This window comes from Mobula hypostoma, chromosome 4 (assembly GCF_963921235.1).
Source record: "Mobula hypostoma chromosome 4, sMobHyp1.1, whole genome shotgun sequence".
In the NCBI taxonomy this organism is placed as follows: Eukaryota; Metazoa; Chordata; class Chondrichthyes; order Myliobatiformes; family Myliobatidae; genus Mobula; species Mobula hypostoma.
The window spans coordinates 193,078,984-193,223,162 of record NC_086100.1 but is presented as its reverse complement, the minus strand read 5'-3'; the positions used below and the strand labels follow the sequence as shown (position 1 = coordinate 193,223,162).

General features: G+C 43.4%; 2 protein-coding genes across 3 annotated transcripts; both read right to left on the bottom strand.

Annotated features, from left to right (window-relative positions):
- Window positions 1–54,387: 54,387 nt before the first annotated feature.
- On the bottom strand, window positions 54,388–119,183 carry aup1 (AUP1 lipid droplet regulating VLDL assembly factor). Of its 2 annotated transcripts, XM_063047148.1 has the most exons (12): window positions 118,953–119,183; window positions 117,565–117,702; window positions 101,924–102,074; window positions 98,867–99,054; window positions 95,897–95,969; window positions 89,185–89,258; window positions 78,937–79,003; window positions 73,826–73,931; window positions 71,494–71,652; window positions 60,438–60,616; window positions 56,364–56,455; window positions 55,314–55,572 (listed from the first exon to the last, which is right to left on the bottom strand). In XM_063047148.1, exons 1-12 carry the CDS (start codon window positions 118,991–118,993, stop codon window positions 55,506–55,508), a joined length of 1,335 nt encoding a protein of 444 aa, XP_062903218.1. In that variant the 5' UTR covers window positions 118,994–119,183; the 3' UTR covers window positions 55,314–55,505. The 2 variants fall into 2 exon arrangements, with proteins under 2 accessions (XP_062903219.1, XP_062903218.1); XM_063047149.1 differs by lacking the exon at window positions 117,565–117,702 and having other exon boundaries at window positions 54,388–55,572.
- A 13,620-nt stretch (window positions 119,184–132,803) lies between these two features.
- On the bottom strand, window positions 132,804–143,751 carry mrps26 (mitochondrial ribosomal protein S26). Its single transcript, XM_063045144.1, has 4 exons — window positions 143,449–143,751; window positions 142,525–142,671; window positions 140,404–140,527; window positions 132,804–134,560 (listed from the first exon to the last, which is right to left on the bottom strand). The coding sequence occupies exons 1-4, from the start codon at window positions 143,649–143,651 to the stop codon at window positions 134,429–134,431; spliced, it is 606 nt and encodes a 201-aa protein (XP_062901214.1). The 5' UTR covers window positions 143,652–143,751; the 3' UTR covers window positions 132,804–134,428.
- Between the last annotated feature and the right edge of the window lie 428 nt (window positions 143,752–144,179).

The following is a 144,179-nucleotide window of genomic DNA, read 5'->3' as shown; positions in this document are numbered from 1 at the left end:
TGTCACTCTGGTGCTTCCCACTCCCTCCCCACTCCCTTCCCCTTTTCCCAACCATGATTCACCTCTCCTTGACCCCTTCCCACTCTCAGTCCAGAATAGAGACCCAGATCAGAACCAGGTTTATCATCACTCAAGCATGTCATGGAATTTGTTTTTTATGGTGGCAATAGTACAGTGTAATACATAAAATTACTACAGTACGTACGAAAGTCTTAGGCTCCCTAGTTTTATATGTAGGTATATGACCGTGTTAATGGGCTGTATTACAGATCTCCAATCAGCCCTCGGGATTTAGAGGAACAAATTTGTAAAGAGATCAGAGACTGTTGCAAGAAACAAGGTTACTATAGTAGGTGATTTTAACTTTCAACATATTGACTGGGACTCCCATACTGTAAAAGGACTAGATGGAATAGAGTTTGCCAAATGTGTTCAGGAAAGTTTACTTCATCAGTTCATAGAAGTTCCAACGAGGGAGCATGCGTTACTGGATCTGCGATTAGGGAATGAGACAGGACAGGTGACGGAACAAAGTCATCTGGGAATACAAGTACATAAATTGTTGAATAGGTGGCGTTCTGGATAATGAAGTAGGTTTTCAAAGCTTGCAGAGAGACTTAGGCCAGTTAGAAGAGTGGGCAGAAAGGTGGCAGATGGAGCTTAATGCTGAAAAATGTGAGGTGCTACATTTTGGTAGGACTAATCAAAATAGGACATACATGGTAAATAGTAGGGCATTGAAGAATACTGTAGAACAGAGAGATCTAGGAATAATGGTGCATAGTTCCCTGAAGGTGGAATCTCATGTGGACAGGGTGGTGAAGAAAGCTTTTGGTATGCTGGCCTTTATTAATCAGAGCATTGAGTATAGGAGTTGGGATGTAATGTTGAAACTGTATAAGGCATTGGTAAGGCCAAATTTGGAGTATTGTGTACAGTTCTGGTCACCGAATTATAGGAAAGATGTCAATAAAATTGAGAGAGTACAGAGGAGGTTTACTAAAATGTTGCCTGGGTTTCATCTCCTAAGTTACAGAGAAAGGTCGAATAAGTTAGGTCTTTATTCTTTGGAGTGTAGAAGGTTGAGGGGGGACTTGACAGAGGTGTTTAAAATTATGAGGGGGATAGATAGAGTTGATGTGGATAGGTTTTTTCCATTGAGAATGGGGGAGATTCAAACAAGAGGACATGAGTTGAGAGTTAAAGAGCAAAAGTTTAGGGGTAACATGAGGGGGAACTTCTTTACTCAGAGAGTGGTGGCTGTGTGGAATGAGCTTCCAGCAGAAGTGGTTGAAGCAGGTTCAATGTTGTAGTTTAAAGTTAATTTGGATAGATATATGGACAGGAAGGGAATGGAGGGTTATGGAGCGAGTGCAGGTCCATAACCCTCCATCTGCCGGACGATGCTGAGGATGTTCTACGAGTCTGTGGTGGCCAGTACGATCATGTTTGCTATTGTGTGCTGGGGCAGCAGGCTGAGTGTAGCAGACACCAACAGAATCAACAAACTCATTCATAAGGCCAGTGATGTTGTGGGGATGGAACTGGACTCTCTGACAGTGGTGTCTGAAGAGGGGATGTTGTCTAGGTTGCATGCCATCTTGGACAATGTCTCCCATCCACTACATAATGTACTGGTTGGGCACAGGAGTACATTCAGCCAGAGACTCATTCCACCGAGATGCAACACTGAGCGTCATAGTCATTCCTACCTGTGGCCATCAAACTTTACAACTCCTCCCTTGGAGGATCAGACACCCTGAGCCAATAGGCTTGTCCTGGACTTATTTCCTGGCATAATTTACATATTACTATTTAACTATTTATGGTTTTATTACTATTTAATTATTTATGGTGCAACTTTAACGAAAACCAATTTCCCCCGGGATCAATAAAGTATGACTATGACTATGACTATAGGTCAGTGGGACAAGGTGAGAGTAGGAGTTTGGCACGGACTAGAAGGGCCGAGATGGCCTGTTTCCGTGCTGTAATTGTTATATGGTTATATGGTTACATATGACAACAACAGACTCGCAGGTGCATTGTTTCCTTACTTGGAAGGACTGTTTGGAGCTCCAAATTGTGGTAATGGAGGAGGTCTAGGGGCAGGTGTAGAACTTGTCCCACTTATCAGGATAAGTGCCAAGCAGGAAATCAGTAGTGAGGGATGAGTGAACAAGGCAGCCATGAATTTCTTTAACCAGAGGGTGGTGAATCTGTGGAATTCATTGCCATAGACAGCTGTGGAAGCAAAATTATTAGGTCTTCTTAAAGTGGAAGTTAATAGGTTGTTGATTAGTCAGGGAGTCAAAGATTATGGGAAGAATGCAGAGGAATGAGTTGAAAGGGAAAATAAGTCGATCAGCCATGATGGAATAGTGGGGAAAACTCAATGGGCTGACTGGCCTAATTTTGCTCCTATGTCTTAATTGTCTTATGGCCTAATTGAGCCATCTATAGCATTGAATTCCATTCTCAAGAAATTCCTCCTCATCTCTGTTCTGAAGGGTTGTCCTTCTATTCTGAGGCCATGCCCTCTGGTCCTAATCTCACCCACTATAGAAAAAATCCATTCCACAGCCACCCTTTCAATTAGAACCCTCCCCCTCCCAGGTCTTCTAAACACCAGTGAGTACAGGCCCAGAGCCAGCAGATTCTTCTCATATGTTAACCCTTTCACTCCCATGATCATTCTCATGAGCCTCCTCTGGAACCCCTCCAATTCTAACACATCTGTTCTTAGATAAGAGGTCCAAATTCTGCTCCTATGTCTTATGGTCTCATGGTCTAGAATCAGATATGGATCTCCACACCCAGTAGCTCAGGAAGGATGTTAGAAGTTCAAGGCACAGGGGCACACACAGGGACGGCCAGCCTTGTTGGCAGCATGCCCACATGTTGTGAATGAAAAGAGCAAAAAATACCAGCAGATAAGCTAAATTACAGATTAGGGAAGCTCTAATTGAATGGTGGAATCGTGGCCAAGGGCCATAGAAGCCTGCTCCATCTCCAATAGTTGGATTATTGTCTTTAGTTCTGGTTATCTCATTATAGGAAGGATGTGGAAGCTTTAGAGAGAATGCAGAGGAGATTTACCAGGATGCTGCCTGAATTAGAGAGCATGTCTCTTGAGGAAAGGCTTAGCAAGCTTGATTTTCTCTTTGGAGTGAAGGAGGATGAGAAATGATTTGATAGACGTGCACAAGATGACAAGACACATAGATCAAGTGTATAGCCAGAGACTTTTTCGCAGGGGAAACCGAGAGGAATCTATAGGGGGGATGTCAGAAGGAAGTTTTTATATGCAGAGTGGTGGGTGCTTGGAACGCTCAGCCAGGGGTGGTGGTAGGGCAGGTACATTAGGGACATTCAAGGGCACTCTTAGTCTATCACATGGCTGATAGACTAATGGAGGGATATGTAGGAGAGAAGGATCAGTTTGACCGTAGAGTAGGTTAAAAGCTCAGCACAACATGATGGGCCAAAGGGCCTGTACGATGCTGTTCTGAGTTCCATGTTTTAATGGGACCGAGGTATCTAGGTCCAATGTATAGTGGCACCACAAGTACAGTGATGTACAATTACATCTTCTATGAACAGCAGATTGAAGCAGAGCAAGGAGATCAAACAGTCACTTACAGGCCTGAAAACCCCAGTGACAGAATGTTGAATCGATTATCCTCGGCTCTGCCACCTTCCAGTGTCTCCTGGCTTCATGAAGGACTGAAAAGAAATTCAGGATGTCCTCCTGTTTTGTCACAGCTGACAGCAGCGAGGCTGGAAATATGGCTGATACACAGAGGAACGGAGCCAAAGACAATGGACGGTGGCCATGGAACAGCTCTGTCACCCTCTGCTGGAAGCAGACAGTGACGTTCCTCACCCAGAGATCTGCCCAGGTCCCATGAGCTTCGAGTTCAAAGTAAATTTATTATCAAAGCACGTAAATGTCACCATATACAACCCCAAGATTTGTTTTCTTGCAAGCACACGCAGTAGATCCGAGAAGCACAACTGAATCAATGAAAGACTGCACCCCACAGGATGGACAAATAAGCAATGTGCAAAGGACAATAAATGGTGTAAATACAAAACAGAGAAATAAATCAATCAATCAATCAATAAAAACGACCAAGAACATGAGATGGAATCAGAATTAGAATTCAAGATTGTTTAATGTCATATCCAGTACACAAGTGTAAAGGAGAATACTTGTTACTCCAGATCCGATGCAGCACAAAAAAAACAATAAGATAAAGAACATGATAATAAAAAAACACAGTGAATATAAATACATAAGATAGCTGATATACATAGATAGACTGTATGTCCATAAAGTGACGCTAGGCACAGGAGTGTCTGTACATAAGGTGACTCTGATGGGAAATGATAACGTAGTGGTGGTTGGAGGTATGGAGGTGTGGGCTAGTGGGTGGAGGTGTTGATCAGCCTTATTGATTGGGGGAAGTAACTGTTTTTGAGTCTGGTAGTCCTGGCATACATGTTATGTAGCCTCCTCCCTGATGGGAGGGGACAAACAGTCTACGAGCAGGGTGAGTGGGATCCCTCATGATGTAAATGGCTTTTTTCTGGCACCTTTCTGTGTATATCTCCTGGATAGCGGGTAGGCAGTGATGCACTGGGCAGTTTTGACTACCCATTGTAGGGCCTTCCTGCCCGTCACAGCGCAGTTTTCATATGAGAATCAGGTCCAGAATTCCAATCAGGTTTATCATCACTACCATAAATGGTAATTTGCAGGTTGAGTCAGTGGTGAGGAATGCAAATGCAACGTTGGCATTCATTTCGAGAGCACTAGAATATAAAAGTAAGGCTAGAATGCTGAGGCTTTATAAAGCATTGATGAGGCCTCACTTGGAGTATTATGAGTAGTTTGGGGCCCCTTAACTAAAAGAAGATGTACTAACATTGGTGAAGGTTCAGAGGAGGTTCGTGAGAATGAAAGGTTTATAGTACGAGGGCCTTTACTCACTGGAAATTAGAAGGGGGCGGCAGATCTATTGAAACCTATCAAATGTTAAAAGGCCTTGATAGACTGGATATGCAGTGGAAGCTTCCTATGGTGGGGATGTCCAGGACCAGAGGGCGCAGCCTCAGAACAGAGATGAGAGTGGAGATGAGGAGGAATGTCTTTAGCCAGAATGTGGTGAATCTGCAGAATTCGCTGCCACAGGTGGCTGTGGAGGCCAGGTCATTGGTTGTATTCAAGGCAGAAGTTGATAGGTTCTTGTTTAGTCAGGGCGTGAAAGTTTACGGGGAAGAGGCAGGAGAATGGGGTTGTTAGGGAAATGGATCGGCAGTGATGAAATGGCAGAGCAGACTCGATGGGCCAAATGGCCTAATTCTGCTCCTGCCTTATGGTCTTAATGATATATGTCATGTAATTCAAAGATTGAAGATTCAAAGCACATTTGTAATCAAAGAATGTATAAATTATACAACCTTGAAACTTGTCTGCTTACAGGCAGCCAGAAACCAAGAAACCCGAATAACCCAGCTTCAAAAAGACCAAAACCTCTGTGCAGAATAAGAGAGGGAGAGAGAAGAGAGAAAATTTTTAAAAATGCACAAAATACAAACAATAAAAGCAAGCCAACAGCATTCCGAACCAGAGTGAGTCCCCAGATCCATTCCCAGAGAAGCCAGAGTAGGCCCAAGCCTCAGTCCCCAGTTCATCATGACAGCAGGGCAAAATGCACACAGCCAGATCAGTTTACAACCTCAGCGCCACCATGAAAGGAAAGAACATTTGCGAAAGAGCGAGCAAAATCAGACCGACTCTCGCCTCTGTTCCTGACACTCAAGCTTTCCAGTCTATCTGAACCAGCGTTTAAATAGCCCAAGCACCGAGAAGTAGAAATAGGTTGTGCTGTGGCAGAGTAGAGTTCCAGGTGTAACAAATTACTGTCAGTTGCGATAAAATATAAATAGTTTCAAAAGCACAGAACATGTATTTTGGGTTCATGGACGGTTTGGATATCTGATGCAGGGGAAGAAACTGTTCCTAAAATGCAGCATGCGCATCTTCAGGCTCCAGTATCTCCTCCCTGATGGTAGTAATGAGAAGAGGGCATGTCTCAGATGTAGGGGTTTTTAAAGATGGAGCCGCCACCTTTTGAAGAAGTTCTCAATGGTGGAAAGGCTTGTGCCCGCAATGGAATTACTGAGTCCACAAATCATCTTTGGCCTCTTGCGATCCCTTGTATTGAACCCTCCTTACCAGGCAGTGAGGCCACCACCAATCACACTTTCCAAGGTGGGGAATTCAGTTTTACAGAACAGGCTTCCAAGAATTAGGGTCTAAATTGATGCTGTTTTACCTGCGGAGTTCCTTCAGCATTTTGTGTGTGTCCCTCAAGGTTTCCAGCATCTGCAGAATTTTTGTGTTTACAATTTTAAGGCCGTAATTTTTTTCTTCTTGTACCATCTCAGCAGTCTCCAGTGCTGCTGCTGAGGGAACTGCACACAGAACTGAACATGTTATAACTATAGCAGAACAAAAAACATAAAACATAAGGGATAGCACAGTGACGTAGTGTTTAGCCGAATGCTATAAGAACACTGACCACCTGGGTTCAATTCTCACCGCTGTCTGTAAGGAGTTTGTACGCTCTCTCCGTGACTGTGTGGGTTTCCTCCGGGTGCTCTGGTTTCCTCCCACATTCCAAAGTCATATGGATTAGTGCGTTCATTATAACTGGGCGGTGCAGCGTCACTGGACCAGAAGGGCCTGTTTCATCATGCTGAATCTCTCTATAAAATGAAACTAGAACAATACAGCACAGGAACAGGCCATTTGGCCAGCAACTTCTGAACCAAACGCTGTGTCAAAGTACACTAAATTTCTTCGGCTTGCGTACGACCCATGTGTCCAGCTAAACACTACCATCACATCTGCCTTGACCATGACGCCTGACAGCTCATTTCATACACCCTACCACCCTCTATCTGGGTGGTGGGGTGGATATATGTACACATACAAGAGATTTAAATGACCCGGAAAGCGTGGAACCCAAGACGTGGCTTAATAAAGACAGACATGTTGATATGATAATAATTTAATAAAGCATGGAGAACTATTGGGTGACGGGGTGGAGATGCTTCTCTATCAATAGAGGTGTAAGACAATCCTTCCCTCCACTAGCTTGCAGGTCACCTTTGGGCAAGGTGTAGCTCCTGCTTAGATCCCAATCAAGATCACTAAGAAAACCTACAGCACCCTTTGGCCCACAATGCTGTACTAAACATGTACTTACTTTAGAAATTACCTAGGGTTACCCATAGCCCTCTATTTCTCTAAGCTCTATGAACCTATCCAGGAGCCTCTTAAAAGACCCTATCGTATCCACCTCCACCACCGTCGCTGGCAGCCCATTCCACGCACTCACCACTCTCTGCGTAAAAAACTTACCCGACGTCTCCTCTGTACCTACTTCCAAACGCCTTAAATTGTGTCCTCTCGTGTTAGCCATTTCAGCCCTGGGAAAAAGCCTCTGACTATCCACACAATCAATGCCTCTCATTATCTTGTACACTTCTATCAGGTCACCTCTCATCCTCTGTCACTCCAAGGAGAAAAGGCAAGTTCATTCCACCTGCTCTCATAAGGCATGCTCCCCAATCCAGGCAACATCCTTGTAAATATCCTCTGCACCCTTTCAATAGTTTCCACATCCTTCCTGTCGTGAGGTGAGCAGAACTGAGCACAGTACTCCAAGTGGGGTATAACTTGAAGTCATGGGAGCAGGTAGTGCCTATCACAAATCCTGGTTATGTGACCACTGATGCCAGGGAAATGATCTCTGAAGAGTATTGATAATGGCTGGGTCACCTGTCTTGTAAAGACACTGCCCAGAAGAAGGCAACGGCAAACCACTTCTTCAGAAAAATTTGCCAAGAACAATCATGGTCATGGAAAGACCATGATCGCCCACTTCTTATGACATGGCCCATAATGAACAAACCACTCTCTATTAAAAAAAAACTTGGAATTTTACTCTCTCACAAATACATTCCCTTTAGTATTTTACATTTCTACTCTGTCTACCTCTCATAATTTTCTAAAATTCTATCAGCTAATATATATCTATCACAGAGGGATCCTAACCTGAGAAGAGACATAAGGGTCCTTGCATGGGGTGATATCAAAATCAAACTGAAGGGATTGAGGATCTAGAAACCAGATCATGCTCTCTTCTCGCTGCTATCATCAGGAAGAAGGTACAGAAGCCTCAGGTGCCACACCACCAGGTTCAGGAACAGCTATTACCCCTCAACCATCAGGCTTTTGAACTAAAGGGGATAACGTCACTCAACTTCACTTCACCATTGAAACATTCCCACAACCTATGGACTCGCTTTCAATGACTCTTCATCTCATGTTCTCGATATTTATTGTTTATTTATTAATTATTATTAATTTTTTCTCTTTTGTACCTGCACAGTTGTTGTCCTTTTGCACACTGGTTGTTTGTCCATCCTATTGGAAGCAGTCTTTCATTAATTCTATTGTGCTTCTTGGATTTGGTGTGTATGCCCACAAGAAAATGAATCTCACGGTTGTATACAGTGACATATATGTACAGTACTTTGAAAAATAAATTTATTGTGAACGTTGGACTTTGTGTGCGGGTGACATGATAGGTTTAGGTTTAGATTGAGCTAAGATGTTTTTCACTTGCAGACAAGACCAGAGCTAGATGTTACTGGAATATTAGAGTCATAGAGCACTACAGCACAGAAACGAGTACTTTGACCCATTTAGACCATGCCAAAGTGTTATTTTGCATAGTCCCATCGACCCACACCTGGACCATAGCCTACCACCGCCCTCTTAAATGTTGAAATTGAACCCGCATCCCCCATTCCTCTGGCAGCTCGTTCCATGCTCACGTCGCCCTCTGAGTGCAAAGTTTCCCTCCCAGGTTCCCCTTAAATATTTCACCTTTCACCCTTAACCTATGCCCTCTTGTTGTAGTCACACCCAACCTCAGTGGAAAAAGCTTTATTTCATTTACCCTGTCTGTGCTCCTCATAATCTTGTATACCTCTAACAAATTTCCCTTCATTCTCGCATGGTCCAGGGAAAGTTCTAAAGAATGAAGTCCTAACCTATTCAATTTTTCCCTATATCTCAGGTCCTCAACACCCGGCAACATCCTTGTAAATTTTCTCTGAACTCTTTCAATTTTATTGACATCTTTCCTGTAGGTAGGTGACCAAAACTGCACGCAATACTTCAAATTAGGTCTCACCGACATCTCATACAACTTCAGCATAGCATCACAAATACTGTACTCAATACTTTGATTTATGAAAGGCAATGTACTAAAAGCTCACTTTACAACCCAATCTACCTGTGATGTCATTAATATAGGATGAGAAATAAATATTGAAGGAATCTAGGGAAATTTTGAGTAGAAATCACAACTCCATAGACTGGTTGAGGTGAACTGTTAGTTTTAATGGGAAATTGGATTAATACTGATAAGAGGAAAGGAACAGAAAGGTTTGGTGAAGGGGAGAGATGGAGAGGAATGAGAAGAGGTCCATGTGGGACTGATGGTCTGATTGGCCTGTTCTTTTGCTGTCTTGAAGTTCATTGCTGTCCAATGGTGGAAAAACTGGTGAATAGCTAATGCTGTTCCGTTATTCAAAAAGGGAACCAGATATAATTCTGGAAACTACAGACCAATGAGTCTCACGTCAATGGTGGGAAAGAGAATTCATAGGGATAAGATTTATGAACATTTGGAAAACTATGGCCTAATTAGGGAGCGCTAACATGGCTTTATGTTGAACAATCTGTGTCTTACTAACTTGATTATGTCCTTTGATGTGATTTTGAGGGTGATTGATAAAGGTAGAGCTATGTATGTTTTGTACATGGACATTAGTAAAGAATTTGACAATGTCCCTCATAAGATGCTCATCCAGAAGATTACAATACATGGGATCCATGGCAAATTGGCCGTTTGGATTCAGAACTGGCTAGCACATAGAACACAGAGGGTACAATGGTTCTCTCAAGTGATGCTATGTCTTAGTTTGGAGAAAATTAGAAGTCGAACCTTTGAACCTATATTTGATTTTGAGAAAAGATGGGGTTCATTTGCTCGTTATTATCGTTTGAGTCAATTGATAAATTTCCTCCATGATCTAATTGTAAATTTTTGGTACATTTTTTTCTTGCTAGCAGTTTGATGTTTATGTTCAGAAGCTTTTTATATGATGCATGGTTGAACACCTAATGGGTTTTTTCCCCACTTTTTCTTGCTTAGTAGGGTTTTCTTTTATTATTAACAAAAATTTTTCAATCTTTAAAATAATGTTTTTTTTTCTTGAGACATTGTAAGTGTTGCTTACTTTGATGGACTCGTGTTAATTTTGGATAATAATAATAAAAAGATTTGAAAAAAAAAGAAAAGGACACAGAGGGTAGTGGTAAAAGAGACTTACTCTAGCTGGATCTGTGTGCCTGCAGGGATTTGTACTGGGACCTCTGCTGTTTGTGATGTATATAAATGGCATGGATGAAGATCCGTGGATGAAGGATAAAGTTGAAGCCACACTCAGGTTGGAGGAACAACACCTTATATTCCGTCTGGGTAGCCTCCAACCTGATGGCATGAACATTGACTTCTCAAACTTCCGCTAATGCCCCACCTCCCCCTCGTACCCCAACTGTTATTTATTTATATACATACATTCTTTTTCTCTCTCTCCTTTTTCTCCCTCTGTCCCCCTCACTATACCCCTTGCCCATCCTCTGGTTTTTCCCCCCTCCCCCCTTTCTTTCTCCCTAGGCCTCCTGTCCCATGATCCTCTCGTATCCCTTTTGCCTACCACCTGTCCAGCTCTTGGCTCCATCCCTCCCCCTCCTGTCTTCTCCTATCATTTTGGATCTCCCCCTCCCCCTCCCACTTTCAAATCTCTTACTAACTCTTCCTTCAGTTAGTCCTGACGAAGGGTCTCGGCCCAAAACGTCGACTGTACCTCTTCCTAGAGATGCTGCCTGGCCTGCTGCGTTCACCAGCAACTTTGATGTGTGTTGCGCGGATGAAAATAAGGGTTAGTAAGTTTGCAGACGATACGAAGATTGATAGTGCTGTGGATAGCGTAGAACACTGGCAGAAAGTATAGTGGGATATAGATCAGTTGCAGCTATGGGCTGAGAAATGGCAGGTGGATTTTAACCAGGCCAAATGCACGGTTTATGTAGTTATTGAGATACAGCGCTGAATAGGCCCTTTCAGCTCTACGAGTCACACCATCCCACAGTCCCGAGCCTGATTATGGGAGAATTTACAAAGACCAATTACGCTACCAACCGGTACGTCTTTGGGCTGTGGGAGGAACTGGATCACCCAGAGGAAACCCACGTAGTCAGCATCCATCATGAAGGCCCCCCACAACCCAGCACATGCTCTCTTCTTGCTACTATCATCAGGGAGAAGGTACAGGAGCCTAAGGACCCACACGGAACATTTTAGGAACAGCTCCTTCCTCTCTGCCATCATATTTCAGATTTCTGAATGGACAATGAACCCATGAACACTATCTAACTACTTTCCTCTCTTTAAGCCTTACTTACTCATTTTTAATATATTCTTATTGTAATTTTTATGTTTCGCACTGTACTATTGCAGTAAAAAAACTAATTTTACAGCATACATCAGTGGTAATGAACCAGACTTCCGGTCAAGTTCAAGTTTATTGTCATCTGAGTGTACATGTATATAACCCAACCGAACGACATTCCTCCAGACCACAGTGCATCCACACAACATATATCACACACTGCATAGAAAACAAAACAGTAGCACAAATAAGTTAATAAAATATAATTCTGATTCTGATCTTGGTACTTGTGACAATAACAAACAAATACAATACCAATACGTTATGCAATCAGAAGATGTCATAGTGGTACCATTGTGATGCCACAGTTGCGCAGTGGTCTGCATGACCACTTTCAGTTCCTGTGTCCTCGGTAAGGAGTCCGTACATCCTCCCTGTGGAATGCATGAGTTTTCCACGGGAGCTCCAGTTTCTGCCCACAGTCCAAAGATGTAGCGGGTTTCAAAGGTTTCAAAGGTACATTTAATGTCAGAGAAGTGTATACAATATACATCCTGAAATACTTTTTCTTCACAACCATCCACGAAAACAGAGGAGTGCCCCAAAGAATGAACGGCAATCAAATGTTAGAACCCCAAAGTCCCTCCCACGCATACGCAGCAGCAAAGCAATGATCCCCCCTTCCCCACCAGTAAAAAAGCATTGGCACCCCCCCCCCAATGAGCACTCAAGCGTGCAGCAAAGTTTCAATAAAGACACAGGCTTGCAGTACCCCAAAGACTATTCATTCATCCAGTATTCAACATACCACAGGCCCTCTCTCCCTAATAAGGGAATAAAAGATGTCTTCTTTTCACAGCGAGAGGGGAGACATAACAAAAAACTCGCTGATTTGCAGTGTTAAAAGTCCTTTGCATCGCTTTTTCCGAGCTCTGTGCCCAAAAAACTCTGATCTCTGGGCACACAGCCAACAGCCAGCTCGCTGCTTTCAATCTTCCGTCTCCCACAACACACCGAATTCCTACGGAAGCCATAACCTTCAGTCCGTCTGCCTCCAGAGCCATGAAATCCCGGAACTCCGAAGGCGAGCTAATCTCCTAGGCTGTATCCTTGGCATATCGAATAACGGCCAGTCGTGAAACCCCGAGAGCAGGTCCCATTCCCACAAGGAACCAAAGTCAGCATGTAACTCCAGGTCGGGGACTTCAAAAGAGCCCTGAAAGGGAAAAATAGAGATATTAAAGATAGAGATAGAGCTGTTTCTGAAAATGCAAACAAAGGAGTCACCATTAGGCACCATTGTATCTCCTGACCATAACAGAATAAAATTAAAAAACATAAACAGTTGGTTCAGCTTCTCTTCCTGTGCTGGAGTCTGACTCATAACAGTTCTACACTTACAGGGAATCCTGATATTATTGCAGTCTTCGCCTTAATGGGAAAATCAGATCTAAATTTGTAATTGCAGTGATTTATTGTCATGTTAATCTGGGCAGCAGGCTCCCACCAAGGCTCTGTGGATGAGCCCTGCATCTTCTGTGACTGAATTAGATTCTCTGGCCTCTAACAAGAGCCATTAATGCAATCTCTTGAATCTCGTTTGCCTGTTCCCACACGTCTGTGTCCTCTCGAGTGGGCAGCAAGGGACATTTTTCCAAATTGGCAATGGCTAATATAAGGAAGCATAACTTTGAGGTGTTTGGAGTAAAGTACGGGTGGATGTCAGAGGTAGGTTTTTCTATTCAGAGAGTGGTGGGTGCGTGGACTGTGCTGCAAGGAGTAATGAAGGAGGCAGTGACATTGTCTTTAAGATTAAAACTTATATCGACACATGGATGAAGGAAAAGTGGAGGGTTGTGAGGGAATGAATGGTTAGGTTGATCTTAGGGTAGGTTAAAAGGTCAGCACAATATAGTGGACAGAAGGGCCTAGGCTGTGCTGTACTTTAGAAGGAGCATTCAGATAGCAGCAGTTGCCTTTTCTAAACCTGCTGTGGCCCATTATACAGTGATTGGAGATAGAGTCGTAAGACCATAAGACATAAGAGCAGAATTAGACCGTTAGGTCCAACGAGTCTGTCCTGCCATTCAATTATGACTGACTATCCTCCTCAATCCCATTCTCCTGCCTTCTCCCCGTAACTTTTGACACCCTGACTAATCAAGAACCTATCAACCTCCACTTTAAATATACCCAATGACTTGGTCGTCACAGCCATCCGTGGCAATGAATTTCACAGATTCACCACCTTCTGACTAAATAAATTTCTTCTCATCTCTATTCTAAGGAAATATCCTTGTAATCTGGTCCTCTGCTCCCAAATCCCTCCACTATAGGAAACATCCTCTCCAAATCCACTCTATCTAGGCATTTCAATATTCGATAGGTTTCAATGAGATCCTCCCTCAGTCTTCCAAACTCCAGCGAGTGCAGGCCCAGAGCTACCAAACACTCCTTGTATGTTATACCCCAGCACTTCCTCCACTGCAGAGGAACTGAAGATCCAATTAACGCAGTACCATTGAAATCCATGCATTAGTAAAGTGTAATTTCATGACATTACAGAAACAAGCTGCTGAGAACGAAGTAAGCAGCGTGTGAACAACTCCCACAGTAATAATCTTCCCAAGAAGCATTTTGAAATTAAATATGAGTCTGCGGCGCCCAAGAAGACCCTAGACCTGCTGGCCAACATCTCAGTCTGAGACTGTTTCTAAGCAACAACTTGAAGGTAACTTCTTGAATTCCCTTAATTCCACGAGATCTCAACACCCCTTTCATGATGACCATGCCCACTTTGCAGATGTTCAACACTCCAATCATGCTCTCCATGATTTCAGCTGCATATGGCTCCTTTCATGCCTCTTTTCATTTTCTGAAGCTCTACTACTTATGAGTCTAGCCTGTCTGATCTGTCATCGTATGACAATCTGACCATTACAAGAAATGGTTCAGTAAACATTCATCAAGGTGAAGGCTAATGAACAAAGCCTAGTCCAATAAAATCAAATCTTGACCTCACAATCCGCTTTACACTTTATTCTGCGTTCTGTTGTTGCTTTATCTTATATTTAATCTTTATTTTAAACTTTGACAACCCTGAAATTTTCTTCATCATGCTGGCGACCCAAGCATGCAACTCTAAAAATGGACAGAGCACTCATCTGGCTGAGTGGTGTCATAACAACAACCTCTTACTCAATATCAGCAAGACCAAGGAGCTGATTATTGACTTCAGGAGAAGGAAACCGGAGGTCCATGAGCCAGTCCTCATTAGGGGATCAAAGGTGGAGAGGGTCAGCACCTTTAAATTCCATGGTGTTATTACTTTGGAGGACCTGTCCTAGGCCCAACACGTAAGTGCCATTACAAAGAAAGCATGGCAGAGCCTCTGCATCCTCTGGAGTTTGTGAAGATTTGGCATGACATCTAAAACTTTTGGCAAACTTTATATGTAGATGTGTAGAGGAGAGTATATTGGCTGGCTGCATTACAGGCTGATTTGGAAACACCAATACCCTTGAATGGAAAACTCTACAAAAAGTAGTGGATTCAGCCCAGTACGTCACAGGTAAAGCTCTCCCCACCATTGAGCACACCTACATGAAGTGCTGTCATAGGAAAGCAACATTCATCATCAGAGATCCCCACCACCCAGGCCATGCTCACTTCATGCTGCTGCCATCAAGTAGAAGGTACAAGAGCCCTAGGACTCGCACCACCGGATTCAAGAATGATTACTACACCGCAGCTTTCAGGCTCTTGAACGAAAGGGGATAACTTACACTCATTTGCCCCACTATTGAAATGTTCCCACAAGCTATGATCTCACTTTAAGGACTCTTTATCTCATTATCTCATGCTCTAATTATTTATTGCTTTTTATTTATATTTTTATTTGCATAGCTTGTTGTCTTCTGCACTCTGGTTGATCTTTTATTGTCCTTGTTCTAATTACTAATCTATAGGTTTGTTGTGTATGCCCACGAAGTGAACCTCAAGGTTGATTATGGCTACATATACAGTATGTACTTGTATAATAAAATTTACTTTGAGCTTTATTACCTCATAGAAGAGTAATGAAATTACCTGTATGAACAGTATGCAAGACTGTGCCTCAATAAATGTTACAATAATGAACAGATTCCAATTTCAACTCCTTAATTTTCTTTTCTCTCTCTCTCTCTCTCTCTCTCTCTCTCTCGCTCTCTCTCTCGCTCTCTCTCGCTCTCTCTCGCTCTACCAGAGGGTGGTCAATCTGTGGAATTAATTGCCGCAGAGGTTGTGGAGGCCAGATTATTAGGTTTATTTAAAGCGGTAGTTGATAGATTCCTAATATGACCACAAGATGTAGGAGCAGAATTAAGCAATTTGGCCCATTGAGTCAGCTCTGCCATTTTGTCATGTCTGATCTACTTTCCTCTCAAGCCCAATATCCCTTCATACCCTGACTAATCAAGAATCTATCAACTTTTGCCTTAAATGTGCATAAGGACATAAAAACATAAAAAATAAGAGCAGGAGTCGGCCATCTGGCCCGTCGAGCCTGCTCCACCACGCAATAAGATCATGGCTGATCTGGCCATGGACTCATCTCCACCTACCTGCCTTTTCCCCCATAACCCTTAATTCCCCTACTATGCAAAAATCTATCCAACCCTGTCTTAAATATGTTTACTGAGGTAGCCTCCACTGCTTCATTGGGCAGAGAATTCCACAAATACGCTGTTTCCCTGGTCTTAGACTCCTCCACCATAGGAAATATCCTGTCCACATCCACTCTATCAAATATCTTCAACATTCTACAAGTTTTAAATAGGATTCTCTCCACCCCATCATTCTTATGAATTCCAGTGAGCCCAGGCTCAGAGCCATCAAATGCTCCTCATCTCCCGGAATCAGGATTAGTAAGGGCATCAAAGGTTATGGGAAGAAGGCAGAATGGGGTTGCAGGAGATAATAAATCAGCCATGCTGGAACGTTGGAGCAGACTCGATGAGCCGAATGGCCTGATTCAGCCTATATGGTCTTATATGACAATAATAAGCTAATTATCAATTTTATATTAACTGAGACCCACCCACTCAAAACTTCAACTGTGACCATCAGCATCCTGAGAAGCTGCTGAACTTTTCCTTCTGTTCCGGTCTCCTTTCACAATTCCACTTCATACCCATTAAAATTTTATAGCCGACAAATTGATCAATAAAATATACAATTTGTGACAAATTAATTAATTATGACACACTGAATCCGCGGTAACTCACAAGACCGATAATTAAGCTCAGGGACTGGGATCTACTGCAGCGATGCAGTTCTCTGGGTGCATATCTTTCAGGGCTCAGCCTGAACACTCATATGGACAAAAGACATTGGCTGATAAAAGATAAACATCATGGCCTCTTGGGTCCACACATGGATCAGTGTCATTCAGGCCTATCTTCTACCTTAGGAATCAGAAATAGAATTATTATCACTGACCTATCACCCTCTCCCTCTCGCTCACTGTTCCCAAAGGAAGGTCCCCACATTCGAATGGTCCCTCTCTCCCTCAATCCTGTTGGAGGATGGTGCCAGTGCCCGGGGTCTTGGCCAACGTTTAATTGGCGCAGTTTGTGTGTTTCTGGTTTCTGGTCACTCCTTTTCTTGCTGCTGGTTTGGGTGACTTTGACTTGGGGCACCCTGCAGATAATGAACAGTGGGCTACACTGAATATGCCTGGACTCTTTTGATTTTGTGTTTCATATTCTGTGTTTTTCACATCTTTTTGTTGCTGCTTGCATGATCTGCTTGCTTGTTTTGTACATGCAGGGTTGGTGTTTTTCATTGAATGGGTTCCATGGTTTTCGTTGTTTTGTGGCTGTTTGTGGGGAAGACAAATCTCAGGGTTGTATACTCCATAGCTATTTCAATAATAAATGTACTTTGTACATTTGAACCATATCTCGTGAAATCTGCTGTTTTGCGGCAGTAGGACATTGTAATAATTACAACTGCTGTAAGTTAATAGTGTAAAAATAGCCTAAATAGAGTTAAAGACGAATCACGTTCTTAAGTTCATGGACCATTAAGAAATCTAATAGTGGAGGGCATAAACAAGAGAAAATCTGCAGATGCTGGAAATCCGAGCAACACACACAAAATGCTGCAGGAACTCAGCAGGCCAGGCAGCATCTGTGGAAAAAAGTACAGTTGATGTTTCGGGCCGAAACCCTTCAGCAGGACTGGAGAAAAAACGCTGAGGAGTATATTTAAAAGTTGGGGGGGGGAGGGGAGAGAGAACCACCAGGTGACAGGTGACACTTGAAGGGCAGGGGGGATGAAGTAAAGAATGGTGAAGTGGATTGGTGAAAGAGACAGAAGGCCGTGGAAGAAAGAAGGAAATGGGGAGGAGTGGGGAAGGAGGAGCACCAGAGGGAGGCGATGAGCAAGCAGGGAGGTAACATGGGAGAGGAACAAGGGGATGGGAAACAGTGAAGCGGGGGTGGTGGTGGAGGCACTACTGGGAATTTGAGAAATCAATGTTCATATCAACAGGTTGGAGGCTATCCAAACAGAATATAAGGTGTTGTTCCTCCAACTTAAGTGTAGCCTTATGCCGGCAGTGGAGAAGGCCATGAATAGACATATTGGAATGGGAATAGGAAGTGGAATTAAAATGGGTGGCCACTGGGAGATCCTGCTTGTTCTGGTGGACGGAACATAGATACTGATAGATATGAGAATAGGTTAAGTGAACTCGGCCTTTTCTCCTTGGAGCGACGGAGGATGAGAGGTGACCTGACAGAGGTGTATAAGATGATGAGAGGCATTGATCATGTGGATAGTCAGAGGCTTTTTCCCAGGGCTGAAATGGTTGCCACAAGAGGACACAGGTTTAAGGTGCTGGGGGGTAGATACAGAGGAGATGTCAGGGGTAAGTTTTTCACTCAGAGAGTGGTGAGTGCGTGGAATCGGCTGCCGGCAATGGTGGTGGAGGCGGATACGATAGGGTCTTTTAAGAGACTTTTAGATTGGTACATGGAGCTTAGTAAAATAGAGGGCTATAGGTAAAGCCTTTTAATTTCTAAGGTAGGGACATGTTCAGCACAACTCTGTGAGCCGAAGGACCTGTATTGTGCTGTAGGTTTTCTATGTTTCTACTCAGCGAAGCACTCTCCCAGTCTATGTCGGATCTCACCAATATACGAGAGGTCACACTAGGAGCACCAAACACAGTCAATGACCCCAACCGACTCATAGGTGAAGTCATAGGTTGCCTCACCCGGAAGGACTGTTTGGGGCCCTGAATGGTAGTGAGAGAGGAGGTGTAGGGGCAGGTGAAGCACTTGTTCTGCTTGCAAGGATAATGGCCTGCTGAGCTCATCCGGCATTTTGTGTGTTGCTTGGATTTCCATCATCTGCAGACTTTCACTTGACCATGTCTACATGCTTTTGTGCATTGAGTTGCTGCCACATTAACGAGCAGGTGTACAGGTGTACCTAATAAAGTGGCCACTGAGTGTGTGTATAGATAGATAGATATACTTTATTGATCCCGAGGGAAATTGGGTTTCGTTACAGCCGCACCAACCAAGAATAGAGCATAAATATAGCAATACAAAAACCACAAACAATCAAACAACAAAATGCAAACTATGTCAGATGGAAAATAAGTCCAGGACCAGCCTATTGGCTCAGGGTGTCCGACCCTCCTTTGGAGGAGCTGCAAGATCGATGGCCACAGGCAGGAACGACCTCCCGTGCCGCCCAGTGTTGTATCTTGGTGGAATATGGCCGAAGTCCAACAGTAAAACGTTCAATATCCGGTCTACAAACACGTTCCTTGTTCGTAATATGACCCGGATTGCACCATCTGTTGTTAACCAGAACAGTAAGCACCCAACTCCTTTACGCTTACCGCTGTCAGTGCACTTGCGGTCAGCCCGAACGGTCTGGAAGCCCTCCATGGAAAAGTTTTGACTGGGTATGTCCTCGTGCAGCCCCGTTCCAGTGAAACACATAACATTGCCCTCCCGAAATGTTCTCTGACACCTGGCTAGCGCCATGAACTCGTCCATTTTATTACCCACCGAACTCCTCTTCTCCATAAGTCTCTGTTGTCTCGACCCGGTCCTCTTTCCTCGACTTTGTGATCGCCTTCTGCATCCTCTGTGCGTTTTCCTCCGGATTTCAGCAGGGGTGTCCGCCGCTCTGCTCGCTAAACCGGCCAGCATAAGCGCAGTCAGCTGGTCCCTGGAATACACAATGCAACCATGCTTCTGTCCCGCTACTGAGACGTGTTGGAATGTAACTATTTCCAGCACTAAAAACCCAAATAAAACTCTCTCTACCAGCATGTTAGAAAGGGTGCAGCTTTGACATGTTACTGTGAAAAAAAATACAAAAATAACGTAAGTTAAAAAGTAAGAAAAAGCTAAGAACACTGATTGGAACGGCTGTAACAGGCTGCATGAACGACCGCTGCATGTGCAATTAATTAGCGTGTGTGTGATTGTTCAGTGAATGTTTTTTAGTAAGTGTAGTAGAGCAATATCAGTATTTTTCTAAAAGTTTCTTAGTTTTTCTGTAGTCGGTTTCACACCACTTGAATCTGGCTTCTTGTCACCAAGGTATGTCTTGTTATCATTCTAGACTGAACTAGGACATCAAAGGTCACTGGAAGAAAGCAGGCTTCATAAATCAGCCATGATGGAATGGTGGAGCAGATTCAATAGACCAAATGGCCTAATTTACTCCTATGCCTTATGGTATTATGAGTACACTTGGAGTATAATCACTAGTTTTGTCCCCTTATCTAAGAAAAGATGTGCTGACATTGGATAGGCACCAGAGGAGGGTCACAAAAATGACGCAAAGAATGAAAGAGTTAATGTATGAGGAGCGTTTGATGGCTCTGGGCCTGTACTCACTGGAGTTTAGAAGAATGAAGGGGATCTCATTGAAACTTATCGAACACTGAGAGGCCTAGGTGGAGTGGATGTGGAGAGGATGCTTCCTATTGTGGGGGAGTCAAGGACCAATAGGTGCAACCTCAGAATACAAGGTCATCCCTTTTGAACAGAGATGACGAAGAATTTCTTTAGCCAGAGGGCGATGAATCTGTGGAATTCATTGGCATGGCAACCTTGTCATTAGTTATATTTAAATCACAGGTTGATAAGTAAGGTAGGAGAATGGGGTTGAGAGGGATAATAAATCAGCCATGATGGAATGGTGGAGAAGAGTTGAAGGGCTGAATGCCCTAATTCTGCTGCAAGTATGTCTTATGATCTGATGGTTTCTAGCATAAGATGATCGCTTTTTTGTTCTTTGTCTTCGTTTTGCTCTTTGTTGGTATTGTACTTAATCCATGGCCGTCACCACCAGGTTTTATGCCTCGTACTTGATTTCCAAAGACCTTTGGAACGCAAACATCACCAGGATCCAACTTTGGAGCTTTGAGTTCGTCTGAACTCCTGATCACACTTCACCTGCTGCACATCACTCACTCCCTCCCTCTCCCTCCTCATTTTCAAACAAACCCTATAATTTAAAAGCTATAAAACTCATGGTGTAATTACAGTGAAATGCAGCAATTGCTATTAAATAAGTTGGTTTTAAATGCCGGCCAAAATCCACTGCCAGACTTCAAACCATCGAAGGCATGAAATAAATTTGAAGTGTCAGTAAGAAGCCTTGCAGTTGTATTGCAGGCAGTCCATGCAGATGAGGAATTGCATTGAGCAGAGTCAAAATATACTGTAAATTATTGTACAGATTGAAACCTGCAGGGTATGTTGACTGATGGCAGGGGTGTACAGAGAGGTCACTTCCTCAGGCTGAGAAGTATAGAAAATGGAGTGCAGTGGCAGGGAAAGGGGTGACACCCTTGGGACAGAACTGAGAATAATGTTCTTCCCTGAAAGAGCTGGAATCCGTCATTCAATGGCCGAACAAGTCGCTAGGGTGGTAAAGAAGGCATAAGGCATACTTGCCTTTGGCTGCCTAGAAAGAGTTTGTATGTTCACCCTGTGACTGTGGGGGCTTCTTCCAGGTACTCGGCTTTCCTCCCACATTCCAAAGACGCACTTTCAAGGTTCGTAACTTGTGAGCATGCTATGTTGCTGCCAGAAGTGTGACAAACGCAGCACCGTCCTAAAATCTAAAAAAAATCTGATGCAAATAACGCATTTCATGTACGTTTCAATTAAATAAAGCTACTCATTTGAAAATTATTATCTTTATTAGTCGGCCTATCAAATGTGTTCTACGAATCGGTAATAGCTGATTTATTATCCATCTCTGTGGGCACGTGGCCAAGTGGTTAAGGCATTCAACTAGTGACCTGAAGGTTGTGAGTTCAAGCCGCAGCCGAGGCAGCGTGTTGTGTCCTTGAGCAAGGCACTTAACCACACATTGCTCTGCGACGACACCGGTGCCAAGCTCTATCGGCCCTTGCCCTTCCCTTGGACAACATCGGTGTCACGGAGAGGGGAGACTTGCAGCATGGGCAACTGCCGGTCTTCCATACAACCTTGCCCAGGCCTGTGCCCTGGAGAGTGAAGACTTTCCAGGCGCAGATCCATGGTCTCGCAAGACTAACGGATGCCTTACCTTATTATCCATCTCACCTCATTCTACTGCCTTCGCCCCATAACCTTTGACACCTGGATTAATCAAGAACCTGTTCAAAATGGACATCACTCTATTCTGAGGCTGTGCCTTCTGGTCCCAGAATCTTCCCCAGTATAGGAAACATCCTTTCTTAGATAAAGCTCCCAAAACTGCTCACAATACTCCAAATATAGTCTGCATCTTTATTCCTTCTACCAAAGAGCATGATCATACACTTCCCAACAGGTTCAGGTTCAGGAACAGTTATTACCCTTCAACCAGCAAGCTTCTGAAGCAGTGTGAATAACATCACTCACTTCAACACTGAACACAACCAATCCACTCACTTTCAAAGACTCTACAACTCATGTTCTCAGTATTATTTGCATAACTTGTCTTCTTTTGCACATTGGTTGTTTGTCAGTCTTTGTGTGTAGTTTTTCATTGATTCTATTATATTTCGCTGTTCTACTGTGAATGCCTGCAAGAAAATAAACCTCAGGGTTGTATATGGTGATGCATACATACCTTGATAATAAATTTACTCAGAACTTTTGATCACCTGAACCTCCATTCTGAGGCTGTGCCCTCTGGTCCTAGACACTCCCCCACTATAGGAAACACCCTCTACATGTCCACTCTATCCAGAACTTTCAGTATTCAATAGATTTCAATGAGATTCCACCCCCCCCCACACTGCTTTCCATCTGCCACTTCTTTGCCCTTTTCTCCTCATCTGTCCGAAGTCCTCTTGCACAGGACCTTAACACCAGCACTCGAGGGGTTAACAGAGGCTCTTATTGCTGCATTAAGACAGGCCCCACCCTGCCAGGCATAAATCACATCATCCTGACTCTCAGCCAAGGTAACTCACTCGCCGTCCTGTGCTTACTGTCCCTGCTAAGCTTTGCTGTAATACATAGTGCATTCAAAAACTAATAAAATTTCATTGCTTTTAACATCCTCTGCTTTGAATTAGCCCCTGCCATTACTTCCACACAAACATTGTTATAAAATAATAGCCATTTACTGGGCTCCAAGTTGGCTGCGCAGTAATCCTGTTTTGGACTCCGAAATCTCCCTGCCTTCCGCTTTTCCTTCATCTCCTCATCTCTTTATTAAATGATGTTGTTTCCCTGTTGCCACTGAACCAAAGATGACGATATATAGATCATATATTTTATGTATACATATACAAAAAATTGAAATGACCCGAAGGATTTTTTTTTGGGAAAGTGTGGAACCCAAGATGTGGTTTATAAAAAAACAGAAGCCCCGTGAGATATGTTGACATGATAAGCTAAAAATATATAATTTAATAAAGTGTGGAAATCTATTGGGTTGCAGTGTGGAGATAGGTCTCTGCCAATGGAGGTGTGAGGTGCTCCTTCCAAGCTCTAGCTTGCAGGTCACCCTTGGGTGAGGTGTAGCACCTGGTTAGTCCCCGATCACGGTCATGTGAAGCCATGGGAGCAGCTGCTGAATATCGCGAGTCCTGGGTGTGTGACCACTGATGCCAGGCAGACAATCTCTGAAGAGCATTGATAATGGCTGAGGTCACCCGTCTTGTAAAGACACTGCCCAGACGAAGGCAATGGCAAATCATTTCTGCAGACTTTGCAAAGAACAATCATGGTCACGGAAAGACCATTGTTGCCCAAGTCATACGACACAGCACGTGATGATGATGATGTTAAGTGATAGGTATAGGGATGTTTTTCTTTGCTTATATAAAGTCATACGACATAGAACAGAAGAGCACCGGGCAGGCCCTTAATATTGTGCTGACTAGTATACTGAATTATATGAAATGGAGTGGCACGGTAGCATAGTGGTTAGCACAACAGTTTACAGTACAGGCGACCTGGGTTCAATTCCCACCGCAGCCTGTAAGGCAGTGTGACCGTGTGGGTTTCCTCCCCCAGACACAATGATGTACTGGTTGGGCAAGTTAATTGGTCATTGTAAATTGTCCTGTGATTGGGCTAGGACTGAGTCGAGGGATTGCTGGCAGCATTGCTCAAAGGGTCAGAAGGGCCTACTCTTCATTGCATCTCAATAAGTAAATAAATAAATAAATAAATAACTAGATAGATAGATTAATATCTAACATGCAAACTCAAAATGCTGGAGGAAATCAGCAGGTCAGGCAGCATCTATGGAAATGAATGAACGGTCAACTTTTCAGGTCGAGATCCTTCATCAGGACTGGAAAGGAAGGAGGCAGGACCCAGAGTAACAAGGTGGAGGAGAGGGGAAGGAGATCAAATTGGCATGAGATAGGTGAAGGAGACAGTAGGTAGGTAGGGGAGGGAGGGTGAAGTAAGAAGCTGGGAAATGATAGGTGGAAAAGGTAAAGGGCTGAAGAAGAAGGAATCTGATAGGAAAGGAGAGTGGACTATGGAAGAAAGGGAGGGAGGAGGGGCACCGGGGGAGGTGACGGGCAGGTGTGAAGAAGTGAAGCGGTGAAAGAGGGACCAGAATGGGGAATGGAAATAGAAAGGAGGGAGGGGAATAAATTATTAGCAGTTGGAGAAGTTGACTTTAATGCCATCAGGCTGGAGGCTACCCAGCTTCCATGATGTGTCCTCCTCTCACATATTATCCTTATCCCTCCATTCCTTTCATATTTATCTGCTGATCTAAAATCTTAAACTTTCGCTACTACCTAGCGTATCTATGCCTCTCATAATTTTAAAAAACCCCATTAGGTCTTCCATCAGCCTCGACACTCGAGGGAGAAGACTCGATGGGCCAAATGGCCTAATTCTGAGCCTATGTCTAATAGTCCAAGTTTATTCGATCTCTACTTATTGCTCATATCCTCTAATCCATGCAGCAACCTGGTGAATCTCAAAGTTCAGACTAAACTTATTATCAAGATATATATATGTCACCATATACAAAACTGAGATTCATTTTCTTGGTGGCATACACTGTAAATCCAAGAAATATAATAGAATCAATGGAAGACTGCATCCAACAGGCCGGACAAACAACCAATGTGCAAAAGACAGCAAACTGCAAATACAAAAGAAGAAAAATAAATAAAGCAATAAATATCGAGAATGTGAGATGAAGAGTCCTTGAAAGTGAGTCTGTTGGTTGTGGGAACAGTTCAGTGATGGGGTAAGTCAAGTTGAGTGAAGTTATCCCCCCGGTTCAAGAGCCTGATGGTTGAGGGGTAATAACTGTTCCTGAACCTGGAGGTATGAGCCTTAAGGCTCCTGTATCTTCTTCCTCATGGCAGTAGTGAGAAGAGAGCATGGCCTGGATTGTGGGGGTCCTGGATGATTGATGCTTCCTAGTGTCAGTGCACCTTGTAGATGTGCTCAGTGGAAGGGAGAGCTGTACCCGTAATGGACTGTACTATATCCATTACTTTTTGGAGGATTTTCCATTCAAAGGCATTGATGTTTCCATACCAAGCGGTAATGCAACCAGTCAATGTACTCTCCACTTTACATCTATAGATGCTTGTCAGAGTTTTAGATGTCATGTTGAATCTTCACAAGCTTCTAAGGAAGCAGAGGCACTGCTCTTTCTTGGTAATAGCATGTTAAAAGTTCAAAAGTTCATTTTACTATCAAAGTATGCAGTATACAACACTGAGAATCATCTTCTCCAGATAGCCACGTAACAAAGAAAAATCATGGTCATTGAAAGAAAGACATGAACCCCCAGCCCCACACACACAAAGAAAATGAAACAAAACCTCATAAACCCCAAGCACCCAACAGCCCATCATACAAAAGCCAACAGATCACCCACACAGAGAAACAGCAACAAGAACATCAAACCACCAACCCCCTCCCTCACACACAAAAACCTAACAGTTCATCCACATGGATAAACAGCAACAAGAACATCAAAGCCCAAGCTCTCAATCCCCTACCTCGCACAAAAAACTTAACGTACTGCCCACCCAGAAAACGGCAACAAGGACGTCAAAGCCCAAAGCCCCCAACATGCCAATCAGCAACAAGAAAGAAAACACTAAAGCCTGAAGGAGGCCAATATGAACCACAGTTAGTATGAACTTCAGACCACACCAATAATCACAGAAATCTCAGCGACCACTCGAACAGAATGGCCTTCCGAGGAGAGCGACTGCCCGAACACAGCGACCGTCCTTACAGCTATATCCACTCATGGGGAAGGGAAAATCCAGAGCTGGAGTCCCTGAGACAGTCCTACATTGAGATCAATGTTGACTGGCAACTCTTGCGATGCTGCTGGTGCCAAACAGTATGCCGTTCCCTTGGGTTCATCAGAAAAGGGGAGCTTGCTATGTGGGCAACAGCTTGCTCTCCATATCATACCGCCCAGTCTAGACAGCTAGGAAACACAACATCTATGGTCAACTCTGACCGCCGGAGGCCTCAGCTCAGCTCAGCCCAATTTAAAATGACGTTCAAAATATCTTCAAGGACAAGTAAATAGAAAGTAAGTCACATAGGCCGCAGATTATAAACACAAGAGATTCTGCAGACATGCAGAGCAAAACTCACAAAATGCTGGAGGGACTCAGCAGGTCAGGCAGCATCTACAGTGGGGAATAACCAGTCGACATTTCAGGCCGAGACCCTTCATGAGGACTGCAGATGCTGGAAATATGGAGCAAGATACAAAGGAGCTGGAAGAATTCAGTGGTTCATACAGCACAAACACGAGAAAATCTGCAGGTGCTGGAAATCTAAGCAACAGACACAAAATGCTGGAGGAACTGAACAGGCCAAGGCAGCATCTATGGAAAAGAGTAAACAGTCGATGTTCCAGAACTGGTTCATGCAGCATCTTGGTGGGAAAAAGACAGTGGATTTTTTCCGTTGTTCAGTACAGTCATCCGTACTGGAAGGGAAGAGTGTAGTCGTGAAGTTATTCAGCAGAGAATTAGGCCATTCAGCCCAACTTGTCCAATACTGACCAACATGCTTTCCTGAGTTATTCCCATATGCCTGTATTTCACCCCATGTCCCTCAAACCCCATACCTCTCTTGGAGTATTGTGAACAGTTTTGGTCAACCAATCTAAGAAAGGATGTGGTGACATTGGAGAGAGTTCAAAGGAGGTTCATGAAATTGAGTGGTGACCTCATTGAAACCCATTGAATGTTGAAAGACCTCGAACGAGTGAAAGTGGAGAGGGTGTTTTCTATGGCGAGGGAGTCGAAGACCAGGCGGCACAGCTTCAGAATAGAGGGGCATCAATTAGAACGGTGTTAGTCAGAGAGTGGCAAATCTGTAGAGTTCATTTGCACAAGCTGCTGTGGAGGTCAGGTCATTGGGTGTATTTAAGGCAGAGGTTGATAGATTCTTGATTGGTCAGGGCATGAAGGGGTATGGGATTAAGTCTGGAAATTGGGGCTGAGACAGAAAATGGATCAGCCAGATTGAAATGGCAGAGCAAACTCAATAGGCTAAATGGCCTAATTCTGCTCCTAAGTTTTCTGGTCTTATGGTCTAACCTTTCTTATCCAAGTACCTGTTCAAATGTCTTTTAAACACTGTAATTGGAGCCCTATTGCCATGTCTTCTGGGTGCTCATTCCTCATACTTTCCATCCTCTGTGCGAAAAACATGCCTCATTAAGTATTGAGGCTTCTTCCCAGGGCTGAAATGGCTAACACGAGGGGACATAGTTTTAAGCTGCTTGGAAGAAGGTACCAGGGGGATATCAGGGGTAAGTTTTCCACGCAGAGGGCAGTGGGTGCGTGGAATGCACAGCCAGCGATGATGGTAGAGTGGATACAATGGGGTCTTTTACGAGGTTCTTAGATAGGTACATGGAGCTTAGAAAAATAGAGGGTTATGCGATAGGGAAGTTCTAGGCTGTTTCTAGAGTAGCTTACATGGCTGGTAGAACATTGTGGGCCAAAGGGCCTGTAATATGCTGTAGATTTCTACGTTCTTATTTCCCCTGGTGTAGGGTGCTTAAGGTCATCCAAGGTCAGGATTGAATTCCACCATGGACGTTCCCAAGTCCAGCTACAAAAGAAGGAAGGTTGAATGTAGTGCTAACAACCCCATCCCATAAAAGCCCGGAGCTACAGAAATGCCAGCAGAAACTCCAAAGACCTCATCCCTGTGAGAGGAAGGATTTTCTCTGAGAAGACGCAAGATGAAATATTACTTACCTGAAGCCCATTACATGTTGGGCGTTTAGGGCAGCAATGAAAGTCCTCCATTCTTTAGCGGTTTCAGAGTTTCCTTCATCATGTCAGTAGCTTCCTCTCAGTTTTCACTATTGTCAGTTATGCAAGTCCAGAGTGGAGACTCAGGGGTATCGTCTCACACAGATGTGGGATTCCTCATTGCCAACTCTATAACAGTTTTGTTTTACCAGTTAGAGTTGTTAGTCCTGAGCTGAACCCTCAAACCTGGAGGACCGGTGGACCACTCTTAGTCTGTCCTCTGCCCTTTGACCTGTTTGGCAAAGGTGACCCTACCAAGAGCCAGCGCATAACCCTGACTCCAGCCAACAGAGCTCTCCGGGTCTCTGAGGCACGCAAGCCTCCAAACCCAATGACAATGTTGTAGTTCTCTTGGGGGAAGATGGACTATTCCTGGGGACAATTTGAAAAACTGGCCCAGGACAGAGGTAAGCTGCTGTCAGTGGCCTATGCCCCAGTAGGGGTGATGGGCTAAAAAGAAGAAGAGGCCAAGGACTGAACCCTGATCTCCAGAGCAGTGGCGCTGAGCTGCCCATTCAGAATGTAATAGGACTTTTTATTTTACTTATTAATTCAGAGTTTGTGTTGTCATGGAGTCAAAGTTCAATGGTTCATTTATTATCAAAATTTACAAATCTGAGATTCTTCAATTCTCCGGGTAGCCATGAAACCAAGAAAGAAAAGAAAGGCAGCATGATCATCAACCCACAAACCCCACCTCCCCACAAAAAAAGACGAACAAAACTGGACAGGCACATCAACTCCTAAATCCCTCCTCCCACACAAAAAACAAACAAAACCAATCAGCCACATTGGCCCCCAAATTCCCCTGCCCACACAAAAAATCCAGGATCGGCAAAAAAACATAGAATATAAAAACTATAAGACTGAAAAAAGAGTCTACAGTCCAAGTCCACATCCAAAATAAGAAAAAAACTGGCCAACACTCTCTGGGTGCAACAGCAGGCTCTCCTCTCTCTGGTACAGAGCAACCAATCAAAAGGGAGGCAATTGCCACTCACCCTCTGCACCCACTTCAATACTTCAATCTCCTTCAACATTTTATTGATGAACAATGCAAGCTATTGTTGGCGAAATGGAGCCAAACCTCAGCTTGCATCCCATCCTGCAGCCTTCCTGCTACAAGGTTCGTGCACACTGCCTCTACCTCCCAGAATCCTCCCAGAATTCTCCCAGAGGCTGCAGAGATCTGGAACACCCGAACAACCTCCGAACTTCCGCCCTCACCTTAATGTTTCAATCACTCTCGTCACTTTAGTCGGTCAACAACGGAAGCTGTGACCAGCGAAATGGGGGTCAAACATTGGTTTGTGTCCTGTCCTGCAGCCTTCTTGTCACAAGGTTCAGTCACACTGTCGCTGCCTCCTGGAATCCTCGAGGAGACTGCAGAGCACTGACACACCCGAATGATCTCCAAACAGCAAACACAAGCTCCATCAGATCCAGAATCACATGCAAGACAGGAAACAAACATAAAAGACCTAAAAGAAGTGAAAAAGTTGGTTTCATGATCTATCAAAAAGAGTCATAGAGTCATAGAAAAGTATGGCACACAAACAGGTCCTTTGGCCCATCTAGTCCATGTTGTCTGTGGACTCCTTGATGTTACTGCTCAAAGAAGCTAATAACAGAGGTAGATTTGGTCAAACTGGGTGACCGAGTGGTGCAGGGCCAGAGATCCAGTTTCCCCAAATTCAAGCCTATTTGGGTGCTGTCTGTGTGGAGTTTCACCATCTCCCTGTGACCACATAGCTTCCTCCCATGTCCCAAAGGCACGCAGGCCAGTCAGTTAATTGGAGGTTGTTCCATGTGTGCAGATGACTGGTAGAATCAGGGGATTGGGAGGGAAGGGAGGGATTAGGAATACAGGGAATAAAAAAGAGTATTATTGAGGATCGACGCCATGGTAGTGTAATACTATTACCATGTCCATAAGATATAGGAGCAAAATTAGGCCATTTGGCCCATCGAGTCTGCTCTGCCATTTCGTCATGGCTGATCCATTTCCCTCTCAGCCCCAGTCTCCTGCCTTCCCCCCATATCCCTTTATTCCACAACTAATCAAGAAGCTATCAACTTCTGCCTTAAGTATACTCAACAAGTCTCCACAGACGGCTGTGGCAACAAATTCCACATATTCACTACCCTCTAGCTATAGAAATTCCTCTTCATCGAAATTCTAAATGGACGTCCCTCTATTCTGAGGCTGTGTCCTCTTGTCTTAGATGCCCCCACCATATGAAACATCCTCTCCACATCCACCCTATTGAAGCCTTTCAACATTCAATAGGTTTCAATAAGAATCTCCCTCATTCTTCTAAATTCCAGTGGGTAGAGGCCCAAAGCCATCAAACACTTGTACGATAGGCCTTTCAATCCCAGAATCTTTCTCATGAACCTCCTTTGAACTTTCTCCGACATCAGCACATTCTTCTTTAGATACCCTCAGGATGTTCAATTCCAAAGCCATCTGTAAGGAGTTTGTATGATCTCCCTGTGAACCCGTGAGTTTCCTCTGGGTGCTCCTTTTCCTCCCTCAGTCCAAAGACGTACTGGTTAGTTGGTCATTGTAGATTGTTCTGTGATTCGGCTAGGGTTAAATAGATGGGTTGCTGGCTGGAAGAGCCCATTCCATGCTGTATCTCTGAATAATAAAAAATATTTATTTCTGCAATGAGAACATTCTGACTGGTTGCATCACCATCTGGAGGCTCCAGTGTGGAGTATTAGAGAAAGCTGCAGAGGATTGTAACCTCAGCCACCTCGATCACGGGCACTAGCTTTCCCAACCGTCGAGGTCCTCTTCAAAAGGCAAAGCCTCAAAATGGCAGCAAACATTGTGAAAGACCCTGACCATCCAGGACACACCCTCTTCTCATTACTGCCATCAGGAAGGAGATACTGGAACCTGAAGACACACACTCAACATGCTAGGAACCGCTCCTTCCCCTCCACCGTCAGGTTTCTGAATGGTCTGTGAACCCACAAGAACTACCTCACGAAATTGCTCTCTTCTTGTGCTATTTATTTATTTCTGAATCACCCATTGGCCACATTATTGGGTACCTCTTGTACGTCCGTGGTCATCTGGTGCTTTAAATATAATAAATAAGTAGGTTGATGGTTGATAAATTGCACATAGTGGGCTGACTAACTTGTTTCAACTTCGTCTCTCTCTCCCTAGGCCAAACCAACCTTTCATGAAGGCAGTCAGGATCAAGTGATTATAGAGTCATAGTACTTTACAACACAAAACAGGCCCTTTGGCCCATCTAGCCCGTGCTGAACTATTATTCTGCCCAGTCCCATCGACCTGCACCCAGACCATAGCCCTTCGTACCCCTCCCATCCATGCACTTATCCAAATTTCTCTTAAGTATTGAAATCCATTCTGCATTCACCACTTCCACTGGCATCTTACTCCACACTCCCGTAATCAGGACTGGAACAGAAGGGAGCAGAAGCCAGAATAAGAAGGTGGGGGGTGGGGGGAGAGGGAAAGGGTTACAGGCTGGCGGGACAGTGCAAGACCCTGTTCTTGTGTTGTCCGGTCTTTGCGTTTCATGTTCACATTCGGAGTGTTGTGTTCAATTCTGGTTACCTCATTGTAGGAAGGATAGAAACATAGAAACATAGAAAATAGGTGCAGGAGTAGGTCATTCGGCCCTTCGAGCCTGCACCGCCATTTATTATGATCATGGCTGATCATCCAACTCAGAACCCCACCCCAGCCTTCCCTCCATACCCCCTGACCCCCGTAGCCACAAGGGCCATAGATGTAGAAGAGTTAGAGAGGGTGCAGAGGAGATTTAGGGTCGTAGAGCACCACACCCAGATTCGGGCTCTTTAGCTCATCTAGTCCAAGCTGAACTATTAACCTGCTTAATCCAACTGGCCTGCACCCGGACCCTCATCCTCCAAACACCACCCAGCCATGCACCTATCCAAATCCCTAATCAGTCCTTGTCCACCCAAATACTTACTGTGTATTTACTAGATTCTGCCCGGATTAGAGAGCATGTCTTATGAGGAAAGGTCAAGCGAGGCAGGGATTTTCTCTTTAGAGCAAAGGAGATTGAGAGGCAACTTGGCAGAGGTGTGTAAGATTATGAGAGGCATGGATAGCGTGGGCAGCCAGTGCCTTTTTCCCAGGGTGGCGATGGCCAATACCAGAGGACATCCTCTTGATGTCAGTGGAGGTAAGTTTAGGGGAGATGTCAGAGGTAGGTGGGAGCCTGGATGGTGGTGGGGGACAATACAATAGGGACATATAAGCAACTCTTAGATGGACACATTGATGTACAAAAAATAGAGGGTTAGGGCTGTGTAGTAGGGGCCAGATCTTGGAGCAGGTTTACATAATTGGCACAATATTGTGAGCTGAGTATTGTACTGTACTGTTCTTTATTTCATATTCTAATGTCTCATCAGGGCTCATTTCTGTGTAATGAAACATCTCCCTTCAGTGGATATATCACACAGCAGTTTGTACACAATAATCCAGGACAACTTCCCACTTCAGATATGAAATTCTGGAAGGCTGAAAGATGTGAATTCAATAGTAACATTAAAGAGAAGGAAAGTACCCAGTTAGGAGGAGACTGGAGGGGATATGGTCTGGCTGAAGGTACGTGGGACTAGGCAGAAGATCAGTTTGGCACAGATCTGTTTCTGTGCTGTAGTGCCCGATAACTTTATAATTAATTGAGTCATGAACCCATGAAGACCACCTCGTTATTTCTATTTTCCTAGTAACAGAATCAGGTTTATTATCACTGACATATGTTGTGAAATTTGTTGTTTTGTGGCAGCAGTACAGTGTAATACACAAAAGTGGACAAAAGAAAGGAAATACTCAGCTGGTCAGGCAGCATCTGCGGAGGACTGCTGAGAGAGTGCCGGTTCTGTCAGGGAGACCTTTTGTTGGCTGAGACAATGAACCTGAAGCATTATCTGCCTCTCACTTTTAATTAAAGAGTGAGGATTAGCTTTACTTGTCACATATACATCGAAAATTTAAAATATACAATGAAATGCATCATTTTCATCAACAACCAATGTAATCCAAGCAATGTAATCACCACCACTTCCTTTAGCAAGACTGGTGAACCTGTGGAATCTGTTGCCACAGACAGCTGCGGAGGCCAAGTTATTGGGCATACTTAAGGCAGAGGTTGATAGATTCTTGATTAGGCAGGGCCTGAAGGGATATGGGGAGAAGGGAGGAGTTTGGGACTGAGAGGAAAATGGATCAGCCATGATGAAATGATGGCGAAACCTCAATGGGGAAATGGCCAATTCTGCTTCCACTGTGTATCTTATGGTTTTATGCCCACAAATCATTAACCCTAACCCTTATGTCTTTGAAATCTGGAAGAAACCGGAGCACCCCGAAGAAAGCCACTTGGCCATGGGGAGAATGTACAACTCCTTGCAGAGAGCAGCAGGAACTGAACTCCTACTGGGGAATGGCACTGTAAAGCGATTGCACTAATCATTCTACTACCATGGGCAATGACAAACAGGATTTCCAGACCAAACTTGTTCCTTAGTCTGCATCATAAGCAACAAATATTTCACTGCTCTTTGAGAGAACTACACTACATCAGATCAGTGCGTCACAACGCAATGCACAGGTGGTTCTGCGCTTCAGGACGGTGCTCATGAAAGCCACTATTGAAATGCAAGCCCGATCAGAAAGAGACATTTTTCTTTGACTCTCCACTTTCACTAGGTGCTATGTAAATGAGTGGTGTCAGAAGAACCTTACACTCAACATCAATCAGACCAAGAAATTGTATGTGGACTTCTAAAAGAGGAGGTCAAGCGAACACACACCAGTCCTTCTTGAGGGACAATGTTCCCTCTAATTTTGTTTAACAGCTGCACAGACCAACCATTGCTCTGAGCAGATTTTTACACGGCCTGAAAACTGCACAGCACCCTAAATGGTTTTTTTTGTAATATGCATACTATGAATATTTAGAATGAAACTGTAAAAATCACATACTTTTGATTTTATTTATTTAGTGAAGGGTATGATGAAATACAGTGCAACAAATAAAATCTTACATGTTTCATAAACTTTTTCTAGCTGTGTCCAATTCCATCTGGGCGGCAACAAAGGGTATGTGCACAGAAACATTTAGGTTATTGTGCAGCCGCACATTTGTGCAGCTTAGAGGGAACAGTGTTGAGGGGTCAGTGGTGAGGGTGAGCAGCTTCAATTTTCCTGGGCATCAGCCTCTCAGAGGACGTTTTGATGAGGATGGCATTGTATGTTTTGATCTGCCTGCCTGAGGCCTCTGTCAGTCAGAGTTGACCAGATGTCTAGATACACAAGCCAGGACAGTACGATATGGAGAGCAAACTGTTGCCCATGTAGCAGGCTCCCCCTCTCCACGCAGCTAGTGAATCCAAAGGAACGGCAGAAACTGATACAGTTTGGTACCAACATACATCAAAGTTGCTGGTGAACGCAGCAGGCCAGGCAGCATCTGTAGGAAGAGGTGCAGTCGACGTTTCAGGCCGAGACCCTTCGTCAGGACTAACTGAAGGAAAGTTGGAGGGGGAGGGGGAGATCCAAAATGATAGGAGAAGACAGGAGGGGGAGGGATGGAGCCGAGAGCTGGACAGGTGATAGGCAAAAGGGGATACGAGAGGATCATGGGACAGGAGGTCCGGGAAGAAAGACAAGGGGTGGGGTTGACCCAGAGGATGGGCAAGAGGTATATTCAGAGGGACAGAGGGAGAAAAAGGAGAGTGAAAGAATGTGTGCATAAAAATGAGTAACAGATGGGGTACGAGGGGGAGTTGGGGCCTTAGCGGAAGTTAGAGAAATCGATGTTCATGCCATCAGGTTGGAGGAGTTTGGTACCAGTAGCATTGCAGGGGCTGCCAGTCAACATTGAACTTAATGTAGGGCCTTAGGGACTCCAGCTGTGGATTTTAACTTGGGTTCACTTCCAAAGCCTTCCCCATGAGTGGGTATAGCCACAAGGCAGTGGAGGTTTGAGATCAGAGATTTCCATCTCCTAAGTGAGCTGCCAACCACGGCTGACAAGCTCCATCTGTCTCAAGTGACAGGGTTTGAGGTGCCAGTAACCCGTCTTTGCCCCTTTTCCTGTCAATAGAAACGGTTCCGCTGGGCTTAGTAGCTAAGCCACAGGTGAGGGCCAGGACTGAACAATTTTGTCAGAGACTATTTAAGGCACATGTTGTTAGGAACATTTAACAGGTAGTGGGGACTTGTCCCCATTACCATTCCTGGCTACAGCAACCTATGCATGTGATAAATCAAAGAATCAGACTCTGATCTATTCTGGGCCTAACACATTGAGGCAATTATGACAAAGGTGTGCCAGCAGCTCTACTTTGTTAAGAGTTCAAGGAGATTTGGTATGTCCCTAAGATTCTATCAAATGTCTGTAAATAAACAGTGGAGAGCGTTCTAACTGGGTGCATCACAGCCTGGTCTGGGGGGTTCCAAGAGCAGGATCAGAAGAGGCTGTGGGAGTTGTAGACTCGGCCAGCTCGATCACAGGCACAACCCTCCCCACCATTGAAGACATCGTCAAAAGGCAGTGCTTCAAGAAGGTGGCATCCATTGTTCAAGACTTTCAACATGCAAGACATGCCCTCTTCACATAACCTCCTGGAGGAGGTACAAGAATCTGAAACCCAAACCTAATGAATTTGGAACTTTTTCTTCACTCTTCCATCAGATTTCTGAATGGTCCATGAACCTATGAACACTACTTTGCATTTACTTTTACATTTGTCTTGTAATTTATAGCATTTTTGCTCTGTACTCCTGCCACAAATTACACAGCATAAAAGACAGTGTTGATAAATCTGATTCGGATATGTTTAAAAGGCTTTTAGAAGGAACATAGAACATAGAATGGTACAGTACAGGAACAGATCTTTCAGCTCATGATGCTGTGCTGAACTAATTAAATCAGCAATTAATGGGGCGGCACGGTGGTTAGCATAGTGGTTGGCACAATGTTTTACAGCACAGGTAAATGGGGTTCAATTCCCGCTGCTGCGTGCAAAGAGTTTCCGCCGGGTGCTCTGGTTTCCTCCCACAGTCCAAACATGTGCTGATTGGTAGGTTAATTGGTCATTGCAGATTGTCCTGTGGTTGGTGCGGCAGTAACGAAACCCAATTTCCCTCGGGATCTATCTATTAGGCTAGGATTAAATCAGGGAATTACTGGACGCTGTGGCTCGAAGGCCAGACAGGCCTGTTCCCCGCTGTATGACAATAACTAACTGAATGCCCAACTAAATTAATCCCACACAACCTATACAATTGTTCATACCCTTCCAATTCCTGCACATTCACGTGTCTATCTGAGAGTCGCTTGAATGCTTTAGATAGTGTAGCAGTTAGTATAATGTTATCACAGTGCCAGCAGCCCAGGTTCAATTCCTGCCACTGTCCTTAAGCATTTCAAACTTCTTAAGAAGTTTGTACGTTCTCCCTATGACTGTGTGGGTTTCCTCCAGGTGCACTGTTTTCCTCCACAGTCCAGGGACCTATGGGTTAGTAGGTTAATTGATCACATTCAGCATGTTGAGCCGGAAAAGGTCTGCACCTATTGTTTCCTCTAAGCTGCGTGGATGTGTGGCTTGTGCAGCAACTGAAATGCTCTCACACACAGTTCCAGTGCAGCTGGAGTTTTCTTTTATATCATGTTAATATAATTTAGAAATCTATGTTAATATCATTGTGAAATACCCTGCAACTGTGTTAATGAACATAATTCATAATTTTTCTAAATAATAAACATACCACAACCTTTACTTTGAAACAGTTTAGAGCTTCAACATTGTCAGAGTTTCAAGTTACAACACTGTTACAAATTGTAACAATAAACACAGAATGGAAGTTGGTAGCTCATTGTTAATAAACTGTCAGCCCACTGAACACCGACACCATCTAGTCAAAACGTAGTACTTTTGCCATTGTGCCTGTCAGTTGTTTTGCCTGCCTGACATTGTTTACTTGTCTTGTGGGTTGTGGTTTGTGTTTGTTTGATGTGCATATTACAAAACAAAACACATATAAAGTGCCACGCAGTTTTCAGGATGTAAAAGTTCCTGCTCAGGGCAGTAGTTAGTTTGTGCAGCTGTTCAAAAAATTAGGGGGAACGTTGCCCGTATCTCTTAAAGTATTAGTTTAGAATACTGTTGGTTGATAGGCTTGTTTTGTGTTGTACTGTTCTATGTTCTAGTGTTCAATGGTGGATGGTTGCCATTGATTTATTGGGAAGAAGACCTCAGGATCTGTGTTATGATTGTAGGCTGTGATGTGAAAGTCTTAGGCACATATATATAGCTAGGGTGCCTAAGACTTTTGCACAGTACTGTATTTGTCAATGTGGAGTGGAGAAGAGTTCGTAAATCTGGTGGGAGCAAAGGATGTTGGGAATGGTGAGGCTGGAGTGCCAAGGGAATGTTGTGGGACAGCTGGCAGAGAAGGAGTGCCAGGGTATGACGTAGGTGCAGACACACCCAACCCTGAGACACCAGCCAAAGTCATTTGATTCCAAACAACTGGTTTATTGATCATTATAGAATGTCTCTCTGGTGCTCCCTGCTCTCTCCCTGCCCCTTCTCCCAACCATGATTCTCTTCTCCCTACCCCCTTCCCACTACAATTCTCAAACTACAATAGAGATCCATACCAGAATCAGCTTTATTGTGACTCACATATTTCATGAAATTTGTTTTTTTTTGTGGCAATAGTACAGAGCAATATCTAAAATTACTATAGTACTGTGCAGAAGTTTTAGGCACCATAGCTATACGTATATACAATATGTGCTTAAGACTTTTGCACAGAACTTTATATAGCTGCTTTCATCCTGTAAAATGCAGGCTCAAGATGCGTTACATACTGTAGATTGTAAAGACAAATAAATATAGTCATAAAACTAGGAGACAAAATTAAAAATCATACTTAAAGATAAACATAGAGTAAAAATGTAATCAAATATACTAAATTATATAAATGTAATCGACATCAGCAAACATTAAGTAATCCAATAAGTAGGCCAAATTAAAAAGGTAGGTTTTTAGAAGATCTTGGCTGCGTAACCCACATTCTGGCGGCGGGGGGGGGGGTGGAAGTAAAAGAAAAAAAATTAATGGTGAACAGCAGTCACCAGGTGTGGTGGTGAGTCTGCGAAAGTGGCTCTGGTTCCGTTGATTATTCCCCTTCTATAAACTTGATGCTGTCAGCAATAATTGCCTGTGTGCATGTATCAAGTTTCTGTTCCAAATGAATTATAAATCATTACTGATGCTTTTACAATAATTGCAAGGTAGATTTAATGTGTACACATTAAGCACTTATGAACAACAGCATTCGTTAATATCGTTCCCTTCACATGTCAAAGTGCCCCAAAGTCATTCACAGGTTTGTTTTAGAGTCATAAATTCATAGAGCACTACAGTAATGAAACAGACCCTTCAGTCCTACTAGTCCATACCGAACTGTTATTCTGTCTAGTCCCATCAACCTGCACCCTCCATATCCCTTCATCCATGTATCTATCCAAAATTGTCTTAAATATTGATGTTGAATTTACATCCATTACTTCCTCTGGCATCTTGTTCCACACACGTACAACCCTCTGAGTGAAGAAGTTCCCCCTCAAGTCCTCCTTAAATATTTTGCCTTTCACCTTTAACGTATAACCTCTAGTCCAAGTCTTACTTAACCTCAGTGGAAAAAGCCTCGTAATACCGCTTATAGTTTTGTAAACCTCAATCAAATCTCCCCTCATGCTCGAGGGAATAAAGTCCCAGCTTATTTAACCTAATAACTTAGCTTCTCAGGCCGAGTAACATCCTTGATCTTTCGTTATGTGTCATGTCAGTAAATTTTCTTTCTACTCTTTCAGTCGTATTGATAGCTTTCCTGTGGGTCAGTTATTGTTATTGATATTGAGCTATAAAGTGTGATACTGGGACAAGTGACAATTGGACTTTTAAAGAATATTTGGCCAAAGAGGAATGTTATAAGGAACAAAGGTTGTTGGAGAGTCTGTGAGGTTTGCAGAGAATCCCAGAGTCGATGAATATACTAGTGAAGGCACAGCAAATGAGGATTAATTCTGAGAATGACGAGGAAGTGGGGACTGGAGGTATTTTTCTACCTTTGCTCCCTGGCCTTCATTGTATACACTCCGATCTACAGCTGAGATCACCTACCTTAAGACATGTTGGAGCATTCTAATGCTGCATACGTTTAAGAGAAAGTCGGAAGCAAAGTTTTGAAAAGGCTAATGATTAGTTTTTATTTGTCACATTACATATAGAGAAGTGTGTCATTTGTATCAACTCAAACCAGTGAGGACTGTGCTGGGGTAAGCCTGCAAATGTTGCCATGCTTCTGGTGACAACGTAACATGTCCATAACTTACTAACCCTAACCCGTACATCTCTGAATTTTGGGAGGAAACCGGAGCAGCCCAAGGTCGGGGAGAATGTACTAACTCCTTACAGTCAGCGGTGGGAATCAAACCCCACTGGCACGACAACACAGTTGCACTAACAGCTATGCTATTGGGACACAACATACATAATTGGGTGCTGTATCTTGTGAAACACATACAAAATGCTGGAAGAGTTCATCAGGTCAGGCAGCATCTATGGAAATGAATAAACAGTCGACGTTTCAGGCCGAGACCCTTCTTTAGGACTGCAAAGATGCCAGAATAAAAAGGTGGGGGTGGGGGCAGGAGAAGGTGGACAAGATAGAAGGCAATAGGTGAAGGCAGGTGAGTGGGAGAAGGTGGACAAGATAGAAGGCGATAGGTGAAGGCAGGTGAGTGGGGAGGGGGAATGAAGTAAGAAACTGGGAGGAGATAGGTGGAAAAGGTATAAGGCAGAAGAGGGAATCTGATAGGAGAGGAGAGTGGGAATCATGAAGATAATAATTCTTGTGGAAAGCAGAGGTGTAGAGAGAAAGGGAAGGTGGAGGGGCATCTGGAGGAGGCGATAGGCAGATGAGGAGAAGAGATAACATGGGGGCCAGATTGGGGAAATGAAGAGAGAAGAGGAGGGGTAAAGTGACTGGCAGTTGGCAAAATTGATGCTCATGCTATTAGGTTGGACGCTACCAAGACAGAATATAAGGTGCTGCTCCTCCAAGCTGAGAGTGGCCTCATCGTGGCAGAAGAGGAGCCATAGACAGACATGTTGGAAAGGGAATGGGGGTTGGAATTGGAATGATTGGCCAGTGGAAATCCTATTTTTTAAGGATGGAGTGAATGTGCCGGATAAAGTGGTTCCTCTCTCTACATTGGATCTCAAAAATGCAGCAGGCCACATTGAGAGCATCAGATACGGTAGATGACCCCAACTGAACTGCATGTCAAGTGTTGGCTCACTTGGAAGGGCTGATTGGGGCCCTGAATGGAGCTGAGGGAGGAGGAGAATGGTAGGTGTAACACTTCCGCCGCTTGCAAGGCTATGTGCCAGGATAAAAATCGGTGGGGAGGGACAAATGGTCAAGGAAATCAAGCAGGGAATAATTCCTGTGGAAAGCAAAAGTGTGGGGAGGCGTAACGATGTGTTTGGTAGCCAATGTACCAAACAGCCTGCATGTCTTTAGAAGGCGGGACAAAACATTCTGAAGAAAACCCACATAGTCACAAGGAGAGCGAGAGAACTCCACACACAAAAAACACCCAATGTCAGGATTGAACTGGATCTCCAAGATCGTGAGGCGATAACCCTACCAGCTGCAGCACATGCCTCCAAACCTTCTGGTGGCTTAGTTCACTTCTCTTAGAAGAGCAGTTGATCGGCCATTTTATTAGGTACACCTGCACGTTGATGTAAATATCTATTCAGCTAATCATGTAGCAGCAACTCAATGCATAAAAGCACACAGACACGATCAAGAGGTTAATTTGTTGTTCAGACCGAACATCATTATGGGCAAAAAATGTGATTTAAGAGCTTTGACTGTTAAATGGTTGTGGGTACCAGATGCGGTGATATGAATATCTCAGAAACTAGGGTTCTCCTGAAGTGTTCATGTAACAACAGTTTACAGAGCTTACAGGGAATGTTGCAAAAAACAAAAAGATAGCCGGTAGATGATGGCTGTGTGGGAGAAAACGCCTTGTTATTAGAAGAGGTCAGAGGAGAATGGCCAGGCTGGTTCAAGCTGACAGGAAGACAACAGTAACTCAAATAACCACACGTTACAACAGTGGTGTGAAGAAAAGTATCTCTGAACTCACAACACGTTGTACCCTGAGTGGATGGGTTGCAGGCAGCAGAAAACCACACAGGGTTCCAGTCCGTCAGCTAAGAACAGAAAACTGAGGCACAGGCTGACCAAAACTGGACAGTAGAAGATTGATAAAACACCCGGTGTGATGAATCTTGATTCCTACTGCGACGTGCAGATGATAGGCATAAACAACATGAACCCACGGATCCATCCTGCCTTACGTCACCGGTTCAGGCTGGTGCGACCGACAAATCTGCAGCAACTGCATGACACTGGCATGGCAACATGCAATGTTTCCAGACCTTGTTGAACCCATGCCATGAAGAATTACGTGAGCAAAGGTGGGCGGGGTGGTGATCTTACCCAGTATGATAAAGGTGTACCTAATAAAGTGGCCACAGAGTGTATCGGATGGATATCTAAGGAAGTGTTTCCACTTAAGGATCCAAGCTATATAACCATTGAGGCTCATGGCCCTATTGACTGAGCAAGGAAATCGAATCAAAAGCTGGAAGGAGAGGCGAGCAGAGCTAATCATTGCTGGCTAATGCAATTTGGCTGTGATTAGGATGAGTAAATGGCAGATAATGGAATGAGAATGATCTCAAGAAACACAGAGGAGGAAAAAAAAAAACCCTCAATTCATTTCTGGATCAGAGCAATCTGTTCGAGCAGCACTAATGGAGTGCAGTTTCATTAGGAGGCATCGTCTGAAGCCCATTCATCTGACGACGGATGGGAATGGCTCGTAACTGAGGCAGACCAGTCGATTCTTAATAAATGAGTTACAAGCAATGCATACATACACAGGTGTTCGATTAACCATTAAGCACGTATGTACTGAGGGACTTTTTTCTCTGTATTTCTATAGCACCTCTGAACAGACAGACAAAAATCCACTGCAGGCTGTGTGTGCTGAGTGGCTCTGGGGAGATGTTCACATTCTCATGGTTATAAACACCAAAGGTAAATTCTTTGGTGGTCTGGAAAGAGATCAGCGAGTGGAATTCTGGTGATGAAGCCAGATTTGAGATACTCTAGACTCAAAGCTGTGGGAAGGTGACGTGGCAACATCGCGGGCAAGGAAAATGTGTTCCTTAGAGCTGGAAAGGCAAGATTAAAGAACTTACTTTGTCCATTTGTATTAGAATTATGCAGTTCTATTGTACTGAGTGGAAAGCGGCTAGTGAGTGAGTGGGCCAGTTAAGGAGTTGAGCTTTGAGGCTTTGGCTCGAGAGATTCTGGCAGTTTTGGCAGTTGGACTGAGCAATCAAGTCAATCAAGATTTGAATAGATCAGCAGAAAACAGTTGATTAGACAATCAAGATTTGAATAGCCCGGACTCAGCAGAAAGCAGCTGATTGGGCAATCGAGGTCAGGTGACCAAGCAGTTGAAAAGCTCAAACAAACAAATAGAGGGGTAGCTCAAGTGGAACAGCCAGTGAAGGAGTTGAACTTTGAGGCTTTGATGAGAAGAGGCAGAGGACGAGCTGGCTCCCAGTTAGGCTTTACAATGCCTCCTGATACGGTGATGTACCTCTCATGTGAGATGTGGCAGTCTTGGGGGAACTCCCCTCTCCCACAGAGTCACATCTGCCAGAAGTGCATGCGACTGGGCGATCTGGAAGACCGTGTAAGGAATCTGGAGCAGCAGCTGGATGACCTTCGACTCGTAAGAGAGAATGAGGCAGTCATAGATGAGAGCTACAGGGAGGTAGTCACACCTAGGCTGCCAGAAGCAGGTCGTTGGGTGACAGTCAGAGGGGGGGAAGTGGAATTGAGTAGACAGGAAGTACAGAGCATCCCTGTAGCCATTCCCCTGAATAATAAGTTTACTGTCCTGGATACTGTTGGCGGGGATGACCGACCAGGGGTGAGCCACGGTGGCAGGGCCTCCAGCACTGAGTCTGACCCTGTGGTGCAGAAGGGTGGGACGGAGAAGAGGAGAGATTCGTCACTGGGGACTCTACAGTCAGGGGAGCAGACAGGAGATTTTGTGGACGTGAGAAGGACACCCGCATGGTTTGTTGCCTCCCGGGTGCCAGGGTCCGGGATGTCTCTGACTGGGTGCACAACATCCTGATACGAGAGGGAAAGCAACCAGAAGTCGTGATACATGTTGGGACCAATGACATAGGCAGGAAGAGGGATGAGGTCCTGAAGTGTGAGTTTCGGGAACCAGGCAGAAGGCTGAAGAACAGGACCTCAAGGGTGGCGTTCTCAGGATTGCTGCCAGTGCTACGTGACAGTGAGGGTAAGAATTGGAGGAGATGGCAGTTGAATGAGTGGCTGAGGGGTTGGTGCAGGGAGCAGGGTTTCAGATTTTTAGATCATTGGGATCTCTTCTGGGGAAGGTGGGACCTGTACAGATTGGATGGGTTGCACCTGAACTCGAGGGGGAGCAATATCCTTGCAGGTAGGTTTGCTAGCATGGTTCAGGAGGGTTGGAAGGAAAATGCCTGGATAGTGGAGAGCACACCTGTGGCTGTCCCCCTCAGCAACCAATATCTCGTTCCAGATGCTGTGGAGGGGAATGACCTGACAGGGGACACCCATGGTGACCGGGTCTCTGGCACTGAGCCTGGCGCTGTTATGCAGGAGGGAAGGAGGGAGAAGAGGAATGCGGTAGTCATAGGGGATTCCATAGTCAGGGGAACGGACAGGAGGTTCTATGAGCCTGATAGAGATACCCGCATGGTGTGTTGCCTCCCAGGTGCCAGGGTACGGGATGTCTTGGATCGGGTCCAGAATATTCTGAAGGGAGAGGGCGAGCAGCCAGTTGTCTTGGTACATGTTGGTACCAATAACATAGATAGGACAAGGGAGGAGGTCCTGAAGAGAGATTTCTGGGAGTTAGGAAGGAAGCTGAGAAGCAGGACCTCCAGGGTAGTAATCTCGGGATTGTTACCTGTGCCACGTGCTAACGAGGGCAAGAATAGTAGGATCAGGCAGATGAATGCGTGGCTGAGAGCCTGCTGCAGAGGGCAGGGCTTCAGATTCTTGGATAATTGGGATCTCTTCTGGGGTAAGTATGACCTGTTCAAAAAGGTCAGGTTACACCTGAACCCGAAGGGGACCAATATCCTGGCGGGAAGGTTTAATAGAGCTGTTAGGGAGGGTTTAAACTAATTTGGCAGGGTGATGGGAACCGGAATGATGGAGCGGAGGAAGGGGAAAACAGAAATAAATCTAAGATAGTGAGCAGTAAAGATGTCAGGAAAGACAGGCAGGTGATGGGGCAAATTTGTAGCCATTGGGATGAGTTGCAGTGCAATAAAGTTGCACTGAAATCAAAGCAAAAAGTATCAAATACTGGTCTTAAGGTGTTATACTTAAACGCATGCAGCATAAGGAATAAGGTGGATGATCTTGTCGTACAGCTACAGATTGGCAGGTATGATATTGTGGCCATCACTGAGACGTGGCTAAAAGATGCATGTCTCTGGGAGCTGAACGTCCAAGGATACACGGTGTATCGGAAGGATAGGAAGGTAGGCAGAGGGGGAGGCGTGGCTTTATTGGTAAGAAATGATATTAAATCATTAGAAAGAGGTGATATAGGATCAGAAGGTGCAGAATCTTTATGGGTTGAGCTAAGAAATAGCGGGGGTAAAAGGACCCTGATGGCAGTTATTCATAGGCCTCCAAACAGCTGCAGTGATGTGGACTACAAATTACAACAGGAAATAGAAAAGGCTTGTCAGAAGGGCAGTGTTATGATAATTGTGGGGGATTTTAACATGCGAGTGGATTGGGAAAATCAGGTCGACGCTGGATCTCAAGAAAGAGAATTTGTAGAATGTCTGCGAGATGGCTTTTTTAGAACAGCTTGATGTTGAGACCACTAGGGGATCGGCTGTACTGGATTAGGTATTGTGTAATGAACTGGGGGATCGGCTGTACTGGATTAGGTATTGTGTAATGAACTGGAGGTGATTAGAGAGATTGAGGTGAAGGAACCCTTAGGAGACAGTGATCATAACATGATTGAGTTCACTGTGAAATTTGAAAAAGAGAAGCTGAAATCTGATGTGTCGGTATTGCAGTGGAGTAAAGGAAATTACAGTGGTATGGGAGAGGAACTGGCCAAAGTTGACTGGAAAGGAACACTGGCGGGAAGGACAGCAGAGCAGCAGTGGCTGGAGTTTATGCGAGAAGTGAGGAAGTTGCAAGACAGGTATATTCCAAAAAAGAAGAAATTTTCGAATGGAAAAAGGATGCAACCGTGGTTGACAAGAGAAGTCAAAGCCAAAGTTAAAGCAAAGGAGAGGGCATACAAGGAAGCAAAAATTAGTGGGAAGACAGAGGATTGGGAAGTTTTTAAAACCTTACAAAAGGAAACTAAAAAGGTCATTAAGAGGGAAAAGATGAACTATGAAAGGAAGCTAGCAAATAATATCAAAGAGGATACTAAAAGCTCTTTCAAGTATACAAAGAGTAAAAGACAGGTGAGAGTAGATATAGGACCAACAGAAAATGATGCTGGAGAAATTGTAATGGGAGATAAGGAGATGACGGAGGAACTGAATGAGTATTTTGCATCGGTCTTCACTGAGGAAGACATCAACAGTATACCGGACATTCAAGGGTGGCAGGGAAGAGAAGTGTGCGCAGTCACAATTATGACAGAGAAAGTACTCAGAAAGCCGAATAGTCTAAAGGTAGATAAATCTCCCGGACCAGATGGAATGCACCCTCGTGTTCTGAAGGAAGTAGCTGTGGAGATTGCGGAGGCATTAGCGATGATCTTTCAAAAGTCGATAGATTCTGGCATGGTTCCGGAGGACTGGAAGATTGCAAATGTCACGCTGCTATTTAAGAAGGGGGCAAGGAAGCAAAAAGGAAATTATAGACCTGTTAGCTTGACATCGGTGGTTGGGAAGTTGTTGGAGTCGATTGTCAAGGATGAGGTTACAGAGTACCTGGAGGCATATGACAAGGTAGGCAGAACTCAGCATGGATTCCTTAAAGGAAAATCCTGCCTGACAAACCTATTACAATTTTTTGAGGAAATTACCAGTAGGCTAGACAAGGGAGATGCAGTGGATGTTGTATATTTGGATTTTCAGAAGGCCTTTGACAAGGTGCAACACATGAGGCTACTTAACAAGATAAGAGTCCTTGGAATTACAGGAAAGTTACATACGTGGATAGAGCATTGGCTGATTGGCAGGAAACAGAGAGTGGGAATAAAGGGATCCTATTCTGGTTGGCTCCCGTTTACCAGTGGTGTTCCACAGGGGTCCGTGTTTTTCACAGTGTACATCAACGATTTGGATTATGGAATAGATGGCTTTGTGGCTAAATTTGATGACGATACGAAGATAGGTGGAGGGGCCAGTGGTTCTGAGGAAATGGAGAGTCTGCAGAGAGACTTGGATAGATTGGAAGAATGGGCAAAGAAGTGGCAAATGAAATACAATGTTGGAAAGTGTATGGTTATGCACTTTGGCAGAAGAAATAGATGGGCAGACTATTATTTAAATGGGGAAAGAATTCAAAGATCTGAGATGCAACGGGACTTGGGAGTCCTCGTGCAGGATACCCTTAAGGTTAACCTCCAGGTTGAGTCGGTGGTGAAGGTGAATGCAATGTTGGCATTCATTTCTAGAGGAATAGAGTATAGGAGCAGGGATGTGATGTTGAGGCTCTATAAGGCGCTGGTGAGACCTCACTTGGAGTACTGTGGGCAGTTTTGGTCTCCTTATTTAAGAAAGGATGTGCTGACGTTGGAGAGGGTACAGAGAAGATTCACTAGAATGATTCCGGAAATGAGAGGGTTAACATATGAGGAACGTTTGTCCGCTCTTGGACTGTATTCCTTGGAGTTTAGAAGAATGAGGGGAGACCTCATAGAAACATTTCGAATGTTGAAAGGCATGGACAGAGTGGATGTGGCAAAGTTGGTTCCCATGATGGGGTGTCTAGTACGAGAGGGCATAACTTAAGGATTGAAGGGCGCCCGTTCAGAACAGAAAGGTGAAGAAATTTTTTTAGTCAGAGGGTGGTGAATCTATGGAACTTGTTGCCACGGGCGGCAGTGGAGGCCAAGTCATTGGGTGTATTTAAGGCAGAGATTGATGGGTATCTGAGTAGCCAGGGCATCAAAGGTTATGGTGAGAAGGTGGGGGAGTGGGACTAAATGGGAGAATGGATCAGCTCTTGCTAAAATAGTGAAGCAGACTTGGTGGGCCGAATGGCCGATTTCTGCTCCTTTGTCTTATGGTCTTATGGTCTAATCCTACATTAATCCCAATTTTTATTCCCATCAACAGAAATTTACAGCAGCCAGTTAACATAAAAACTGCTGGGATTTGGGAGGAAATCCCACATGGTCACACTGCCCACAGACAACTCCCAAGGTCAGGACTAAACCCGGGTCTTGCTCTGTGGGCAGTGGCAACACTGTGCTGTGTAGTTGCTAACAGGTTGGTAAATAGAACCTCAGCCTGCCTCTGTAATTGGATCCTCAACTTCCTAACTGGAAGACCACAGTCTGTGCAAACTGGTGATAACATCTCCTCTTTGCTGATGATCAACAAAGGCGCATCTCAGGGGCATGTGCTTAGCCCACTGTTCTACTCTCTGTATACACATGACCGTGTGGCTCGGCATAGCTCAAAACCATCTACAAATTTGCTGATGACACAACCATTGTTGGTAGAATCTCAGGTAGTAACGAGAGGGCCTACAGGAGTGAGATATGCCAACTAGTGGAATGGTGCCGCAGCAACAATCTGGCACTCAACGTCAGTAAGATGAAAGAGCTGATTGTAGACTTCGGGAAGGGTAAAACAATGGAACACATACCAATCCTCATAGAGGGATCAGCAGTGGAGAGAGTGAGCAGCTTCAGGTTCCTGGGTGTCAAGATCTCTGAGGATCTACCCTGGTCCCAACATATTGAAGTAGTCATAAAGAAGGCAAGACAGAGGCTATAGTTTATTAGGAGATTGAAGCAATTTGGCATGTCAACAAATACACTCAAGAACTTCTATAGTTGTACTGTGGAGAGCATTCTGACAGGCTACATCACTGTCTGGTATGGAGGGGCCACTGCACAGGACTGAAAGAAGTTGCAGAAGGTTGTAAATCTACTCGGGTCCATCTTGGGCACTAGCCTACAAAGTACCCAGGACATCTTTAGGAAGCAGTGTCTCAGAAAGACAGCGTCCATTATTAAAGACTTCCAGCACCCAGGGCATGCACTTTCCTCACTGTTACCATCAGGGTGGAGATACAGAAGCCTGAAGGCACACACTCAGCAATTCAGGAACAGCTTCTTCCCCTCTGCCATCCGATTCCTAAATGGACTTTGAAGCTTTGGACACTACCTCACTCTTTTAATATACAGTATTTCTGTTTTTGCGCATTTTTAAATAATCTATTCAATATATGTAAATGATTTACTTGTTTATTTATTATTGTTTTATTTAATTTTTTTTCTCTCTCTGCTAGATTATGTATTGCATTGAACTGCTGCTGCTAAGTTAACAAATTTCACGTCACATGCCGGTGATAATAAACCTGATTCTGATTCTGAACTTATTCAACAATCTGTTTGGAAGAATGGTGCTGTATTGTTGGAGAGACTCTGTCAAGGTTCATTGAAATAGTCAGATGCTGCCTGAGATCATGAGGGTCACAGCTTCTATGTTACCATCTTTCACCCAAATTCATCTCAAGGTTTGAGCAGCTGCAGTATTTGATTTTTGTCCAGACCTCTGGAATTCTCTATCCAGCTTTAAAGGGCACTGATAAAGTCAATGGTTATGGCCTATTTCCCAGTGTAAGGGTGTCCAAAACAAGTTAGAAATACAGCATGGAATAGGCCCTTCAAGCCACACAAGCAACCCCCAATTTAACCCTAGCCTAATCACAGGACAATTTACAATGATTAATTAACATCTTTGGATTGTGGGAGGAAATCGGAGCACCCAGAGGAAACCCACTCTTTCCTTGGGGAAGATATACGAACTCCTTACAGAAGCCGCTGGGACTGAACTCTGAACTGATGCACTGCAGTGTAACAGCATCACGCTAACCGCTACGCTAGCAGTAGTATTTGCTAGTCCCGACAGTCACACTATTACAGTTTGAATGCCAAGTGCAAGAACTTCTCATTAACACCTCTAGCAGCCGGCAGAGAATTACTTAGCAGACAACTAGCAAGCAGGAGAAACATAGAAACATAGAAAATAGGTGCAGGAGTAGGCCATTCAGCCCTTTGAGCCTGCACCGCCATTTATTATGATCATAGCTGATCATCCAACTCAGAACCCTGCCCCAGCCTTCCCTCCATACCCCCTGACCCCTGTAGCCACAAGGGCCATATCTAACTCCCTCTTAAACATAGCCAATGAACTGGCCTCAACAGCTTGCTGTGGCAGAGAATTCCACAGATTCACCACTCTCTGTGTGAAGAAGTTTTTCCTAATCTCGGTCCTACAAGGCTTCCCCTCTATCCTCAAACTGTGACCCCTCGTTCTGGACTTCCCCAACATCGGGAACAATCTTCCTGCATCTAGCCTGTCCAATCCCTTTAGGATCTTATATGTTTCAATCAGATCCCCCCTCAATCTTCTAAATTCCAACGAGTACAAGCCCAGTTCATCCAGTCTTTCTTCATATGAAAGTCCTGCCATCCCAGGAATCAATCTAGTGAACCTTCTTTGTACTCCCTCTATGGCAAAGATGTCTTTCCTCAGATTAGGGGACCAAAACTGCACACAATACTCCAGGTGTGGTCTCACCAAGGCCTTGTACAACTGCAGTAGTACCTCCCTGCTCCTGTACTCGAATCCTCTCGCTATAAATGCCAGCATACCATTCGCCTTTTTCACCACCTGCTGTACCTGCATGCCCACTTTCAATGACTGGTGTATAATGACACCCAGGTCTCGTTGCACCTCCCCTTTTCCTAATTGGCCACCATTCAGATAATAATCTGTTTTCCTATTTTTGCCACCAAAGTGGATAACTTCATATTTATCCACATTAAATTGCATCTGCCATGAGTTTGCCCACTCACCCAACCTATCCAAGTCACCCTGCATCCTCTTAGCATCCTCCTCAATGCTAACACTGCCGCCAAGCTTCGTGTCATCCGCAAACTTGGAGATACTGCATTTAATTCCCTCATCCAAGTCATTAATATATATTGTAAACAACTGGGGTCCCAGCACTGAGCCTTGCAGTACCCCACTAGTCACCGCCTGCCATTCTGAAAAGGTCCCGTTTATTCCCACTCTTTGCTTCCTGTCTGCTAACCAATTCTCCACCCACACCAATACCTTACCCCCAATACCGTGTGCTTTAAGTTTGCACACTAATCTCCTATGTGGGACCTTGTCAAAAGCCTTTTGAAAATCCAAATATACCACATCCACTGGTTCTCCCCTATCCACTCTACTAGTTACATCCTCAAAAAATTCTATGAGATTCATCAGACATGATTTTCCTTTCACAAATCCATGCTGACTTTGTCCGATCATTTCTCCGCTTTCCAAATGTGCTGTTATCACATCCTTGATAACTGACTCCAGCAGTTTCCCCACCACCGACGTTAGGCTAACTGGTCTATAATTCCCCAGTTTCTCTCTCCCTCCTTTTTTAGAAATGCCACTGCCTCCAAATATTGTTAATCAATGAGGGCATAGCTTTAAAGTGAGGGGTTTAAAAGATTCTGAGGGGCAATGAGGTGGGTATATGGAATTAGCTACACTGTGGCTACAATTAAAATGTTTAAAAGGCACTTGGATACGTACATTGATAAGAAAGGCTTAGAGCAGAGGTTCGCAATCTTTGTTATACCATGGACCCATATCATTATCCAGGTTGGGAACCCCAGGCTTAGAGGCATATGAGCCAGACATGGGGAAATGGGACCAGCTCAAGAAGACAAGAATGAGTTGGGCCAAAATCCTGTTTCGTGCTGTATAACTCTGTGACAATGACCAAGACATTCAGCATTTTTAAACAAAGCTTTTAATCACAGCCTCAAAAATGCTAAGTGGCTGCATCAAATGTCTGTGAAGTAACTAACAAGAATTGTGATTAAAAATGCCATACCAATGCAATTTATTGTTCTTAAGCTTGTCCATCAAAAAGAGAATTGTCACTTTGTCAAGCTGAAGAGGCTTGTACGTTACTGAGATCCTGAGAGTGATGCCTTCTAGAGATTAGCTCCTGGTAGGGTCATCTATGCTGGCAAGGTCAAAGGGAAAGGTCCAAAGAGCAATCCAACCAAGACCGCAATGGTGGAGCTGGCAGAAGATGATGACTCATCACAACTGCAGTGAAGGTGGAGGAAGGCTGCAGAAGTGAAGGGTCCCCAGTCATCTTACATTCCACATCACTGGACCCTGATCTGTCAAGGACTGTGTAGTGACTGCCCATGCATCAACTTCCCCACATTAAACAAAGTCATGCAGTTCTCCATTAGGGGAATTACCATTTAGGAGAACATCTTACTTGACTGGAGTGATCACACTACTATCCAAAAGAACAGTCTGATGAAGCTGCTGCTTCACTAATGTTGAGAGGAAATCAATCTTTTTGGAATCGGAATTGGTTTATTATTGTCACATGTACCGAGATAATCTTGCAAACTGTTCATACAGATCAAATGATTGCACAGTGAATTAAGGCAAAACAAGATAAAACAGTAACAGAATGCAGAACAAAGTGTAATGGCTACAGAGAAAGAGCAATGCAGGTGGTCTATTAAATCCAAGATCCTTTTGAGGTGGATTGTGAGGTTAAAGGTCCATCTTATCATAGTAGGGAACCCTTACCACATGTAGTAGGAGTGGGGGGCGTGTGTAGAGCTGTCCCTGAGCCTGGTGGTATTTTTTATGCTTTTGAATCTTCTGTCTAATGTGAGAAGGGAAAAGAGGGGACATCGAAGCTTGTAGCTTCAGAATTTTGGAATATTAGGACAAGCATAACTTAAAGGAATTTTTGGATTTTTACCATCTCCAGTCATCTCGTCAGCACTTCAAATCAGCAGCATTTTCAATCATTCTTTTTCAGTTTCTTAAGTATAATACTCCAATTGTGTCACTGACGTACATCCCGAGCAGCCATGCAAAACTCCATGTGTCCTTGCTTGCCTCACCTCTAACATTTTCAAACAATAACTCAGAGCTGTAGTGACCCTGGTTTAAACCCAACCTTCAGCAGAGAGTACATAGAGTCGTACATTTTGCTTGTGACCATGTGGGTGCTCTGGTTCTCTATCCCCCTACATCCCAGATGTGGATTTATAACTGGGTATTGTAAATTGCCCCTTGTGTGTAGATAAGTGGGGTGAGTTAATAAGACTGCCGGGACAATAAAACTGAGTTAGTATACGTTTTGTGTAAACGTTTCCTGGATAGTCAGTGCACCAGAAGGCTTAATTTGATACTCTGCAACTGTGCCATAACTCACCGAATGTGCTGTGAATGAGGGTGTGTTGGAGAGAGTGTTAAAGGTATGAGATGGTGGTGGATGGACTTCCATTTCTTTCACAAGCCTCAGGACATTATGGCCAATAAAGAGCAATGAAGGTAATGCATCACTTCACATTAGCCCGAGTTAAATCACAACTGCCTTCCCAGAGGCCAATTTCCCAACTGGTTCAGATCTTCTACCTTGCGCACAGTTTACAATCCCAGTGTCATTTGCAAACCATCTATATCTGAATCAAATGATCTATATTCTCATGCTACATTCAATGGCTACTTTGTTAGGCACAAGATTGGAACCTGGTGTAGTTTTCTGCTGCTGTGGTTCATCCACTTCTAAGTTTGACGTATTGTGCATTCAGAGATGCTCTTCTGCACACTGCTGTTGTAACATGTGGTTATATGAGTTACTGTTGCCTTCCTGTCAATTCTCCTCTAACCTCTCTCACTAACAAGTTTTCACCCACGAACTACCACTCACTGGATGTTTGTTTCTTACACCATTCTCTGAACTCTAGAGACCGTTGTGCATGAACATTTTAGGAGACCAGTAGTTTCTCAGATACTCAAACCACCCCATAGGGCACCAAGAATTATTCCAAAAAGTTCCACAAAGATGACGTCTGCACAACAACTGATCCTCTTGAACATGTCTGCATCCTTTTAATGTTGAGCTGCTGCCACATGATTGGCTGATTAGATATTTGCATTAATGAGGAGATGTACCTAATGAAGTGGCCACTGAGTGTACATTCATGCTGGCTGGAAAAAGAAAGATAAAATGGACTCGACCCCAGTCTACCTGGTCATGACCCTGTACTTTAAGTCTAAAAGCACTGCACTTTCTCTGCAACTGTAACATCTTATTCTGCATTCTGTTATTATTTTCCCCCCTCAATGTACTGATGTGATGCATGGCATGCAGGTTTTTCACTGCATCGCAGTAGATGTGACAATATATTGACTGGCCAAACTGGTTTATGCTACCTAGTGCTTCTTTTAAAACAATGGAAAATGTTTGCTACTGTTAAGGATTTCTCATAGCTTTCAATGAAGAAATACTGTGTACAATTGGGTACAACAAATATTATTCCTGTGACGAACCTCTTCAACACAACCTTGTCTTGTTTCTTCAAATTTTCCTGAGGCAAATTCTGGGGTGAAACTGAAGATCATCATAGCCAAGAACAAGATCAAATCAAATTCAAAGACAAAACCCTTTACCGAGACCCCACTGGTACACTTGGCCAAATTATTTTTCTTCAAAAACTTCTTTTTTGTCCTTTATTTTCCAAACTACAAACAGGCATACAGAGGAATATCTCAATGGTAGGAGACAGGAGGGTTAGGAACAGCTCAGATACTGTGTTAACTCACAATGTAATTACTGACAATCAGTCTTCCATTTGCTACTGGGATTTATTACTGCCAACAGATAATTATCGAATGTCACTGGGTGACAGCCACAGACTGTCTCATGTTTAGTTGTTAATAGAATCAGTGTTTGACCAATGCATTAAGACAGCTGCTGAACTTCAGCCCTAACTGAGCTTCTGATAAACCCGGAGCTACCCCTCTACCAACAGAAAATAGTGGGCAGTATAGAACCGTAGTGGTTAGTGTATCGCTTTACAGCACCAGTGACCCAGATTCAATTCCTGCCATTGTCTGTAAGGAATTTGTACGTTCTCCACGTTACTGCATGGATTTCCTCCAGGTGCTCTGGTCTCTCCCCACATTCTGAAGAGGTATGGAGTTGGCTGGTTATTTGGTCACATGGGCGTAATTGGGTGGTACGGGCTCATTGCTCCAGCTACTGTGCTACATCTCGAAAAGTGCTTGGGAAGTGTGCAGTGTCGAACTACAGAAGCCGCTCTCCATTCCCCCCTCTCTCCACACCAACTGTCAGAGACAAGGAATACTGTACGAGTGTATTGTTCGCACCAGCCCCACATTGTATCCCCCAGTTGGACAGCATGAGCTCGTTGGGATGTTTCACTAAGTAAAAAAACATTCAAAAGCCATGTGCACAAGGAATTATTCCACAGACTAAAACATTTCAATAAACAGTAGGGCAGTGAAAGGAGGCAGGAGATCAGTTGTAAGCTCTTTATAAAGACTCCAAAAAATACAAGGACACAACTGCTTCCCAGAGGTATCCATGACAGGAACATGCATGATTGCTACGCAGATCACTCTGCAGAACTCCTCCCTCCCTCACCCCATCCCCAGCAAGTGATTGTTGAAAAGTTTGCCATAAAATATCTTAAAAATTAGACCCATATTATCGAAGAGAAAGTTTTTCCAAAATAAATGACAAACAATCTCCAAAAAAGGCAAAAGGAAAGAAAAGAAAACTTCAAGTGCCATTTCTGTGGAGCTACGAGCTGAAATGCAAGTCTCAGGCCCTGTCGCTGTCCTGGCTCTCATCGGTCTGTATCTGCAGCTCATGCTTCTCAATGTATCGCCTGTTTCCAAGAAGGGAGAAGATCAGTCAGAGATTGTACTAGAGTTCAACACGACTCACCCCACACAAGGGGAGATCTTATTGATAGCTACTGTATATTGAAAAGCATGGATAGAGTGGATGTGAGGAGGATGTTTCATAGAACATAATACAACACAGTGCAGGCCCTTTGGTCCAGAACATTGTGTTGACTTTTAATCCACCCCAAGATCCATCTAACCCTTTCCTCCACTTTTCTGTGTCAAAAGATATACTTCTGACATCCCGCTTCTCTCCAATCATCTTAAAATGATAGCTTCTTGTATTAGCCTTGGAAAAAGGCAATGGCTGACCACGCTATCTATGCTCTTTATTACATCACACTTTTCTGTATTGAACTCCATCTGTCACTTCTCAGCCCACTAGTAGGAGTCCAGAATCCAAGCCTCAGGAATAAAGAACTGAGATGAGGAATTTCTTTAGCCAGAGGGTAGTGAATCTCTGGAATTTGTTGCCACAGGTGGCTACGGAGGCCAGGTCACTGCGTATATTTAAAGCAGAGAATAATAGGTTCTTCATTAGTAAGGAGGTTAGGGGCTATGGGTTACGGAGAGAAGGCAGGAGAGTAGGATTGAGAGGTATAATAAATCAGCCATGATGGAATGATGGAGCAGACTAGATGGGCCAAGTGGCCTACTTCTGCTCCTATGTTTTATGGAGCCGACCCATTAACCTACTCTAAGATCAATTTAACCCTTCCTTCCCATTTTTCTTTCATCTACAGTTAATAATTTTATATAAAATGATACTGACCTTCTTGCGTAAGCATACAAGGCTTCTTTCCTCTCTTGCAGGGACAGATGTCTGTCAACTGGCGATTTCTCAAATGTCGTTTTAGAAATGAGCTTTAAACAGAAGAAAAATGTCAGATCAGAAAAGCTGTTCTGCCCTTCATGAATCTACATTCCAGTGCAGTTCAATTCAATTCTGATTACCATGCACGTTTCCTTAAGCCAAGTAAATTGGCCGCTGCTCCTTCCCAAATTGCTGCACATCAGTACAGTTTAATGTGACCAGGCTGTAAGTAGAGAAAACTTTTCCATCGTATTAAGTTCAGGATGATTAGGAGGCAGGACACCTCCACCCTTCAGGACACTGTCTGCATTAGAGGGCATCAGTGCCATGGTAGCATAGTGGTTAGTCTGACACGATTATAGCTCAGGCATCAGAGTTCAATTCCTGCACCCCCTGTAAGAAATTTTCTACATTCTTCCTGTGAGGGTGCGGTTTCCTCCCACAGCCCAAAGATGTCCTGGTTAGTAGGTTAATAGTTTGTTATAAATTGTCCTGTGATTAGGCTAGGGTTTAATAGGTGGGTTGTTGGATGGTGCAGCTCATTGGCCTGGAAGGACACGTTCTGCGCTGTATCGCTGAATAAACAAACAAGTAAAGGTTGGATAAACACGGGTTGTTTTCTCTACAGCACCAGAGGCTGAGGGGATAGCTGATTAAGATTTCAAAATTATGAGAAGCACAGATAGGGAGTCAGGATAGCTATGGAAAAGGATAAAAACAGACAAAATGGGCAAGTGCTTAACTGGGGACGGGCTAGCTGTGAGGCAGGAACTAGCGAAAGTAAATTGGAAACAGATGTTCAAGGGTGAAAGCACAGAAGTAATGTGGGGGAAGTTCAGGGACCACTTGTGCTGGGTTCAGGATAGGTTTGTCCCACTGAGACAAGGAAAAAATGGTAGGAAAAGGGAACCGTGGCTGATGAAACACGTGAGGCAACTCGTCAAGAGGAAGAAGGAAGCACATGTTAGATATAAGAAGCAGGAAGCAGGAGGGGCTCATGAGAAATATAGGGTAGCCAAGAAGGAGCTTAAAGGACTTAAGAGAGCTCGAAGGGGACATGAGAAGGCCTTGGCATGTAGGATTAAGGAGAACCCCAAGGCGTTCTATGCTTATGTGAAGAACAGAAGGATGACAAGAATGAAGGTGGGGCCACTAAAGGATAAAGAAGGCAACATGTGCCTGGAGGCGGAGGAGGTTGGGGAGGTCCTAAATGAATACTTTGCTTCAGTATTCACAAGTGAAAAGGACCTTGATCAGAGTGAGGTTGAAATAGAACAGGTCTGTGTGCTGGACAATGTGGAGATTAAGGAAGAAGTGCTGGATCTTCTTAAAGACGTCAAGATTGGTAAGTCCTCAGGGCTGGACGTGATATATCCCAGGTTGCTGTGGGAAGTGAGAAAAGAGATCACTAGAGCAGTAGCTATGATCTTTGAGTCCTCTTTGGCTGTAGGGGAGGTGCCGGAGGATTGGAGAATGGCAAATGTAGTTCCCTTGTTTGAAAAAGGTAATAGGGAGAATCCTGGGAACTATAGACCGGTGAGTCTTACGTCAGTGGTCTGCAAACTATTGGAAAGGATTCTTAAGAATAGGATCTATGAGCACTTGGGGAAGTACAGTCTACTGAAGGATAGTCAACATGGCTTTGTGAAGGGAAGGTCATGCCTCATGAGCCTAATTGAGTTTTTTGAAGAGGTAACAAAAGAAATTGATGAGGGTAGGGCTGTAGATGTAGTTTACATGGATTTTAGCAAGGCATTTGACAAGGTCCCCCACGAGACTCATCCAGAAAGTCATGAGGCATGGGATCAGTGGAACCTTGGCTGTTTGGATAAAAAAAATTGGCTTAAAGGAAGAAAGCAGAGGGTAGTAGTGGAAGGAAAGTATTCTGTCTGGAGGTCGTTGACTAGTGGAGTGCCGCGAGGATCTGTCCTGGGACCCCTGCTCTTTGTGATTTTTATAAATGATCTAGATGAAGAGGCGGAAGGATGGGTGAACAAATTTGCGGACGACACGATGATTGGAGGAGTTGTGGATGGAGCTGTAGGTTGTCGAAGGTTACAAGAGGACATAGACAGGATGCAGAGTTGGGCAGGAAAGTGGCAGATGGAGTTCAATCCGGATAAGTGTGAGGTGATGCATTTTGGAAAGACAAACCAGAAGGCTGAGTACAGGGTTAATGGTCGATTACTTAAGAGTGTGGATGAACAGAAGGACCTTGGGGTTCAAATTCACCTCAAGGTCGGTGCACAGGTTGATAGGATAGTTAAGAAGGCCTATGGGATGCTAGGCTTCATTAATAGGGGGACTGAGTTCAAGAGTAGAGAGGTCATGTCGCAACTGTACAAATCTCTGGTGAGACCACACTTAGAGTATTGTGTTCAGTTCTGGTCACCTCATTATAGGAAGGATGTGGAAGCTATGGAGAGGGTGCAAAGGAGATTTACCAGGATGTTGCCTGATTGCAAAACAAGTCTTATGAGGCAAGGTTAGCAGAGCTGGGACTTTTCTCTTTGGAGTGCAGAACGATGACAGGGGACTTGATACAGGTCTATAAAATATAAGAGGCATAGATAGGGTGGATAGCCAGTACCTGTTTTCCAGGGCACAAATAGCAAACACCAGGGGGCATAAGTACAAAGTTAGGGAGGGAAGTTTAGGGAAGACATCAGGGATAAGTTGTTTTTTTTTAAACAGAGGGCTGTGGGTGCTTGGACTGACTTGCCAGGGATGGTGGTGGAGGCTAAAACAATAAGGGTATTTAACAGCCTCTTGGACAGGCACATGGATGAAAGAAAAATAGAGGGTTACAGGGTAGCGTGGGTTTTAGTTCTTTTTTTTTAAGGAATATATGGGTCGGCACAACATCCAGGGCCGAAGGACCCATACTGTGCTGTAGTATTCTAGTGTCTAGTGTCTAAGATTTTTCTCCCCTGGGTAGAAATATCCAACACCGGAAGATATGATAGTGTAGTGGTTAGCGTGACACCCTTACGGCTCAGAGCAGAGTTCAGAGTTCTATCCCAGTCTCTACTCTAAAGAGTCTCTGTACATCCTAGTCATAGAGTGTGTGGGTTTTCCCTGATCCTCCGGTTTCCTCCCACAGTCCAAAGACTTACTGGGTAGGTTCATTGGTCACTGTAAATTGGCCCAAGATTAGGTGAGTTAACTGGGTTTGTTGATTGTCAGGGGATTACTGAGTGGTGTGGCTCGTGCCGTATCACTAAATAAAACAAACAAATAACACATACTTTTACGGACTGGAGGGGGGACAACAGTCAGCTTAAAAATGCATCAGGGACAAATTCTTTAAGCAGAAATCATAAGACATAGGAGCAAAAATTAGGCCATTTGGCCCATCGAGTATTCTGCCATTCCATCATGGCTAATTTATCATCACTCTTAACATCCTTGGGCTCCCATTCCCATTCATAGGTTTGAAGTGGCAATGCCAAGCACTATTCTTGCAATTTTAGTGAACAAAAATACTCTGCAACTATAAACACAAAAGATTCTGCAGATGCTGGAAATCCACAGTAAGACACACAAAATGCCGGAGGAACTTAGCAGGTCAGGCAGCATCTATGGAGGGAAATAAAACAGTTGTTTTCTCAGGCTAAGATCTTTCATCAGGGACAGTGACTGTTCATTCCCCTCCATAGTTGCTGCCTGACTCGCTGAGTTCCTCCAGCACTTCGTTGTTCTGCATTTCCAGAACTTTTCCATCTATGTACAGTAATAAACAACCGATAGCTTATTCCCCCCCCACTATTGTGTGTGTGTCTGTGTGTGTGTGTGTGTGTGTGTGTGTGTGTGTGTGTGTTCGTTCATCTTTGCATATGTGCCTCTGTGTTGCCCTATGCGTGTTTTGCACAGATCCCCTTACTTTTAGCTTTCAGCATTGTTCACATCTGCCAAGCAGGGAGGGACTTGTACAGCCATTTACTCAGCTCTCGGTCTACCACCTACATGGTTGCACAAGGGGGCTCAGGAACTGACTAATGTTAATGCGATGGATGCCATCCTAGCAAATACCTTGGGTGAGGGAACATGCCTTGGCACCTTCTTCTGAGACATGGTCAAATTGTGAGGTGCAGCGTGAGGCGTATTTGACAAGGACAAGCTGGAAGAGCTGACTGAAACTTCTTCTGGAGCAAACTGCACTCTTCCCTCCAGCAGGTTGGTGATGGTTGTATCCACACACTTTGTAGTTACTGAGGGAGCAAAGGACAAAGGAAAGTGAACAGATAGGGTCATGGCCACTGAAATCAGCTGCGTGCACACACACACACACACACACACACGCACACACAGCACTCAACAGTACACATAATTACACACGGGATAAATATTATTCAAAATTTTAAAATGCGCTTAATTCTCAAAAGCAGTTTTTGCAACCAACCCCATCAAAGGCAGTAGTCTCACCCAAAAATGAGTACATCTTCAAAATCTGATGCCTCAAGGCAGAGGCATTCGTCACCAAGGACCCTCACCATCCAGACATGCCCTCTTCTCATTACTACATCAGAGAGGTGGTACAGGAGCCTGAAGACACATTCAGTAGTTTAGCAACAGCTTCTTTCTTCTGCCACCAGATTTCTGAATGGTCCATGAACTACCCTCTATTTTGCTCTTTTTGTATTTTTTACTATATAATCTTCTTGTAATTTATAGTAATTTTTATGCATTGTACTGTACTATTACCGCAAAACAAATTTCATAACATATGTCAGTGCTAATAAACCTGATTTTGATCTATGACCCATAAGATACTTTGAGGTGAAGTCACTGCGGCAGTACACCACCTATTTCAGAAGGGTTTCAGCCCAAAATGTTGACAATACTCTTTTCCATAGATGCTGCCTGGCCTGCTGAGTTCCTCCAGCATTTTGTGTGCGTTGCTCAGTCAAAGTGGGCTCAATAATAACTAACATACAAGATGCTGCAGATTAGAATATAGAATTTATTTAAATCTTATATCTATCCTACAACGTGAGGAAGTAAAAATCTTTGCGTTATGACTCTGTCGCAATGTACAGACATGTGAATTTATAAGTTTAATGGCTTGTAGAAAGAACCTGTTGGTCCTAGCTTTAATGCTGTGGTACCGTTTGCCAGTTGGAAGCGGCTGAAACAGTTTATAGTTGGGGTGACTGGTGTCCCCAGTGATCGTCCAGGCCTTCATTCTGCACCTGCTGCTGTAAATGTCCTCAGTGGAGGGAAGTTCACCTCCACAGATGTGCTGGACTGTCCATACCACTCACTCTCTGCAGTGCACAGCGATCAAGGCAGGTGCAGTTCCTGTACCAGGCAGTAACATAGCCAATCAGTATGCTCTCAATGGTGCCACTGTAGAGGGTCTTGAGGATCTGGGCACCCATGCCAAACTTCTTCAGTCGCCTGAGGTGGAAGAGACATTGCTGTGCTTTTTTTTGCCACAAACCCGGTGTGTACAGTCCAGATGAGATCATCGGTGATGTGTATACTCACCCTCTCAATTGCAGGCCCATTGATGTTGATTGGGGTGAGCCTGTCTCCGTTCCTCCTGTAATCCACAATCAGTTCTTTTGTTTTTTGGACACTGAAGGAGAGAATGTTATCCTGGCACCACTGTGTCAGGGTGTCAACTGCTCCTCTGTAGGCTGTCTCATCACCGGTAGAAATAAGGCCAAAGTAGTGTCATCTGTGAATCTGATCTGCAGATTGGAGCTGTGTGTGGCACCACAGAAGAGCAACACACACAAAGATGCTGGAGAAACTCAGCAGGTTAGACAGAAGAACAACTAGTTCATTCATATCCAGTGGTTGATACAGCAAGTCCATCACAGGAAAAGCCCTCCACACCATTAAGCACATTTACAAGTGCTGCATACATCATTAAGGGCCCTCACCATTCAGGCTGTGCTCTCTTCTTGATATTACCATCGGTCAGGAGGTACAAGAACCTTAGCACCCACACCACCAGATTTAGGAATTGTTATTACCCTTCAATCATCAGGCTCCTGAATCAGCATAAATAACTTCAGTCACCCCAACACCAAACTGATTCCACTATCTACAGACTCACCTTCAAGGACGCTATAACTCAATGTTCTTATTAATGTTTTTCATCTACACAATTTGTCTTCTTTTGCACATTGGTTGTTTGTCAGTCTTTTTGTATAGTTCTTCATAAATTCTATTGCATTCCTTTCATTTCCTTGCAGACATTTACAGGAAAATAATCTCAAGAAAGTATAGTGGAAGGCTCTGGTTAATTGGGACATCGATTAATCAGGACAGCCACTTATTTAAGACAACTCTTAAAGAGCAAAATCTAAATGAGAAAATAGTTGGGATTCCCTTTGTTTATTTCGGACAATATGCTGCTTAATTGGGGCAGTAGACAGTTTCTAAGCAGTTTCGAACTAGCATCAATCGTGTGCACTTGCATGGCTATTAGACAAAACACCACGCTTTAAACAAACAGTTTTTAAATACATTACCTGCATGCGCTGGTCTTTGCATAGCAACAATTTTTGCCACTGATGGCTGGCAAGAAATAAATAGCAGGACAACTCAGAAATGTTTTGCTCACTGCGCTTTCAAGCATTCTGCATTCACTACTTCAAAAATTTAAAAACTACTGAGAATTTTAAGGTATTGACAATCATCTTGAATGTTACAATGAAAATGAAGATTTGGAGGATGCAATCATCCGAAGCATTTTATGAAACCATTCCATTATCTGCACAAGGTGTCTAAGCTGATTCTGTTCACTTACAGTCAAAAGAAGACAATGCAGATTAATTCCTCCTTTGACAACTTTAGGAACTAATGCACAAAACCTTAGCAGTTTTGGTAGTGTTCTAATTTGTTCTATATTTCATTTAAATAGATAATTTATTACTCAGTTTGTCTTTTTTTAAATATACCTTTTTAACTATTTCCAAGAAACTTTGGCTAACTGGGGCAGCACTTAATTGGGTCAAAATATACTGGTACTGATGTGCCCCAATTAACCGGAATCCAATGTAAATGGTCACAATGTACTTTGGTAATAAATTTACTTTAACTTCGAAGTTTCTGACTGAGACCCTGCATCAGCATTTTATGTGTGTCCAAAAACTAAGCATTTTTCAGTGAACTTGACAATTGGACAGTACGGTCTTTTACCTTCTTTGAATAATAGTGCATTTTCTTTATATCTACCAACAAGGGCAGATGAGTTCCTAGCTGACATCTCACCTGAACGGCAGCATTCCTGGCACTGCCCTAATGCACAGGTTTCCAGCCCAGATGTCGTGCTCAATTCTTGGAATGAAGCTTGAACATACTACCACCCCAAAGGCAAAAATGCCCCACGGTGCAATGGCCAATACCAGAGGACACCAGTTAAGGTGAGTGGAGGGAAGTATCGGGGAGATGTCAGAAGTAGGCTTTTGTTTTTACACAGGGATTGGTGGGTGCATGGAACACGCTGTCAGATGCTGGTAAAAGCTGATACATTAAGGACATTTACAGTAGAGATTCTTAGAATGGTACATTGATGGGGCGCCACAGTGGCATGACATTATTACATTTTGAGATGTATGAATTCGGAGATTAATCCCGGCATTCTCTGCATTAACCCAGTAGGTTAATTGTAAATTGTTCTGTGATAAGACTAGGGTTAAATCACGGGGGGAGGGGTCCCACGCACTAGGAGGGCCTACTCTCTAAAATAACATTATAAAAAGAAAAACAGGTTTCTTTGGTGCAACAGTGCCCTCCCATGGTAGAAACTGGAATTTTTCATCAGTGACTAAATTTAGGAATTAAGGTTGAACTCAAGGAGAAATTTTGTCACACCTGGGATATGACCGATACAAACAATAAATCAAACTGCTGGAGAAACTCTCTGGGTCAGACCATATCCACGGAGCCAAAGAGATGGTCATTGTTTGAGGTTGAGACCTTTCACATACAGTGCAGGAATAGACCATTTGGGCCATAATACTGATTTAAACTACACATTTGCCTGCATATGTTCTACACCCCTCTATTCCCTGCCTGTTTATGTGCACGTCTAAATGTCTCAAACTTTGTTACTGTATCTGATTCCATCACATTTCCGGGTTCAAAACTATAAAAACTGTAAACACAAAAGATTCTGCAGATGCTGGAAATCCAGAAATTCAGCTATGCCTTGAAGAAGGGTCTCGGCCTGAAATGTCAACAGTTCATTCATTTTCATAAATGCTGCCTGACCTGCTGAGTTTCTCTAGCATTTTGTGCGGGTTTCTCTGTAAAAACCTTGTCTTGTAAGACCCCTTTAAACTTCCCCTTTGCTACGTTAACCTCATCTCCTTTAATATTTGTCATTTCCAATCTGGGGAGGAAAAGACCATCTACCCCATCTACGCCTCTTGAAATTTTATGTACTTCCATCAGGTTTCTCCTCAGCCTCCAACACTCCAAATAAAACAATCCATCGCTATCCAATCTCTCCTTACAGCAAATAATGTCTAATCCAGTCAATATCCTGGTGAACTATTTCTGCTCTCTCTTCAAAGTTTTCACAACCTCTTTGTAATGTGCAACCAGAAGTGCTCGCAATGTTCTGAGTATGACCTTACCAAAGTTCTATTAGCACAAGAAATTCGGCAGGTGCTGGAAATCCAGAGTAACACATGCAAAATGCTGGAGGAACTCAGCAGGTCAGGCAGCATCCATGGAGAGGAATAAACAGTCAACGTTTCGGGCCGAGACCCTTCTTCAGGACTGGAAGGGAAGGAGGAAGCAACCAGAATAAGAGGAAGGGGAGAGGAAGGGCACTAGAAGCTGAAAGGTGAAGCCAGGTGGATGGGAAAGGTAAATGGCTGGAGAGGAAGGAATCTGATAGGAGAGGAGAGTGGACCATAGGAAAAATGAAAGGAGGGGACTTGAGAAAGGGTAAGAGGCCAGAGTGGAGAATAGAAAGCGGGGGGGGGGGGGAGAATATTTTTTTTACCAGAAGGAGAAATCAATATTCAGGATATCAGGCTGGAGGCTACCCAGGCAGAATACAGGGTGTTGCTCCTCCACCTGAGGGCGGCCTCATCGTGGCACAAGAGAAGATCATCAACCAACATGTCAGAACAGGAATGGGTATTAGAATTGGAATTGTGCCATGTCCCACCATTACCAGACTATTTACCTGCAATGTCATTTGCAGGGAGCTCCAAGATCCCTGTGTACATCTATATTCCCAAGAGCTCTTTTCACAGGGAGGGAGAGAGGGAACGTCGACTCAGACCACCAGAGGCCTGTGTCGGGCATTTTCATGGCTTACAAGGCGCAGATTGGAAGTCTGTGTGGGGCACCACTCCTCGCACAGACTAGAGCAATGTGTGATTAAGTGCCTTGCTCAAGGGCACAAACACACTGCCACAGCTGAGGCTCGAATTAGTTACCTTCAGATAACTAAATGAACACCTTAACCACTTGGCCACATGCCCAACACGCATACTCTTTTCACAAGTATACCTTTACTATATCCTTTCTGTTTACATTTAACTTCCCAAAATGCAACATCTCACACTCGTCCAACTTAAGCTCCATCTACCATTGCTTTGCCCTTATTTCTAATTATTTCTCACTATAACCTTTGACAACCTTCTTCATTAACAACTCTACCAATCTGTGTCTCTTCGGAGGGTTCCGGTTTCTTTCCATAATCAAAAAAGAATAGTTTCGTAGATTAATCGGCTGTTGTAAATTACATCTGGTGTGTAGGTGAGTCTAGGGAAGCTGATAAGCATGTGAATAGATTTAGGCTACGTCCAAACTAGACCGGATAATTTTGAAAACGCCGGTTTCACGTAAAAACGATAGGCGTCCACACCAAGCATTTTTGAAAATACCTCCATCCACATTAAAACGGGTATTTGGGCAAATCTCGTCCTACCGGGCATGCGCAGAACACATCTACGGAAAACAAGTGACACGTTCGGTGTCAAATCTCACTGTGAAGGTGCGCGTTTGTGCAGTTACAGATTGGAAAAACTTGAAAGGAAATTGCCAAACAAGGGACAGCTGTTGGCTCTCGTGCAGGAGGACTTAAAAAAAAGCAAATACTGGAGCGTATGGAGGCAACTGACAGGGAGTTCACGGACAGTACGACTCGGCTGATGACGAACATTGAAAAACTGACCAACTCTGTTGCATTAATCAAGCACCTTGTTAAATGCATAAAACATGTCTGCATCAGTGTTATCTTGTATTTCCATACAATGTTACATTAGGCTGTTACACATCTATTGTCAGAGAAGTACTTGCATAAATAGGTAAACCACCTTCATACAAGCAAGGACAGAAAACAGGGCAAAGTGAGTATACTTATTTATTCAGTAAGTTATGGGTCAAAGTATTTGGTGAGTACATTTCTAACTTCTGGCTTCAGTCTCGTTGCCGTCTGTTCTGAAATTATTAGGTTGTGTGGGGGGTTGCGTTCAAGAAAACAACGAAATGCCGCGCTGCCGCCATCTGTTCCGGCACGTCATGACAGCGGTTTAAAAAATATCCGTTTACCCCATCCACACTGCTCTGCACAATCAGCGTTTTCAAATTTACACACTCTGGAGGGTGTTTTAGAAAAGCTCTGTCTTCGGGGGAGGAAAACGCCATTTCAGTGTGGACAGAGGGTCGAAACAAAGAGAAAAAGGTTCGGTTACAGATTATATGGTCTAGCGTGGACGTAGCCTTAGAAAGGTATGTATGGATTAATATTCAATGAGTGCAAATGAACCGATAATGGTCAACATGGACTGTGGGCCAAAGGACCTGTAGCTCTTTATGACTCCAAACCTTTTCACAAAGTCCAAGTAAAATTTATTATTAAAGTACATATATGTTACCATATACTACACTGAGGCTTTTCTTGCAGACAGTTTACAGGAAATAAATACAATATAATTTTTGACCAAAAGCTACTTAAGTGCAGACTGACAAGCAACCAATGTCCCAAAGGAGACAAACTGCATGAAAAATAACAACTGAGAATGAGTTGTAAAGAGTCCTTGAAAGCAAGTCCATAGGTTGTGCAGTCAGTTCAGAATTGAGGCAAGTCAAGTTATCCAAGCTGGTTCAGGAGACCGATGGCTGCAGGATGACAACTCTTACTGAACCTGGTGCTTCTGTGCCACCTGCCCAAAGGTAATAGTGAGAAGAGAGAATGATCTGCATGGTGGGGGTCTCTGATGATGGATGCCACTTTCTTGAGGTAGCGTTCCATGTAAATGGTGGGGCAGGCTTTGCCTTTGATGGACTGGGCTATATTAACTTTGAATGAATGTAACTGAATAGCTGATGGTTAGCACAGACTGTGGGCCAAAGGGCCTGTTTCTGTGCTGTAGCTCTTTATGGTGCTAAATGTTTGGACCTCACAAAAGTGGATGGTTCTATAGATTAAGTTGGAAAATGGAGCCAAGGCCCAAACCAAATCAGACATTATTTTACTAAGCAACAGAGTGGTAGATCATTGGGAAAGAACCACCACATTTATTTAATCCTTTATTTATTTTTATTTAGAGATGCAGCATGGGACAAGACCTTCCAGCCCAATGAATTACTCCACCTGGCAACCCACCTATTTAATATTAGCCTAATCATAGCACAGTTTACTACGACCAATTAACCTATTAACCGGTAAGCCTTTGGAATGTCAGAGGAAACCCATGCACTTCATGAGAAAGATGTACAAATTTCTCGCAGACAGCGTCGGAACTGAAAACTGAACTATGACAGATGGTAGCGTAATGCTATTGCAACGCCAACAACCAGAGTTCAATTCCTGTCCAGTCTGTAAGGAGATTGCATGCTCTCTCCATGGCCACGTGGGCTTCCTCTAGGTTCTCCGGTTCCTTCTCACACTCCTGGTGCTGGAAGAATGGCCCCAACACATCTCAGGTTATGTTGGTTGTTGACGCATACAACACATTTCACTGTGTGTTTCAGTGTACATGGTGACAAACAAAGCTAATCTTTAACTGAGAGTGCTGATGGCAGACACTGTGGTACATGCCAACTAGGCATGCAATGTTCTTACCAGCCGAGCAGTCAGGCATGTTCACTGCCCAGTGTAAAAGATTAATAGAGGCTGTGTGGTGAGATTTTAGAGTCACTGCTGAGAGCTGTGGCACTCAGCTACAAAGAAAGTCAGAGATAGACTCGGGCAGCAAACAACTCAAATGGAATCTCAATAAATAACGTCAGTGTAGCAAGGTGGCACTAACATAGGCAACCAGCCGTGACCCAACTGAATAGCAGGGCAGGCACTAAGAGCCAAATAGCCCAATCCTGCTTTATCTCATCCGATAATCTCCATTTTTCTGGGTACATAATGCTTGGTACCTCAAATGATCTTCATACCACTGTAAGAAACTGCAGAGTTGTGGACACAGCTCAACCATCATGGTAAATAGCCTCCACTCCATGGAGGCTGATGATGAAACAAATCAACTCCTGGCTGAGAAGCAACTTGGATCCACTCTAATTTGCCTTCATAATAGGTCAACAGTAGGTGCCATTTCATTGGGTCTTCAGTCAATCCTGGAACATCTGGACAGTCAGGATGCTCTTCATTGACTACAGCTTGGCATTCAGTACTATCATCCCTTCAAAACTAATCAATAAGCTTCAAGACCTAGGTCTCAATACCTCCTTGTGCAACCGCATCCTTAATTTCCTCACTTACAGATCCCAATCAGTACAGATTGGCAACATCTCCTCCACAATCACCATCAGCACAGGTGCACAAGTCTGTGTGCTTAGCCCTTGCTCTACTTGCTTTATACTTATGGCTGTGAGACTAAGCACAGTTCCAACACCATATTTAAGTTTCCTAACAACACTACTGTTATTGGCCAAAAAAATCAGCATATAGTAGGGAGATTGAAAATCTGACTGAGTGGTGCCACAATAACAACCTCTCACTCAACGTCAGCAAGACCAAAGAGTTGTATTGTCTTCAGGAGGAGGAAACTGAAGGTCCATAAGCCAGTCCTCATCACGGGATCAGAGGGACAGCAACTTTAAATTCCTTGGTGTTATCATTTCAGAGGATCTGGTCATGGGTACAAGTGTCATTACAAAGAAAGCACGGCAGTGTCTCTACTTTCTTACAAGTTGGTGAAGATTCAACATGTCATCTAACACTTCGACAAACTTTATAGGTGTGTGATGGAGAGTATACTGATATCCTAGTTACATCATGGCCTGGATTGGAAACACCAATGTCTTTGAAGGGAAAGTCCTACAAAAATTAGTGGATACGGCCTTCCTGGTGAACTTGGTTGATCTCTGCCTAAACGGTTCTGGCATTGACCCAACAAATTGGAAAGTTGACCAGGCATATTGACCGGGAAGTTGACCGGGATTAATACAGTATATCTATCTACCTATCTATACCCTATTCACTGAAACAGTATGAAGCCAATCCAACAAATTACCAACCATTCAGATTACACTCAGTCATCAGCCATGATGAAAGCTGTCAATGGTGTCACTGAGTGTCACTAATCTACTCAACTGATTTCCAGTCAGGACCCAGGACCATCCAACTCCAGATATCACAATGTTGATCTAAATATGGACCCAAGAACCAAATTTCAGTGGTGAGGTGAGTCACTGTAATGGATATTAATTTAAACTTTGACCACGTTGCTCTCTCTCCTCCCGCCTACAGTTACCTGGGTTTCATCACCTAAGTTACAGAGAAAGGTTGAACAAGTTGGGTCTTTATTCTTTGGAACGTAGAAGGTTGAGGGGGGACTTGATAGAGGTATTTAAAATTATGAGGGGGATAGATAGAGTTGACGTGGATAGGCTTTTTCCATTGAGAGTGGGGGAGATTCAAACAAGAGGACATGAGTTGAGAGTTAAAGGGCAAAAATTTAGGGGTAACATGAGGGAGATCTTCTTTACTCAGAGAGTGGTAGCTGTGTGGAACGAGTTTCCAGCAGAAGTGGTTGAGGCAGGTTCGATGTTGTCGTTTAAAGTTAAATTGGACAGCTATATGGACAGGAAAGGAACGGAGGGTTATGGGCTGAGTGCAGGTCGGTGGGACTAGGTGAGAGTAAGAGTTCAGCACAGACTAGAAGGGCCGAGATGGCCTGTTTCCATGCTGTAATTGTTATATGGTTATATAGTTTATCACGGGTAAAGCCCTCCCATCCATTGAGCACATCTACAAAGACTCTTGTCGCAGGAAAGCAGCATATATAATCAGGGAGTCCCCCACTATCCAGGTCATGTTCTCTTCTTTCTGCTGCCATCAGGAAGGTGGTATAGGAGCCCCAAGACCCAGGCCACAGGTTCAGGAAGTTATTACCCCTCAACCATCAGCCTTTTTGAACCAGAGGGGATAACTTCACTCACTCCAACCTGAACGGGTCCCGCAACCACCGAACTCGCTTTCAAGGACTTTATTTTATGTTCTTTATAATTATTGTTTATTATTTTTTTTTTAAATTTGTATTTGCAGTTTGTTACTTTTTGCACATTAGTTGTTTGTTTGTCTTGCTCACAGTCTTTCATTGATTCTATTGCACTTGTTTTTACTGTGTATGCCGACAAGGAAATGAATCTCTGGGTTGTATATGGTGACATTCATGTACTTAGTTTACTCTGGACTTTTCCTACACTTCACGCTGCCTCAGTAAAGCAGCCAATACCCTACCCATCTTGAATATTCTGGCTTCACCCTTCTCCCATCAGACAGAAGATACAAAAGCCTGAAAGCACGTACCACCAGGCTCAAGGACAGCTTCTATCCCACTGTTACCAGAGTCTTGAATGGACCTCTTGTATGATAAGATGGACTCTTGACCTCACAACCTACCTCGATATGATCCTGCACTTTATTGTTTACCTGTACTGCAATGTTTAAGTCGTATTTACACATTACCCTGCACTATTATTGTTTTACCTTTTTCTAGCTCAATGCACTGTTAATGATTTGATCTGTATGAACAGTGTGCAAGACATATCTTCACTGTATCTCAATACCAATAATAACCCTTCTAATATGGGAACAAGTGCGAATGAAACTGGGATAAGCTGATGAAAGGAAGAGAAGACAAAGTCATACCCAAGTCCATTTTAATGACATTGAGTGGGATGTGAGGCAAAACCTCTTTGACCTGCTTTGCCATTCCAGCGATCCGAATATCCTCTGCGGACAGGCTGCTGAGGTTCAATCCTGGAAGGAAGGTACGAGGTCGAGCTCCTGAAGATGGGGCATTAGTTCCTGAAACAAAAGTTAATATTAAATTGGTAAGGCCTAATTTGGAGCATTGTGTGCAGTTTTAGTCACCTATATACAGAAAAGATGTCAATAAGTTTAAAAGAGTGCAGAGAAAATTTACAGGCTGATGCCATGACTTGAGGACCTGAGTTGAATAGGTTAGGACTTCATTCCCTGTGAAGAATGAGGGGAGATTTGATAGAGGTATACAAAATTATCAGGGGCATATATAGCATAAATGCAAAGGGGCTTTTTCCACTAAGGTTGGGTGAGACTAGAATTACAGGTCATGAGTTAAGGGTGAAAGGTGAAATGCTTAAAGGGGAACATGAGGGACAAGCAGCCAGGGAAACTGGTGAATGTGAATTTGATATCAACATTTAAGAGAAATTTGAATAGGTAGATGGATGGAAAAGGTATGGATATCTATGGCCTGAGTGCAAGTTGATAGGACTAGACGGATTAATGGTTCACCATGGACTAGATGGGCTGAAGTGTCTGGTTTTGCTACGACTCTGACTCTTCCCAGCTGAGCGTTTTTAGCAGGAATCTGAAGCAACAGAATTTCTTTTGTGGCCAATTAGAAGGCGGTTAATAAAAATGAAAAATGCTGACCAGACCATAGCTGAAGTTAAAGCACATGGAACGAAAGAGAATTTACTAACTTGGCAAGGGTAATGGACGAGTAGGGGTCCCAAGACCAAAAATATTCATCTTATTTGTAAAATGATGTGGAAAACAGTGTAGAAAACGTTTGCTATTGGCATTGCAAACAAGCTAGATAGAAACATTAAATTACAAGAGGAGATATTAATATGTTAAACAAATGGGAAACAGACTTCAGTGCTGGCATCTGTAAGGTCAATTACTTTGGACGTAAAATGGATCAAGCAGAGTAATTTTAAATAGTGTAAAGGTAGCAGTGAATGCCCAAAGAGATTTCGGGTCTATGGAAATTAATCACTGAAATGTCAGCAGCTGGTGCTGAAATTAATCACAAAAAAAACGAATAGAATTCTTTTCTTTATAATATCAGAGGGGACTAGAGTACATGAGGATAGAAGTTGTATTACGTCAATGCTGAATTCTGATTTATGAGAACAATAAGAGGTTCTGGACACCATTTAACGATACTGGGCTTGGAAAGTGTGCATACAGATTAAGCAGATACCAAGGAACACTTTATAAGACTTGACATAGGAGGGTTGTATTAGAATGAGAGAACACCAGAGCACAGAAACATGCCCTTCGGCCCACCTAGTCTGTGCCTTGGGTTCCCCTTAAATATTTCACCTTTCATGCTTAACCCATGACCTCTAATTCTAATCTCACCCAACCTAGTGGATAAAGCCTCTCTTTCAGTACAAAATTAAACATCAAATACCAGTGTGCATAGTTTTAGGGTGATTACAGATACATTAGTGAACTCCAATCATACCATTCATTTTAGACGATGGAGACGGGAGGTCACCAATGGCCTATGCTCCACCGGGAGCCAAGAGCCCAAGAAGAATAGCTTTAAGGCACGGGTTCCCAATCTTTTTTATGCCATGGACCAACACCATCATGCAAGGGTCTGAGGACACCAGCTTGGGAACCCTTGCTTTAGGGTGATGCTAACCCTACCACAGCAACGGAATACTAAACACATAATTTTGTGTACCTCGATCAAATCTCCCCTCATTCTCCTACGCTCCAGGGCATAATTACAGGAGAACCTGCTCTGTTAAAGCCTCAAGATCAAATGGCAGGGATGAAGTTATAAACAGTTCTACATGCAAAGGTGGCATAAATTTAGAAACCTTTTCTACAAAGAGCAAGTGAAGATGGGCTGATTGTTAATTTTAAATCTAAGATTTGTAGGCTTTTATTAACAAGGTCTTAAGAGATATGAGACAAAATGGAGAAGCCACTCATCAGCCATGACCTCAATTGGTAGTGTTACACATTCACGGGGTTAAATGACCTAGTACTGTTCCTTCCGTGTCCTCAACATCACTCATTTTTTATTTGGATTCTTTACTTTGAGCGCAGCGCATTGGCAGAAGTTACCTTGGTCAAAAAATTTACATTAAATGATGATTAACTTTGCAATCTATTGTTTTTAACCAATTTCTTATTTAGTGCTTCCCTAGCAAAACGGAATACAAATAAGCAGCTGATATACAAGCCTGACCTGAGCTGGCCTCTTGTGGTGCCACGTGCTTCATTCTTTTGAGGTATTCCAATTTGTCAGACTTAGTATGAGTCGTCGATACAATGCCGAGTTCCATAGCTAAATGCTACAAGAGGAAAAATCAGAATTGGTGGGCTATAGATGAGCTCCTCTCCTTTCATCCATTATGCATGCAAATATATAGCGGACACACAAGAGACTACAGATGCTGAATCTGGAACAATACAAAAGCACTGGCTGTACACTCAAGACACAGGATCAAAACTAGGTCATTTGGTCCATTGAGTGCTCCATCTTTCAATCATGGCCAATTTATTATCTCTCTCAATCCCATTCTCCTGCCATCTCCCCAAGACCTTTGGCACCCTTACTAATCAAGAACCCATCAACCTCTGCTTTAAATATACCCAACGACTTGGCCTCCAGTCGTCTGTGAAATTAATTCCAGATTCACCACTTTCTGGCTAAGTAAATTCCTCATCTCTGTTTGAAAGGGATGTCCTCCTATTCTGAGGCTGTGCCCTCTGATCCTAGATTCCACAACAGTTGAAAACATCAGGAAATTATAGACCAGTGAGTCTTACTTCAGTGCTTGGAAAGTTGTTTAAGAAGATCCTGAGAGACAGGATTTATGAACATTTGGAGAGGCATAATATGATTAGGAATAGTCAGCATGGCTTTGTGAAAGGCAGGTCGTACCTTACGAGCCTGATTGAATTTTTTGAGGATGTGACTAAACACATTCATGAAGGTAGAGCAGTAGATGTAGTGTATATAGATTTCAGCAAGGCATTTGACAAGATACCCCATGCAAGGCTTATTGAAAAAGTAAGGAGGCATGGGATCCAAGGAGACATTGCTTTGTGGATCCAGAACTGGCTTGCCCACAGAAGGCAGAGTGGTTGTAGATGGGTCATATTCTGCATGGAGTTCGGTGACCAGTGATGTGCCTCAGAGATCTGTTCTGGGACCCCTACTCTTCGTGATTTTTATAAATGACCTGGATGAGGAAGTGGAGGGATGGGTTAGTAAATTTGCTGATGACAGAAAGGTTCATTTTGGTAGGTCAAATACGATGGCATAATATAGTATTAATGGTAAGACTCTCGGCAGTGTGGAGGATCAGAGGGATCTTTGGGTCCGAATCCATAGGACACTCAAAGCTGCTGCGCAGGTTGACTCTGGGGTTAAGAAGGCGTACGGTGCATTGGCTTTCATCAATTGTGGGATTGAGTTTAGCAGCCGAGAGGTAATGTTGCAGCTATACAGGACCCTGGTCAGACCCCACTTGGAGTATAGGAAGGATGTGGAAACCATAAAAAGGGTGCAGAGGAGATTTACAAGGATGTTGCCTGGATTGGAGAGCATGCCTTATGAGAATAGGTTGAGTGAACTCTGCCTTTTTTCCTTGGAACGACAGAGGATGAGAAGTGACCTGATAGTGGTGTATAAGATGATAAGAGGCATTGATCATGTGGATTGTCAGAGGCTTTTTCCCAGAGCTAAAATGGCTAGCATGAGAATGCACAGTTTTAAGGTTCTTGGAAGTAGGTACAGAGGAGATGTCAGGGGTAAGTTTTTTTATGCAGAGATTGGTGAGTGCATGGGATGGGCTGCCGGCGACGGTGGTGGAGGCAGATAACAGAGGCCTTTTTTAAGAGACTCCTGGACAGTTACATGGAGCTTAGAAAAATCGAGGGCTACGGGTAACCCAAGGTAATTTCTAAGGTAAGAACATGTTCGGCACAGCTTTGTGGACTGAAGGGCCTGTACTGTGCTGTAGGTTTTCTATGTTTCTATATCCTCTCCACAACATCTATGGGGGGGGGTGGAATTGGACAGTCACACTTCAGATTAAGATTCTGGACTGAAAAGAAAGAAGCTGACATAAAATGGTAGTGGGAAGAGGTGAAGTAAGAGCTGGAAGGTGATGGGTGCAGGGGCAGGTCGCTGGAATGGTGTCAGAAGTTGGGAAGTGGTAGGTGGAATTGATAAAGGGCTGAATCTGATGGAAACTGATAGGAAGGTGAAAAATGCATCACCTTTTATCTGCATAAATTGACAAACTACCCACTTAATTGCCTTCAAGACTTGACCTCTTTTTTATCCTGCACACCCATACCCTGTCATTAACACACAAAGTCATAAATACTTACTGAAAATGCAATAGGAATATCAGTCCCCTTCAAAGCAAGCTACAGTGAACAAATATTGGCAAGCACTGATACAGCTCTCACAAATGTTACAAAGACGCAAGGCATTACAAAGACAGTTAAATTATAAAAACAGGAAGTAATCTCAAATAAATTTCAATGTAGACAAACTGTAAGCCTTATCCACTGTAACTCAAGTACTTTTGAAAGAGTTAAAGAATTAGCCATTCAACTTGATGAACACATACAAAGATTTAATTATTTTATATTCTTAACAATTGCAATTCTGGCAGGGTCTGCAAGACATTACTTCCTACAAAGTGAAACCCAATAGTGTGAATGCCAGTGATGCTTCACTACCAGATGAACTCAACGCCTTCTATGTGTGCTTTGAAAGGGAGAGTACAACTACAGCTGTGAAGATCCCTGCTGCACCTGACGACCCTGTGATTTCTGTCTCAGAGGCCGGTGTTAGGCTGTCTTTAAAGACAGTGAACCCTCCCAAGGTGGAAGGTCCCAATGGAGTACCTGGTAAGGCTCTGAAAGCCTGTGCCAACCAACTAGTGGGAGTATTCAAGGACATTTTCAAACTCTCACCGCTACAGGCAGAAGTTCCCACTTGCTTCAAAAAAGCAACAATTATACCAGTGCCTAAGAATAATAATGTGGGCTGCCTTAATAACTATCACTCAGTAGCACTCACATCGACAGTGATGAAATGCTTTGAGAGGTTGGTCATGACTAGACTGAACTCTTGCCTCAGCAAGGACCTGGGCCCATTGCAATTTGCCTATCGCCACAATAGGTCAATGGCAGACACAATCTCAATGGCTCCCCACACGGCTTTAGACCACCTGGACAACACAAACACCTACGTCAGGATGCTGTTCATTGACTATAGCTCAGCATTTAATACGATCATTTCCACAATCCTGATTGAGGAGTTGCAGAACCTGGGCCCCTGTACCTCTTTCTGCAATTGGATCCTCGACTTCCTAACAGGAAGACCACAATCTGTGTAGGTTGATTATAACATATCATCATTGACGATCAACACTGGTGCAGCCTCAAGGGTGTGTACTTAGCCCACTGTTCTACTCTCTATAAACACGACTGTGTGGCTCAGCATAGCTCAAATACCATCTACAAATTTTCTGCCTAGTCCCTTCGGCCAGCACTGAGACCATTGCCCCCCTCACCCTTCCCATCCATGTACTTACCCAAAAAGGGTCACCCATTTCCCTCTACAGATGCTGCCTGACCCAAAGCTCTTCCATTCACAAAGTGCTGAAGGAACTCAGTAGGTCAGGCAACAAGGGGAATAAACAGTCAATGGTTCTGGCCGAAACTGCAGCCCTGATGAAGGGTCTCGGCCTGAAACATCAACTGTTTATTCCTTTCCACAGATGCTGCCTGACCTGCTGAGTTCCTCTAGCACTTTGTGTGTGTTACTCTGGAGTTCCAGCATCTGCAGAATCTCTTGTTTCAGAGACCCTCCAGAAAATGCACTGACTGAAGATTTAGAAACATTTCAAAGCAAGAACCATTTTCACTGAAGAATTAGGAGAGGTCCAAGTGACATTAAAGACATGCATGATTCAGGAATAAAGTCAGCTACTGGCTTTTATCTTGACGAACAGCAATTAGGCTCGATGGGCTGAACAGAGACACGAGACTGCAGATGCTGGAACCTAAGGCCCTCCATTTGTCAAGGTCAGCTTTGGATGTTGCACCCTCGCTATCTGCATCAAAGTCATACTCCCACTACCTATTCAATGCTCCCAATGGCAGGCATCTCAAATAGCCTCTGACAAGCAAGTTCAGCTCCTAGCCTTCACATGTGGCTTCACTACCAAGTCCTGCAAGGGAAAGGCGGATGACTGGTGCCTTAAAGCAGATCGGGCCTGTTGACCATAGTTGGAAACTCATCTAGGAGGAAAACTGATTTCAAACCTCCGCTGCCTTATAGGTATACCGATTCATGGTGAAGGCTTCAGGAGTAAACTGGAGGGAAAATCCAGAGCTGGAGTCCCCAAGTCAGTCCTACGTTGAGTTCAATGCTGACTGACAACTTTTGCAACACCACTGGTGTCAAGCTGTATTGGTCTCTGCCATTCCTTTGAATTCATCAGCTGTACAGAGAGGGGTGGAACTCAGCAGGTTAGGTAGAATCCTTCCACTCCCCGCCCCCCCCGCCACTGTTCCTTCTTCTCCTGATATATAGTCCCTTCTACAACCAGTCAACCCACAACTCCCCTCATTCCACTTCCATCACTTTCCTCCTTCTCATTTACCCACTCCATCTGTCACCCATTACCCACACACTGCTCCCACTGGGCTAAATCCCTTTACTGTTCTCACCCACCCACTCCACCATATTCCACGAACTCCATTTCTTTGTTGCCTTGACCTGTCACCTCCTGGATACTGTCACTATCCTCCCATCCTCCTATCACCTCTCCTACCTGAATCCACCCATTGCAACCTCAGAACAGTCCTTTTAGAACTGAGATAAGGAGGAATTACCTTAGCCATAGAGCGGTGAATCTGTGGAATTTGCTGGCACAGGCGGCTGTGGAGGCCAAATCATTGGGTATATTTAAGGCAAAGGTTGATAAATTCTTGATTAGTCAGGGCATGAAGGAAAGGGGAGAAGGCAGGAGATTGGGGCTGAAAGGGAAAATGGATCAGCCATGTTGAAATGGCAGAGCAGACTCGATGGACTAAATGGCCCATACCTCATGGTCTTATTAGCGCCACATGTTCTGGCACCAACATTGCAAGACCCCAATGTTCAACACAACACAAACAACAATAACAGAACAAAACGATAACAACAGCGAAAGAAGCCCCCATTGCGCCACTCCCACCCACTGACAAACACAGGTCACCTCCAGGTTTCCAAAATCCTGTTTTAGTGTTAAGGTGGTAAAGGACTCTGTTTATCAAGCACCTTACCTCTTGCACTCTGACAGCAAATTCCTCCTCTGATTCATCTTCCATTTGGGACATTCTGGGCAGCCACCTACAAGAGGCAGGAAATAGAAGTGCAGTGAAATTCTTTGTCACAACAGCTACACGTGCATTCAGATAAAGCTGGACTTTCCAACCCAAAGTAATTTAGCTGTTAATATTTTTATTTCTGTAGAGGTACAGAATGGTACCAGGCTCTTCCGGCCTGGTGAGTTCACACCATGCCACCCAATTACATGCATGTGACCAATTAACTAACTAACATGTATATTTTTGGAAGGAAGGAGGAATCTGAAGGGAACCCATATATGGAGAATGTACAAACTCCTTAAAGGCAGCTGTGGGAGTTGAACCCGGGCCATTGGGGCTATAATAGTGTTATGCTGCCATGCTGCCTGAAACTTAAAGGATAGGATATCAATCCTACTACTTCTCACATGCTAAATGAATTAGTCATAGAATTTAGTGAGGCAAGATTAGCGTCGCCTGAACTGCCTTCACAAGACCAACACTGACCAGGAAGATGACCAGTTCTGTCTGACACTCGAGGAACTGAACTCATAACTTGGTCATATCATTTGGGAGAAAACAGAAAAAAATGATTACTGCTTCCCGATGTTGTCCCACAGACTAAGCCTGTGGAAGCATGTGCACTTGCTGCAGAAATAATCCTGCTACACACTGTTCACAGTATTATTGATGAATTGGGGACGGGAAGTGGCAGATATGCATGTTAGGATAAGTATAGTCAACCACATATTGTAGGCCTGGAGGTGAAGCATTTAAGCTGTATATTTTGAAATTAAAACAAAGGACAATTCTTGGTTTCACTGTCCCTATTTAACATGACAGTGTCAAAAGTTAACAAGAACACTACAGTACAGAAAAAAAGCTGTACAGCCCATACCAAAATATTTTACCTAGTTCCATTGACATGCACCCAGACCCTACCCCTCAAAACCATGTACTTATCCAAACTTCCCTTAGGTGTTTTAACCAAACCTGCATCCACCACTTCCATTGGCAGCTTGTGCCACTCTCAGCAACCTCTGAGTGAAGAAGATCCCCCTCAGGTTCCCTTAAACATTTTATTTTCACCCTTAACGTCTATCTCTAGTCTCAACTAACCTCGGAGGAAAAAGTCTGCTTGCATTTACCCTATCTATATCCCTCACTATGTGGCGTGAAAGTAATTCCATAGTCTGGCCAGGCACATTTGGTGCAGTGGAAGTGCTTATAACTGTCTGGTGTGGTCACTCCCAAAAGATGCTATTGTGAGGTTTGTATTCGTGACTTCTAGGCTCCCATGCTAGGATCACTCTCTTACTGTACCAGCTGGAAGAAAAGCTGACATGCATTTTAGGTCATGAAAATACTAATACAATGAAATGGTAAATTTATTTAAAACATAGATTCGACCAGGGGCTCCTAGCCTTATGCCATGGACAAATACCAAAAGGGATCCATTGATTCCTGGGTTAGGAAACTCTGGATTAGATTATCAAATATGGTCTTAGATGCCCCAGCTGAGTAATGACATTAGAAGTCAAAGCTGATCATACGATCTCCCACACCACCAGGTCCAGGAAGTTATTGCCCTTCAACCATCCTGAACCAACATGGATAACAACGCTGAACTGAATCCACAACCTAGTCTCACTTTCAAGGTCTTTACACCTCATGTTCTCGGTAATATTTATTATGTTTCTTTGCGCAGTTTATCTTTACACTTTATTTGTCACTCTTTTTGTGTTGTTTTCATAAATTATGTTGTATGTCTCTGTTCTACTGTGAATGCCTGCAAGAAAATGAGTCTCAGACCCCCACACGAAATGCTGGAAAAACTTGTCAGGCAGCATTATTGAGTAAATGTGACAGTACAATTATAAGACCAGTAGACATAGGAACAGAAGTAGGCCATTCAGCCCATCAAGTCTGCTCCACCATTCAATCATGGGCTGATCCAATTCTTCCAGTCATCCCTACTCCCCTGCCTTCTCCCCATCACCCTTGATGCCCTGACTAATCAAGAACCTATCCCTGCCTTAAATGCACCCAATGACTTGGCCTCCAAAGGCGCTCATGGCAACAATTTCCACAGATTTACCACCCTCCATCTAAAGTAATTTCTCTGCATCTCTGTTCTAAATGGTCGTCCTTTAATCCTGAAGCTGTGTCCTCTTGTCCTAGGCTCCCCTACATATACAGTACTATGCAAAAGTCCTAGGCACATATATAGGCAGGGTGCCTAAGACTTCTGCACTGTACTGTATTTGTCAATGTGAAGCAAGTTTGTAAATCAGGTGGGAGCAAAAGGATGTTAAAATGTTAAGGGTGAAGCACCACAGTAAAGATGTGAGACAGGTGGCATAAAAGGAGTGCTGGGGTGGGTGAGGAGCCACACCTGACAAGGTCATTTGATTCCAAACAATTGGTTCACTGATCACCACAGAACACCCTACTGATGCTTCCTGCTGCCTCCCCTCTCCTTTCTTTTCCCAACCATGATTCCCCTCTCTCTGGCCCCCTCCCACTCTCAGTCCACAATAGAAATCCATATCAGAATAAGGTAAACCATCATTCACGTCATGAAATTTGCTTTTTTATTATGCAGCAGTACAGTGCAATACATAAGATTACTACAGCACTATGCAAAAGTCTTAGACACCCTAGCAATATATATGTGCCTAAAACTTCCGTATAGTACCGTATTTACTTTAATAAATGTACTTTAAACTTGAATGGCTGGACAGAAACTTAGCAGTCCAAAGAGTGAATGATGAACTTGGGACTGGAAAGTAAGATATCTATCACAGGATTTTAAAATAATGAATAATTTTGATGAGAGAATGGTCATTTCCTCTTGTCTGGGAGTGAATAGTTCAATTCCTATGATACACCAGGAAGTGGGGTGGGTTAAGAGAGATTTCTTTGCAGGAATGTTAGCTGGAACTGGGATTTTGTTAAGTGCTTGAGGCACAGCAATGAAATGTTTCTGATAAGCACAGCACTGCAGAGAAAAATAAAACTGCTTTTGGATTGACCATGACTACTTTAGTAAGCTGCCTCGTCCTCGTCCTGTGCAGCAACGGGCAGTACTATCAGCCAGATTGCCGAGTGTCAGAGACACAGAGACCAGCCACACTGGACAGCACAGCACAGCATTAAGTACAGCACTGATATCCACATTACAAAATGCTAGAGGTACTTAGCAGGTCAGATAGCATCTTTGGAGAGGAATAGCTGATGTTTCAGACTTCTGCACCCCGCTTCCTTTTCAGTATTGGAAAGTCTCAGCCCAAAATGTCAACTGTACATTTTCCTTCAAAGATGCTAAGTTTCTCCAGCATTTTCTCTGTTACCTGGATTTCCATTGCCTGCAAGAACTCGAGTTTATCGATAACCATGTCTTGGCAAAGGGCCGAAATCGACAATGCAGGCTGAGTGGGCAGAATGATTGGCAAGCAAGATCAGTATTCTGACAAAGCAGCATTTAAAACTATCAGGAGCTATTATAGGGATAATTTACACTTGTTAGCCCCTCAAAAGAAATTTTAAAAAATTATTCGAAATCAAGTTTTTATTTATATTTATTTTGAGGTAGCATGGAACAATCCCAACCAGTTGTGCTGCCGAGCAACCTACTTAGCATTATTCTAATCACATGACAACTTACAATGACCAGTTAACCTAACCGATGTGTCTTTGGACTGTGGGAGGAAGCTGGAGCCCACGTGATCACATTAAGAAGGTACAGATTTGAACTGTGAAACACCCCGAGCTGTAATAGCGTAGCACTAAGCACTGTGTTATCATAGTTTTCCATTAGATTTAAATCTTTCAAATTAAGTAGCTCACAAGAATTTGAGTAGAAAGGATGTTAAGATCAGTGATGAACAGAGGAAAGTCAAGAATCTAATCACAGTCATGTTTCATGGACAGCCATTTAAGACTGAAACAAGAAACTTCTTCTCCCAATAGGTCATTGACCTTTCAAATTCCAGAGGATTGTGGATTCTCAGGTACCAAGTATCTAAAGATCTATGAAATCAAAAGATCTAATGCATGATATTTTGATGAAGGGCTCCGGACCAGAAAGGCTAATTTCCCTTCTATGGGTGATTTCTGACCACCCGAGATTTTCCAGCCTATTCAGTTTTGACATACACCACACTTTGAACTCCAGTTTTGGCCTCTTGCACTGTTCCAACAATGCCCATAACAAGCTTAAGATTCAGAACGCAAACACGAGGAAATCTGCAGATGCTGGAATTTCAAGCAACACACATAAAAATTGCTGCTGAACGCAGCAGGAGTCCTGACGAAGGGTCTCGGCCCGAAACGTTGACTATACCTCTTCCTATAGATGCTGCCTGGCCTGCTGCGTTCACCAGCAATTTTTATGTGTGTTGCTTAAGATTCAGAACCTCATTCTGACTTCACCCGTTTCAGGTCTCAGAGCTCCCCTCCAGGAAACTAGGGATTCACACAGACTCAAAACGAGGGGTTGGTCATTTAAGAAATGATAAAAAAGAAATTTCCACATAGGGTAGTGGTAGTCTACAATCTGAAGGCATGAAGATTGATTTCTCTAACTTCAGGTATTTTTCCCTCTTCCCCATTCCCTCTTAAAAAACAGAAAACACAGAAAACCTACAGCACAATACAGGCCCTTCAGCCCACAAAGCTGTGCCGAACATGTCCCTAACTTAGAAATTACCTAGGGTTACCCACAGCCCTCTATTTTACTAAGCTCCATGTACCTGTCCAGGAGTTTCTTCAAAGACTCTATCATATCCGCCTCCACCACCGTCGCTGGCAGCCCATTCCATGCACTCACTACTCTCTGCATAAAAAACTTACCCAACATCTCCTCTGTACCTACTTCCAAGCACCTTAAAACTGTGCCCTCTCGCGCTAGCCATTTCAGCCCTGGGAAAAAGCCTCTGATTATCCAAACGATCAATGCCTCTCATCATCTTATACACCTCTATCAGGCCACTTCTCATCCTCCAGCGCTCCAAGGAAAAAAGGCCGAGTTCACTCAATCTATTCTCATAAGGCATGCTCCCCAAACCAGGCAACATCATTGTAACTCTCTTCTGCACCCTTTCTATGGGTTTCCACATCCTTCCTATACTCCAAGTGGGGTCTGACCAGGGTCCTATATAGCTGTAACTTTTACCTCTCAGCTACTAAACTCAATCCCACGATTGATGAAAGCCAATGCACCGTATGCTTTCTTAACCACAGAGTCAACCTGCGCAGCAGCTTTGAGTGTCCTATGGATTCGGACCCAAAGATCCCTCTGATCCTCCACACTGCCAAGGGTCTTACCATTAATACTATATTCTGCCATCGTATTTGACCTACCAAAATGAACCACCTCACACTTATCTGGGTTGAACTCCATCTGCCACTTCTCAGCCCAGTTTTGCATCCCATCAATGTCCCGCTGTAACCTCTGACAACCCTCCACACTACCCACAACACCTTCAACCTTTGTATCATCAGCAAATTTACTAACCCATCCCTACACTTCCTCATCCAGATCACTTATAGAAATCACGAAGAGCAGGGGTCCCAGAACAGATCTCTGAGGCACACCACTGGTGACCGACCTCCATATAACCCGTCTACAACCACTCGGCCTTCTGTGGGCAAGTCAGTTCTGAATCCACAAAGCAATGTCTCCTTGGATCCCATGCCTCCTTACTTTTTCAATAAGCCTTGCATGGGGTCCCTTGTCAAATGCCTTGCTGAAATCCATATACACTATATCTACTGCTCTAACTTCATCTATGTGTTTAGTCACATCCTCAAAAAATACAATCAGGCTCGTAAGGGACAACCTGCCTTTGACAAAGCCATGCTGACTATTCCTGATCACATTATGCCTCTATAAATGTTTATAAATCCTGCCTCTCAGGGTCTTCTCCATCAACTTTCCAACCACTGAAGTAAGACTCACTGGTCTATAATTTCCTGGGCTATCTCTACTCCCTTTCTTGAATAATGGAACAACATCCGCAGCCCTCCAATCCTCCGGAACCTCCATCCCCATTGATGATGCAAAGATCATCGCCAGAGGCTCAGCAATCTCCTCCCTCGCCGCCCACAGTAGCCTGGGGTACATCTCGTCTGGTCCCGGTGACTTATTCAACTTGATGCTTTCCAAAAGCTCCAGCACATCCTCTTTCTTAATGTCTATATGCTCAAGCTTTTCAGTCAGCTGTAAGTCATCACTACAATCGCCAAGATCCTTTTCCGTAGTGAATACTGAAGTACTCTAAGTACTTCTGCTATCTTCTCCGGTTCCATAGACACTTTTCCACACCTGACACCTGATTTGTCCTATTCTCTCACATCTTATCCTCTTGCTCTTCACATACCTATAAAATGCCTTGGGGTTTTCATTAATCCTGTCCGCCAAGGCCTTCTCATGGCCCCTTCTGGCTCTCCTAATTTCTTTCTTAAGCTCCTTCCTGCTTGCCTTATAATCTTCTAGATCCCTATCATTATCTAGTTTTTTGAACTTTTCATAAGCTCTTCTTTTCTTGACTAGACGTACACCATGGTTCCTGTACCCTACCATGCTTTCCCTGTCTCATTGGAACGTACCTTCTTCCATTCTGGCTTCTTCCCCACACACTTACCTCCTCTTATCCTCACCTGCCTCTCACCATCTTCATTCCCTTTCTTCCACGGTCCACTCCCTTCTCCTTTCAGATTCCTCCTTCTTCAGCCCTTTACCTTTTCCACCTATCTTCTCATTTCACAGCCCCTCAACTTTCCCCTCACCTATCATCTGCCAGCATGTATTCCTTCCCCCTCCCCCCACGTTAATCTGAATTCTTCCCCCTTACTTTCTGGTCCTGATGAAGGGTTTCAGCCCAAAACTGCTTGCTCCTCTCCATAGATGCTACCTGACTTGCTGAGTTCTGGCAGCATTTTGTGTATGTTTGAGATTTTCGGCATCTGCAGAATCTCTAGTATAGTGATTCTTCAGAATTATTTTATCAAGAAGGCTACAAAGCACTTCATGCAAAGTATATAGGAAAAGAAAGGTACGTCGCATCCAGAGTAGGGGACTGCGTACAAGGCAAGTTGCAGCAGTGGTTTGCCATTGCCTTCTGCCGGGTGAGTTTCCAAAGAGATCACCAGCTCGTAACCCAGCACGGATGGAAAGCGTGCAGGGGAGCCGGCTGGATTCGAACTCAGGACCTTTCGTGCCAAAGTCTGATGCTGATGCCGCTACGCCACCAGCCGGGTCATGCAAAGTATATACAAGAGAAATTAATTCTAGGCTAATAGAGAATATGGGATTAGTCTGGGGAAAGTGGCCCATTGAAGGCCAGCAATTACCTTAAATGAATAATGGAATAGGGTAAAGTTTGTCCCTACTTTCCATGTCCAATGATTTAACATTGAAGTCAATAATTTCAGATAACCAACTTGTATCGGAACTGCTTTATTCTGATGAAAGATCAGTTTACAATGTTAACTCAACCTTTCTTCCATCATTGAAGGTATCCTGCCTGCTGAATACTACCAGCATATGCAGAACTGATAGCACTAAATTTTTTTTTAGAACATCCCATGAGTATGTTAACTCATGTGCCATCTTCATCAGATTAGGTGCAATTAATAATCTTTCAATATCCTCACAGCACCTACTGGCCCTTCCATTGTCTTCTATCTCCAAAACATATTTTTTCTCCGTCTCCAAAACATAATTAACTTCCAACTTTTCCTACTGCGAATGAATGATACAGGACAAAGTTACTCTGATAGCCACAGACATCAGACATGTGGGCCCGACATATTGGTCAATTACAAAGAAAGCATGACATCTGCTATATTTCATTACGAGTTTGAGGAGACTTGGTATGTAACCAAAGACTCGTAAATTTCAGCAGTTGCATCACCATTTGGTATGGAGGGGCATCTGCAGAGGATCAGAAAAAGCTGCAGGAAGCTGTAAACTCTGCCGGCTCCATCATGGGAACTAGCCACCCCAGCAAGGAGATCTTCAAAAAGGTGATGCCTCAAAAAGGTGGCATCCTTAATTAAGGACCCTCATCACCCAGGGCATGCCCTCCTCTCATTGTTACTATCAAAGTGGAGGTACAGGTGCCTGAAAACACATATTCAACATTTTAGGAACAGTTGCTTCCACTTTGAGCCAGCTGGTGGCACAGTCGCATCAGTGCCGGACTTCAGGGCAGAAGGTCCCGAATTCGAACCCAGCCGGCTCCCCAAGCACGCTTTCCATCCGTGCTGGGTTGAGCGTCGAGCTAGCAGCTCGGCCTCGTAAAAAAGAAACTGCCTGCTACAGAAACATCAACAGCAAAAAGTTGATGACCTGTGCTCTCTGTGAGTTTAAAAGCCAATTTCCTTCCACTTTGCCATCAGATTTCTGAATGGACATTGAACCCATATGTGTGTATATTATATATATAGTAAGGTATTATACATGGAAATATACATCCTATATGTACAGTTGAAATCAGAAGTTTACATACACTTAGGTTGTAGTCATTAAAACTCATTGTTTAACCAATCCACAGATTTCATATTAGCAAACTATAGTTTTGGCAAGACATTGAGGACATCTACTTCGTGCATGACACGAGTAATTTTTCCAACAATTGTTTACAGACAGATTATTTCACTTTTAATTGACTATATCACAATTCCAGTAGGTCAGAAGTTTACAAACAAAATCAAAAAAAATCAACCAAGACCTCAGAAAAAAAAATTGTGGACCTCCACAACTCTTGTTCATCCTTGGGAGCAAGTTCCAAATGCCTGAAGGTACCACGTTCATCTGTACAAACAACAGTACGGAAGTATAAACACCATGGGACCACGCAGCCGTCATACTGCTCAGGAAGGAGATGCATTTCGTCTCCTAGAGATGAACGTACCTTGGCGCGAAAAGTGCAAATCAATCCCAGAACAACAACAAAGGACCTTGTGAAGATGCTGGAGGAAACAGGTAGACAAGTATCTATATTCACAGTAAAATGAGTCTTATATCGACATAACCTGAAAGGCTGCTCAGCAAGGAAGAAGCCACTGCACCAAAACCACCATTAAAAAAGCCAGATTACAGTTTGCAAGTGCACATGGGGACAAAGACCTTACTTTTTGGAGAAATGTCCTCTGGTCTGATGAAACAGAAACTGAACTGTTTGGCCATAATGACCATCATTATGTTTGGAGGAAAAAGGGTGAGGCTTGCAAGCCGAAGAACACCATCCCAACCGTGAAGCATGGGGGTGGCAGATTCATTTTGTGGGGGTGCTTTGCTGCAGGAGGGACGGGTGCACCTCACAAAATAGATGGCATCATGAGGAAGGAAGATTATGTGGATATATTGAAACAACATCTCAAGACATCAGCCAGGAAGTTAAAGCTCGGTTGCAAATGGGTCTTCTAAGTGGACAATGACCCCAAGCATACCTCCAAAATTGTGGCAAAATTGCTTAAGGACAACAAAGTCAAGGTATTGGAGTGGCCATCACAAAGCCCCGACCTCAATCCGATAGAAAATTTGTGGGCAGAACTGAAAAAATGTGTGCGAGCAGGGAGGCCTACAAACCTGATTCAGTTACACCATTTCTGTCTGGAGGAATGGAACAAAATTCCAGCAACTTATTGTGAGAAGTTTGTGGAAGGCTACCCAAAACGTTTGACCCAAGTTAAACAATTTAAAGGCAATGCTACCAAATACTAACAAAGTGTATGTAAACTTCTAACCCACTGGGAATATGATGAAAGAAATAAAAGCTGAAATAAATCATTCTCTCTACTATTATTCTGACATTTCACATTCTTAAAATACAGTAGTGATCCTAACTGACCTCAGACAGGGAATGTTTTCTAGGATTAAATGTCAGGAATTGTGAAAAACTGAGTTTAAATGTATTTGGCTAAGGTGTATGTAAACTTCTGACTTCAACTATAACTTATAGCAGTTTTGTTACTATGTATTGCAATGCACTGCTCCCACAAAACAGCAAATTCTGATTCTGAAATAACAAAGGGTAACAGACTACCAAGTACTGAGAAGCACATCAATGCCGTGTGCAATTGAACATGAGCACCAGATATATGTACGTGTTGAGGGTGGGATGGGGTGTAGGACAATAAAGGAGGTAGCTAAATACAAGCACGTTCACTCCACCTTACCGACTGGACCCCCAGTGAGTTAACGACAGTTACTACCTTACTTGGTATATGGTGAAGGGACTGAAAAACATCCACAGCAGCTCGGCAACCCAAGAGGAATCGACGACACTCTAGGGGAGAAAGGGGGGAGAAATAAGTCTAACTTTCACAGGGGACACAACCGTCCTGCGTTCTGTCACTGAATCTCTTCTCACAAATAGGCAGAGGAAGAACGAGCAAACAAGCCTCTTGTTCACAAGACCACTAAGACACTGGTCACATAAGATGTCTATTTTTGCATCTGTCTTTTGCCTTCCATTGCAAAACCGGAAGATTCAAAAATGGACAATAGGCTTAAGATAGATTGTGGATTTAATCTAAATCTAATTTCAACTGGACTAATCACTGATATAGAACGATGTGTTGAATTACTCTACTCTGAACTTAATCCTGTCTCCCAATCTTTTTATGATCATTGTTACCAGTTTGAGTTATAGATAATCGCCTTCTGAGCACACATAGGGAAAGATTAACTTTGTGAAGCTCTGCAGTATTGATTAACCATTGGTGTTTCACCTGAGAGACAACGCTTTGAAACACAATACTAATTATTCTACCACAGGACACTTCTTACTTTTCTGGCCCAAGTTGTGGTGCAGGACTCTCTCAAATGCATTGTAATGGACCCTCGCATACATCCCTCCCTGCGAAGATTTATTATCCCTCTCGACCCGATGAAGGAGCAGAGAAGACTCACTGGACCGATGGTGTAATTCTGCTTCTGCATTTAATGGTCTAAATATCACCATTGTGAAAGGAGAAAGTTTTAATTCAAACCATAAAGTCATACAGTCCAGAAACAGGCAACTTGGTGTATTCCCATACCCTACTATCAAGCACCTAACTACATTAATTTCACTTTTACTCTCCCCACATGAACCAATCACTTCTACATTAGGGACTGTTTACATTGACCATGTAACCTACCACTCTACAGGTCTCAAAGATGTGGCTGGAAACTAAAGCAGGGTGGGAAATGTGCTCACAAGACAACACGCAAACTCCTTACAAACAGCACTGAAGATCAGGAGTAAACGCAAGGTGATGGAGCTGAGGCAGCAGCTCCACTAGCTGTGACACTATATATATATATACACACTGATGTGCATCATAGACCACTACAGCACAGTACAGGCTCTTGGGCCCAAGATGTTATGCCACACGTTTGTCCGACTCTTAAGGTAAATCTAATGCTTCCCTCCTACATAGCCCTCCATTTTTCTATCATCCATGTGCCTCAGTATTTTTCAAATGTCCCTTATGTATCTGCCTCTCTCACCACCCCTGGCAGCTAGTTCCACATACGCAGCACTCTAAAAAAAAACATCTCTGACAACTCATCATACTTTCCTCCAATGATCTTAATTACGCTGCCTTTTATTAGTTACTTTGGGCCTGGGAAAAGGCTTCTTGCTATCCACTCTACCCATGCCTCTTATTTTGTACACCCTTCGTCCTCTTTTGCTCCAAAAAGAAAAGCCTTAGTCACTCAAGCTATCCTCACAAGACATGTCACTGGATTAGAGAACATCCTGTTAAACTCTCCAGTGCACCGCTCCAAAAGCTTCCACATCTTTCCAGTAATGAGGTGACCATAACTGATTCCAAGTGTGGTCTAACCAGTGTTTATAGAGCTGCAACATTACTTAGTGGCTCTTAAACTCAATACCCCAACTAATGCAGGCCAACACAACCACATGCATGTGTATGGAGTGTGGGGGTCACGTAAACAATACAATAAGATTTAATCTTACTTTAGGGAAAGATGAGTAAGGCTTTACTGTTAACACACTTTCTTCCAACCCCTTAATAAATCAAAGGTATTAGAAACTCCAGGGTACACTATTTCTTATATGCACTACCGTCTTGAAAACAGCCACAAACCATAGTGCAATGATTTTTAGGGCTACTTCAGTCCCCCCGCCCCCCCAGTCCATACTTTGCAACTTTAAGTGCAATGAAGAAGGCAGATTGAGAATGTGTTTAAAAAGCTGACAGGCTTTGTAGATAATGGCAGATAATACAACAGCACTAAATTATAACAACCTGTTATAAAATTATTTTGGTCAATAGATGAGTACTGTGTCTAGTACTTTATACTTCAGCAAAGACTTCAAGGTTTTACAAAAGATGTAGATAGAGATATGCTATAATAATTTAGGGATAAGGGTCTCAAATTATGGAGGACTTCTTCAAAAAGGCAGTGCACAGGAACCTGAAAACTCTCACTCACTGTTTTAGAAACAGCTTTTCTTTCCTTCTGCCATTAGATTTCTGTATTGCCCATAACCCCACAAACACTACCTCTTTTATAATAACTTGTAATTTTGTAAGATCATAAGACATAAAAGCAGAATTAGGCCACTTGGCCTATTGAGTCTACACTGCCATTCCATCACGGCTGATTTATTATACCTCAGTCCCATTCTCCTGCCTTTTCCCCATAAACCTTTGACACACTAATCAAGAACCTATCAACCTCTGCTTTAAATGTACCCAATGACTTAGCCTCCACAGCTGCCTATAGCAATAAATTCTACTGATTCACCACCCTCTGACTAAAGAAATTCGTCCTCATCTCTATTCTGAAGGGGCAGTCTTATACTCTGAAGGTGTGCCCTCTGATCCTATACTTGCCCACTATAGCAAACCTCCTCTCCATGCCCATGAGGCCTTTGTAACCTATTGATTATTGAAAGACCTCAATATGCCTCAAAGAGATTCCTCAAACCGCCCCCCCCCAACACTTTTCTAAACTCCAGCAAGTATAGACCCAGAGCCATCAAATGCTAAGCATGTGTTAAACCTTTCACCCCCAGGATCAACTTATTTCCCCACGGCTTCCCTTTGGTCCTCAGACTTTCTACACTATAGAGCAATTTGTAGTAACCATTTGGCCAAACAACTCATCTTGGCAAGAGGAAATTGGAGAACCTAGCAAAAACCTATGTGATCATGGAAGTATGTGTGAATTCCAGAAAACCAGTGTTTATTGACAGGTTAAACTTGGGGCTCCTGGTGTTGTGCAGCAAAAGCACTCACTGCTATACCACCTTGCCATGTAGCCAGACTATTATTGTTGGTAACAACCAATGAGAATGAGTCCCGCTTCCTCAGATGACCCACATTATCAGAATCAGGTCTACTATCACTGACACATCACGAAATTTGTTGTTTTGTGGTAGCAATACAGTGCAAAATATAGATGCATCTCAAAGTAGAAGCAGCATTCTAGTGGGAGGATGAAGTAACTGCGGCTGACGAGGGAAGTCAAACAGCATAAAAGCAAAACAGAAGGCATATAATAGAGCAAAATCAGTGGGAGTTAAAGGATTGGGAAGCTCTTGAAAATGAAAAGAAGGCATCTTTAAAAGCAATTAGAAGAAAGATGAAATACAAAGATAAGCTAGCCAATAATATAAGTATAATATTTTCAGATATATATAACGAATAAAAGAGACAAGAGTGGATATCAGACTGCTACAAAATTATGCTGGGAGAGATAGAAATGGGGAGAAAGAAATCGCAGATGAACTTAAGTTTATTTTGCATCAGTCTTTATTGTGGAAGTCACCAGCAGTATGCCAGAAATTCATGCATGTCGGGGCAGAAGTGAGTGCATTTGCTACAACTAATAAGCTGTTTGTTAAGCTGAAAGGTCTCAAGGTAGACAAGTCACCTGGATCAGATGTACTACACCCCAAGGTTTTGAAAGAGATAGCTGAAGAGATTATGGAGGCGTCAGTGGTGATCTTTCAAGAATCACTACATTCTGGAGCAGTTCTGAAGGACTGGAAAATTGCACATACCACTCCACTCTTTAAGAAGGGAGGGAGAAAAAAAATGAAATTATAGACTAGTTAGCCTGACTTCAACAGTTGAAAGATGTTGGAGTCCACTCTTAAGGCTGAGGTTTTGGGATACTTGGAGGCACATTATAAAATAACCCAAGTCAGTGTGGTTTCCTTACTGGGAAAACTTGCCTGACAAATTATGAGGAATAACAGGAGACATAGACAAAGGAGAGTCAGTGGATGTTGTTTACTTTGATTTTCAGAAGGCCTTTGACAAGGTGCCACACATGAGGCTGCTTAGCAAGATAGGAGCCCATAGTATTACAGGAAAGATATTAGCATGGACAGAAGATTGGCTGGCTGTCAGTAGGCAACGAGTGGGAATAAAGAGTGCCTTGGTTGGCTTCAGGTGACTAGCAGTGTTCCACAGGAGTCACTGCTGGTAACACTTTATTTTACATACTTCAATAATTTGGATGATGGAATTGATGGCTTTGTGGCTAAGTTTGTGGATGATATGAAGGTAGATAGAGTGTTGAGGAAGCAGGAAATCTGTAGAAGGAATTAGTCTGATTAGGAGAATGGGCAAAGCAGTGGCAGATGGAATATAGTGTAAGTGTATAGTCATGTACAAACGTTTGTACTTTGGTATAAAGAGTGAAGACAGATTTTCTAAACGGGGTGAAAATTCAGAAATCCCACGAGCAAAGGGGCTTTAGGGGCCCTCATGCAGGTTCTCTAAAGGTTAATTTGCTGGTTAGCATTCATTTCTAGAAAACTAGAATATAACAGCAAGGATTCAATGCTAAGGCTTTATAATGCATTAATCAGACCACACTTGGAGTACTATGAGCAGTTTTGAGCCCCCTATCTAAAAGATGTGCCGATATTGTAGAGGATCGATAAAAGAGACTGACGTATCAGCTTTCAAAGCAACTCCTCAAGTGGCCTCTTGCTGTCCGTGGGCATCTTGCAGGACAATGTCTGTGCTAAATCAGTTCAGTTATAAGGCCATGAGACATAGGAGCAGAAATAGGCCATTCAGCCCATTGAATCACTCCACCATCCAATGATATTACCTCTCTCAACCCAATTCTTCTCCTCATAACCTTTGACACCCTTACTAGTCAACAACCTATCAACCTCTGCTTTAAACATACCCAGTGACTTGGCCACCATAGCCATCTGTGGCATTGAATCCCACAGATTCACCCCCTTCTGGCTAAAGAAATTCTTCCTCATCTGTTCTAAATATATTCTTCTATTCTGATTTTCTGAGGCTGTACCCTCCGGCCCTAGACTCTTCCAAAATTGGAAACATCCTTTCCACATCCACTATCTAGGTCTTTCAGCAAGTTCCAATGAGATTCCTCCCCACCTCATTATTTTCATACACATTTTATTTTTTTCCTCCAACACACAGAAATCGTCTAATTATAGGAAGTACTTGGAAACTTTAGAGAGGGTGCAGAGATTTACCAGGATGCTCTCTGGATTGGACAACACATCTTATGAGGTTAGGTTGAGTTAGGGCTTTTCTCTTGGAAGTGTACAAGATCTTACATAGTTATTTTTGGAGGGTGAGTAGAATGGGGGGGGGCGTGGTGTTATAGAGGTGGAAATATTAGGGACATTTAAGAGACTCTTTGGTGCATGGATGACAGAAAAATGGGAGGGCTATGTGTGAGTGAAAGGTGAGAGTGATCGAGTAGGTTAAAGAAATGACACAACATTGTGGACCAAAGAGCTTGTACTGTGCTGTACTGTTCTACAATCTAAATTCTATGTTCAAGTTCCTAAAGAGCAATGCTTTTTTCTTTCCATGTCTCAAAACTTTGCTCATACAAAATGCACAGACAGTGGCCTGGTGTCTGTCCTGTCCAATAATGGCACCAAATTCAAAACATGCCAGACCAGAGAAAGCCATGATCGTATTGAATGGTGAAGCAGGTTCAACAGACTTATTGAAACTATTTCTAATGCTCTTATGTCGGACCAGTGCTTCAGTCTGCCTTAGAGTAGCACAGCAGTCCTCTTCCAATGGGCCTACTTTCCATTAATGATTCATGTACTGTACGCACATCCTGGGCGCCAGTTATATCTTATTCTCTGTGTGGCTCATCGGAGTATCAGAAAACCTGATGTGAAACTGCATTTTCCCTAATTTGCATGTATAGATGCTGGTTAGGTTGATTAAGAATTTAAAACAGAATGCAGCATAAAGCTGAGCTGGTGAGAAACCTGCTTACACCATCCTGAAACGCGTCATCTCAAGCTGGATGTTACGGATGCACAAACAAGTCACGCTTCAAACACTGATGAAGGTTCTCGGCCAAAGCATCAACTTCATCAGGATTTGATGCTGCCTGACCTGCTGAGTTCCTCCAGCATTTTGTGTGTTTTACGCTTCAAATACTCCCAGACCACAGATGCCTGCAACACATCCACATTCCATTCAATCTCGACCAACAATCATCATCTCAACTTTCCAGTTGTAGAGCTAGTAGTTACAGGAAGACTGGGCACCTCCCTTAAACACAGGATTTTTTATGTCATGGACCCCTACCATTAACCAAGGAGTCTGAGAACCCCTGCTCTAGCGCAAGCTCAAAGCAATACTGGCAAACTAACCAACTGCACCCAATCCAGATCAACAAGCAAGCAGACTAATTTGTTTCAGAGTGCTACAGTGGCCCATGCAACCAATCCTCTGTGGACGTAGTGTCATCCAACAAATACCTCATCAAGCAATTATTTCTGACCTTTTGCTCAGACTATGGGGTGGGGGCTTTGAGAACCAGAGGGAAAGGAGGAAGGAGTTAGGGATAATGTGGAAGAAATTTGAAAGCATGCAGGCGAAAGAAAGGGGTCTTGTATGAATGGGTATCTTTCCATTAATACAAGTATAAACTTACCACAGCAATGAAGGGCCTCTTCACAGTTAACACCACAGGTTGAATAGTACTATCTACAGAAAAGGCCCAGGAGCTGAAACAGTAATAAGATCAAAGCACATCAAAACCATTCAGTCTTATTCAATACACACAAAAGACCATTATAATGAATAGACACACCAGTGGATATATTTCATTAGGAGTTCGAGGAAATCTGGTATGCCACCAAAGACTCTAGTAAATTTCTACAGATGTGCCATGGAAACGATTTTAACTGATTGCATTACTGTCTGATATGGAGTGACCACTGCACAGGATTGGAAAAAGCAGCAGAGGGTTGTAAACTCAACCAGTCCCATCACAGGTACAATGCTCACTACAATTGAGGAAATTTTCATAAGGTGATGACACTAATCGGCTAGGGACCATCCAGGACGTGCCCTCTTCTCATTACTACCATCAGGAAAGACGTACAAGAGCCTGAAAACATTACATTCAACATTTTAGGAACAGCTTTTCCCTCTCCACCATCAGATTTTTGAATAGTCTATGAGCCCATGAACACTACACTCACTGTTTTGCTCTTTTTGCACTACTTATTTTTTATATGTTTCTGATTGTAACTTAGTTTTTCTTGTATTGCACTGTACTTCTGCCACTAAACAAACTTCACAGCATACCTCCTGTACATAATAAAGTAGCCACTTGTGGTCTTCTGCTGTTCCAGCCCATCCACTTCAAGGTATGACGTGTTGTGCATTCAGAGATGCGCACCACTGTTGTAACAGGTGTTTATTTGAGTTTCTATCACCTTCGAGTCAGCTTAAATCAGTCTGGCCATTCCCCAGACTTCCCTCATTAACAAGGCCTTTTTGCCCACAGAACTGCCACTCCCTGAATGTTTTTTTTTCCGTACCATTCTATGTAAACTTTAAGAGACTGTTATACATGAAAACCTCAGGACATGATAATCAAGTTTCTGAGATACTCAAACCACCCTGCCTGACACCAACAATCATTCCACCGTCAAAGTCACTTAGAATCACATTTCTTCCTCATTGTGATGTTTGATCTGACCAACAACTGAACCCCTTGAGCATGCCTTCATGCTTTTATGCACTGAGTTACTGCCACATGATTGGCTGAAATAGATATTTGTATTAATGATGTGTACAGATGTACTTAATAAAGTGTTACTGTGCATGTCAGTGATAACAAGCCTGATTTTGATCCTGAGAAGCAACTGTTGACTTTTTTCCTTACCCATCCCAAAGATCAGCACTGTTGTCTCAACCTTGACTAGGGTACTGTATAAAACTAGTCTCTTTACCCAAAGAGAAAAGGTAAACCTACCATAGAAGGAATGGAACAAAAATTTTCTAGACTGCTTCATGGGTTTAACATATCAAAAAAGATTAGAGAACAGAGGTGCAGCAATCCCAGTATTTAGAAGAACAAGAATCTCATTGATAGATAAAATCCTGATATGTCTTCCAGGATGGAGGTAGGGATGGTTGTTGCCAGGAAAGGAGTTTAGAACCTGTTGTCAGTCTCAGTACTAGAGTAAACCTTAATCACCGGGGCATAGAGCAGTAAATTTTGACCTACCCTGTTAAACTCTCCTCACACTCCTATTTCACCCCAGATTCTACCACTCATCTGAGAGGCAATTTACAGTGACCAATTAACTAACCAGCCTATTTGGGGTATGGAAATAAATTGAGGCACCAAGTGGAAATCCAAAGAGGTAACATACAAATTCGTGCATGTTTCAAATGGGAGTTGAAAAACAATTTTCAAGTCAAATCTATTGTCATTTAACTATATACATGTAGACTGTTAAACGAGACCACGTTTCCCCAGACCAGGGTGTAAAGCATAATAGCACACATAACACACAATAAGTTAGAATAAGGATAAAATCTACAAATGAATTACCTTTAGAAAAAGTGCATAAATTAAATTCTGTGGGGTACAGTACAAATTTCCCAGTGACACTTTGCATTAGATGTGGCAGGGAGTTCAGAAGCCTAATGACCTGAGGGAAGAAGCCATTTCTCATCCTCACTATCCTCGTCTTTATACATCAGAGTCTCCTGCCAAATGGTAGAAAGTCAGAGGATGCTGGATGGATGGGTGGGATCCTTGATAATACTAAGATCCCTGTACATACAGCATTCCTGATAAACATACTCTATGCATGGTGGCCAGATTCCTAAGATCCTCTCGGTTGTTCTCGTAGCCCTTTGTAGGGACTTCCTGTCCAATTTTCTGTTTTCTCTCCCTCCCCACACACAGTCCACCCTAAGATAAATTCTGTAAGGGCAAATGTTATTCCACAGTGAAGGGTTACACTTTGAAAAACAGTGCTCAGTAGTCATAGTCATACTTTATTGATCCCGGGGGAAATTGGTTTTCATTACAGTTGCACCATAAATAGTAATAAAACCATAATTAGTTAAATAGTAATATGTAAATTATGCCAGTAAATTATGAAATAAGTCCAGGACCAGACTATTGGCTCAGGGTGTCTGACCCTCCAAGGGAGGAGTTGGCAAGTTTGACGGCCACAGGCAGGAATGACTTCCTATGACGCTCTGTGTTGCATCTCGGTGGAATGAGTCTCTGGCTGAATGTACTCCTGTGCCCAACCAGTACATTATGTAGTGGATGGGAGACATTGACCAAGGTGGCATGCAACTTAGACAACATCCTCTTTTCGGACACCACCGTCTCAGTGAGTCCAGACGGTCCACCAAGTGTTCATTTTTACACACATCTTGTCCTAACCTACTGTAATATCACAGACCTGTTGAGAGACAAAGTAGTAGTTCAGGATCTTGGGTAAATTAATTGGTTGTCAGGCTTCCTACATTAATGATAGTAACCTCAACTCACAACAATTGAGACAATGAGATGTATAAATTTACAAATCTTTTCTGCTTCCTTAACTGAACAGCACATCTCGAACTTATAGAATACGAGTCATACCTGAATTTCAGAAGCCCAACCTTTCCATTGGTCATTTCATCCTCTGGGAATAACAACAATGTCTGCTCGCCCTCCATGGAGTTGTACTCTCGAAGTGACTCCACTAACCGTGTTCGGCTGTCTACCCAGCCCAGCTCCAGGTAGCCACGAGCCCAGCTCACAAATCCAGGCTGTCCATCCAGCAAGGGCTAAATCCACATGTAAAACAGAGACATGAAAATTAAGCAAATATTTTCATAACTGGTGTATAACAAAAACAGTGATGCTGAGACTTTATAAGGCATTGGTCAGACCACACTTGGAATATGGTGAGCAGTCCTGGTCCCCTTATCTAAGATAGACTATGCTGGCATTGGAGGGGGTCCAGAGGAGGTTCACTATAATAATCACAGGAATGAAAGGGTTAACATGCAAGGAGTGTTTGATGGCTTTGGGCCTGTACTTACTGGAATTTAGAAGAACTGGGGGGCGGGAATCTCATCAAAAACTATCAAATATACACAGAGAGGATGTTTCCAGTAGTGGAAGAATCTAGGGCCGGGGGCACAGCCTCAGAAAACAAGTACATCCCTTTAGAACAGACATGATGAGGAATTTCTCATGTTGGATCTGTGGACTTCAATGTCACAGACAGCTGTGAAGCCTAAGTCATCAAGTATGTTTAAAGCAGAGGTTGATAGGTCCTTGATTAGTAAGGGTGTCAAAGGTTATAAGGCAGGAGAATGGGACTAAAAGGGATAATAAATCAGCCATAATGGAATGGCAGAGTAGAATCAGTGCGCTGAAAATTCTGCTCCTATGTCTTATGAGGTCTTACAGCTGTTAAATGGGTTAACAATCAAAATAGAAAATGAATGACTCAATCCAAAATTCTCCCTTTCCAAATAAGTATCCCAATTTACATTACAAAATATAAATCTATTTTTCTATTCAACTGAATTCACTGGAGTACAGCTCCAATTAAAGGAAGAGGGCAGCACAGTAGCACAGCTGTAAGCCTAACGGTTTACAGTGGCAGTGATTCTCACCGCTCTCTGTCAGGAGTTTTGTATATCCTCTCTGTAACCTCATCGGCTTCCTCCAGTTTCTTCCCACATTCTAAAGCAGTGCTTGTTAAAAGCAACACACAAATTGCTGGAGGAGCTCAAGATAATTTACAGGAGAATGTCAGGGTAATGGTCCGTCACCTGAAGCCCAACAGAAGTTGGAAGATGTAAAACAATGATCGGAATCAGAAGAGTAAATCAACAACGGAGTAGTTTTAAAAGAAGAAAATGTGTTGCTTCGAATCCTTAACCCAATTGAGATGCTGTGGCATGACCTGAAGAGGGCTATTCATGCAAGGTATCCCAGAAATATTGATGAACTATAACAGTTTTGTATGGCGGGATGGTCTAAAATTCCTCCTCGCTGTCGTGCATGTCTGATTAGCAGCTACAGGAAACATTTGGTGGAGGTTATTGCTGTTAAAGGAGGTTCAGTCATTAAATACAAGGGTTTGCATACTTTTTCCAGCCCGAACTGTGAATGATTAAAGAATATGTTCAATAAAAACATGAGAAGTACAATTTTTTGTGTCATTAATTTAGGTGGGCGGTGTTTGTCTATTATGACTTAGATGAAGATCAGACCACATTTTAATGAGTAATTATTGCATAAAACCAGGTAATTGCAAAGGATTCACAGACTTTTTCTTGCAAGTGTACGCGCGCGCATACGTACACACATGTATACATACATACACACACATACATATTATATATATATATATATATACACACACACACACACACACACATACATACACACACATTATATATATATATACTGTGACAAGAATACACATAGATAAGATGTTAGCTGTCCTGTGTGATCAGCAGTTGGTCTGCCACCTGTCTTCAGGAGAGAGAGAGAGATAAGGAAAACAATGGAGCAGCATTTGGAGATGTGTAATGAAGGGGAAGGAGAGCTGTCAAGAGCGGCTCCCCCTTTGAACCCTGAACTGTTTGAAGTGATGGACAGGCGATATCCCAGCAGGGGGATAAAAAGGGACAGGTTCGCTAAGGCGACACACACGACACCCGAGGTAACGAGACCTTGGAAGCGGTGTGCCTCTCACAAGTCAGTGGGAAGCTTTTGGACGGCTGATCGCGGGATCAAGCCATAAACGCACAGGGTGGAAAGGCATGATCGGCGGGAACCTGGTGTGTGTCCACCCTTGCCTGGGTGCCAGGTTCAGCGCAGGGAAACGATTCGTATCTGGAAACGGAGGGGTCACAGTCGGTGACCTCAGATGACATCACAAAGGACTCGCCCGACAGCTGACTGCGAAGGTCTGTGTGTGGAAGCTGTGTTGAATATTCATTCGTTTTGCTCTCTCTCCTCCCCCCCCCACTGTCCATCGCCACGGCAACGATTACTGCGAACTGAACTAAATTGAACTGAACTTTGTGTCACTTTGAAACTGGTCATTTGCCCCTAGACAACGATAGAGCTTGATTGATCCTGAATTCTGTGTACATGTATGTTTATCATTGCTGAACTGTTGCATTCATTATCCTTTTGATTACTGTGCTGCTTGTTTCTTTAATAAAACTTTCTTAGTTCTAGTAATCCAGACTCCAACTGAGTGATCCATTTCTGCTGGTTTGGCAACCCAGTTACAGGGTACGTAACAATAAATACACACACGCGCACACACACGCACATGCCATTTCTGCTGTCTTCTTGAGGCAGCACCTCTTGAAAAAGCGGGGATTTGGGAAACTATGGGATGCAGAAAACTGTCCCAGAGACAATCATGTCACGATGAAAGCAAACAGTAAAATGAATAAAAAGGTTTAAAAATATTTTTCTAAGGATCAAAGACTATAGAGACTATAAATTTGCAGATTTTAATGCCTGCACTTGATGATTATCAGATAACTTGGAGATCACTGTGGCAAAAGAACAGACTAAGAAAAAAAACAGCTTGCTGGGTCACTGGATTGAAAAGCCTTGTACTTGACAGCAAGCATTGCCAAATGTAAGTAAGCATTCAAACTCCCTTGAACTTACCGTGTGGCATGGTGTGATGAAACTCAGCATGTTGTGGTCAAACTGGGTGACATGGTTGGCAATGTAGGTTTTGACATTTTTATCTCGTTGCCTGGGGTCAGCTTGAGAAACAAACATGCCCAAAACCGAGCACATTGTTCGCACGATAATTCTGGAACACGACACAGAAAAGAGAGGCAATTAACATCAACTGGAATTTGGGTAAGTGATTTAAGAATCGTTCTTCATATTAAGCATCTAATGTTGAACACCAAGTTGACAAATTGGGCAGCATTTGTCTGATCACCTCTCGTGGTTTTGTCTTTTTATTTATTTAGCGAAACAGTGCCGATTTAGTCCTCCGGTCATTCAAGCCATGCCACCACAGCAACTCCACAACCCTGACTAACCCAAACAGGACAATTTACAATGACCAATTAACCTACCCATCAGGCCCGTGGACTGTCAGAGGAAACCAAAGCACAGTGGGAAGACCCACATATTCCACAGGAGGATGCACAGAAAGTTCTTACAGAACGACGCTGGAATTGAACCCCAAACTCCGGAATGTCCTGAGCTGTAATAGTATCGAGCTAACCACCACCTTTCCGTGGTGCCCCATTAGTTATGTAATGTTATGTGCCAGTTTTCTTCACCACAGAGACCAACTGCCCACTCCCAGGGTACGGAAAAGTATGCATCACTCCCTCAAGAGCAGCCCAAGAGCCAAAGTGACCCCAAACACAAAGTGAAAGTCCCATAGTTATGCAATGTCCATCAGCATCTAGGTGACTCAACCTACTTTATAACAGCGAATTACCCCTTAGTGCAATGATGAGCAATTTATAAACGTATCTCCTAATCTGCAGATAGCAAACTGAACAGATATTTTTGTCAAGTCATTAATTATCAGACAACTCACTAGAGCACCGTTTTCTCTCCTTTGCAGTAGTCCCATGAGATCTTTTTACATCCCATTCAGGACTGGTCTACCACTTTATCTGAAAGAGGGATTCTTCTAATGGTGCTAAATGCCAATAGTGCTGTCTGGAAGCAGAGCTCAAGTGCATTAATTCAACCCATCATTCTAGCCTTTATATAAATATGCTTCTATTCATCACCTCACATTTCCAGTGCAATAATAGAGGGCTGCTTTCTATTGAAAGGGATGCCATGGTAACATAGTGGTTAGCACATCACTTTACAGCGCCAGTGATCACCAATCGGGGTTTAATTCCCGGTGCTGCCTAGGGTCAGTGAGTTGTGGGGCCTGCTACATCGGCACCATAAGTGTGGTGTTACCTATGGGGTGTTGAGCACAATTCTCACTGATTTGATTTGACACATTTCATTGCACGCTTCAATGTACGTGTGACAAATGGAGCTAATCTTAAAATGTTAAATCTTAAAATAGAGGCTCCACTTGCTTACCTAGGTGGAGGACCGTTGTCACTATTTTAGCAAACCTATCCTTCGTGCCCAGCCAAGCCAACATTTACACTTTACAAGGCATTTGTCAGACTGGACTTGGAGTATTGTGAGCAGCTTTAGACCCCTTATCTAAGAAAGGATGTGCTGGCATTGGAGGAGGTCCCGAGGAGATTCACAAAAATAATCTAGGAATGAAAGGGTTAATGTACTTGATGGCCCTGGGCTTTCACTTGCTGGACTTTAGAAGAACTGGGGGGGGAGAAGAACCTCAGTGAAATCTATTGAAAATGGTAAGGCCTAGACAGAGTGGATATGGACAGGATGCTTCCTATAGTCGGCAGCCTCAGAATACAAGGACATCCCTTTAGCCAGAAAATGGTGAATCTTTGGAATTCACTGCCAGACAGCTATGCAGGTTGATAGGCTTTTAATTAGCAAGGGCATCGAAGGTTACAGGGAGAGTGCAGGACAATGGGGATGAGAGGGAAAATAAATCAATCATGGTGGAGCAGACTTGATGGGCCGAATGGCCTAATTCCGCTGTTATGACTTATGGTCTTTAATTGATGTCAACTTAAGAGGAAATTATTTGGCTTTTATCACACTGCCTGTGTGAACTTGGCTTTGTACAAATTAGTGTTTCCTGCGTTACATTAATGAATACACTGTGCAGAAAGGAGCTGCAGCAGGTCTTACTGCCCCAAATCTACAATGAATGACTGCGCTGCTAGAGCACTTCAGGGTATTCAAATTCCCCAAATTCACTTTCACCAGGGTAAGGAGATTTTTCTGAACTCCAGTTCTATATGGGTTACCCACTTACACTGAGATTGTGATCCTTCACTGTGCACTCTGCAGCCAGGGGAAATATCGTTCCAATATCTTTCATCTCGGAGCACTTTCTCTGTTTTGTTAAGAGGTCACTTCTCAAACTTCTAAACTCTAAAGATACACAGGCCTCCCAAACTCTACTCACATTTGTAGAACAAAATTACTGTCATAGTTCACTATAACGCAGAAACAGGCCTTTGGCCCATGCAGTCCCTGCCAAATTATTATTCCACCCTTGTCCCATCAAACTGCATCTAGACCAGAACCTTCCATAGGCTTCCCATCCATGTGCTTATCCAAATTTCTCTTAAATTTTGAGATCGAACCTGCATCTATTTATACTAGCAGCTTGTTCCACACTCTCACCACCCTTTGAGTAAAGAATTTCCCCAGGTTCCCCTTACATTTCACCTTTCAAGATGTTCAAAGTAAATTATCAGAGCAGACACCTACAGAATAAAATACAATAGAATCTACCCTTAACCCATGACCTCTAGTTCTAATCTCATGAAACCTCAGTGGAAAAAGCCTATACCCCTCATAATGAGGCTTGGTGCATCGCAAGTCAGAGCCAGTTACACAGTGGAGAAACTTCGGCTCAGCTTGACTATGCTGACCAAATTGCAGATCTGAGCAAGTCAGAGCTGGAGAAAACAAGCTTGTACAGTGCCAAGGAGTAAAGTACAGCTATTGAAAATCTTCAATAGTTGGTAAAACAGCACCAAAATATATTAAAAATTTTCAGTTTCAGTTCTTTCACCTCCATAGCACAGAATGCAGTCAGAATAATTGACACGTCATGAGTAATTATGGGCCTGACAACATTACAGTAGTAGTACTGAAGACTTGTGCCTCAGAACTTGCTGTACTCTTGGCCAAGCTCTCCCGGTAAGCCTACATCAGTGGCATCTACCCAACAGCAGGGAGAAATGCCCACTTGTCCACAAGCAGAACAAATCTGACTTAACTTATTAGTATCCCATTGCACTCTCGATCATCAGAAAAGTGACAGAATGGATTACCAAAAGTGCTATCAAGCACCACTTGCCTAATAAGCTGCTCACAGAGGCTCGTTTGGGTCCTGTCAGTCACTTGGATTCTGACCTCCTTATAGTTTTGGTCCCAACATGGACACAGAACTGAACTCCTGAGGTGAAGTTAACTAACTGCCCCTGATATCAAGGCAACAGGGAGCCTTGGATAAACTGGAGTTAAAGGGAATCGGGAAGAAAGCCCCCCCCCCAACTGGTTGGAATCATAGGAATCAAAGGAAGATGGTGGTGGTTGGAGGTCAATCGTCTCATCACAAATTATCACTGTAACAGCTCTTCACCGAAGAGTCCCAAGTCCAACTAATATCAGCTGCTTCATTAACGTTCTTCCTTCAGTTGTAATACCAGAAGTACGGGTGTTCGGTGATGACTAGACAGTGTACAGCACCACCAGGTAATGAAGCAGTCCACATAAATTAGGCCATTTAGCCCATTGGGTCTGCTCCACCATTCAATTATTACCAATTCATTTTCCCTCCCAATACCATATTCCCGCCTTCTTCCTGTAACCTTTGACACCCTTACTAATCAAGAACCTATCAACCTCCACTTTAAATATACCCAATGACTCTGCCTCCACAGCCGTCTGTGGCAATGAAGTCCAGATTCACTATCCACTGGCAAAACAAATTCCTCCTCAACTCCATTCTTAATGGACAACTCTCTATTCTAAGGTTGTGCCCTCTGGTCCTAGACTCCACCACTATAGGAAACAGCCTCTCCACATTCACCAGGGTTCCCAGCCTGGGGTCCACGTGTTGGTCCACGGCAAAAAAAAGGTTCAGAACCCCTGATCTGAATCATTCAATAGGTTTCAATGAGATCCCCCGTCATTCTAAATTCCAGCGAGTACAGGCCCAAGGACATCAAATGCTCCTCATATGATAAGTCTTTCATTCCAGGAATCATTTTCATGGACCTCCTTTGAACCCTCTCAAATGTCAGCACATTTTTTTCTTGAATAACGCACCCAAAACTGCTCACATACTCCAAGTGAGGCCTCACCAGTGCCTCTGAAAACCTCAGTATTATATCCTTGTTTTTATATTTTAGTCCTCTCAAAATGAGCTCCTCCAGCACTTTGTGCCTGTTACTCTAGATTTCTAGCTTCTGCATAATCTCTGGCATTTATAATCAGAAGCTATGCTCATTTCTTGGGGATAAATGAAACCAACAGGAAGAAACCTGCAGTTGGACCAATGAAAATGAATGAGCTGTGCACATGGTTCCAAGAAAGCACTTTAACCACGTGTAAGAAATTTAATAGAAAATAGGGTGGTAAATTAGTGGAATTTGTTGCCACGTGCAGCTGTGGAGGCCAGGTCATTGGGCATACTTAAGGCAGAGATTGACAGGTTCTTGATTGGACATGGCATCAAAGGTTACAGGGAGAAGGCCAGAACTGGGGTTGAGGAGGAGACAGAGGAAAAAAGGATCAGTCGTGATTGAATGGTGGAACAGACTCGATGGACCAAATGGCCTAATTCTGCTCCTATGTCTTATGGTCTAAAATGCCTCATAGACAATTAAAAGGCCAATTCCTCCTGGCTCTCTCATCTTATCACAGTTTGTGAGATTCTGCCAAGCTGACCAGCTCTACTTCAGGATTACTGTTCTAGTCATTTGGGGTAAGGGGCAGTTTGAAAAAAGATTTCACTACAGCTTCCCTAAAGTGATTTAAGAACACAAACCCTACTATAAGCTAGCAACAGCAAAAAAAAAGTGAAACAACACCCATCCAGTAGACTCAAAGCCATCACCCTTATGCAAATGACAGTCAGAAGCATTAAGGCTTCGTATTGCAAATTATTTTTACTGTTCATATTTTAAGTACTTATTTCCTTATCTAGTAACATCTCTCATGAGCATAGAATGTATTGGGATAGTTTCTCAGAGCGACGCAATAAGGAGCCAATTGGCAAGGAGGCTATTTTAGATCTAGTATTATGTAATGATACAGGATTAATAAATGACCTAATACCAATGGACCCCAAGAGGGAAAAAAATCCCACTGTGGCAGGATTTCAACTTCAGTTTGTTGACAAGAAATTCATTTTAGAGTTAAATTCCACTAATCCCCAATCCAACCAAATTCCAATAGTTCACTGAGTATTGTCTGCCAGTTCCTTCTGGCTCACTGGGCCCCAGTTCCTGCACTCCTTTCAGACTCAACAAAGTCCTAGTTCCCAGATTATTAAAACTGACCAGGGAACCATTTCCCCTATTTTTTTTTTAAAAAAACAGATCAATGGCCTTGCCCTGTTTCACACACAAATGCAGGAGGAACTTAGCAGCATCTATGGATGGTCTCGGCACAAAATGTAGAACTCTATTTCTATTCTGCTGAGATCCTCCAGCATTATGTGGCTGTCTGTTACTCTGGATTGCCAGCATCTGCAGAATTGCTTGTGTTAATGTCCTGTTTCCCCATGTTCCCTCTAAACTTAAGAGGTGCAGTGGGAAATTTATCATCTGCAACATCTGAGAAGAAATTTAAGGTGTTGAATTATAAATAAACATCCTTTTAAAGGCATCCGTTAGTCTTGCGAGACCATGGATCTGCACCTGGGAAGTCTTCACTCTCCAGGGCACAGGCCTGGGCAAGGTTGTAAGGAACACCAGCAGTTGCCCATGCTGCAAATCTCCCCTCTCCATGACACCAATGTTGTCCAAGGGAAGAGCATTAGGACCCATACAGCTTGGCACCAGTGTCGTCGCAGAGCAATGTGTGATTAAGTGCCTTGCTCAAGGACACAACACGTTGCCTCGGCTGCGGCTTGAACTCACGACCTTCAGGTAGCTAGTCCAATGCCTTAACCACTTGGCCACGTGCCCACACTAAATAAACATCCACAGTCCATCAAATCTGCTAATCCAGAGCTAAAGTCACAAGTGATTATTGGAGTTCATTCACAAGAAACTGCAGTTGCAGACACAGCTCAGCACATCACAAACCATCCTCCTCCCCAAGGACTGTTTACACTGCTACCTCAGAAAATCATCCAACATGATCAAGGACCCCATACTGATCCCAGACTTTCTCTCCTCCCTCTCCCATTAGGCAGAAGATAACAAAAGCCTGGAAGCACAGACTACCACCTCAAGGATAGCTTCTACCCCGCTGTTGTAAGACTAGTGAATGATCCCCTTGTACGTCAAGGTGGATTCTGGAATTCACAATACAGCTCATTACAGCCTTGAACTTTACTATCTGCCTGCACTGCACTTTCTCTGTAACTCTAACACCATATTCTGCTGAAATGCCCTAGTTCATATCTTTACCATTATGCTGTAGGTATTTCATTTAGCAGTTCTCTAAGAGCATTCTGTTCTGCTTTCAGCCTGTTTGGGTTATTGCTGAAGATAGGGGATAATGAGGAATGTGTGCCATCCAACTACATCCCATTCCTCTGCATCTCCAACACATCCATTTCTTACTCTGATAATTATCCTTACAAACGTAGTATGTATTTATATAAACATATAACACATTAAAAATCCTTCAGCCCAGTGTTGTACTGACCTTTTAACCTACAAAGATCAATCTAAGCCTTCCCTACTTCATAATCCTCCATTTTTCTATCATCCATGTGCCTATCTAAGGGTTTCTTAAATGTCCCTAATGTATCTGCCTCTACCACCACCCCTGGCTGCACATTCCATGCACCCAACACTGTGTTAAAAAAAACCTTATCTTTGACAGTCCCATATACTTCCCTCAAATCACCTCAAAATTATGCTGCCACATATTAACTATTTCTACCCCAGGAAGGTCTATTGCTGTCCACTCCTTCTATGCCTCTTATCTTGTCTGCCTCTAACCCTCCTTCATTCTAAAGAAGAAAAGCCTCATCTTGCTCAACCTATCCTCATAAGACATGCCTCCTAATCCATGCAGCATCCAGGTAAACCTCCTCCGCACCCTCTCCAAAGCTTCCATATCCTTTCTATAATGAGGGAAACAGGACTGAAGACGATATTCCAACTGTTGTCTAAGCAGGTGTACGGAGTTTCTTCTTTGTTATGTTAAAATTAAAATGGCTTCTTTGTTATGTTAACCTTTTAAACTGCGGCGTATGTGAATTAAAATGGCTTCTATGTTATGTTAAATGCTGAGAAAGTCTCTAGCTAGCAATTTGCTTGGGTTACAACAGATAGCAGGTGTACTATCAGCCAATGGGTGTCCATGTTATTCTTTCTTGGGGCGATACGCTGTCTCATGACCGGGAGCTTTTGGCGAGGAGTCGGAGGAGAGACCGTGAGGATGACGGACATGCGGGGAAAGCTCAGAATGATCACTCTGGGTGGTCCCGAGCCGCGAGTCGACGGGGTCAGAGTGGTCCCGAAGAGGTTCCCGAGCTCCAACATGTGCACAAAGAAATTGAACTTTGATAAGTCTGGCACCTTTTCCATTCCTGTTTTTTGTATTGAACTTAGATTAATCTCATAGATGTAGTAATATCTATAAAGTGTAACTGGTAAAATGTACAGTGTGTGCTGGCTGATGATTGATGTTTGAAGCTGAATTCGGTGACAGTTGTACAGCAACCGACACAACCGGGAGACCAGGCGGGCCGGCAGACGGGGTTTCCCCTAGATATATACGAGCCAATATAGCTGAGCATTACACAAGGTTTTACAGAGCTGCGATATTATCTCAAGCTCTTGAACTCAATCCCCTGACTAAAGTAGGCCAACACAAAATTATGCCACTTCCTATAAGCAATATTCACGCAGCGGAAAAAGTCTCTTTGGCATCCACTCTGTCTATGCTTCTTATCTTATACAACTGTCCAATCACCTCTCATCCTACTTCACTCCAAACAGGAAAAAACAGATAATTACAAAACTATAGAGCACACAATTCCGAGGATATTTAGAATTTCCTTAGCCACAGGTGGGATGCTAATGTTGTTCCCTTGTTTAAGAAAGACTCTAAGAATAAACCAGAAAAATATCGGCCAGTGGGTCTGAGACCAGTTATTGAAAGATATTCTCAAGAATCAGAGACAGGAGTATTTGGATAGACCGGGACTGATTAGAGATAGTCACATGGCTTTGTGTGTAGTAAGCTGCGTTTAAACAATCTTATAGAGATTTTCAACAAGTTACCAGGAAAGTTGATGGAAGGCAAGGCAGTGGATGTCATCTACATGGCCTTTAGCAAGGCCTTTGATAAGGTCCCACAAGGAGGGGTGGTCAGGAAGGTTCAATCACTTGGCATTCAGGATGAAGTGGTAAATTGGATTTGACATTTGCTTCATGGGAAAAGCCAGAGTGGTAATAGATAGTTGTCTCTCTAACTGAAGGCCTGTAACTAGTGGTGTGCTGCAGGGATTAGTGCTGGATCCATTGCAGTTTGTCATCTATATCAATGATCTCAATGATAATGTAGTTAACTGGACTAGCAAATTTGCAGATGACACCAAGATTGACAGCGAGAAACGCTATCAAAGCTTGCTGCAGCATCTGGACCAGATGGAAAAATGGGCTGAAAAGCGACAGGTGGAATTTAATGTAGACAATTGTGAAGAGTTACACTTGGGATGCTATGTTGAAATTATATAAGACATTGGTGAGACCTAATTAGGAGTATCGTGTACAGTTTTGGTCACCTACCGATACAAAAGATGCAAATAGATTGAAAGAATACAAAGAAAATTTACAAGGATATTGCCGGAACTTGAGACCTGAGTTACAGGGAAAGGCTGAATAGGGTAGGACTTCAGTCCCTAGAACATGGAAGAATGAGGGGAGACTGAAGAGAGGTATACAAAATTCTCAGAGGTATAGATAGAGTAAATGCAAGCAGTCTTTTTCAACTGAGGTTAGGTGAGACTACATCTAGAAATCATGGGCTAAGAGTGAAAGATGGAAAGTTTAAGGGAACTTCTTCGCTCAAAGGGTGGCGAAAGAGTGGAACGAGTTCCTAGCACAAGTGGCGGATGCGGAGTCGATTTCAACATTTAAGAGAAATTTGGTTCGGTAACCCTCACAACGCACTGGAGGAACTCAGCAGGTCCATGGTTAGGTACATGGATGAAAAAGGTATGGACCGGGCGCAGGTCGATGGGACTAGACAGATTAATGGTTTGGCATGGACTAGATGGGCCAAAGGGCCCATTTCTGTGCTGTAGCATGCTATGACTCTATGAGTGGGCAAGCGAATAATCAAGGGAACATGCAAAGTTGTCCTTTCTGGAAAGAAGAATGAAAGAACAAAATTATTTAAATGGACTAAGGTTACAATGACCACAATAAAGAGATCTACGACTCAATAAAACACAAGGGGTAGGCACACAGGAGTACAAAGTAATTAGGAAGGCTAATACTGACCTTTATCACAAGGTTATAGAGTATAAATACAGAAAAGTAGATTAAGGGGCTGACATATGAAGACAAGGCTGATCGGGTTAGATTTGTACTCATTGAAATATAGCACAATCACAGGTGATTGTATTGAAGTAAGATTCTGTGAGTTTGTAAAACATACTAGTGTATCACTGGAACTGTCTACCTTACAGGGTTGCAGAGGCTCCATCGGGTGCACTTATAAGTAAATGACCATTTTAAATGATCATTTTTAATGATCAAGGAAGTGAGTGCAATGGGAAAATGGCATAGAAAATGAGGCCTCTGACAGATCTGCCATAATCATTTTGAATAAACAATAGGATATTACGTTGCAACTTCAATGGTTAAACTTAAAATTACTGTGAGCTGTTCTAGTCGCTACACTGTATGAAGGTTGTGGTCACACTGGACAGAGTGCAGAGATGTACTAGGATATTGCCCGCAAAGGAGGATTGGTTATGGGGAGAGATTAGACAGGACGGGTTTGTTACCTCTAGTGTGAACAAGACAATGTCGATCTTCAACCTCGTTCAGGGTTTATAAAAATTATAGAGGCACAGATAATTAGAACATTTTGCTATGATAAGGTAATCAAAACTAAAGAGGGTATCTTTTCAAGATGTATGTGAGAAGTTTTATATATACACATACACACATACACGTTGGTAGATATCTGGGACACTGCCAGAGGTGGTGGAATCAGATACAATCGCGACGTCTAGAGAAGCATTTAAATGGGCAAGGCGTAAAAGACTAACCTAATGGAATTGGGCAAAATGGTCAGCATGGACGTGGTGATTGGAAAGACCTGTATCTATGATACACATCTCTTCAGGCAGGCTGAGCTTGAAAAGTGGAATAGCTTGCTCTTTGTCCTAATTTCATATTTTAATATGGTGGAAGCTGAAAGGATGTTTGCATTTTTTTTACTTATCTAGTTATAGCACAGTAACGGGCCCCTCCAACCCAACAAGCCTTTGCTGACCAATTACACCTGCATTATCAATTAGCCTACTAACCTGTATATCTTTGTACTATACAAACTCCTTACAGACAGCAGCAGGAATTAAACCCTGGACACTAGCACTGTAATAGTGTTACACTTCCTGCTATGTCACTGTACCATTCATATTATGGAGATATCTGGAACAAAGGGCAGTTTCAGAATTAAGCCCATTAGGGTAGAGATGAGAAGAATGAAGGAGGAGCTGTGCAAAAAGCCATTAAATATACTTAAGATATTCAATGGAATCAGGCTTATTGGAAGTGAGACAGCTACACTGACACACATGTTTTGGTCTTGTTCTATACTGGAACAGTTCTGGAAGTCAGTTTTTTCAACAATTTCTAAAGCATTTAAAATTGATTTACAACCTAACAAATTAACTGCGCTTTTTGGAATAATTCCTCAAAATATCCGCGGTATCTCTGTGTCTGACCAACATGTTATTGCATTTGTTACATTGATAGCTGGGTGGGCCATTTTGTTGAAGTGGAAGGATACATCGGCTCCCACTTTGTCACAATGGTTCTCTCAAGTGGTGCTGTGTCTTAGTTTGTAGAAAATTAGAAGTCGAACCTTTGAATCTATGTTTGATTTTGAGAAAAGATGGGGTTCATTTGCTCGTTATTATCATTTGAGTTAATTGATAGATTTCTTCCACGATCTAATTGTAAATTTTTGGTACTTTTTTTTCTTGTTGGCGGTTTGATGTTTATCTTTAAAAGCTTTTTATATGACGCATGGCTCCAGGGTCGAACACCTAATGGGTTTTTTCCTCCCACTTTTTCTTGTTTTTTTTAAATCACCAAAATTTTTTCAATCTTTAAAATAATGTTTTTTTTCTTGAGACATTGTATCAATGTACTCACGTTAATTTTGGATAATAATAATAATAAAAAGATTTGAAAAGAAAGGAAGTGAGAGAAAAAATGGGTGTGGAGTCCTACACTGGATCAGGCACAATCTTATTACCCCAGGGTAGGCTTGAGTGGCTGCCAAGTTCCTGCAGCTGCAGGCAGTAAGGGAAGGATAGATGAAATGGCGGGGAAAGGAAAGCTTATAGATGCAGCTGTGAATATATCACAGGTCCTGCAGCATGTTTAAAAAAAGACGCAGACGTACATATGACTGACACGTACATTTCAACTTCTGCAACTTGCCAGTGATCTCCATTTCCTCTAATAATCAGATACTTTCGTTTACTCTAGCCAGAAGAGCACTGAGGGTAGCTCAGACTTCCACCTTTAATAGAATTAAGAACTTGCAGTTCTGTGGTTTCTAATAACAGTGACCCAAACAATTACAAATTAGGGAAATATGTTACTTGGTTTGCACACAGCAAAGATGCAAAACAAACAACAGATATTGTCAGAACAGTAAATATTGATAATAGTGACTAAGCAATAAAGATAAGCCCAGCCAATTTATTTTAATATATAATTTTCACATAAGAAAGTAGCTAATTAAAAAGAATGTTCACGAAGATAACTTCAAGCACACCAAAAGGCTCTTTGGCCCACGCTGTTATGCCGACCTCGTAACCTACTCCAAAATCAATCAAACCCGCCTCTCCCATGTAACCCTCCAGTTTTCCATCTTCCATGTGCCTAAGAATTTCTTTAATGTCTCTAATACAGAGGACCCCCAACCTGGGGTTCACGGACCTCTCAGTTAATGGTAGTGACTCGGGGCATAAAAAAATGGTTGGGAATCCCTGCTCTAATGTATCTACTTCTATCACCACCCTGGCAAAGCATTACAAGCACCCACCACTCTCTGTTAAAAGTAACTTCCCTCTGACACCACCCTATATTTCCCTCCAATCACCTTAAAATGACGCTCCGTGGTACTGGAAATGATAGCACAGAGCTCTAAAAGCACCATTCTGCACTGGGAGTTCAAATTACAGCTGTAGGGACCACAAATGAAATACTGATTGCAGTTTTGGTCGCCATACCATCAGAAAGATAGGACTAAGGTACAGTGGCATGCAAAAGTTTGGGCACCCCGATCAAAATTTCTGTTACTGTGAATAGCTAAGCGAGTAAAAGATGAACTGAATTCCAAAAAGCATAAAGTTAAAGATGACACATTTCTTTAACATTTTAAGCAAGATTACTTTTTTATTTCCATCTTTTACAGTTTCAAAATAACAAAAAAGGAAAAGGGCCTGAAGCAAAAGTTTGGGCACCCTGCATGGTCAGTACTTAGTAACACCCCCTTTGGCAAGTATCACAGCTTGTAAACGCTTTCTGTAGCCAGCTAAGAGACTTTCAATTCTTGTTTGGGGGATTTTCGCCCATTCTTCCTTGCAAAAGGCTTCTAGTTCTGGGAGATACTTGAGCCATCTTGCATGCACTGCTCTTTTGAGGTCTATCCACAGATTCTCGATGATGTTTAGGTCGGGGGATTGTGAGGGCCATGGCAAAACCTTCAGCTTGCACCTCTTGAGGTAGTCCATTATGGATTTTGAGGTATGTTTAGGATCATTATCCTGTTGTAGAAGCCATTCTCTTTTCATCTTCAGCTTTTATTTTAAGGTGGTGTGATGTTTGCTTCCAGAATCTGCTGGTATTTAATTGAATTCATTCTTCCCTCTACCAGTGAAATGTTCCCCATACCACGGGCTGCAACACAAGTCTAAAGCATGGTCGATCCACCCCCGTGCTTAACAGTTGGAGAGGTGTTCTTTTCATGAAATTCTGCACCCTTTTTTCTCCAATCATACCTTTGCTTATTGCCGCCAAACAGTTCTATTTTAACTTCATCAGTCCACAGGACTTGTTTCCAAAATGCATCAGGCTTGTTTAGATGTTCCTTTGCAAGTTTCTGACGCTGAATTTTGTGGTGAGGACGCAGGAAAGGTTTTCTTCTGATGACTCTTCCATGAAGGTCATATTTGTGCAGGTGTCGCTGCACAGTAGAACAGTGCACCACCACTCCAGAGTCTGCTAAATCTTCCTGAAGGTCTTTTGCAGTCAAACCAGGGTTTTGATTTGCCTTTCTAGCAATCCTATGAGCAGTTCTCTCGGCAAGTTTTCTTGGTCTTCCAGACCTCAACTTAACTTCCAACATTCCTGTTAACTGCCATTTCTTAATTACATTACCAAATGAGGAGATGGCTACCTGAAAACACTTTGCTATCTTCTTATAGCCTTCTCCAGAGTGTAGGCAGCTGCTTAGAGGAGCTCGTGTCTGATTGTTGGGACAAGGTTTGAGGAGTCAGGGTATTTATAAAGTTTTGAAATTTGCATCACCTGGCCTTTTCTAGCGATGACTGTGAACAAGCCACAGCCTTAACAAGCTAATTAAGGTCTGAGACCTTGGTAAAAGTCACCTGAATCTCTTAGGGTGCCCAAACTTCTGCAGAGTGCTCCTTTCCTTTTCTACCCCCACTCTAAAATTGTACAAACAAAAATAATACACTAATCTCGCTTAAAATGTTGAAAAGAATGTTTCATCTTTAACTTTATGACTTTTGGAGATCAGTTCATCTTCTACTCACTTAACTATTCACAGGAACAGAAATTTTGACCTGGGGTGCCCAAACTTTTGCATGCCACTGTATATGAGAATTAGAGTTTGACGCGGGTTTTGCTTGGACAGGAGGGCCTGCTTTGCAAGGAGACACTGGATCAGCTGGGCCTGTTTTCTCTGGAGCATAAGAGAATGACAGTGACCTTAAGAAGTTTATAAAATCATGAAGGGTATCGATAATGTCATTCTTTTCTTCCCCCACATGGTACAGAAGTCAAAAACTAAAGGGCATAGGTTTACGGTGTGAGGGGAAACATTTAAAGGAGACCTAGAAGTCTCCTTTATCCACATGGAGTTCGGTAGATTTATGGAATAAATTGCTGTAGGAAGTGGTAGAGGCTGGTACATTTTCAACCAGGTTAATGGGTAGGAAAGGCATGGAGCACAGGTTCCAAACCCTTTTTATGCAATGGACCCTTAACATTAACCTAGGGGTCCATGGACTCAGGTTGGGAACCCCTGGTGTAGAGGCATATGGGCCAAAAGCAGGCAGCTGGCACTTCCCAGAAAGGCACTTTCATCAGCAGGAATGTATTGGGCTGAAGGGCCTGTTTCTGTGCTATAGAACTTTATACCACTGCTCCAAATAAATGTTACTTAACTGATAAACTGAGGAGTTCATTGGCTACTAGAACTGTGAAAGGTCTTTCTGCGAGCAAATAGATCTTTGTTTTTTTGTATTTGGACAATTCTCATCTCCCAGAGCCCTGAGGTGGTAACTTTTGATGGAACTGTTGCTAGTGCCAAACTCCACTGTGGATGATCCCAAGCCCAGATATGAAAGCAGAAGGGTTGGACATGGGGACAGTAACCACATCCCGTAAAAACACAGTCCTACAGAAATGCCAACAGTAGCTGCAAAGACCTCACAGCTAGGAGAGGAAGGACACAGCAAGAAGATGGGCTGCACCTGGGGACGACATGAAGGACTGGCACAGGACAGAGGACTCCGGCGAGCTGCTGTCAGCAGCCTATTCCCCATTAGAGGTGATAGGTTTAATCTATTTTATTCTATTTAGATATAAAGCGTGGAACAGCCCCTTCAAGCTGCACCGCCAGCAACCTCCGATTTAACCCTAGCCTAATCACGGGACAACTTACAATAACCAATTAACCTACTAACTGCTACATCTTTGGACTGTGGGAGAAAACCAGAGCACCCAAAGGAAAGCTACTCTTTCCACGGGGAGAGCATACAAAATCCTTACAGAGGACTCCAGGATTGAACTCTGAATTCTGACACCCTGAGCTGTAATAACATCACGCTAATCACTACACTAGAAGTTGATGCTAGTTTCAACAAACATACTATTATAGTTTGCAAGTAAAGTGCAAGAACTTCTCATTTGCACTTCTGGCAGATGACAGAGAATTACTTAGCAGACGACTAGCAAGCAGAAGAAATGGAACTGCCTCCAAATATTATTAACCAAGAAGGGAGGAAAAAAAATTACCTTCGCAAAAAGTTATCAGGGAGGGCGCTGCTGACTAAAAACACATGAATCCCAATAAATATCCTGAGAAGCATTAAACAGATGCCGAACGGAGCGTACAATACCAGGAGGGTCAGGATTAAACCATCCGTAGGTAACCTGAAAATTGAAAAGAAATAGGTGGGCAAGGAGTTTTTTTTCAAACCTTGCAGATAAACCTAGGATCTGGAAATTAGAAATAAGACACTGGTTTTCCAGCTCGAGCAATTAGTGAAAACCATGTCTGTTGAAGGCACTCCATAACATTTCCTGAAAGACTTTAAGCAACTCAAAGGCAGTGCCACATTTGCAATCATACTTTGGGGAATTCAGGATCCATAGGCCGTCTTTTTCCTCAGACTTGTCTGAGCCACGTCAAAGCACGCTTGCCACCCCTCTCTCAGATCTGTGCTGCCCACTGACTATTCAACCATGTGCTTACCCAGACTCACACTAGCTTGTCTTCCTTCCCCTCAACCCCATCTCCCTATTCTGGGATTGCTCCCCTTCCTTTCTAGTCCCGATGAAGCGTCTTGGCCTGAAACGTCGACTGTTTATTCATTTCCACTGATGCTGCCCGACCTGCTGAGTTCCTCCAGCATTTTGTTTGTGTTGCTCTGGATTTCCAGCATCTGCAGAACCTCTCGTGTTTATGATTTGCTGCTCCACTACAAAGTCTCTTCGAGGAATGCCTACCCTGAAGTTTAAATCCCCTCTTCGACAGAATGACCCTCTCTCACTGTTCCCACTATATGATCTCTGCTGCTGTTCAACTCTTCAACCATGTGCTCACCCAAACTCGCTCCAGCTTGCCCTCCTTACCCTCCCACCACCTTCTTATTCTGGAACCTTAACCCTTTCCTTTCTGGTCCTGATGAAGGGTCTCGACCTGAAATGTCAACTGTTTATTGCCCTCCATAGATGCTGTTTGACCTGTGTTCCTCCAGCATTGTGTGTAATACCATTCCCATCTTCTCTCCCGCCAACTCCACCATCCATTCACCCCACTCTCGCACCACCCTAACTCCAGCCCACCAGCTACCCTCCCCCACCCTCCGCATCACCCTCCTGGCCCCATCCATATCCCCCATCCACCATCCCACGTCCCCTTCCCTCCACCCCGCACGGCACCCCTTTCTAAACCTTTAGCATCCCACACCACTCCACCCTAACCCCCTTCTACCTCCTGCCTCGATCCACCCCTACCCCACCACACCCACCCTCCAAACCAGCCCACTCTCTCCCCCTCACTTCCCCAATCGCCCCCTTGGGTCCCTCCCACGGGGCTCCAGTCCCTTCCGCACCCCCTCCCACGGTCCCTGGTCCCTCTCCGCATCCACCCCCCCACCCCCGGATCCGGTTGTGCTCACCTCCTAAAGTCGAAGAGCTGCTCCAATCGCGGCGTCTCCATGTCCCCAAACCGCTCTCCGCCACGCCGGCGGTAACCACCGTCACCACCCACAGCCCAGCGCTCTCAGCTCCTCAGGGGGGAAACCAGTCCCTGCCGCCCCGAAGGCGGAAATCCTGACCCTCTCTCTCCCGCTACCACAGGCCGAGCAGCCCAAGCCCGACCATCGCCGCCATGTTATCCCCAGCCCCCTCGCAAAAGCGTTGCAAGCGCCGTACGCCACTACCGCGGCGCCTACCGGAACCTGTAGTTCTAAAGACCCCATTCCAAAATAGTTTAAGAGAACCTTTAACTACAAATCCCAGCAAGCTGCGCGGCCAAGGCTAGCGGCACACGCGTACAACCCTCCCACAACACGACCTCAGATTCCCCGGTCCTGGGGGTATTCAGCGCGCATGCGTGGTCCTGACCGCTGGAGACTTCAGGCCGAATCGGAATCCGTTTATTAGCAATCGTGTGCAATTTGCTGTTTTTCAGCTGCGTTAAAAGCATGAAAATCTATAAATTGCAAACATGAATAAATGGTGTAAAAACTAACGGAATAGGGTTCACGGATCGTTCAGAAATCTGATGCAGAGGGAAAGAAGCTTGCGTTTTCAGGCTTCTGTATCTCCTCCCAGACGGTAGCAACAAGAAGCGGGGCATGTCCCCGACCGTGAGGGTCCTCGGTGAAGGGTGCCGCCCGCCTTCGTGAGGCATCGCCTGTCGAAGATGTTCTGGATGGTGTAACATGATGGAACTGACTACAACCCTCTGCAGCTTTTCGCAGCCTATGCAATCCTGTGCATTGGAGGTGTCATAATGAATAATTAGGAATGAAACTGTGAATTGATAAAAAAAAATTTCTAACATAAAATGTTACCATTGATAAAAAAAATGCCCTGCCGAGATGTGATGCTGTAGAATAAAATCGGAAATCTGTCTAGAAATAAAGTTAATGAATTGCTCACTTTCAAGACTCAAAATGGTAATTTATTTATGCATGAAACACACATCAAATTTGCTGGTGAACGCAGCAGGCCAGGCAGCATCTCTAGGAAGAGGTACAGTCGAAGTTTTGGGCCGAGACCCGGCCCAAAACTTCGACTGTACCTCTTCCTAGAGATGCTGCCTGGCCTGCTGCGTTCACCAGCAAATTTGATGTGTGTTGCTTGAACCTCCAGCATCTGCAGACTCCCTCGTGTTTACGTTATTTATGCATGTATTTTTTTTTGACGCTGCACGGATCCTAGCCTAATCATGGGACAACTTACAATGACCAATTTTACCCTACCAACGTTATTGGGCCATGGGAGGAAACCAACGCGGTCGTGAGGAGAACATACACACTCCTTACAGGCAGCGGTTGGAATTGAACCCTGGTTTGCTGGTACTCTAGAGTGTTATGCTACACCACCGTGCTGTGTGTCAGGAGGAAAAGTAGCACTTGAGGTGGTCCTTGTGTAAGATGAGCAAAAAGAAAGGGTAAACCAAGAAATTATAGGTCATTGAGCATTACATCAATGGTAGAGAAATTACCCTTGAAGATTTTTAGGGATAGGATTTCATCACATCTGGAAAAGAGCTGGATTTCAACATTTAAGTGAAGTTTGAATAGTTACGTGGATGAGACGGGTATGGATGGCTATGATCCCAGTGCAGATCGATGGGATAGGCAACTTAAATAGTTTTGGCATGAACTAGATGGGCTGAAGAGCCTGTTTTTGTGCCGTACTTTTCTATGACTCTAATAGTGAGCTAGGCTCAGTGTGGTGGTGGTCATGGCTTACAAGCTCGATTAATTTTCTCGCAGATGATTAATGGGGATCGGGCAGTGGATGTTGCAGATATGGACTTTATTAAAACATTGGACAAGGTTTCACATGGTAGCTGAAATGTTTGGCGCAGCATTGTGGGCCAAAGGGCCTGTATTGTCACGTGTGTTTCTATAAAATCAATGGTAGATTAAATTCAAAAATGGTTTGGCCATGGTAGTCAGAGGGTAGAAGTGAAGGGATGCTACTCTGTCTATTTTAAGTTTCAAGTTTATTGCCATGGCCATACGTATCCAGTGTTTAAATGATTTGGATGAAAATGTATATGGACCGATTAGTAAGTCTGCAGATAATACAAAAATTTGGTAGTGTTGTGGATAATGATCCCATAATGCTGTCAAAGGATACAGACCAATTGAAAGTAGATGGAAAGAGAAATGGCTGATGAAGTTTAATCTGGACAAGTCAAATTCAAGGTTATCATGGTGTTTGCAGTCGAGACCTAACATTAGAACTGTAAAGGTTTTTATGAGGAAAGATTAGCTTCTATCTGAATTGGAATTGGTTTATTATTGTCATAGGTACAGATACACTGAAAAAACCTGTATTGTAAACTGCTCATACAGATCAGATCATTATACAGAGCACTGAGGTGGTTGAAGGTAAAACAGTAACAATACGGAGTTTACAGAGAAAGTGCAGTGCATGTAGACAATGAACTGAAGGCCAAAACCACCTTCTCGTTTCTCACTCGTCTTATTCCTTTTTCACACCTTGTAACACATCCGTCGGCTTTTTTTTGCCATTTCCGTAGCTGTTTTTTACAAGGCCAAGTCACTAGATGGAGGCTCAAACTTGCACGTGTGGAAAGCATGCAAGGAGCCGGCCGGATTCGAACTCGAAACGATTCACCTCGAACTCTGATGCTGATGCCACTGCATCACCGGCTGGCTAATCTCACTCTTATAAAAATGGTCCCCAAATATGATCCAACAGAAGCCCATTAAAAATTTATTTTATTGGCCCTTCTCTCAGTCACTTCTTCTGATCTTTCTTTCAGTGCTGCTCAGAGTTGTGTTAGAAATGCTATAAGAGAGTAATCTGTCATTGGTAAATCACCCTAGGTGCCACCAGCGTAGCAGTTAGTGAAACGCTTTACAGCACCTGCTGTAGGATTTGGATTCAATATCCGCCATGGCCTGTGAGGGGTTTGTATATGCTCCCCGTGACAGCCTGGGTTTTCCCCAAGTGCTCTGGTTTCCTCCCACATTCTGGTTAGGGTTATGTATGTTGTGGAGTGGTAGCATAATAGTTAGTGCAACTGCTTCACAGTGCCAGTGATCACCAACTGGGGTTCAATGCCCCACCACTGACTGTAAGGAGTTAGCAAGTCCTCCCACATTCCAAAGACGTACAGGTTACGATTAGCAAGCTGCGGGCATGCCATGTTGTCACCAGAAGCGTTGCAACACCCGTGGGCTGCCGCCAGCACAATCCTCACTGATTTGATTTGAAGTAAATGATACATTTCACTGTATCTTTCAATTTTTTGTTGTACATGTGACAAATAAAGCTAATCTTTAATCTTTAAAAATGGACTGTTGACCTTACAGTCAATCTTCTTGTGATCTTGCCTCTTATTGTCTGCTTATTCTGCACTTTCTCTGCAGCTATAACACTTTATTCTGCAATTTTCAGAATAATCTGTTTTCTCTTGACATTCTGATGTGATGAAAAGATCTGTATGGATGGCACATTTTTCACTGTACCTTGGTACATGAGACAGTAATAATAAAACAGATATATTTCTCACAACCTTATCATCTTTCATTTCTACCTAATCTCATTTCATTAACTTCTGATTATATTCTCCAGAATCAGAATCAGGTTTAATATCACCAACGTATGTCGTGAAGTGAGTTGTTTTGCAGCAGCAGTAGTACATAATATGCAAACTCGATATCAACGCTTAAGGGAAATTTGGATAGGTACATGGATGATAGGGTATGGAGGGCTATGGTCCCAGTGCGAGTCAATGGGAGCAGGCAGTTTAAGCATGGACTAGATGGGCTGAAGGGCCTGTTTCTGTGCTGTATTTTTCAATGACTTGGAAAAAAAATTTAAAATTACAATAAGAAATAAAAAATGAAATGAAATTAATTAAGCTATGCAAAATGAGAGCAACATTAAAAAACAATAGTGAGGTAGTATTCGTGGATTTATTGCCCATTCAGAAATCTGATGGCAGAGGGCAAGAAGCTGTCCCTGAAACATTTGAGTGTGTGTCTTCAGACTCCTGTACCTCCTCCTTGATAGCAAAGAGAAGAGGACATGTCTTGGGTGATGGGGATGCTAAATGATGGATGCCACCTTTTTGAGGCATCTCTCCTTGAAGATGTCCTCGATGCTGGGGAGGCTGGTGCCCATGATGGAGCTGGCTGAGTTGACACATTTCTGCAGCTTTTTATGATCTTATCTTCAGACAAATGGTCTACACTTTGTCTTATATCTTGGCCAAATCTGAGATACTGTGGTTTTCTGCGTTCCTATGATTGCGTTCCTGTACATGGTTCTAACTCCAAAATCAAGTTCACAGACAACACCACAGTGGTTGGCCTGATCAGACGGGATGATGAGACGGCCTACAGGGTTGAGGTCCAGCACCTGGCTGCGTGGTGTGCCGACAACAACCTGGCCCTTAACACCTAGAAGACCAAAGAGATCATTGTGGACTTCAGGCATGCTAGGAGCAACACTCATGTCCCACCTATGTCAACGGAGCTGTAGTGGAGCGTGTATCAAGCTTCAAATTCCTTGGTGTCCACATTTCCAAGGATCTCACCTGGTCGCTGAACTCCTCCATCCTGATCAAAAAGGCGCAACAGCGCCCTTATTTCCTGCGGAGCATCAAACTCGCCTCTGTCCCAGGATACTGACGGACTTTTACCGCTGTACCATTGAGAGCATACTCACCAACTGCATCTCAGTGTGGTACGGCAATTGCCCTGTATCAGACCGCAAAGCACTCCAGCGTGTGGTGAAAACTGCCCAGCGGATTATCGGCACCCAATTGCCTACCATTTAGAACATCTACCATAAACTCTCCGTGGACAGGGTGAAAAGCATTATCAGGGATGCATCTCACCTAACCATGGACTTTTTACTCTCCTCCCATCCGGTAGGTGCTACAGGAGCCTCCGCTCCCGCACCAGCAGGCACAGGAGGAGCTTCTTCCCTGAGGCTGTGACCCTGCTGAACCTCTCATCACAGCGCTAAGCAGTACTATTACTACTACTACTGTGTGCAGTTTTGGTCTCCAGGGTTAAGGAAGGACATCCTGGCTGTGGAGGAGGTGCAGCGTAGATTCACTAGCTTAATTCCTGGGATGTCCGGACTGTCTTACGCAGAGAGGTTAGAGAGACTGGGCTTGTACACGCTGGAATTAAGGAGATTGAGGGGGGATCTGATTGAGACATATAAGATTATTAAGGGATAGGACAAGATAGCGGCAGGAAATATGTTCCAGATGCTGGGAGAGTCCAGTGCCAGAGGGCATGGTTTAAGAATAAGGGTTAGGTCATTTAGGACAGAGTTGAGGAGGAACTTCTTCTCCCAGAGAGTTGTGGAGGTGTGGAACGCGCTGCCGCAGAAGGCAGTGGAGGCCAACTCTCTGGATGCTTTCAAGAAGGAGCTAGATAGGTATCTTATGGATAGGGGAATCAAGGGTTATGGGGACAAGGCAGGAACCGGGTATTGATAGTAGATGATCAACCATGATCTCAGAATGGTGGTGCAGGCTCGAAGGGCCGAATGGTCTACTTCTGCACCTATTGTCTATTGTCTACTATGTCAGCTCAGACCTAGGGGGCCGGCATCAGGCAAGGCTATGCAGTATTGCACCCATATTGGACTGTCTCAGTACTTTTATATTTGTGTGCTGTAGCACTTACTTTTTATTCACAGTTATTTTGTTAATAATGCTATTCTTTGCATTTCTGGTCAGATGCTAACTGCATTTCATTGGCTTTGTATCTGTATTCGGCACAATGACAATAAAGTTGAATCAAATCTAATCTATTGTCATATGTAACGAGAGACTGTGAAAAACTTTGTTTGCCTGCCGTCCAGGTAGATCATTCCAAACAGAATCATACTGAGGGAGTTAAGGGAAAACAGAATGCAGAATATACACTCATTGGCCACTTTATAAGGTACACTTGCTCATTAATGCAAATATCTAATCAGCCAATCATGTGACAGCAACTCAATGCATAAAAGCATGCAGACATGGTCAAGAGGTTCAGATGTAGGTCAGACCAAACATCTGAATGGGAAGAAATGTGATCTAAGTGACTTTGACTGAGGAATGATTATTGGTGCCAGATGGGGTGGTTTGAGTATCTCAGAAACTGCTGATCCCCTGGGATTTTCACACAACAGTCTCTAGAGTTTACAGATAATGGTGCAAAAATCAAAAAAGTCATCCAGTGAGCAGCAGTTCTGTGGGTGAAAATGCCTTGTTAATTAGAGAGGTCAGAGGAGAATGGCCAGACTGGTTCAAGCTGACAGGAAGGTGACAGTAACTCAAATAACCACGTGTCACAACAGTGGTGCGCAGAAGAGCATCTCTGAATGCACAACATGTTGAATCTTGAAGTGGGTGGTCTACAGCAAAAGCCCATAAACATATACTCAGTGGCCAGTTTATTAAGTACAGGAGGTATTGAGTGTAGTGTTACAGTTATAGACAAATTGCAGTGCAGCTAATGAAATAAAATGCAAGAACAATAGTGAGGTAGATTAGGAGATGAACAGTTCATCTTTCATGGATGCAAAGTCTGTTCAAGTGTCTGACGACACTGGGATAAATGCTGTCACAGTGGTTGTATGTGTATCTTCTGGAAGAGAGAGAGGAAAGAAAGACCAGGTTGGGAAGGATCCTTGATTATGTTGTCTGCTTTCCTGACTGGGATGTCTACACAGGGTCCATGGAGAGCAGCAACACAAAATGCTGAAGGAACTCGGTGAGTCAGGCTTTATCTGTGGAGGGAAATGGACAGTCAACATTCTAGGTCAAAAACGTACATTGGAACTGAAAGCGAGGAGATAGCCATTGTAAAGAGGTGGTGCAAGAGCTGGCAGGCGATAGACTGATCCCAGTGAAGAGGTGGGAGAAGGATAAGTAGACAAGGGAGGGGAAGAGTGTGATTGAAGCTGGGGGTGGTGACAAAGGGCTGAGGATGATGAAGACAATTAGGAGAAGACAGTGGAGTGTTGAATAAAAGGAAGTAGGGATGCGAAACAGTAGGAGGAGTGTGTGGGTGATGAGCAGATGGAGAGGGTGGGGGAGGGCAAGGTCGAACAGGAGGATAGAGAAAAGGGGCAGAGTTTAAAGAAGATTAACTTTATTTGTCACACATACATTGAATCATACAGTGGGATGGATTTTTTGTGTCAATGATCAACACTGTCTAAAAATGTGCTGGGGGCAGCCCGCAAGAGCTATACCATGAGACATAGGAGCAGAACTATACCATTCGGCTTATCATGCCTGCTCCGGTATTTCGTTATAGCTGATCCATTTCCCTCTCAACCCCATTCTCCTGCCTTCTCCCCATAACCTTTCACACCCTGACTAATCAAGAACCTATCAACTTCCGCCTTAAATGCATCCAGTGACCTGGCTTCCACAGCTGCCCGTGACAATGAATTTCACAGACTCACCACCCTCTGGCTAAGAAATTCCTACTGCTCTCTGTTCTAAATGAACATCCCTCTATTTTGAGGCTGTGCCCTCTGGTCCTAGACCACTCTCACCCTCCTCCCACCATAGCAAACAACCTCTTCACATCCACTCTATCTAGGTGTTTCAACATTTGATAGGTTTCAATGAGGTCCACCCTTCATTCTTCTAACTTCCTATGAGTACAGACTCAGGGCCATCAATCGCCACTCATATGATAACTGTTTCATTCACGGGATCATTCTTGTGAAACTCCTCCGAACCCACTCCAAAGTCAGCACATCCTTTCTCACAATACTCCAAGTGAGGCCTCATCAATGCCTCATAAAGCCTCAACATTACATCCTTGCTTTTATATTCTAGTCATCTAGTTGCTACATGTCTGACATCAAGATACCATGCCCACAACTCACTAACCCTAACAGTACACCTTTGGAACTGGAGTACCTGGAAGAAACCACATGATCACGTACAAACTCCTTATAGAAAGCAACAGGAATTCTGCCCGATTGCTGTAAACCAGTGCGCTAACTGCTACATTACAGAGCCACCCTTTACGTTACTGTGCGGTTACCAAAAATTTGAAAATTCAACATTCATGCTATTAACCCACTAACTCACCCCACCACCACTACTTTATCATTTCCTGTCTGTCACCTTATGTACGGATGCTCCTGTACCTAGCATCAATTTGTGGACATGTAATCAAACTATTTATAAAGCTACCTTATGTATTTATATTTATAGTTATTGTGTTTTTTATTATTGCTTTCTATTAACTGTGTTTTTTCATGCTGCATCAGATCTGGAGTAACAATTCTTTCGCTTTCCTTTGCCTTTCTGAACTGAAAATTGCATTAAACAATCCTGAAACTTGAAGGTTAACTGGTCACTGTAAATTGCCCCTCACGTAGGGTGAGTTGATAAGACTGCGGGGAAAAGAAAACTGAGTTAGTGTACATATAGTGCAAATGTATCCTGGATAGTCAGCACACCAGAGAGCATGGCTAAATACTGCGTAACCGTGCCATACCTCACAGAATGTGCTGTGAATGAGGGTGTGTTGGAGAGAGTGTTAAAGGTATGAGATGGTGGTGGATGGACTTCCATTTATTTCACAAGCCTCTGGAGATCCCAGATAACATTATGGCCAATAAAGAGCAATGAAGGCAATGCATCAATTTGCATTAGCCCGATTTAAATCACAACTGACCTCCCAGAGGCCAATTTCCCAACTGGTTCAGATCTTGCATCCAGACTACCTTGTGCACGGTTTACAATCTCAGTTTCATCCACAAACTTACTAATTTCATCATCGATATTCTCAGCAATATCATCATCATTTTGTGCCATGTCATATAACATGGGCGATCATGACCATGATTGTACTTGGCAAAGTTTTCTGAACAGGTGGTTTGCCATTGCCTTCTTCTGGGTAGTGTCTTTACGAGATAAGTGACCACAGCCATTATCAGTACTCTTCAGAGAATGTCTGCCTGGCATCAGTGATATGGACCAGCTGCTCATACGACCATCCACCACCTGCTCCCATGTTTCATGTGACCCTTATCTGGGAGGAGCGGGGCCTAATCAGGAGCCACACCTTGCCGAAGGGTGACCTACAGGGTAGTGGAGGGCCTTACACCTCCTGGGGTAGAGATGTATCTCTACCTCACCACTGATAGTGATATATATATATATCAATATATGACATATAGACTTTATACACACAGTGGGCACTTTTTAGGTACTTATGTACACCTGCTCATTGTAGAAATTATTTTTTTTCTCCTTTGCACTTGTGTTTGGGAAATGACATTAAACAAATTTGAATCTTGAGTTAGGTTGTAGACTATCCAGGTGGAATAGGAGGTGCCGTGCCTCTCGTTTCTGATTCCCTTCGCCTTGCCAGCGGAGGAGACTGAGTACAGACATGTCACTGTGGGAATGGTTAGGACAGTCTGGATTTTGTGATGGACTGGGCTGCGTTCCCAAGTCTCTGCAAATTATTCTCACTGAATGCATACAGCAATAATTAGACTGGAGACTTCTTTCTTTAACATTTCACAGATTGTGGGTATTAACCACAGTGAAATCACATTAGGCTGGGTAAGGAGATCAGATTTCAGGATCAGAACTAGGTCTCTTATCATTAATATGGTATGAAATTAGTTAATTAGGTCTTATACAGCATGAAATTAGTTATGTTGAAGTAGCAGGACTGTGCAAAGACATAAAATTATTATAAATTACAAAATAATTAAATTGTACAAAAATGAATATTGAGGCAGTGTTTATAGTCTGTTCCTAAATAAGATAGCAGAGGGGATGAGGCTGTTTCTCTTTGTATATAGGTCTTCAGGCTCCTGATAGTAGTAATGAGAAACATATAACATTGGAAACCTACAGCACACTACAGGCCTTTCGGCCCACAATGCTGTGCTGAGCATGTACTTACTTTAGAAATTACCTAGGGTTACCATTTGGCCCATCGCGTCTGCTACACCCTTTAATCATTGCTGATCCAATTTTCCTCTCAGCCCCAATCTCCTGCCTTCTCCCCATATCCCTTCATGCCCTGACTAATCAATAGTCTATCAAGCTCTGCCTTAAGTATACTTAAAGACTTGGAATTCATAGCTGCCTGTTGCAAATAATTCCACAGATTCACCACTCTTTTTGTTAGTCCTCCTGACTGAAGAAGGGAGGAAGTGGCCTGTAATGGAGTTCATCTCAAGAAGTGATGAAAACACTGACTCTATTTTTTTTAATTCCTCTGTATTTAACTATGAATTTAAAATCCACCATGACACATGCTGGGTTTGAGACTCGAGTCTAGATTGATCCAATTCTCACAAAGTGGATATCAGTCCCCATCCTGTGACATAGATTCTACAGATGCTAGAAGTCTTGAGCACAGACACACAAAATGCTGGAAGGAACTCAACAGGTCATTTGGTCCACAGTCCCAGTCAGATAGAGGAAAGGAGGCCATTCCCAGGGCTCCTTACTGATATATACTTCATATAACAAATATGAGGGGATAAATAGGGTAGAAAAGGGGACAGCATTCATCACTAAGGGCCCCCATCACCCAAGACATGCCCTCTTCTCATTGCTACCATCAAGAAGGAGGTATAGGAGCATGAAGACATGCACTCAATGTTATAGGAACAGTTTCTTACCCCCCACCATCAGATTTCTTAATGGACAATGAACCTGTGTATTTGTTCGTTATGTGCCATGATTGTTCTTGGCAAATTTTTCTACAGAAGTGGTTTGCCTTTGCCTTCTTCTGGGTAGTGTCTTTAGAAGACTGGTGACCCCAGCCATTATCAATACCCTTCAGAGATCGTCCGCCTGGTGTCAGTGGTCGCATAACCGGGACTTGTGATATGCACCAGCTGCTCATACGACCATCTACCACCTGTTCCCATGCTCACCCCACACCACCTAGAACCCTTGTCCACTGCCTTTTTTTTACTCTTTATTTACTACTTTTTAAAATTTTAAAAAATAAATTTATTATTGTAATTTAGTTTTTTTTTATTGTATACTGTAATTCAGTACTGCTACAAAACAACAAATTTCATGAGTATGCCTGTGATATTAAACCTGATTCTGATCCTGAAATAGGATCTGTAGACTGCAGATTGCAGGCAGTCAGAATCTTTTCCCCAAGGTAGCAATGTCAGACACCAGAGAACATACATTTATGATTGGGGGGGGGCAGTTTAAAAGGGGCAAATTGTTATTTTTTTACACAGAGGTGCCTGGAATGTTTCACCTGGGTTAATAGAGCAGGCAGAGAGTTAATTGGAGTTTATAAACACAAGAGATTCTGCAGATGCTGGAAATCCAGAGTAACATATACGTAATGCTGGAGGAACTCAGTAGTTTAGGTAGCATCCATGGAAGGGAATAAGGAGTCAACATTTCAAATTTCTTGTGTTTATGAGGAAGTGGTCACTTAAGCTTTGGAGAGGCCACAGATGAAGTTCACCAGGATGCCGTGTGGAATAGAAGGCATGTACTATAAGGAGGCATTGGACAAACTTGAGTTGTATTATTTGGTACAGCAGTATATAAGACTATCAAAGGCAATAGATAGAAAAGACAGCCCGTGTCTTTTTCCTGGAATCAGAATGTTTAATACTAGAGGACATGCACTTACGGTGGGAGAATGTACAGGGCAGGGAAACACTAGTTGAGCAACCAAATTGGTGCAGTCTTTCATTGATTCTATTATTATTATTGTTATGGATTTACTGAGTATGCCCACAGGAAAATGAATTTCAGTGTTGTTTACATACTTTGACAATAAATTTACTTTGAACTTTTTTATACAGAGTGGCAGGTGTCTGGAATGATGTTCCTCTGACATTTTCTGTATGTAGTTCAATCCCCATCCTGCTAGGAGCTTTACGAGCTGGTATTACTTATTTACTTTTTTGTTTATTATTTGCATGGTTTGTCTTCCTTTGTACAGTGGATGTTTGTCAGTCTTAGCTATGTATAGTTTTTCATAAATGCTATTGTATTTATTTCCTGTAAATGATTGCATGAGAATGAATCTCAAGGTACTATATGTGATATATACACACTTTGATGATAAATTTACTTTGACCTTTGAGGTCAGGCGGCCCCTGTGGAGGGAAATGCAGAGGTGATATTTCTGGCCGATTCCCTTTATCGGGACCTTTCATTTGGACTGATTCTGGTCTCATTCTGAAACATCAGCTGCTCACTTCCCTCCACAGATGCTGCCTGGCCTTCTGAGTTCCTCCTATATTTTGTGTCTGTTGCTCGATCCCAATCTTGCCAAGACCTTTAAGAATGAATTAATAACTGATGGAATGAAAAACCAAGATGATAACTACAATTGCTAAGTCTTTGCGACTCCTTTTAACCCCCTTCATTAAACTGCCACATTTTCTTTGGAACTGAGCTTGGTCACAACAAATCCAGATGTTAAGGATAAGTTTTGTGGAGGAACCCAACAGGTCGAGCAGGTATTACTTATTTACTTTTTTGTTTATTATTTGCATGTTTGTCTTCCTTTGTACAGTGGATGTTTGTCAGTCTTAGCTATGTATAGTTTTTCATAGATGCTATTGTATTATTTCCTGTAAATGATTGCATGAGAATGAATCTCAAGGTACTATATGTGATATATACACACTTTGATGATAAATTTACTTGCCAGGGAGAGAGAGAACCTGTGGTTTGTTGAATGTTGGATGAAATGCGATGCCTTTAGGGAAACTTTGGTCTGTCTTTGCTATTGCTTAGCGCAGGCTTGGGTTCGGTGACGGTACTGATGCGCCTTTTTTTGCTGCTGGGGGGGAGCTTTGGGGTGCCCATGTTTAAACTGTCATTTATTCTTTGGGGCACTTCTCTGTTTTTGTGGATGTTTTGCAAAGTAAAAGCATTTCGGGATGTATATTGTATACATTTCTCTGGCATTAAATTCGACCTTTGAACTTCTTTCCTCCCACTGTAAAGCTGTTACAAAAAAAAAGTTCATGACATATGTGAGTGATGATAAGCCTGATTCTGATATGGGTTCTCATTGTGGGCTGACAGTGGGAAGGGGGCAGGGAGAGGGAAATCATGGTTGGGAAAAGGGGGAGAGAGTGGGGAGCACCAGAGAGACATTCTGTAATGATCAATAAACCAATTGTTTGGAATCAAATGACCTTGCCTGGTGTCTTAGGGCTCAGTATGTCTGCAGCACTCCACTCTCACCATCCTTTGCTCCCACCAGATTTACGAACTCGCTCTGGGCTTCACATTGACAGAGACTGTGCAAAAATCTTAGGCCCTCCTAGCAATATACAGTATATGTACCAACTTTTACACAGTACTGTGGGAAACAATTTGGTCTGTACTGTACATGTGATAAATAAATGAATGTGAATCTGAATGGATTATCCAGATTCTTCCTTTATTCGAAATAAACCACACTACCCCTACCCATTTTATATTTATTTATACGAAGAATTCTTTACTTACTGTTACAATCTATGAGTTCCTAATCTGCTGTATGAAGAATGTATCCACAGTGCTACATTTATTGATACAATGCAGCTTCAGGCCATTATATTTTCTTTTTTGATACATTATTATTCTATGATTACTGAAGTATATTTATTGCTGTAAAGCAACCTTAGGCATTTGTCTGTGGTGTCTTTATTGATAGAATGTGGCACAACACTTATTAAAGTTTATTTATTGATACAATGTGTCTCAGTCTTTATTACATTGTAAAGTGCAGAACCCGCACAGCTGAAGTTTAACATTAAAATCAATTGACTTCACTTCGAGGAATTTATTGTTTTAAATCTCAGCAGGTTTGTAATAGAGCAGTAAGCAACAGAGGAGGGATGGCTATTGCCACTGGTACAAAAAAGATATTTTACAATTCATATTCTTCTCAGCTTTACGGTCCATACTGTCCAGTTTGGAGCAGCATCTGATCACAATATACAGATTTACAGTGAACTGTCAGATCAGCAGAAACGGTCATTGGCTGCAGTCTACCAACACTGAGGGACTTTTTATTAGTGGTGACACAGCGTGGAACAGGCTCTTTGAGCCACAGCACCCAGCAATCCCCCAACTCAACCCTAGCCCACTTACAGGACAATTTATAATGATCAACTAACCTACCAACTAGCACAGCTTTGAACTGTGCGAAGAAACAGGGTGTTCCTGTCACTTTCAATAGCCCTACTGCCAACAAAGATGCAGGCAGGAGAAAATCATTGCGGACACTACCCACCCAACAAACTGGCTTCGCCGAGCATCCATGCTCTGTCAGAACAGGTGGGATCTCCCAGTGGCCACCCATTTTAATTCCACTTCCCATTCACATATGTCCATCCATGGCCTCCTCCACTGTCGTGATAAGGCTACACTTAGGTTGGAGGAATAACACCTAATACGCCATTTGGGTAGCCTCCAACCTGATGGCATGAACATTGATTTCTCAAACTTTCAGTAATGCCTCTCCCCCCTTTCACCACTTACCATCCCCTTGTCCCTTTCATATTATCTTCTTGCCCACCCATCGCTTCCCTCTGGTGCTCCTCCCCCCCCACCCTTTTTTCTTTCTTCCATGGCCTTCTGTCTCTTTAACCAATCAACATCCTAGCTCTTTGCTTCATCCCCCCCCTTCCAAATTTCACCTATCACCTGGCATTTCTCTCTCCCCTCCCTCCACCTTCCAAATCTACTCCTCAGCTTTTTCTCCAGTCCTGCTGAAAGGTTTTGGCCGGAAACATCGACTTTACTCTTTTCCATAGATGCTGCCTGGCCTGCTGAGTTCCTCCAGCATTTTGTGTGTGTTGCTTGGATTTCTCTTGTTTGGCTTTCCCAAAAGCTTCCTTCTTGAAAGCACTGTAAGCTATTGAAACAAAAAACTTCACACCATCTTATAAGTTTCTTCCGCCAGGCAGTTAATCTGATCAAACAATCAACTTAGCCCCCCCCCCCAACCCCTCTATTACCTGTCACTGCACTGTAAGCACTTTAAGCTAGTCTTTATAATGCTATTTGCATTGTAAATACCTACTGGTATTGTGTATTTATGCATATTTTATCCCATATCTGTACTTTTAACTTTATTTTATACACCTCTTTATAATTGTTGGAACGTTGTTGTTTATTCTTGTATGTCACACCAACACAGCACAGTAAATTTCTAATACATGTAAATATATATGGTGAGTAAAGTTGATCCTCTCACCCATACTGTGACTGAAAGTGTCGATACTCTGATAGCTCACCTTAGCCTAGCTAAACAGTAAAAGGATTGCTCTGTTAGACTTCACTCATTCACCAGAGAGTTCCCTTCCCCTCCCTTCCCCTGCAGGGGGAGCATTTCCCTACACCCTGCCGCTAAAGAACTCAGCCAACAAGACTACAGTTGGGTTTGACCTACTGCAGCACCGTCTGTTTAACAATTCTACCCTCTTTGTCAATGGCGAAGTTATAATTCTGCGGGTTGTCCATTGCTTCCTCAATGCGCTGATCCAGGTTCTCCAGCGTAATGAAATTCTTTGCTTCCTCCTATAAATTAGAAGAGTGAGATAATCAGTGTCACAGGGACAGTCTGGTCTGGAGGCGCAGGATCGGAAAAGGCTGCAGAGGATTCTGCAGAAGCTGGAAATCCAGAGCAACACACACAAAATGCAGGAGGAACTCAGCAGGTCCATGGAAATGAATAAGCAATCGACGCTTTAGGCTGAGACCCTTCATCAGGACTGGAAGGGAGGGGGGAAGAGACCAGAATAAGATGGGGGAGGGGGTGTACAAGCTAGGATGTGATAGGTGAGACCAGGTGAGGGGGAAGGATGGATGAAGTGAAAAGCTGGGAGGTAATAGGTGAAAAAGGTAAACAGCTGAAGAAGAGTGAACCTGATAGGAGAGCAGTGTGGACCAATGAGAAGGAAAGGAGAGGCACCAGAGGGAGTTGATAGGCACTTAAAGAGGTAAGAGGGAACAAAAAATGGGGAATGGAAGAGGAAAGGGGAGGGGGAGAAATCGCTATCATGTAGTCAGGTAGGAGATGACCCACCTCGGCAGTGTCTTTAGTGCACTGCCAGGAGTGGAGGCAAATACAATACAAGCATTTAACAGGCTCTTACAGGGGCACATAAAAATGAATAAAATGGAGGGATATGGACTTATGTAGGCTGACAGGGCCAGTTTAGAAAGATTTATTTACTATTTTAAACTTTTTTTTTATAACCAATTTAGGAAGCTTCTTTCCTGAATCTGTCCATTTTCTCAACAAATCTCACTCAGGTGTAATACCCTAACTGTCCCTGCACAAAATCCGTTAAATAGTCTTTCTTGCTTTCCTTGTTTTGTTGATAATTATTGATCCTGTTTATATATTCACATTTATTTCAGTTCGATTATTGACATTTGCACGTGTGACCGTTCTGTTAATTGTTAATTGCTCATGACTGTTTGCACTATTGTCTTGTAATTTGTTGGTTGCTATTGTGTTGTCTGTTATGGTATCGTCCTGTGTTTTATGCTTGGCACTGGACTACAATCAATAGTGATGTGTTTCACATACTGGTAATAAAGTGATTATGATTCTGATTTTAATTAATTGTTTAATTAGTTTGGCACAACATTATGGTCTGAAGTGCCTATTCCACATTCCTGTACTGTTGCGTTCTGTGTCCTGTATATTATTTTAAAACTATAAAACAATAGTTTTTATGAGGTTATAATATCCTCATAAGGCATTAAAGAAAATGCCTTATGAGGATAGGTTGAACAAGATAAGGCTTTTTTCGAGTGACGTAAAATGAAAAGGTGACTTGATAGAGGTGTACAAGATGATAAGGACCATTGATTGAGTGGACAGGAAGAGACCTTTTTCCAGAGTGAATAAGGCAGTATAATTTCAAGGTGATTGGAGGAAAATATAGGGGATGTCAGAGGTAGGTTAGCCCACACAGAGAGTGGTGGGTGTGTGGAACACACTGTCAGGGGTGGTGGTAGAGGCAGATACATTAGGGACATTTAATAAACTCTTAGATAGGCACTTGGATGATAGGAAAATAAATGGTTGTGTAAGACGGAAGGGTTAGTTTGATCTTAAGAGTAGGTTAAAAGGTCAGCACAACATTGTGGGCCGAAGGGCCTGTAACTGTGCTTTAGTGTTCTATGTTCTAAATTGTGTTTTTTTCCCTGTAAAATAGTGTTTAATGTTTATTTTTTTGTGAATGGTGCTTAAATGATGCTGCTGCAAGTAAGTTTCTCTTTGCACCTGTGCATAAGTGTACTTAAGCATATGACAATAAGCTCAACTTTGACTCATCCCTATCACAGAAACATACTGGAAGACTGATCACGATTTCTCCCTCAACATGAAGATGAAACTCCAAGAGGACCAGAACCTTGTCGTAGGTTTGGAGGCTTGCGTGCCTCAATGACCCAGAGAGCTATGTTGGCTGGAGTCACGGCCTTGTGTTTTGGCTCTTGGTAGGGTCACCCATACCGAACAGGCCAAAGGGTAGAGGCCAGACTAAGAGTGGTCCACCTGTCCTCCAGGTACGGGGGTTCAGCTCATGGCTAACAATCCTGTCTGGTCAAACAAAAAACAGCAATGAAGAATCCTTCTTTATCTGTCTGTGAAGATATGGAGACAGAGATGGAGGACCTTCATTGGTGCCCTAAATGCCAAAGGCATAACGAGAAGTAAGTATAAAGATTAAACCCCCACAGAAATGTTCAATTGCTTTTTTAAAAAAATCAGTGTGGTTATTGTTCAATTGAAGGTCTCCAATATTCCTGCAGGAACTGTATAAGGAATACAACATTGTGATCTACTGCCTGCACCCAGTGTATTTCTGAGACTGACTGACAGGTGTCACTGTGGACCAGAGTGAACGTTACTTTGCCTACAAGCAGGGATCAGGCTATGAACCAAGTGGATCTCGCAGTGTATCTGCAGCACAACTTAAACTTCTCGTTGGACATCTGCAGAAAGCAGAACCACATGATGGGCCTGGAGTCATATACTTGTCATGATAGAGTGGAGGGACAGGTACATGCTAAAAACAATGATTAATCTTCAATCACCTTATGGGCGCCCTGGCTTTCTGTTGTTGGCCAAGTGAAAAAGAAACCTTACCCAGCAACAGGTGACGTATGAACCATTGTTCTCTGAAAATGCTAGATTAAAGTTCAAATAAGGAATTATCTGACCTTACAGGAGAAGACATCTCAAGATATAGCTAAATATGGGTAGGATAGCGTAAGGTTCAGAAAGGGGAAGGTATCAATATAGGGAACTGATGTTGTATCCAGACTAGCTTTGGCTTAAAATAATTATAACTAACCAATGAAGATTTTACATCTAATTGTATCTTAGCATGTGACTGAATCTATTCTAATATTGTCTTAACTTGTAATCATACGATTTCCTGTAATGATCAAAGTTATAAATTGTGGAGACTTGTGTAATTCGGGGGGCAGTGTCTGGACTGGCTCTTTGAGAGATCAGTCTGTAACTTCCTCCATAGCATGCTATAAATAAAGAGTAAAAGCTTTGAGAAAGAATTACGTGTGTTAGTGTATCTGTGGTACATTGTTCTTGCATCGGGTTGGTCTACCACGACAGTCAGACCAGAGAAGGCTCTTGTACCTCCTAACTGAAGGTAGTAATGAGAAGAGGGCATGCAATGGATGCCTTCTGTGTGGTTAAGGACCACTTAGTAGTTTCTTGACAACCATTCTGGCTTTTATTCCAGCCCAACTATTTTAATTTAAATTCCCTAGTGTATGCCATGGAGGAATTCAAACCAGGCCAAATAACAAAAGCCTTACAACGATTCATGCAGTAATTTAGCTACTACACTCCAAAGGGTGGTGGGGTGGAGATACGTCTCTAGCACAGGAGGTGTAAGGCACTTCTTCCCTCTGCTAATCTGCAGGTCCCCCTTAAACAGGTGTAGCACCTGTTTAGCCTCCACCCCACCCCCCAATCAGGGTCATGTGACGTCATGGGAGCAGGTGGTGGATGGTCCTATGAGCAGCTGGTGCAGATCACAAGTCCTGGTTTTGCGACCACTGACACCAGGCAGACAATCTCTGAAGTTTATTGATAGTGGCTGGGGACATCTGTCTTGTGAAGACACTGGCCAGAAGAAGGCAATGGCAAACCACTTTTGTAGAAAAATTTGCCAAGGACAATCATGGTCATGAAACCATGGTCAGCCACGTCATACGACACAGCACTAAACAATGATGATGGTGATGACACTACAAACAGTAGCATGGGTCCTAGACAGGACTAAAGGATTTTCATTACCCTCAGAGTATTCCTCAGCTCCGATCTGTGCTCACCTCATCTACTCCTCCCATTACATCCCCACTTTCATAGAATAGTGCAACACAGAACAGGCCCTCTGGCCCACAATGTTGTGCCAAATTTTTAAGCTAAGCCAAGATCCATATAACACCTCCCTGCCACAGAGGTCTCGATTTTTCTTTCACTCATATACCTAAGAGACTCTTAAATCTCCCAAATGTATCTGTCTCTACCACCACCCCCACCACACTCTGTAAGGCCTCCTGACATTCACCTCTACACTTTCCTCCAGTCACCTTAAAATTAGCGTTCGTCCGTTATGTGCCGTGTCATATGACATGGGTGATCAAGGTCTTCCCATGACAAAGATTGTTCTTGGCAAAATTTTCTGCAAAAAATGGTTTGCCCTAACCATGGGGAGAACATACAAACCCCTGACAGAGGGCAGCAGGAACTTAACTCCAATTTTCTAATCACTATGCTAACATGCTATTTAGGAGCCTTCTAGTCTCTTCTGGCTACATAACTCCTCTGCATATTCTGTACACATGCCTACCTAAAGGCCCTTAGCAACACACACAAAATGCTGGAGGAACTCAGCAGGTCAGGCAGCATCTAAACAAACAGTCAACGTTTTAGGCCATGAACCTCTTCAAGACTGAGAAGGAAGAGGGAAGACACCAGAATAAAAAGGTAGGGGGAAGGGAAGGAGGACTACCAGGTGGGTGGGAAAGGTAAAGGGAGAAGTCACTAGATCACGTTCCTTCCCCAGTCTGATGTTTGGTCTGAACAACATCTGAACCTCCTGACCATGTCTGCATGCTTTCATACATTGAGTTGCTACCGCATGATTGGCTGATTAGATATTTGCATTAATGAGCTTACCTCATAGGGCAGTCACTAAGTGTATGTACTTCTATAATAAATGTACTTAAAACTTTGAACTGTTTGAAATGTTTGGCTGCAGTCCAGCATCTCTGCAGGACTTTCATGTATCCAGAACAAAGATGCAAGCAGAAAAATCATCATGGATACTACCCAAGCTGTAAGCTGTCTCTTCCAAAAGCTCCCTTCTGCAAAGCTCTATAGGGCTATTAAAACAAAAACTTCACATCATCTTAAAAGCTTCTTCCCTCAGGCAGTTAATCTTATCAACCATTCTAGTTAGGGGGATACTTTATCTATTCCTCTTCAGCACACCGGATGATTGCATTTCTTACTTTAATGGCCAGAAGATCCATTTTGCTGAATTGGAAAGAGATTAACCCTCCTACTGCATTTCATTGGTTTTCACAAACTATGTTGTGTTTGAATTTGGAAAAAGTTAGAAGTGTAGTTTATGACCCTTCCATTAAATTTGAGAAAACTTGGAGGCCATTCATTCAGCATTTTCATATGATGTAATTTGACCATTTCCAAACTTATTTTACTTCTCTGTACTGTTGGTTGAGAGGAATGGAGTTGTCGACACTAAGGTTTTCTTCTTTTCCATTTTTACGTTGTTAGAATTGCCCAAGTCTTTTAGTTTAGTTGACTAATTCTGTTTAGTTTAGCTTTTTTTGGGATGGGGTTTGTTTTTTTTTCTATTTTTTTTCTTTTTCATGATTTTTCTTCAGGTTTTTTTTGTCCTGTATTATTCATTGTTATCCTACACGATTGGGAGTTTTGTCAATTTATACTATTTGATCTTATAATTACTCATTTTAAATACAACAATGTATCTCCTACTATTTGTATTATTGCTATGTTATGCTTTTATTTTATGAAACTAATAAAAAGATTGAAAAAGAAAGATACTTTATCTATTAACCCATTCACTGCACCGTAAACACTTTAAACAACTTTGTATACATAATGCTATTTATTTTGTAAATACATACTGGTGCTCCAGTATCCATCCACAGTCCAAAGACGTATCGGTTAGCAGATTAATTGTTCGTTGTGAATTGTGCTGTAATTAAACTAGGGTGTGTGCTGGACGGCCAGCTCATTGGGCTGGAAATGAATGACCCTGCAGTATTTCTAAATAAATAAATAAAGAGTGAACGAGGCCCTGGTGCCAGAGCGCAGAGCCCACCTGAAGTTGCAGAACCTCCCTCTCCTTCTCACTGAGGAACTCCATCTGCTTCTGTTCTCTGTAGGCAGCAGCCTGCTGCTTCCGCTGCCACTCTACTTCCAACTCCTGCCAGAGTCGCTCCTCTCTGTTCCAAGACAAAAACAAGGCAGCGCTTATTTAAAATTTAATTCATTTAGATATGCAGCAAGGAACAGGGGCTTACAGTGCAACGAGCCCGGGCGGTGCAATTACAGCCATGTGACCAATTTAATTAATTTATTTATTTATGGAAACAGTGCAGAACAGGCCCTTCTGGCCCAACGAGCTGCACTGGCCAGCAGTGACATCAGCCTAATCAGAGGAGAATTTACAATGGCCAATTAACTTACTAACCAGGAAGTGTTTGGACTGTGGGAAGAAACGGGGGCACCCGGAGGAAACACACACGTTCACAGGGAGAGCATACAAATTCCTCACAGATGGTGTAGAATTGAACTCTGAACACTGGAACGCCACGAGCTGTAATAGCATTGTGTTAACCACTAAGTAACAGTGGCACTCTACCCATTCATCTCTGGAACATGGGAGGAAAATGGAGCAGCTGGAAGAAACTCACATGATCATGGGTTGAACATACAGTCTCCTTACAGACATCGGCAGGAACTGACCCTGGGTCACTGGTGCTGAAATAGCATTACACTAACCGCTACGCTACCATGCCACCCGTTCTAGTTCCAGTCTCATTTACCACTGGAAAAAACTTTCCTCCCTCTATCTTATTTATAGCTGTGATTTGCCATTGTTGCCCTCTGACCTTGAGCCAGGAGAACATAGAACATAACCATTGGCCTTCTTCACCCTCTGATGGCTCAGTGGCTGTGATACAAGTCATGCTCCCTTACTGCTGCTGCCATCAAAAAGGTACATGAGCCTCAGAACTCACAACACCATGTTCAAGTTCAACCACAGACTCTTGAACCAATGGGGATAACTTCTCTTGCCCCGCTACTCAACTGTTCCCACAACCTAAGGACTCACTTTCAAGGACTCTACATCTCGTGCTCTTGATATTTATCACTTAATTCATTATTAAAATTATTTTTTTTCTTTTTGCATTTGCACTTTGTTTTCTTTTGCACACTGGTTGTAGGCCCAGGTGGTGTGACTTTCATTGATTCTATTATAGTTATTGGATTTATTGAATATACCCACAAGAAAACGAATCTCAGGGTTATACATGCTGACATATATGTACTCTGATAATAAATTTACTTTGAACTGTTCTCATCGCTTTCTGACCTTGTATCAGAAGTTTATAATCTACAGCTGCCCACCCTCAATGCCCTCACCTTGAGTCGTTCGTTTGTTACGTGCCATGTCGTATGACATCATCATTGCATGCCATGTTGTATGACGTAGGTGATGATGGTCTTTCAATGGTATTTTTGCAATTTTTCTACTGAAGTGGTTTGCCATTGCCACCTTCTGGATAGTGTCTTTACAAGACGGGTGACCCCAGCCATTATAAATACTCCTTAGAGATTGTCTGCCTGGTATCAGTGCTTGCATAACCAGGACTTGTGACATGCACCAGCTGTTAATACGACCTACACCACCTGCTCCCATGGACTTATGTGACCCAGGTCAGGGGCTAAGCAGGTGCTACACCTTGCTCACGGGTGACCTGCAGGCTAGCATAGGGCAGGGGCACCTTGCACCTTCTTTGGTAGAGACACATCTTCAGCCTGCCAACCATGACCTACAGTCTGGAGTCATAATACTTAACTGTTGGTCTTCATCGCCCTCTGATGAGTCAGTGGCTGTGACACACAGCTGCCTGCTCTCATTATCCACTGTCCTTGAGACAGGAGTTTTATGATTTACATACACAAAATGTTGGAAGAACCCTGATGAAGGGTCCGGCCCAAAACATTGACTGCTCATTCATTTTCATAGATGCTGCCTGACCTGCTGTGTGTTGCTGTGGATTTCCAGCATTTGCAGAATCTGAATGGCCTGCAGAGTTCCTCCAGCATTTTGTGTGTGTTATCTGCAGAATATCTTGTTTTATGGTTTACAGTTGGCTGCTCTCTGACCTAGAGAGGTGGTGACTGACGAAGTACTACCCCTACACGGACTCACCGGAGTTTCTGTAGCCGCTCATTCTCCCGGTCATTGAACTCCATCAGCTTTCTGTGCTCCTCAGCTTCCTGCTTGGCTCGCTCCTCGGCTAGCGAGCCCACCTCCTCCTCGTAACGTTTCCGCAACACTGCTTCCTTGAATTCAGCCCTTCGTAAAGAGCGGGTGAAATGATAACTCAAACAGTGGGGCAAAGAAAAGATGTAGAATAACCTTCTCCTGCATCTCACTTTGTGTCCTAATCTTCACACACTGACTTTTTACTGAGCAACCAAGTACAAGACAGGTGGAAGAGAAGCACTGCTATTTACAGTCCCAGATCAAGTCCTGGGAAACAAAGTTGCACAATCCAAGTTTTGAGACAGTTTGATTGTTAGCACAGTGCACCAGCCAGATACTCAAGATAGAATAAACCCACATCCCTGCACATAATTAGTGTATTCCTGTCTATATTGCTGGTGCCCCTTTCACAAATTCCAGATGTTCCCTAGCCCCTTGACCAGTCTCCAGATGTGTCCCAGCCCCTGCCAAGATTCCAGATGTGTCCTGGACCTTTACCCAGATTCTAGATGTCTCTCAGCCCCCTGACAACATTCCAGACGTGCATCAAACCCCATCCAGATTCCAGATGTGCAAACCACTGACCAGATTTCAGACGTGCCCCAGTTCCCATCTAGATTCCAGATGTGTCCCAACTTCCCATACAGATCCTAGATGTGCATCTACCCCCCGCCCTGACTCCCGGTGTGTCCCAGCCCCCCTCCTCCCCGGCAATATTTCAGATGTGCCTCAGGCCCCTGTCCAGCTTCCACTTGTGTCCCGCCCCCCGCCATCACACATTCTCTGCCCGTTCTCAACGCAGATGTGGCCCGAACACAGCCACGTACCACCCACCCACACCGACCACAGTGCCCCTCTCTGACAGACCTCAGTGCTCCCATGATGGCCTCGTACTGCCGGTAGCGCTCCTGCACCACCAGCAGCTCCTCGGGGTGGACGGGCGTGGGGACCCGGACTCGATCCACCTTCGACTTGGCGGGCAGGTCGGTGCGCGACTTGCGGCCGCGGGCAGGGGCCGGGCGAGCGCCCAAGGCTCGGGCCGCGAGCAGTGAGCGGCAGCGGGCCCACATCTCGGCCGAGCGGGACGGCGAAGTCTCCGGGTGTCGGTCGGTCGAACAGCAACTCCAGTTCCTCACATGAGCGCCGCCATGACCGGAAGCGCCTGCTGCCTCCAGCGGGGGTCAAAGGTCTCCTAGCTGTTTGCCCACGTGGGTAGGACCATGCTCCCGAACCAGAGGCGCTCGCAGCTGCTTGAATGGTTTTAAAAAAGTAAAGGCTGAACAATTGGATAATAGCTCTGCAGGATAAACTTTGCAATCCTTAGGCATCTACTTCTTTTTGGTGTTAGGGATTTTGAATTAGTTTATTATTGTCACATTCACCGAGGTACAATAAGCCTTTGTTTGCGTTCCAGACAAATCATTCCACACATCGAAGAAGTTAAAAAAACAATGCAGCATTAGTGTGCAGTTACAGAGAAAGTGTAGTGCAGGCAGCTATATCTCTCTTTCCACTCCCTATTCTGACTCCTCTCTTAACCCTGCTTGCCTACCCGTCACTTTTCTGTGGTCTCCTCCCCTTTCTCCCTTGGTCCTCTG

Coding starts and splice junctions, on each gene's coding strand:
- mrps26 (XM_063045144.1), bottom strand. CDS start 143,651: ATGTGGGCCCGCTGCCGCTCACTGCTCGCGGCCCGAGCCTTGGGCGCT. Junction 142,672..143,448: donor GCCATCATGGGAGCACTGAG/GTCTGTCAGAGA, acceptor CTCTTTACGAAG/GGCTGAATTCAAGGAAGCAG. Junction 140,528..142,524: donor GAGCGGCTACAGAAACTCCG/GTGAGTCCGTGT, acceptor GTCTTGGAACAG/AGAGGAGCGACTCTGGCAGG.
- aup1 (XM_063047148.1), bottom strand. CDS start 118,993: ATGGAGACGCCGCGATTGGAGCAGCTCTTCGACTTTAGGAG. Junction 102,075..117,564: donor CCTGATAACTTTTTGCGAAG/GTAATTTTTTTT, acceptor GTCGTGTTCCAG/AATTATCGTGCGAACAATGT. Junction 60,617..71,493: donor TGTCATTAAAATGGACTTGG/GTATGACTTTGT, acceptor TTGCTCCCTCAG/TAACTACAAAGTGTGTGGAT.